The sequence below is a fragment of the Mirounga angustirostris genome, unplaced genomic scaffold, assembly GCF_029215605.1.
Source record: "Mirounga angustirostris isolate CCGP_5_RB_7025 unplaced genomic scaffold, mMirAng1.0.hap1 SCAF_16, whole genome shotgun sequence".
Taxonomy (NCBI): Eukaryota; Metazoa; Chordata; class Mammalia; order Carnivora; family Phocidae; genus Mirounga; species Mirounga angustirostris.
The window spans coordinates 1-139,514 of NW_026991724.1; the positions used below are offsets into that span (position 1 = coordinate 1).

The window sequence follows — 139,514 nt, forward strand, 5'->3', positions numbered from 1 at the left end:
CAACAGAATTTGGAACCCAGGTAACCAGGCACCCACATTCCAGAGACAGCCCCTGCCCAGCTCATTTCGTTGGAGATCATCCAACCATGAACATGTGGGCTTGTTGCCTCCCTAAGTCTGGATGCTGCAGGCTGAAGAAAGCCCGCCCTGCAAACGCTGGCCCCCGCTGGGGATGTCCGATCAGGGCCCCCCACCGCCTCTGGCCGTTTGGCCGGAAGGCCCGAAAGGTGACACCAGGAGGCCCAGAGCCGGCCACCCAGCCCCACAGGGTCTAATCCACCTGTGCAGCCCCAGGTCCCCTCCCCTCCTTGTGTGTGTGTGTGTGTGTGTGTGTGTGTGTGTGTGTGTGTGTGAAGAGGGGTCATGTGGGGTGGGCCAACGCCATTCAAGAGCAGGCTGAGGAGGGGTCAGATAACCCGTGGGCAGGTCATGTTCAAGGTCAAGGCTGGCTGGGTGGGACGGGGTGTGGGGGCTGTGAGCTTCTGCCCAGGGTTTCTCTCGATCGCCCTGCAGGGGTGGGTCATTGTCCCGCGTGCAGGGCTGTGCACCCACAGGTGTGTGTCTGATTTGGGAGCAGCAGGGCGACTGGGCAGGGGACAGGGAGGTTGGCCGGGCAGGACTGGGATGCCTCCGGGCCGGCTACCCATCCCTGTCTTTGCAGACCTCCGATGAGATCGGCACGAGGCTGGCGGACACCCACTCCATGTCCGGGATCCGGAGCGTGACCCCACAGGACTCCCCTGGAGCAGGTGCTGGGGATTGCGGGGAGAGGCCTCCGACACCACCCAGACCACTGTCCCTGCTGGTCATTGACTGCATTGCGCTCCAGGAGCCGGAGCCCACGGAGGCCGAGCCTGAGGCTGAGAAGCCCGGGGCTGGGTGCCCGTGGGTGTGTGCGGAAGGGTGGGGGCTGGCCCCACAGGGAGGAGCCCCCAGAGCCTGGTGTGGGGCCTGGAGCAACGACTGGGCTCAGAGCGCCCAGCGGGTGGACTGCGGTCGGGGAGACGCCCCGGGGAGGGCTCCTTCCTGGCTGCGGCTTCTCTGGGAGGCCCTGGGCTGGGTTCTGTCTCCGCAAAGGCCCACGGAGAGCAGGCTCGGGGTGAGCTTTTCTCCTCTCACAGCTGCTCCACCACCTGAGGAGCTAGAGCCGGTTCCAACTCCATCGGCAGCTCTGGACGGAGGGGTGGTGGCTGCGACTTCAGCAGGAGACCAGGAGCCGGCAGGTGACCCAGCACCCGCCCATGGAGAGCCTGACGGGGGCCAGGAAGGGCCTGCTGGAGAACCTGCCTCCGGAGAGCCTGCCCCTGTGCCTGCCAGAGCCGCCGCCCCTGCGCCTGCCCCGAACTGTGGCCCTGCTCCTGCCCCCGACCCAGCTCCTGCCCTGGATCCTGACCCATCCCTACCCCTGCCAGTGCCCCGGTTCTTGCCCCTGACCCAGATACTGCCCCGGTTCCTGTACGTGCCAGTGCGGCAGACCCTGTCCCTCCCCTTGCACCTGCACCCTCCCCTTCCCCGGCTTGTGCTCCTGTTCCGGCCCCTGCCCCAACTCCTGCCCCTGCCCCTGCCCCTGCCCCTGCCCCTGCTAGAGCCAATGTCCCTTCTCCTGACCCACCTCCTGCCCCTGCACCTGCCCCTTCCCCAGCACCTGCCTGTGTGCCTGTTCTTGCCCCTGACCCAGCTCCTGACCCTGCACCAGCCCCTTCCCTTACCTGTGCACCTGTTCTTGCCCCTGATCCGGATCCTGACCCTGACCCAGCTCCTGCCCTGGATCCTGCCCCTTCCCTTGCCCCTGCCTGTGCTCCTATTCTTGCCCCTGACCGGGGTTCTGCCCCTGCCCCTGCCTGTGGTCCTGTTCCTGTCCCTGACCCACCTCCTGCCCCTGCACCTGCCCCTTCCCCTACCTGTGTTCCTGTTCTTGCCCCAGACCCAGCTCCTGCCCTGGATCCTGCCCCTTCTCCTGCCCCTGCCTGTATTCCTGTTCTTGCCCTTGACTCGGCTTCTGCCCCTGCAACTGTCCCTTCCCCAGCCCCTCCCTGTGCTCCTATCCTTGCCTCTGACCCAGCTCCTTCCCCTTTCCCTACCCGTTTCCCTGCCCCTGCGTGTGCGCCCATTCCTGCCCCTGACCCACCCCCTGCCCCTGCACCTGTCCCTTCCTCTGCCTGTGTCCCTGTTCCGGCCCCTGCCACAGCTGATGCCCGTTCCCCTGCCTGCGTCCCTGTTCCTGCCCCTGCCCCTCCCCCTGCCAGAGCCGATGCCCCTTCCCCTGCGTGCGTCCCTGTTCCTGCCGATGCCCCTTCCCCTGCCTGCGTCCCTGTTCCTGCCCCTGCCCCTGCCAGAGCTGATGCCCGTTCCCCTGCCTGCATCCCTGTTCCTGCCCCTGCCCCTGCCAGAGCCGATGCCCCTTCCCCTGCCAGTGTCCCTGTTCCTGCCCCTGCCAGATCCGAAGCCCCTTCCCCTGCCTGCGTCCCAGTTCCTGCCCCTGCCCCTGCCAGAGCCGATGCCCTTTCCCCTGCCAGTGTCCCTGTTCCTGCCCCTGCCCCTGCCAGAGCTGATGCCCCTTCCCCTGCCTCTGTCCCTGTTCCTGCCCCTGCCCCTGCCAGAGCTGATGCCCCTTCCCCTGCCTGTGTCCCTGTTCCTGCCCCTGCCAGAGCCAATGCCCCTTCCCCTGCCGATGTCCCTGTTCCTGCCCCTGCCCCTGCCAGAGCCGATGCCCCTTCCCCTGCTTTCCAGGGCCGCTGCCCCTTCCCCTGGCCCTGCCTGTGCTCCTGTCCTTGCCCCTGACCCAGCTCTTACCGTGGATCCTGCCCCTGGCCCTGCCCTTGCATCTGGCCCTGCTCTTGCATCTGGCCCTGCCCCTCCTCCTGCTCCTGCAGGGCTCCCAGAACCACATCCAGAGCCCACATCCTCACGGGGAGAGCTCCTTGTACCATTACCCTTAGCTCCATCACCCGACCCCGATGCCCCGCCAGATTGTTTCATCCCCTTCCCCTATGTTCTTTCTCTCTGGTTCGTATTAACTGTTCTATTCTCTTTCCGTGTCCTATATGCTGTTTATTATTCATTTTAAATAAAATGAATTGTTTTCAGTTGAACAAGTCCTGAGCATCAAGTACATTCCCAACGCTGGGCCACCACACCACAGAACGTGGCTGTGGAATATCTGCTTCCCCAAAGGAGTCCCCGAACCAGAAGGCCTCCCTGGAAACCCCTAAGCTGCTTCCTCTCTCTGTTCCTTTACCTGTTCTGGATGTTTCCTGTATGTGGAATCACACAGTATGGGCCTTTGTGTCTGCCCCCCTATTTTCAAAGGGGACTCATTCTTTTCTGTGTTGACTTGACATAGAATTTCCCTTATTGGATGTTGAAATCCCCAATGGATTACAGATGAGATGTAACCATAGAGCCCCCTTGGGTAAATATGGACACAATCTCGGGGCGGAGACCCCTGTTCCTGCTGGGACACCTCAGCCTGACCCCAGACAGGAAAGGGTTGGTTCCTCCTGTGACCCACAGAGAAACCAGGGAAATGCAGAAAGCTGGAAGACACACCCCAAAGGGCCAAAGCATTGCTCACAACCCAAGGCCACAGAAAGGTTTCCCATGCCTCTGGTCCAAACCATGCTCCAACTCACTGGGTTCCACAGGGACAGAGACGAAATGCATGCAAGTCCAAGGGGAGGGGGACAGGCATGGGGGGAGTCAGAGATGCAGGAGCTCCCGGGAAAGGACTCTGGCAAAGGAAACCCTATGGAGGCAGCACTGGTCACCCTCAGACTGGCAGGTGTCTGGTCTGGGGACCAGCAGCCCTGGCGAGAACGTGAGGAAACGGAGGTCCCTGGGAGAGAAGGGTGACGGGCACCCCTGTCTGGGAGAACAGTGAGCAGCACCCATCCCAGGCCACAGGTGCACCCATCACCTAGCGTGGGCAGCTCACTCCCACCGTGTCGAAGGGAACACCGTGTCCATCAACCTCTATTTGCAACAGAATCCATAAAGTGGAGTTTCTGGGTCAACACGTATACCGTGTTGAAGGTACAAGCCTCAACTTCCAACATCCCAGGTCTGCTTGTCCACCTTGAGCCTTGTTTGGGAAGCAGGGGTGGGGATCCCTGGGGCTGTGACCTGTGGGAGAGGTGGGGAGGGGGAGCTCTGAGTGGAGTGACCAAGGTACCCGGGGTGACCTGCCCAGCAGGGACCCTCCCGCCCCCAGCCCCTCTCCTGACCTCGTGCACGATGGCGAGGGTGTGACGGTGAAGGTGCTGGCCCTTGGCTGGCGAGTTCCCTAGCTGGTGCTGGAGCTGCTCAAGCTCCAAACCGGGCTCTGATCCCAGAGCTGGCGCGAGAGCCGAAGCTGCAGCTGCCCCAGTCTCGGGAGCTGCGGCACGCATCGGTGGAGGACCTGGCTCGAGCTCTGGGGCAGGTGCTGGAGCTGAATCCCCCTCCAGAGATGATCCAGACCCGGTTCCGCACTTGGATAGGGCTCTTGAACCCACGAACGGCTTTCCTCCCCTGCCCACTTCATGGATGACAAAACTTGGGACAGTGACGGGACCGGCTACATGGGGGTAATGGCTACGGGGGGATTCAGACCAAGGATCCTGCATCCCCTTCACCACGCGCCCCACGCGGGTCGGTCCTGAGCTGCCAGACGGGGACAAGGGCCTGACCCGCTGCTCCCGGCAGCTGCCCCCAGCTGAGCAGAGACACTTGCCGGGGACCTGAAGTCCTCGTTTGACCTCTGCTCCGGCCAGCCCCACGTGAGCAGGGACCGTGCTTCCTCACCGCTGGGTCCTCAACCCCCAGAACAGTGCCTGGGAGGTGGTAGCACTTCAAAGTTTAGTGAATCGGTGGGATTCCCCCAGCAGCACCGTGATGCGGCGGATGTTGTTACAGATGAGAGGTCTGGGCCACAGACTCTTGTGTTCACGCTTTCTTCCACGCGTGCATCACCCACACCTGTGTCTGTTCGCTGGAACACAGAGGGGACCCCCAGACACCCTCCCTGCCCTCGGAGCTCCCAGCCTAACCGGTGGGTCAGCATCTCACCCACGGTCAGCAAGTGGGCGATACAGAGCTAGAGCACCTCGAGCACGAGACCTTGCACGAGGCAGACGCTTAATGACTGAGCCACCCAGGCGCCCTGAGACTGACATTTTTACACAGGCACTAAGACTACTTCCCTGTGCCTACCCCATACCTCGCAGGTTAGTAAATCGCTCACACAGGGAAGGTGGATACTACATTTAAATATGGGATGAGCACATACACCCAGCAGACATGAGTCAGGTCACCAGGGGGCAAGTAGAGGCCCAGCCAATGGGGGAACAAGCCAGACATGATGCAAGGGGAGAGAAGAGTGCTCCTGGCAGAGGGCACAGAGAATGTAAAGGATTGGAGTCAGGCCCAAGGCACATGTGGGACAACCACACAGCTTGGTGGCCCACAGAGGGGGGCTGCAGTGGGAGAGGTGAGGCTGGAGAGTACAGACAGGTGGGGAGCGGATCGCAGAGAGGCTCAAAGGTTATGTTCTGAAATGATCAATCTGGTTACCGGAGGAGAATGGTCTCTATACAGCAGAGGACAGGGAGACCCTAACCCTAACCCTAACCCGTACCCTAACCCTAACCCCTAACCCTAAACCTAACCCGTACCCTAACCCGTACCCTAACCCGTACCCTAACCCTAACCCGTACCCTAACCCTAACCCGTACCCTAACCCGTACCCTCACCCGTAACCTCACCCATACCCTAACCCGTACCCTAAGAAAAGAGATGACACTCCCGCTGACCCACGCCTTCAACCCTCACCCCCGGGAACCTCGACGCAGCACTGGCAGATCAGGCCTCCCGTGCCCCTATGTCCTAACCCTCACCCTACGTTGGCTTCTGAGGAGTCAGTCCCCAGAACCTCGCTCCAAAGCCCCAAAGATTCGGGACGCCCGAGCAATATCAAGGGACTCAGGCTGCCACCCAGAAGGAAAACGCACCATTTGGAACTCGGGAAAGCATTCAGACCAGGAGAACTCTGAATGCCCATCCGAGGAACGCACAAATTTGGCGCCCTCTGGCGGCAAAACCTGAGCCTGACACTCAACCTGACCCAAGCCCTCAAGACAATCCCCCGTAAGCAGGCCACAGTGCTGGCACGTCGGGCCTGCCATGCCCCTAGGCCCTAACCCTATCCCTCATTGGCATCTGAGGGCTCTGGTCCCAGAGGCCTGGCTCGAAAGCCACAGGGATTGGGGGCACCTGAGCAATACCAGACGATTCAGTCTCCCAGAAGGAAACCGCACCATTTGGAACTCAGCCCAAACGTTTCAGAGTAGAACTCTGCGTGCCCATCCCAACGAAATGCCACTTTCAACGGTCCCCTGCCCACAAACCCTGAGCCTGACACTCACCCTGACCCACACCCCCAACTCAGACCCCCGAGCCCCCCGAAGCTTGCCCCAGCGTGGGCACATCAGGGCTGAAATGACCCTAGGCCGTAAGTGTATCCCTAGGTTGGCTACTGAGTTTCTGTCCCCAGAAGCCTGACTCCAAAGCCCCAGGGATGGCAATAACCGAGCGACACCAGAGGACTCAGCTTGCCAAAAAGAATTCAAACACACTACTTGGAACTCTGGAAAGCATTCAGAACAGAAGTCTGAATGCCCATCCCAAGGAACGCACAAATTTGGCGCCCTCTGGCGGCCAACCCTGAGCCTGACACTCAACCCACGCCCACAAAACAAACCCCCAACAGCATGCTACAGTGCTTGCAGGGCAGGCCTGCCGTGCCCCTAGGCCCTAACCGTAACCCTACGGAGGCTTCTGGAGGGTATGTCCCCAGGGGCCTGGATCCAAAGCCCCAGGGATCTGGAACACCTGACCAGTACCAGAGGACTCAGCCTGCCACTAAACAGGAAAACGTGCCATTCGGAACTCTGGTAAGCATTCAGAGCAGGAAAACTGTGCCGGTCCATCCCAACGAGCCCCAAGTTCAACGTACCCAGGCTGCAATCCCTGATCCTGACACTGCCCCCGACCCACGGCCTCAACTCAGACCCCGGGGAGCTCATCACAGCGCCGGCACATCAGGCCTGTCATGCCCCTAAGCCCTAATCCTAACCCTAGGTTGGTTTCTGAGCGGTCTGTCCCCAGAGCCTGGCGACAAATCCCCAAGGATTCGGGACACCCGAGCAAGATCAAGGGACTCAGGCTGCCACCCAGAAGGAAACCGCACCACTGGGAACTCTGGAAAGCTTTCAGAGCAGGAGAATTCTGAATGCCCATCCCAAGGAACGCACAAATTTGGCGCCCTCTGGCGGCCAACCCTGAGCCTGACACTCAACCTGTCCCCCGCCCTCAAAACAAACCCCCGGTAAGCAGGCCACAGTGCTCGCACGTTGGGCCTGCCATGCCCCTAGGCCCTAAACCAATCGCTCGCTTGGCTTCTGAGTTTCTGTCCCCAGAGGCCTGGCTCCAAAGCCCCGGGGATGGCAATAACCGAGCGACACCAGAGGACTCAGCTTGCCAAAAAGAATTCAAACACACTACTTGGAACTCCAGAAACTGTTCAGAAGAGAACTCTGAATGCCCATCCCAGCACACGCACGAATTTGGCGCCCTCTGGCGGCCAACCCTGAGCCTGACACTCAACCTGACCCGCCCTCAAGATGGACCCCCGGTAAGCAGGCCACAGTGCTGGCAGGTTGGCCCTGTCGTGCCCCCAGGACCTAACCGTCACCCTATGAGGGCTTCTGAGGTGTCTGTCCCCAGAGCCTGGCTCCAAAGCCCCAGGGATTTCGGACACCTGACCAGCACCAGAGGACTCAGCCTGCCACTGAAAAGGAAAACGTGCCATTTGGAACTCCAGAACGCATTCAGAGCAGCAAACTGGGCCGGTCCATCCCAACAAACCCCAAGTTCAACGTGCGCAGGCTGCAGTCCCTGAGCCTGACACTCCCCCGTGACCCACGGCCTCAACTCAGACCCCGGGAAGCTCATCACAGGGCTGGCACATCAGGCCTGTCATGCCCCCAAGCCCTAAGCCTAACCCTAGGTTGGCTTCTGAGCGGTCTGTCCCCAGAGCCTGGCGACAAATCCCCAAGGATTCAGGACACCCGAGCAGTATCGAGTGACTCAGGCCGCCACCCAGAAGGACACCCCGCCATTTGGAACCCCGGAAAGCATTCATAGCAGGAGAAATCTGCATACCCATCCAAGCGAAACTGCACTTTTAGGGGCCCCCTGGAGGCCAACCCTGAGCCTAACACTCCTCCTGACCCACACCCTCAACTCAGAGCCCCGGGAAGCTCGCACAGCATGGGCAGATCTGGGCCAAAATGACCGGAGGCCCTAACCCTGACCCTAATTTGAGTTCTCAGGGGTCTGTGCGCAGAAGTCTGGCTCCAAAGCCACTGAGATGGGGACCCCTGAGCAAGACCAGAAGACTCAGCCTGTCACCCAGAAGGAAAACACACCTTTGGGAACTCCGGAACGCATTCAGAGCACAAGGATACTGCATGCCCAGCCCAGCGAACCCCCAGTATCATCGGCCCCTTGCCCGAAATCCATGAGCTTGACGCTCATCCTGATGAACGCCCTTAAGTCAAACCACCCGTATCTCACCACAGCGCCGGCACTTGGGGCCTGCCATGCCCCCAGGCCCTAACCGTCATCCTGTGGAGGCTGCTGAGGGGTCTGTCCCCAGAGGCCTGCCTCCAATCCCCAGTATTGAGGATACCTGACCAGTACCAGAGGACTCAGACTGCCACTGAAATGGAAAACGCGCCATGTGGAACTCTGGAAAGGCTTCATAGCAGGAGTACACTGCATGCACATTAAAGCATACATGCACTTTCATTGGCCCCCTGGCCGCAAACCATGAGCTTCACACTCACCCTGACCCATGCCCTCAACTCAGACCCCCAGGAAGCTAGCCATAGCGCCCGTAGATTCAACCTGCCAAGGCCCTAGGCCCTAACTGCAACCTAGCTTTGAGTCTCAGGAGTCGATCCTCAGAGGCCTGTTTCCAAAGCCCCAGGAATTGAGACCACCTGAGAAGTACCAGAAGACTCAGCCTGACACCCAGAAGGAAACCTTGCCATTTGGACTCCAGAAAGCATTCAGGGCAAGAGAAACCTGCATGCCCACCCCATCAATCTCCCACATTCAGCGGTCGGGCCTAAAATCCTCAGCCTGGCACTCACCCTGACCCACGCCCACAACACAGCCCCCCGGGAAGCTCGCCACAGTCCTGGTAGATCGGGCCTACCATGCACTTAAGCCCTAACCTTAACCCTATTTTGGCTTCTGAAGGGTCTGTCCCCAGAGGCCTTCCTCTAAACTCCAGGGATTGGGGACAACTGAGCAATACCGGAGGACTCAGACTGCCACACAGAAGGAAACCTCGCCATTGGGAACTCCGTATGCCCATCCTAGCGAACCCCCGCTTTCAGCGGCACCCTGGCCAAAATCCCTGGCATGACATTCATCCTGATCGACGCCCTCAACTCAGTCCCCTGGAAAGCCTGCCACAGTGCTTGCAGATCGGACCTGTTATGCCCCTAGTCCCGAACCCTAACCCTGGCTTGGGTTCTGATGGCTTTGTCCCCAGAGTCCTGGATACAAAGCCCCAGGCACTGGGGACACCTGAGGAATAGGAGAGGACTCAGGCCTCCACCCAGAAGGATCCCTCGCCATTTGGAACTACGGAAAGGTCTATGACCTGGAGACATCTGCATGCCTATCCCAGCGAGCCCCCACATTCAGCTGTACCTCAACAAAAATACTTGACAAGTTCAATATGCATTTGTGATAAAAACTCTAAACCATCTGGGTAGAGAGGGAACACCTCAAGACAACAAAGTCCATATATGAAAAGCTCACAGCTGACATCATATTCAAGGCTGAAAAGCTGAAAACATTTCCACTAAGATCTAAAACAAGGCAAAGATGCCCACTCTCATCACTTTCATTCAACACAGTATTGAAAGCCCTAGCCAAAGCAATTAGACAAAAAGAAAGAAAGAAAGAAAAAGAAAAGATGAAATCCAAATAGGAAAACTGTCAGTATTTGCAAATGACATACTATATATAGAAGTCCCTAAAGATTCCACCAAAAAACTGTTAGAATAAACAAATTCAGTAAAGCTGCAGAATACAAAGTCAATATACAGAGACCTGTTGCATTTCTTTTTTTTCAAGATTTTATTTATTTATTTGACACAGAGAGAGAGACAGCACAAGCAGGGTACGTGGGAGAGGGAGAGGGAGAAGCACACTCCCCACTGAGCAGGGAGCCCAGTGTGGGTCTCGATCCCAGGACCCCGGGATCATGACCTGAGCCAAAGGCAGACGCTTAACTGACTGAGCCACCCAGGCGCCCCAACTTGTTGCATTTCTGTGTACCGATGACAAACCTTCACAAACAGAAAATAAGAAGGCGATGCCATTTACAATTGCATCAAGAAAAAAAAATCTAAAATTAAAAGTAACCAAGAATGAGAAAGAGCTGGTACACTGAACACATGTTGGAAAAGGAAGGAAAAACACGGGTGTGTTGACGGGGGATGGATGAGTCAAAGAAACGGAGGACGACACAAATAAATGGAAGCATACGCCATGCTCGTTAACCGAAGAGTAATCATGTTAGCATGTCCATCGCAACCAAAGCGATCTACAGATGTGATGAAATCCCTATCTGAATTCCAGTGGCATTATTCAAAGAAATAGAACACAGTCCTAAAATTCTTATGGAATCACAAAAGACACCAAATACCCAGAGCAATCGGGAGAAAGAAGAAGAGAGCAGGAGTCACCACACTCCCGCATTTCAAGCAAGATGACAAAGCTGTAGTCATCGAAACTGTATGGTACTGGCCTAGAAACACAGCTCAGTGGAACAGAAGAGAAAGCTCTTTTGTGCATTTGTGCATTATCAGAAAATGATAATCATAGCACTTCTGGCAAAGTTTATTCATAGAGTCGGTACATTAAAGGTATATTTAAACTTAGTTCTGATACAATTATTATTAACTCTGAATGGGAATTAATATTTATGTCCTCTTTCAACAGCTGATGCCAATAAATGCATTTCTTTAAACTTGTTTTATATAAATATATATTATTAAATAAGGATGATTTAGAATCCATGTTTTTAAGAAATATTAAAATCGCTTTAATAAACCTATCATGGAAAAGGAAACAGAGATATCAATCAACACAACTGATTGCATCACAAAAGATGACCAGACACAATCCCTTATCTGATGGAAGAATATAACATTTATTGAGTAGTTCTGCCCAAATGTTAAACCTGTTGAAAGCTATAGATCCAGCAACTCATTGACAAAAACACACATGTCAGAGAAATGTCCTAACAAATAGTATGAACATGTAATCAATAAAGTCCACACTGCATATATTCCAACAAGAAAAATACTTTCCCAAAAAATAAACTGTAAAACAAAAAAATAAAGGAGGACAAGAAGGAGGAAAAGGGGAAGAGGAAGGGGAAGGAGGAAGGGGAAGAGAAGAGGAGGAGGAGAAGAAGAACAAAAAGAAACCTGAGAAACTAACCCACACATATATGGTCTTAACTTACGACACAAGAGCGGAAAATATACAATGGAGAAAGGACTCTCTCTTCAGTGAACGGTACTGGAAAACTGGACACTAAATGCAGAAGAATGGAACTAGATCACTTTCTTACAGCACACATAAAAATTTTAAATGGATGAATGACTTGAATATAAAACCTGAACCCATAAACCTCCGAGAAGAAAACACAGGTAGTAAGTGTCTCCACATTGGTTTTGGCAAAGAGTCTTTTAGATCGGACACCAAAAGCAAAGGCAACAAATGCAAAAATAAACAAGTGGAACGACATCAAACAAAAATTTCTATGTGGCAAAAGAAACCATCAAAACTTAAAAGGCGACCTACCCAATGAGAAAAAACAATCTGCACATCATATGTGGGAGAAGAAACTAATATCCAAAATACACAAAACACTCCTACAAATCAAAAGACACAAACAAAAAAGACCTGTACAAAGAATGGGGAGAATATGTGAATACATACTTTCCAAAGATGGCACCCACATGGCCAACAGACACAGAAAAAGTTGTTCAACATCACTAATCATCGTCAGGAAAACCTATGTCAAAACCACAATCAGCTATCATCTCACAACTGTAGGGACGGCAATCATCCCAGAGACAGACACCAGGTGTGGTCAAGGGTGTATAGACAAGGGGACCCTGTGCACTGTTGGTGGGAATGTAAACTGGTGCAGCCACTGTGACAAACAGTATGGAGTTTCCTGAAAAAATGAATACAACTATCACATGACCCAGGAATGGCTCTACTGAGTGGATTTCTTTGGAGAACACAAAAACACTACCTCGAAAAGACAGATGCATGTTCACTGCAGCATTATTCACAGTAACCAGACATCGAAACAGAGACCTTGGGAGCATTATGCTAAGTAACTCAGACACAGAAAGACAAATATCAGGTGCTGTCATGGACATTCCACACGGAAACAAAAATGATGAACGCATAGATACTGAGAACAGATGGGTGGTTGCCAGGTTCGGGGATGGGGGGGCACGTGGGAAGGTGGTCAAAGGCACATGTTTGAGTGATAAAATGCGTAAGTCACAGAACGTTTTCTGCAGCATGGAGACTAAAGCTAACCCTGCAGGATGGGGTACAGGTCCCCCCGCTATTTGAAAGTACAGTGTTCCTAGGAAACCTTTCACAGCAGAAATGGTGTAAACCAAAGGAGGAATTACCATTCATTTATACAGAAAAAATAGTGAGCATGCTCACACTCCAAAAATGACTTCTCTTTGGCTTTTCCTAGGCCTCAGGGCACAACTTCCTAAGGGATGCCCAAAATAAATGGAGATGAAACAGCAGATGCTCACAGACACGATTCAAAGTGCTGAGGGCTGGACGCAGAGAGCGGTTCCCAGGAAGGAGCTGGTTGGGGTGCAGGCTGCCTCTGCAGTGGTTCCCCGCAAAAGAGATGTTGAACGCGAGGCTCACTTTTCGACTTCTTTCATAAGAGGGAAATCCTCTTCAGGTTTCTTCCTGTTACTGAAGCCGAGTAATGACGTAGATCTTTCAAAAAACCCAAATGTCTTACCATGAACTTTTAAAAAGTGGGGGATACTTGTACTTGAAAGTTGCTGAGGGAGGAGATGTTAGATGTTCTCCCGGACACACGCATCAGCAGATCCACCGTGAGAGGCACCTTCCTCAGCATGGGGAACACGGACTACCTCCTACCCCCAGAAACCTCCTCCTTCCCCTTCCTCAGGACAACAAACCACAGCTGGGAGTTACCCCAATTCCTCCTTTCTGCCACTCCCAATATCTAATCCATTGGCAAATCCTGTGAGCTCCATCTTCAAAATGTACTCAGAATAGGACTAACCACTTCTTCCGAGACCACCTGTCTGGCCCACACTGGAGCCCATCTCTTGCCTGAGTTCCTGGAAAAGCTTCATCATGGACCTCCCTTGCCCATCCTCAACCCTCTGTCACCTGTTCTCAGCACTGTAGCCAGGAAGGCCCAGTGAAACAGGGTCCCATGGGGTCACAGCCCTGCAGTGACTTTCTGTCTCCCTCTGTCCCCTCCCTGAGGCCATGTCCTAAGCTGTCTCCTGTGGCCACAGGGTCTTCTTGCTGCTCCTGGACATACCTGGTATGCTCCTGCCCCGGGGCCTTTGCACACGCTTTCCCTTCCGTTTAGAATGCGCTTGATGTGATATCACTCACCTTCTTTAGATCTTGACTCAAGGATCACCTTCCTAGTGAAGTCCCACCTGGCCCCTACGTGAATGGCAAGCACCACCCCCACCTCCCCTTCAGCATGCCAGCCCTGTCTCCTGCTCTATATTTCCACATATAGAACTTATCACAGTCACCAGTCCATCTCGGCAGGGCAGAAACGGAGGCCTACACGGATGGTTTCACCACGGACTACCTCCGATTTCCTGGTCCAAAGCCCCGGGGAAAAGGTGCCCCAGAGCTCTTGCACAGCCAGGATGCCCGGGACAAGGGGGTCCACCTACTGCACCCTGAACACCATCAGGAAAATGAGCCATACGAGGACTCCACCTGCCCATGAGACCTGAAACCAGACACTTTCCTCGATTACAGGTGAGCACACACACTTCCTCTCCTTGCCTGAGGTGCTCATCTGAGAAAGCTGAGCAGAGACCCATCCCATGACCCAAATCTCCCTTTGGCCAAGGTCCTGGGAAACAAACATCTCTCCTCCCTGCACCAACCACCTGTGATTGAGGTCCGGAATCCTCCTGTGGTCATGCAGAGTGGTGCACCTGTCCCTCTTTCCTGTGACGTCATCGCAAACCAGGCTTTGCTGCACATTTTTCAGGAAAGAGCCTGCAGCAGCGTCAGCAGGCCGCCCAGGCTCAGCCTCAGTCTCGCACATCAGGCCCCACCCAGAACTAGACCTTCATGGAGACTGGTGTCTCGTGTGGCCTCAGATCTGAACAGAGGAGCTAAGATTTCATTTCCAAATGAAAAGTGACCTCTTGCACACAGCACAGGAACGTGGAGAGAGGATTTCTCAGGGGTGTGGCTCTGGAAGAAGTGCTTCTGCCGGCTGAATTCACAGACACCAGGCACAGGACATCTGCTGTGCCTCCTCTGAGGAAGCAGGGGGCACACTGCGCAAGAATCGATAATGCCGCGTGTGGGCCGCTTCCCACCAACCACCCTGCTGAGCCGAGGGCTCGAGAACCAAACAGGAAGCAACTCTCTGATCACATCTGCAGCTGGAGGGCTGGCCAGGGAGGAGAGCCCAGTCCCTGTCCCTGGAGCAAGCTGCCATCATGAGCGACGGTCCACCAACACGGCGTCACAACCTCCCAGCTATCTGATCCGACTCCCCCTCCATACTGTTCTCCAGAGTGGCTGCACCAGCTTACATTCCCACCAATAGTGCAAGAGGGTTCCCCTTTCTCCACATCCTCGTCAATGCTAGGTGGTAACTCATTGTGGTTTTGATTTGTATTTCCCTGATGCCGAGTGATGTGGAGCATTTTTTCATGTGTCTGTTGGCCATCTGTATGTCTTCTTTAGAGAAATGTCTCTTCTGCCCATTTCTTGACTGGATTATTGTTCTTTGGGTGTTGAGTTTGAGTTCTTTACAGATCTTGGATACTAGCCCTTTGTCTGTAGTGTCATTTGCCATTATCTTCTCCCATTCCATGGGTTGTCTTTTAGTTTTATCAGCTGTTTCCTTTGCTGTGCAGAAGTTTTTCATTTTGATGAAGTACCAATAGTTCATTTTTGCTTTTGTTTCCCTTGCCTTTAGAGACGTGTCTTGCAAGAAGTTGCTGTGTCCAAGGTCGAAGAGGTTGCTGCCTGTGTTCTCCTCTAGGATTTTGATGGATTCCTGTCTCACATTGAGGTCTTTCATCTATTTTGAGTTTGTCTTTGTGTATGGTGTAAGAGAATGGTCCAGTTTCATTCTTCTGCATGTGGCTGTCCAATTTTCCCAGCATCATTTATTGAAAAGATTGTCTTTCTTCCATTGGATATTTTTTCCTGATTTGTCGAAGATTAGTTGACTGTAGAGTTGAGGATCCATTTCGGAGGTTTCTATTCTGTTCCATTGATCTATGTGTCTGTTTTTGTGCCAATACCATGCTGCCTTGATGATCACAGCTTTGAAATAGAGCTTGAAGTCAGGCATTGTGATGCCCCCAGCTTTGGTTTTCTTTTTCAACAGTCCCCTGGTGATTCAGGGTCTAATCCAGTTCCATACAAATTTTAGGGTCTGTGAAAAATGTTGGTGGTATTTTAGTAGGGATTGCTTTGATTGTGTAGATGGCTTTGGGCAGCATAGACATTTTAACAATGTTTATTCTTCTAATCCATGAGCATGCAATGTTTTTCCATCTTTTTGTGTCTTCCTCAATTTCTTTCATAAGTGTTCTGTAGTTTCTAGAGTATAGATACTTTACCTCTTTGGTTAGGTATATTCCTAGGTATGTTATGATTTTTTGGTGCAATTGTAAATAGGACTGATTCCTCAATTTCTCTTTCTTCAGTCTCATTGTTAATGTATAGAAATGCAACTGATTTCTGTGCATTGATTTTATATCCTGCCACTTTGTTGAATTCCTGTATGAGTTCTAGCAATTTTGGGTAGAGTCTTTTGGGTTTTCCACAAAAAGTATCATGTTATGTGCAAAGAGAGAGAGTTTGACTTGTTCTTTGCCAATTCAGATGCCTTTTATTTATTTTTGTTGTCTGATTGCTGTTGCTAGGACTTCTAGTACTATGTTGAACAATAGTGGTGACAGTGTGCATCCCTGTCGTGTTCCTTACTTTAAGGGAAAGGCTCTCAGTTTTTCCCCATTGAGAATGATATTCGCTGTGGGCTTTTCATAGATGACTTTCATGATGTTGAGGTATGTTCCCTCTATCCCTGTACTTTGAAGAGTTTTAATCAAGAAAGAATGTTGTATTTTGTCAAATGCTTTTTCTGCATCCATTGAAAGGATCATATGGTTCTTGTCTTTTCATTTATTAATGTGCTCTATGATGTTGATTGATTTCCAAATGTTGAACTACCCTTGCATCCTAGGAATAAATCCCACCCTGCTGTGGCGAATAATCCTTTTCATGTACCATTGGATCCTATTGGCTAGGATCTTGGTGAGTATTTTGGCATCCATGTTCATCAGGGATATTGGTATGTAATTCTCCTTTTTGGTGGGGTCCTTGTCTGGTTTGGGGATCAAGGTAATGCTGGCCTCATGGAATGAGTTTGGAAGTTTTCCTTCCATTCGTATTTTTTGAAACAGCCTCAGTAGAATAGGTATTATTTCTTCTTTAAATGTTTGGTAGAACTCCCCTGGGAAGCTATCTGTCCCTGGATTCCTGTTTTTTTGGGAGGTTTTTGATCACTGCTTCAAATTTCCTTGCTGGTTATTGGTCTGTTCAGATTTTCTACCTCTTCCTGTTTCAATCTTGGTGGTTTATAAGTTTCCAGGAGTGCATCCATTTCTTCCAGATGGCCTAATTTGTTGGCATATAGTTGCTAATAATATGTTCTAACAATTGTCTGTATTTCCTTGGTATTGGTTGTGATCTCTCCCCTTTCATTCATTTGGGTCCTTTCTCTTTTCTTTTGGATAAGTCTGGCCAGAGGTTTATTGATCTTATTAATTCTTTCAAAGAACCAGCTTCTAGTTTCATTGATCTGCTCTACTGTTTTTCTGGTTTCTATTTCATTCATCTATGCTCTAATTTTTATGATTTCTCTTCTCCTGCTTGGTTTAGGTTTTATTTGCTGTTCTTTCTCCAGTTCCTTTAGGTGTAAGGTTAACTTGTGCATTCGGGATTTTTCTACTTTTTTGAGTGAGGCTTGGATGGCTATGTATTTCCCCCTTAGGACTGCCTTTGCAGTATCCCACAGGTTTTGGACCAATGTGTTTATGTTCTCATTGCTTTCCATGAATTGTTTAAGTTCTTCTTTGATTTCCTGGTTGACCGAGATGTTCTTTAGCAGGATGTTCTTTAGCTTCCAAGTGTTTGAATTCCTTCCAAATTTTTTCTTGTGATTGAGTTCCAGTTTCAAAGCACTGTGGTCTGAAAATAACGCAGGGAATAATCTCAGTCTTTTGGTATTGGTTGAAACCTGATTTGTGACCCAGTATGTGGTCTTTTCTGGAGAAAGTTCAGTGTGCATTCGAGAAGAATGAGTATTCTGTTGTTTTAGGGTGGAATGGTCTGTATATATCTATGAAGTCCATCTGGTCCAATGTGTCATTCAAAGCTTTTGTTTCTTTGTTGATCTTCTGTTTAGATGATCTGTCTATTGCTGAGAGTGGGGTGTTGAGGTCTCCTACTATTAAAATATTATTATCAATATGATTCTTTATTTTGGTTTACAGTTGGTTTATGTAGATGGCTGCTCCCATGTTGGGGACACAGATATTTACAATTGTTAGATCTTCTTGTTGGATAGACCCTTTAAGTATGATATAGTGTCCCTCTGTGTCTCTTACTACAGTCTTTAGCTTAAAATCTAATTTGTCTGATAGAAGAATTGCTACACCAGGGGCGCCTGGGTGGCTCAGTCGTTAAGCGTCTGCCTTCGGCTCAGGTCATGATCCCAGGGTCCTGGGATCGAGCCCTGCATCGGGCTCCTTGCTCTGCGGGAAGCCTGCTTCTCCCTCTCCCTCTGCTGTTCCCCCCTGCTTGTGTTCCCTCTCTCTCTCTGTCAAATAAATAACTAAAATCTTTAAAAAAAAAAAAAAGTATGGACTTTAGTAAATAATAATGTATCAATATTTGTTCATTAATTGTGACAATTCTGAAGAAAAATAGAAAGAGAGTAGAATTTAAAGGCCAAATAAGAGAAACCTATTGCATCAGACAGGAAGCCTAGAGGAAATGGGTGATTTCCTAATAAGAATGCACAATAACAAAATGGACCCTAAAATAAGGAAAAAACAGGCAGACCAATTAGCCATCCAGGGCCTCTTCCTCCTGCTGGTTCTCCTCTCACTGTTCTGGGGTTTTCCTCTCCCAGGACAGAGAAGGAACAGGGACAGAACTGTTCTGGAGCTGCCCTGAGACCTGACCCCACTCACTGTCTTCCTCTCCCCCAGCCATGCCCTGCCCGGTGAGGACACCATGCACGGGGAGTCTCAGGGATTGTTGATCCTGATGTGTCACCTAGCTGTTTTTGGATGGCAAGGGACTGGAAACACTTACTGAAGTAAAAGAAGTTATTATTTTTTAATGGTAGAAATACATTAGGAGACAAGAGTGCGTTTGGACCTGGCAGGCCCAGGGGCTCACACTCTCACAATGTGACCTGGACCCTCTCCAACGCTCCATCCTGCTAAGTGCTCTGGGGTGGCCCCATTCCCAGGCACAGTCTCTCTCACTGCATCTGGGGCCTCCCACAACTCCAGGCTGACTCCCACTCACCATCCATTCTACTGGGAAGGGTTTCTCTTTCCCTTGGGTTCCATGAAAAGTCATGGCTTTAAGGGTCTTTGGCCTGGCTTCAGTCACATTCTCATCCCTGAAGCCATCAGAGCACCCAGAAGATAGAGCAAGGGGTTGGGTAGACTTGCATCATACGCCCATCTCTGAGGTGGGTGGAAAGTAGGGTCTGCCCTCTGGAACTGTTTGGATGGGAGGCAGGTGAGATGTGGTTCCCAAAGGCAAGCTGAGCTGCTGGACTTGGACGTGAGAAGAGGTGCCAGGCTGGGAAAGCAGCAGATTCCGCATCACTGGTGACTGACTGCAGGGCTGTGGAATCTGAAGCCCAAGGAAGGAAGGGGTCACTTAGAATCAGGGGCTGCAGCCACCCATCCAGTGCTCTTGCTGTTCTCCCATGATGGCAAGATGCTCTTCCACTTGCTGAAAAAGCAATTTTGCTGTTGGTGGGAAACTCAAGGCTCCTGCCTAGGACATTGGGTCCTTGCATCTCAGAGACTGGAAGGCACACAGACCTCACTCGTGTCCCTGGGAGGAGGGAGCCCCAGAGTCACACCTGCCCCCCCCACATTAATCACCCATCCCCAAAGAACAAACTGGCTCATTTTCCAGTCTCTTCTCTCTCCTTTACAAAGAGCAGAGACCAAATGTGAGGCTGGTAAGGAAATTATGGCTCATTGAATCAGTGTGAGGCTCAAGATTATTCCACGGCACGGAATCCACACTTGGCAGGGTGTTCAAAGGCCAAAGACCCTGGGTGATGCACGTGGCTCTCTGAGACCATGCAGCCTCAGTGAGAAACTGCCTGCTGGGAGACACAGCCACTCCCATATCCTTGATTCTTCATGAGTATGCATATCTATATCACAACCCGGAGGCCAAAGGACTACAAGACCAGTCTGCTTGTATAACCTCTGCCCCCCGGGCATCCCCCCTTGGCCCAAGCCTCGTTGGTCTGTGGAGGTCCTGGGGAGCGGTGACTCAAGCAGCCCCTCATCCCACCCCGCTGTCCACATCCCCAGACCCTTCCCCTAGCCCCTCCCACACCGGCACACCCGCGTACTCAGGTACAGATTCCAAAAACCAAGAGCAGCTACTGTGGGTCAGGCACAGTTGGGCACAGTGGAGACCCGGTAGCTAATGAAAATATACATATATTACTATATGCCACTGTTTTAACTCATTTGAACCTCATGTTGACCCAGAAGTGGGAATTATTCCCATTTTACAGGTGAGGAAAATGAGGCACAAGGATTAAGTGGCTTGCCCAAAAATCTTCCAGAGTGTGTGAGACCTAGGATTTAAGCTCAGGTTCTTAACCACCACTCTGGGCTTTCACTCTGAAACACACCTCGTTTTCCCCTTAGCAGAACCTTCTCTCCACCTTTGTTTCCCCCCAGGCATAGCACCTGTGTTTTGTTTTCTTTTGTTTTAAAGATTTTATTTATTTAAGAGAGAGAGCATGCTTGGCAGAGGGAGAGGGAGAGGGAGAAGCAAGCTCCCTGCTCAGTAGGGAGCCCAGGCAGGGCTCCATCCCAGAACCCTGGCATCATGACCTGAGCCGAAGGCAGCCACTTAACTGGCTAAGCCACCCAGGTGCCCCTGTTTTCTTTTGTTTTAAATGCCCTTTTCTCTTTTATTTCCAGCTGCCTCCCAGCCCCACCCACAGACTGACCTTCCAGGCCAGGCAGAAGGCAACGGTGAACCACAGGCCAGAAACAGCACTGCATAAAGAAGACAGCCAAGCCGAGATGGTCAGGTGGTCATGGGGGTAGTGATGTAGGAAACAAAAGCAAAAGAAATGTAGCTTAAATTAAATCTCCTTACAGCTTGCAGCCCACAGATGGATACTTGAAACATGCGGAGCGTGACCTTCCTCAAGGAACTCACGGCCACTTTAGTGCCTTAATGTTTATGTTTTACTGAAGACTAGAAGTAACCTTGTCTTGCCAGCAGCTGGCCCCTCAAGGTCCTAAGAGCCTCGCTTCCAGATTCCTTGGAGACTTGTGCTATCCCTCACCCCTACTAATTAAAAAGTATGATCAGTCACTCCTCACAATCCCAGTACAGCTCTTTCTGCCCACAGGTCCTGTTCTGGGAGCAGGGAAGAGGTGACGGTGTACGCAGGGAGAGACAGGAGGCCCCTGACTCCCCTCACTAGGCTCTGAAACTATTCCTGGCAGGTGGAGATGCTGAGACAGAGCAGAACAAGGGATAGGGGGACAAACCAAGATGGCACAAGAGTCTCAAGGCCACAAGCTTCCTGGTTGGTTCTCAATAAAAGACTGCCACTAGAAGCCCTCATTAGCAACCCACTCAGGAACCCTCTCACTCTAGAGAGATTTTTCTTTCCTTTCTGTTCTCACCTTCACTTAATAAGCTTTCACTTTGCTTCACCCTTTTGTGTTGGGAAGATTCATTCTTGGACTCCGTGAGACAAGACCCCTGAAACCCTGTAACTGTAGGAGGAAGGAGAAAAGGCTGCCCCATCCCAGTCTGAGTTGCTGTCACTGGATGGTGCATCCTCAAGGTCAGGGGGCCCTGGCTCTCCCAGGCCAGTGCTCACAGAGGGAAGAGATAGTGATAGGGACTGCCAAACCCTCAGACACTGTGAAAAGACTGTCGCTCAAAAGAGAGGCCCCAACTCGGGCCCACCAGGCTTCTGGACATGGGGCCCACAGGCCACACCCACCAGCAGAGGCTGTTGGAGCTCTGGAAGACTGGGGCTGTCCGTGGCTGAGGAGAGGATCCTGGAACGGTTTCTGCCCATGGCCATAGGTCAGGACCTCCTGGGCCCCTGCACTGACAACAACCCTCACCCCCCCCCCGGCCCCCGACAGACCCTGGAGCCCCGGAAGCCTGCAGGTGATGGAACTCCGTGAGCTTCGTGCTCCCCCAGACACGGGCCTAGGGACTGGGGGTCGGAGCCCTCCACTGGGCTCCCCCTAGAAGACACATAAAATTAACCATCCCAGGGCCTACTTCTAGATTTTATATTAAATTATATTGATAAGACTATATACTTATTTGCCAAACCGAACAGTTTTAACATTAACTTTATAAGAAATGTTAATATCTGACAGGCTAGCCCACCCACAATTATTTTCAAGGTTCCTTGCTATTCAAGTTATTTTTACACATAATCTTTCTCTTTTTTTTTTTTTAAGATTTTATTTATTTGACAGACAGAGACACAGCGAGAGAGGGAAAACAAGCAGGAGGAGGGGGAGATGGAGAAGCGGGCTTCCCGCTGAGCAGGGAGCCCGATGCGGGGCTCGATCCCAGGACCCTGGGATCATGACCTGAGCCGAGGGCAGACGCTTAACGACTGAGCAACCCAGGCGCCCCTACACATAATCTTTTTAACCAGCTTGAAAAATTCCACAAGTTAAATTGTTATTTTTATTGGAATACATTAACATCTGGAGACCCGATGCATTTATAACACTGAGTATTTCTGTTGGAGAGCACATTATGCCTTTCCATGTGCTTCTTTTCTTTCTGTCACTATCCTTTTGAATTTTTCTTATTTGTTGCCAAGTCTTAGTTTGGGAAGTTTTTTTTTTTTTTTTTTTTTTTTGAAGGTGTCGTAGTTTCGTTTTAGTTTTGCTATTTAATGGGTCCTTTTACTCCACTGTATCTTATCCAACAGGAAGAGACCACCTTGCAAGTGCATCCTACTTTACCAACTTCCTTACTATCCCAGCAGGAGGAAGGATGGTTTCCTAGCAACAGCCTGGCCAATGAGAGACGGTCATAGCTCAGCCAATGAGAAGTCAGGACACTTCAACTCCCTTTACTCCCGTGAACATTTTGTTTTTAATGGCCTTCCCAAATCTCCCTTCTCCTCTCTAAAAGAGTAGCCCTCTCCTTTGTTCCGAGGACTAGCCTGTGTTTTTGCCATGGTTTGCTAGTCCTGGATTGCAATTCTCTGCTATTCCAGGATAAAGCCATTTCTGCTGGTAAGATAACTAGCAGCTTTCCTTTTGAGGTTAACGGTGAGCACTTGAAGAGCGAGATGTTGTCTTTTTAAAATCTCAAGTTCTTTGAGCAGTGAAGCCAACAACAAGGACCACATAGATGCTCCTGCACAAGATCGACCAGCAACTCTGCGCCGACCCAAACATCTGCCACTACACAAATGGTCTCACAGTTTCTAGAAGCTCCCCCACTCTCTTACTGTTCCCTCTACTCCCAAACTCCCACCCAGCACTATTCTCGTGGGAACTGGAGAGGTGTGTGGGCCCTTAAAGGTCTGATCGGCCACTCCCTTCATGACGCCAGGGGGAGCAGTCCACTTAACTGGGCAACTTTGCCTGGAATCTGGTGGTCCTTCCATGGTAAGAATTCTGGAGTTAGGAGGCCTACTTTAAGTACAAGGAAATCATGTTACGTTTTTGTGATCAAAACTTAGCAAGGGCCAGAAACACTATTCCCATTTTATCTGCTGAAAGCCAGTAGGTCTTAAACTGGCCCACTTCTGTGGACCCACTGTCCTTACATTTGATGCATTTTTATGCAGAGTACTTGTATTTTTTTTTCAGGTTTTTTTTTCTTCGATTTTATTTATGTCTTCTTACTTCTGATGACTTTTTTTTTTTAATATGGAACATTTCACAAATTTGCATGTCATCCTTGAGCAGGAGCCATGGTAATCTCTGTATCATTCCACTTAAGTATATGTGCTGCCGAAGCCAGGGCTACTTCCGATGACTTTTAGACCTACATTATTTAAACATGCTTTTTACTCACAAATGCCACTTCTACTTTTAGTATAGGAATTCTCTGAGTGGGAGCACCTGAGTGCTCAATTAGTTAAGCATCTGTCTTTCCATTTCAGCTCAGGTCATGATCTGAGGGTCGTGAGATTGAGCCCTGCGTGGAGCCCCACCTTGAGCCCTGATCCAGGCTCCTCACAGGGCATAGAGCCTGCTTAAGATTCTCTCTCTCTCTCCCTCACCACCGCCCCCCCACCCCACTTGTGCTCTCTCGCTCTCTCTCGCTCTCTCTCTCTAAAAAAAAAGAAAAAGAATTCTCCGAGTGGTTTTCTAATATACTTATTATTCCATTTGTTGGGTTTAAACCTTTGAGCCGTATAGACTTTATTTGGTGCCTATACATTGTCTCATCACAAATTACTGAATTACATAGTTGTCCCCTGAATGTAATGCGATATTCATTGTGTACTAAATGCTCATATATAGCTATTGCTAAAGGTGGATTTTACAAGGAAGGGCACAGGCGGCCTAGGAGACCCTTCCAGAGCCTGAAAGTCTGTCAGGACACAGGACGGCCAGGTCCATCCTAAAGACCAGATCTGCCGTCAGCTCAAAGCGCTATGCTCAGCCTGGGATGCAGGATACTCTGCTCGGTCTCCTGCCGTGCCCAGCCTTCACCAACGTGTGGGTACAGAAAAGAATCAATGAACACTGCCATACTACGCCTGCGTGCTGGGGCTTCTTGACAGACACGCACTGGACTCGGAGCAGCCAATCCCCGCGGGGTGGGGCGGGACCGCCCACGGGGGTGGAGTTCTGCCAATGACTGACACACACAGCTGGCCCTACGCTCCGCCCCATTAGACCCTTTCTGACCGCCAATTGGAGGGAACAGTTTCATTGCAGCGCTGATTGGTGGCTTCTGCCTGACAGGGCAGTACAAGCCGGTGTCTCGCCTTCGGAGGCGTCTCACTTCGCACCGGGCGGGAAGCGCGCGGGGCCTCCGCGAGGGCGCCAGACCAGGGTGGGCAGTGAGGGAGGCCGGGGAGACTGACGGGAACACGGAGGCCTTTGCCGTGCCCTGTGAGAACCTTCTAAACCCTGACTCTGAAACCTTCAAATCCCACCCGGGAGACCCTAGATCCCCTCACCCTGGCTGGCTCCAAATCCCCTCAGCCTCAAGGGACGCCAAGTCTCGCCTCCTTAAGGGAACCCGATTCCGCTGCCTTGGTGGCACCTCACGTCTCGGCGTGAGACCCCAAAGCACCTCAGCTGCAGAAACCTCAAATCCCTTCACCCAGAGAAACACTAAATCCCTTGATACTTAGACCCCAAAATATCCTGAGTAACACAAATTGCCCTCAGCCTGAGGCACCCCAAAACCCTCAGCCTGAGACACCCAACATGTAGCACCCGCAGAGAACAAATTTCCCCAGCCTCAGAGACCCTAAATACCCTCAGCCTGTGAACTCTCAAATCCCTTCAGCTTCACAGACCCCAGGTAACCTCCAAGTCAGAAAACCTAAAGCCCATTAATGAGAGACTCCAAATCTTAGAATGAGAGACCTCAAATTCCCTCAGTCTCGAAGGTCCCAAATCCTCTCAACCTAAGCATTCTAAATCTCTCCAGCCTGAAAGACCCCAAATCTTGTCCTGAGAGACTGCCAATACCATCGGCCTGAGGAACCCCAAATGTCCTCTGCCTGATGCCCCAAATACCCTTGACATGAGAGACCCCAACCCCCTCACCCTGAGTGAGACCAGATCCCCTCACCCTGGGATCTCTCTGTCCCTTAGAGATCGAGCCTGTTTATACCAGATTTTTCCAGAATCCCCAGGGGGACACCCCAAGAAACCCTTCTTTGAGAAATACTCACTTCCTGTCCCTGGAACAGAGCTGTGACAGTCTGTCCCCAGTCCAGGCATTCAGGGACCCCCAGGTCTCCTTGGTGCTCTTCTGGCCTTGCACCTCAGGACTGCCATCAAACACCCACAGCCACATCCTTCAAGGAGCCTTTGCGACCTTTTCCTCAGATGGGCCAAACTGCAGCGGAATAAAAGAAACAAAATCTAGCTGTTAGGATGGCCTGTCACTGCCAGTAGGGATTCTTCCATCCCACCAATACCCCCAGACCTTCCCTGCATCTTCTAATCCTCTCTGGGGTCCCCACATCTTCTCGCTCTGGACACCCCGCCCAAATGGAGAAGACAGGCGTGGCTCTGGGCAGTGGTCTGGGCTGTCACCCTCTCTCAGCACCGTCTTCTTCCACAGGCCTTGGGGCAGAGAGACTCATGGGGCCATTGCCAGCCTCAGAGTCAGAGCAAGGCCTGCCGGGAGGTCCCAGCACCATGAGCCTCAACAGGTCCCCAGAGGAGACCCCTGAGAGAGACTCAGGGAGAGCAGGATGGAAGCCCACGGTGAGAGGTGTGGGAGAAGCTGGGCTCCAAGCATGTCTGCGGGAAGGATGAGGAGGGGGCCTGGTGACAAGGCGCTGGTCCCTGGAGGACCACGGACCCCTGGCCTACATTCGCTGCCTATGGGCACAGGACAGGATGGGGCTTGGGGGGAGGGGCACAGGACAGCACCATCAGCAATGGCTCTCTGTCAGGAGAGAGCTAGTGAAACGCTCAGTGTGTGTTCAGTCAATCAGGACACCATCAGGAAGGAGAGACGCTCTTGACCCTTGCTTCACAGAGAGCACTCTGAGCAATGGGGGAATGCTCTACATTTAAGGTGGAGGAGAAGGCCCAGCTCGAAATCCCAACTTGTATTAGTAAGTCACTGATGGACTCTCTTACTTTCTCTAGGCCAGAGATGCTTTCAAAGACATTTCCATATACTTCTCCAAGGAAGAATGGACAGAGATGGGAGACTGGGAGAAAATCCGATATAGGAATGTGAAAAGGAACTATGAAACGCTGATTGCGATAGGTAACCAGAAGGGCCGGGTGCTGACAAGACTGGAAAACATGAAACGGGCCTTCAGTCCCTGTATTAGTTTGCCTCTTGGGCACCTCTGTCTGCTCGCAGTTCCCTTCTGTGTGAAGACAAATCTGGAGCAAAACTGTGTTCTTTACTATCAGTGTAGTGCTCGGACTGGCAATGCAGAGCTCACCTCTCGCCTTGCTTTAGACTCTACCAGCTCATCCAGTTGAGTCACACTGACTGGGTGGTGTGTCCACTGCCACTGTGCTTTGTTCCTCCTTCTAGCTCTTCCCTTTTAGGACAAGAATTTTGCTTCTTTCCAGGTCTCAGAGCCCCTCGACCAGCTTTCATGTGTCACCGCAGGCAGGCCATCAAACCCCCAGTAGATGACACTGAGGATTCTGATGAAGAATGGACACCAAGGCAGCAAGGTGAGGGGCCAGGAAGATTTTGAGGTTTCCTCCTGAAACCCAAGGTTTAGGTCTCAGCTGCATCTCAGGAGTTAACAAAGGAAACTATTTCCTCAACAACATAAATGCAAGATGCAAAACAGCATATCATAGAGTAAGAGGCTATTCATATAAAGATTTTAAATGTGGACAATAATTATATTACTTATAAATGCATTAATAGTGTATAATAGGTGGTAAATGTATAAAAACAAAAGAAATGCCAAATTCAGAATAGTTATAAGAGAAAAAGGAAGGGGTGGCAGGTGGCTTTGCTGTGTCTTGGCTAGTTTTCTCTAAGATTTCATGTATTTGAGAGAGAGAGCATGAGAGAGAGCCCGGGTTGGGGGGAGGGGCAGAGGGAGAGGGAGAAGCAGACTCCTCACTGAGCAGGGGACCCGAAACAGGCCAATCCCAGGACCCCAGGATCATGACCTGAGCTGAAAGCAGACGCTTAACCGATTGAGCCACCCAGGCACCCTACTCTTCTGTTTGTTTGTATTTTTGTTTCTGAATTTTAAAATAGAAATTAAAAGATGTAAAGATAAAAATAAAAAGATATAAAGATATATAGTTGTGGCAGAATGTTGAGATAAGGCTGAATGGTGGTGGATATATAGGTCTTCCAGTATGATTCTCCACACCTTTCTATATATTTAAAATTTATCATTTTTTTTAAAAAGACTCTTTTCCCTAAACATTATTAGCTAATGAAAGGACGGTTAAAGAAACCTTAATTAGACTGTAAGTCCACCAAAGTGCTAATCTCAGTTATTCTTATTATTCAGTTATTGGATTAAATGTCTTAGAAGAGAATATGATGAACATATGTAAAGATACATAATTGTTTATCTTTAACCACACACATCTTTTTACCCCAAAATGAACCAGATTCTTTGTCTTAATTCTGGAAGAGCATTTGAGATAACTATTTTGTCTCCCTGATCTTTCCCACATATAACTTACCAGAGCAGCATCAGGCAAATGACATCAGATGCAATCATTACAAAAGAGAACTGAGAAACATTTCCTCTTCTGCTATTCAGACAAGAGAGTTTAGAGGAAGAGTCGATCTCCCTAAACTGGAGAAAGCAACCTGGATTAGGTCTATGATTCCATCTATGGATTTCTGATTCCTTAGGCTCTTTTTTTAAATATTTTTTAAATATTTATTTATTTATTTGAGAGAGAGCGACCATGAGTGGGGGAATGGGCAGAGGGAGAGAAGCAGACTCCCCGCTGATCACGGAGCCCAACACAGGGCTCCACACGAGGCTCGAAATCATGATCTGAGCTGAAACCAAGAGTTGGCTGCTTAACTGACTGAGCCACCCAGGTACCCCAGATTCCTTAGGCTCTTAAAACTAGTGTAAGGGATCTGAAAACACAATGCCTGGTTGTTCACAAAGGTTTTGACACGAAAAGAAAGTCTTCATAGGGAACATATATCCCATGGTTTACCATATATCTACACAGCTTTATCTGGACTCAGCTAAAACCCCTACCCCACTCAATGTTTTCATTTTGGTTATAAAACATAATAACAACATAAATTTACTCTCTTAACGATATTTAAGTATATAACACAGTATTGTTAACTATATGCACATTCTTGAACAACAGATTTTTAGATCTTTTTCATCTTGCATCACTGAAACTCTATACCCATTGAGCAACAATTCCCCATTTCCTCCCCTCCCCACCACAGGCCCTGGAAACAACCTGTCTATTCTCCATATCCATGAAGTAGATACCTCATATAAGTGGAATCATGCACTCATGTGATGTTTATCTCAATTAGCGTAATATCCTCAAAGTCCATCCATGTTGTAAAATATCACAAGATATCCTTCATTGTTAAGGCTAAATAATATTCCATTGTGTCCATATATGATATTTTCTTTATCCATTTATTTGTCAATAGACATTTAGGTTGCTTCTGTCTCTTAGCTATTATGAATAATGCTGCAATGACTATGAGTGTTACCTTCTTGCGTAATTAATCCCATCATGAGGACCACATTCTCATGACCTCGTCTAATTCTGATTACCGTCCAAAGGCCCCATCTCCAAATACCATCACATTGGAGGTTAGGGTTTCACATAGGGATATTTTGGAGAGACATGATTCATTCCATAGCACCCAATTGTTAATAGGGTTACTTGATTTTTTACTATTGAGTTATAGCAGTTCTTTATATATTCTGGATATTAACCTCTTATCACAGATGTATGTTTTACAAGTATTTTTTTCCCTTGCCTAGGTTTGCCTTTTTACTCTGTTGATTGTGTCCTTTGCTGCACAGAAGTTTTTAATTTAGTATGGTTCCATTTGTCTATTTTCTGCTTTTGTTGCCTGTGCTTTTGGTCATAAACAAGAAATTGTCACCCATTCAAATGTCATGAGGCTTTTCCCCTTGTTTTCTTCTAAGTTTTATAGTTTCAGCTCATACATTTAGGTCTATGGTCCATTCTGAATTGATTTTTGTATAAGATGTAATATAAAGGTCCATCTTCATTCTTTTTAAGTTTTCATTTTAATTACGGTTAGTTAACATACAGTGTTATTATATTAGTTCCAGGTGTACAATAGAGTAATTTAACACTTCCATTCAACAACGTGCACTCATCACAACAAGTGCACTCCTTAATCACCATCACCTATTTAGCTCATCCCCCCACCCACCTCCCCTCTGGTAACCATCAGTGTGTTCTCCTCTATAGTTAAGAATTTGTTTCTTGGTTTGCTTCTCTCTTTTTTTCCCCTTTGCTCATTTGTTTTGTTTCTTTCTTTCTTTTTTTTTTTTTTGACAGATTTTATTTATTTGACAGAGACACAGCAAGATGTCCATACCCTCATTGAGGACATACCAATAAAGTCCATACTTTATTCAAGTTCCTTCTGTTCTACCTTTCCTGGCTCCAGGATCCCATGCAGGGCACTACATGACATGTGGTTATCACGTCAAAACGGACAGTGATGGTTATCATGTCTCTTTAGGATCTCCTTGGCTGTGTCTCAGACTTGTCTCGTTTCAATGACCTTGACCACGTTGAGGAGGACTGTTCAGGCATATTGTACAAAGACCTGCATTGAGATTTACTTATTTTTCTCATGGTTAGACTTGGGTTGTTGGTTTCAAGGAAGCGGATCAAAGAGGTAAAGTGCTCTGTCGTCACTGTACAACAAGGGAACACTTGTCACCGTCCGTGTTGACGTTGGTCACCTGGCTGAGGCAGTGTTGGTCAGGCTTCCCCACCATGAAGTTTCTCTTTCCCATGCGCGGACAGTGTGTTTTCGTGAGCAGGAAGACACTGTGTGGAGCCCACACACTTTAGGATAGGGGAGTTAGTTCCACCTCCCTGATGGGTGGCTGAGTGTCTACATCTATTATTTGGACTTTGGTAGGAGAGGTCTATTCAACCCATTTGTAAAAACTTATGTAATCTGTTAATAAAAATGCAAGCAAGTAATTTAAAAGATCGCATTGACTTCACTGAACAGTTCATGAAATGAGCATCATCCCATCTAGCAAATAGAAAGGACCTCATTTGAGCTGCAGGGAAGGAAAGATTTTCAAAAGCAGAGAGGGAATTGAAAAAGGGAAATTATTAGCAAAGGATGCGTTGTTTTAGGCAAGGTCACCATCCTAAGGGGAACAAAGGGGACATCCAGTACATTTTCCAGGTTGACTGGTTAAAGGTTACATGGGGTATCTGTGTGAAACTGCATTTAGTTTAGGTATTAAGTCTTGGTTCACTGTCCTGGGTCTCTTAACCTAAGTGACATTACCAGGCCAAGCACCGTAAAGGAGGGTGTGGTTGTTATGCAGATTTAAGTCTGTGCCTTCTTCCTTGGTAAGAATGGGTTGAGATTTAGTCATTCTTCTGTTCCTGGTAGAGATAGGATGACTCCCTTACAAACAGATTTCCTTTATCTGTGTACATTTCACTCACCAAATGGCAACCTCTGCTCAGTTTTCAGAGATTCTCCTGTGTCTTCTGGTTCTAAAATTAATCAGCCCCAAATAATCCTTGTGCCAAAGAGGCATATTTGGGGTGGCATATTCTGCCTTCTTCACATGGATGCACTTCTGTTTGCTTATGGATTTCTGTAAGAGTTTCACCACGAGACATAGAGCTGCTGTGCATAACTACATGCGAGTTTTTGTTCGGAAATAGCTTTTCAAAGCAGTTGTCTAAATACCAGAAGCACGATTGGTGGATCCTAAAGGTGAGACTTATTTAGCTTTGGAAAAAAAACTGCCAAATTGTCTTCCAAAGTGGCCATACATGTATTCCCCCAGTCTGAAGGACAGTTGCTGTCATTTCTCACCTTCCAGCAATAGGTATTCTTGTTTTTTGTAGTTTTGCATTTTTTTATTATGTTCAGTTAGCCAGCATGTAGAACATCATTAGTTTTTGATGAAGTGATCAACGATTCATTAGTTTTGTATAACACGCAGTGCTCATCACAACACGTGTTCTCCTTAATACCCATCACCCGGTTACCTCATTCCCCCACCCCCCTCCCTCTGTAACCCTCAATTTGTTTCCCGGAGTCCAGAGTCTCTCATGGTTTGTCTCCCTCTCTGATTTCTTCCCATCCAGTTTTCCCTCCCTTCCCTCTGATCCTCTTCGTTATGCCTTATGTTCCGCATATGATTGAAACCATATGGTAATTGTCTTTCTCTGATTGACTTATTTCACATAGCATAATCCCCTCCAGTTCCATCCATGTTGATGCAAATGGTAGATAGTCATCTTTTCTGATGGCTGAGTAATATTCCATTGTACATATGAACCACATCTTCTTTATCCATCCATTCATCTATTGAAGGACATCTCGGCTCCTTCCACAGTTTGGCTATTGTGGACATTACTGCTATGAACATTGGGGTGCATGTGCCCCTTCTTTTCACTACATCTGTATCTTTGAGGTAAATACCCAGTAGTATTTAGTATTGCTGGGTCATAGGGTAGCTTTATTTTTAACTTTTTGAGGAACCTCCATACTGTTTTCTTTTTTTTTTTTTTAAGATTTTATTTATTTATTTGACAGAGAGAGGCACAGCGAGAGAGGGAATACAAGCAGGGGGAGTGGGAGAGGGAGAAGCAGGCTTCCCGCGGAGCAGGGAGCCCGATGTGGGGCTCGATCCCAGGACCCTGGGACCGTGACCTGAGCCGAAGGCAGACGCTTAACGACTGAGCCACCCAGGTGCCCCATTTGTTTTGTTTCTTAAATTCCACGCATCAGTGAAATCATGTGGTATCTATCCTTCTCTGACTGACTTATGTCACGTAGCATAATACTCTCTAGCTCCATCCATGTTGTGACAAATGGTATGATTTCATTCTTTTTTTATGGCTAATAGTCATGTATATATTATATAGAGATATAGGTATAGATATATTTATATATATATATAACATCTTCTTTATCCATTCATCAGTTGATGGACACTTGGACTCTTTCCATAGTTTGGCTATTATAGATATTGCCTGTATAAACATTGCGGTGCATGTATCCCTTTGAATTAGTATTTTTGTATTCTTTGGGTAATATCTAGTAGTGCAATTGCTGGATCATAGGGTAGTTCTATTTTTAACTTTTCAAGGAAACTCCATACTGTTTTCTGGAATGGCTGCACCAGTTTGCATTTCCACCAACGGTGCAAGAGGGTTCCCCTTTCTCCACTTCCTCATCTTGCGTTGTTGATTTTAGTCACTGTGACAGGTGTGAGGTGATATCTCATTGTAGTTTTTATTTGTATTTCCCTGATGATCAGTGATGTTGAGCATCTTTACATGTGTCTGTTGGCCATCTGTATGTCTTCTTTGGAAAAATGTCTATTCATGTCTTCTGCCCATTTTTTAATTGGATTATTCATTTTGGAGGTGTTGAATTTTATGAATTCTTTATATATTTTGGATACTGGCCCTTTATCAGATATGTCATTTGCAAATATCTTTTCTGTAGGCTGCCTTTTAATTTTGTTGATTGCTTCCTTCACTGTGCAGAAGGTTTTCATTTCAATGAAGTGCCAACAGTTTATTTTTGCTTTTGTTTCCCTTGCCTCAGGAGACATATCTAGGAAGAAGTTGCTGTGGCCAATGTCAAAGAGGTTACTGCCTGTGCTCTCCTCCAGGATTTTTATGGTGTTAGGTCTCACATTTAGGTCTTTAATCCACTTTGAATTTATTTTTGTGTTTGGTGTAAGGAAGTGGTCCAGTTTCATTCTTTTGCGTGTTGCTGTCCAGTTTTCCCAACACCATTTGAAGAGATTATCATTTTCCCATTGGATATTCTTTCTGGCTTTGTTGAAGATTAATTGATCATATAGTTGTGGATTCATTTCTGGGTTTTCTGTCTGTTCCATTGATCTATGTGTCTGTGTTTATGCCAGTACCATACTGTTTTAATCACTAGAGCTTTGTAATAGAACTTGAAGTCCAGAATTGTGATGCCTCCAGCTTTGCTTTTCTTTTTTAAGGCATCTTCATTCTTTTGCATGTGGCTATTCTAGTTTCCCAGCACCATTTGTTGAAAGGATTGGCCTTTCCCCATTCTGTAGTCTTGGCATCCTTTATGAAGATTATTAAACCATATGGGCTTTCTAGTCTGTTCCACATATTATATGTCTGTCTTTATGCCAATAATATGTTGTTTTGATTACTGTAGCCTTGTAATATGTTTTGAAATCAGAAAGTGTGAGGCCTCCAGCTTTGTTCTTCTTTCTCAAGATTGTTTTGGTTCTTTGGGGTCCTCTGAAATTTCTTATTAACTTTAGGATGACTTTTTCTATTTCTGCAAAAAAAAAAAAATACCACTTGGGTTTTGATAGGAATTGCATTGAATCTGTATATTGCTTTGTAGTGTAGACATTTTAACCATATTAAGACTCCTAATCCATGAACATGCGGTATGTTTCCATTTACTTGTGTCTTTTTTTTTTTTTAAGATTTTATTTATTTATTTGACAGAGAGAGAGAACACAAGTAGGCAGAGTGGCAGGCAGAGAGAGAGGGAGATGCAGTCTCCCCGCCGAGCAGGGAGCCTGATGAGGGGCTCGAACCCAGGACCCTGGGACCATGACCTGGGCCGAAGGCAGATGCTTAACTGACTGAGCCACCCAGGCGCCCCTACTTCTGTCTTCTTTAAATTCTTTCAGCAATGTTTTGTAGTTTTCAGTCTATGAATGTTACACCTCCTTGGTAAAGTTTGCTCCTAATTATTTCGTTCCTTTTGGTGCTATTATAAATAGGACTGTTTCCTTAATTTCCTTTTTGGATATTCCAAAATAATTTCTTAATTGCCAATTTGGATTATTGTTAGTACAATACAAATGCAGCTAACTTTTTTATTAAGTTCAATTAGCCAATATCATGAGTTTTTGATGTAGTGTTCAATGATTCATTAGTTGTGTATAACACCCAGTGCTCCACGCAATACATGCCCTCCTTAATACCCATCACCTGGTCACCACATCCCCCCACCCCTTACTGATTTTTTTAAAGATTTTATTTATTTATTTATTTGAGAGAGAGAGCACACATGCACAAGTTGGTGGGGAGTGGCAGATGGAGATAGAAAGGCAAAGAATCTTAAGCAGACTCCATGCTGAGCACAGAGCCCAACGCAGGGCTTGATCTCATGACTCCAAGATCACAACAGGAGCCGAAACCAAGAGTCAGACACTCAACTGACTGAGCCACCCAGGCACCCTAAATGCAACTGATTTTTTAGTGTTAATTTTGTACCCTTCAACTTTGCTGAATTCATTTGTTAGTTCTCACAGGCTTTTTTGTGGAATCTTTAGGATTTTCCACATATGAGATCATGTCATCTGTGAACAAACATAATTTTACTTCTTTCTTTCCAAATTAGATACCCATTATTTTTTTTTCTAATGCCCTAGCTGGGACTTCCAGTACTATGTTGAATAGAAGTAGTGAGAGTGGGCATCCTTGCCTTGTTCTTGATCTTAGAGGAAAAGCTTTCAGGTTTTTTTTTTTTCTTTTTTTTTTTAAGATTTTTTTATTTATTTGACAGAGACAGAGACAGCGAGAGCAGGAACACAAGCAGGGGGAGTGGGAGAGGGAGAAGCAGGCCTCCGCCGAGCAGGGAGCCCGATGTGGGGCTCGATCCCAGGACCCTGGGATCATGACCCGAGCCGAAGGCAGTCGCTTAACCAACTGAGCCACCCAGGCGCCCCAAGCTTTCAGTTTTTAACTGCAGAGTGTGATGTGGGAAATAGACTTCTTTATTATGGTGAGGTAATTTCTTTCTATTCTCAGTTTGTTGAGTATTTTTGCCATAGAAGTTCATGGCATATGTTTTAATATGTGTAATGATAACTTATGAGCATAGGATGAAGCATAAATGAGGTTTTGTCTTTTTTTTTTTTTTAAACATTTAGGTCGATTAGTTCATGCCACCAGTAGCAGCATAGGCTTTGATGATAACTTCAGAAACCATTTTCCAATCACCCTTTGATTATCCATGTACTTGTCACTCCCTGGTTAAGAACTCTGTGTCTCTAGTGAGAGCCTCTGGAGTTTGGAAATATTTACCAACCAAAACACTGATTTCTTATCACTTTATAGTCAGACCTTCTTGGGTGGCATTCAGAATGGAGCAGAATAAACACCAGAAGGTGAGTATTTCCCAAAACCTGTTGACAAGAAAATCTTTCTCATGGATTTAAACACAGGTAAGAGTAGGAGCTGATGCCTTCCTTTTCTGATCTCTTTAGCACAACATCCAATATCATCATCACTTTAATAGCTATTAAGAACAGCAACAATATTAGCTACCACTTGTTTTATTTTCACTGTACTTCAGACTTTATTTTAAGCATTTACATGAATAAACTTACTTAAACCTTACAACAACCCTATGAGGTGGGTACTATAAATATCACTATTTGTAGCTGAGGAAATTGAGACAAAGTCATGTTTGATTATATACCTGAGATCACAGTACCATTGGTAGTGCAATCTAATCCCAAGCTCCTTCTCCAAACCACTTACAAGCTCATTAAAACTTTCAGAGTTTTTTAAAATTTACATCATTCATTTGATGATTCCAACCTCGGTTCTTTTCTATTATGCTCAAGTGAGAGATGAGCTAAGACCCTCTAAATAAGAGAAGCTTACAAATATACTAGCAATTTATACACTGGATGATCCCAGATGAAGGAGATAGGCTCCCCACCCTGAGAGTCTCCCATTCTAATAAGAGGAAGCATGTCCCAGCCCTGAGTAGTTTCAGGTTTGATGATTGACAAACAACTAATAAAATGACTTTAAGATTTCATATAGGTTACATAATATTCATTAGAAACTCCAGATAGGTATCTGGAACTGATTTAAAATGTTCATACTTGTAGGAGGAAGCAACAACTCCTTCCTCTGAGCTCTCATTAGGCAACTCTCATTTTGTTCAGAATCATTTGTGTAGACTGTCTCTGCACTGCAGGCTCTTTCTTCTCAGAAGTCCCAGGCCCAGCTTAAGGCACCAGAGGGCCCCTCAATGTTTTCTGCATGAATAATTCCACATTTACAATTAAATTAGAAGTAAGAAGGTCAAGGAATGCTAAAAATAATATCTGTGATTTAGATTTTGAACATGGGGACAATTGAGAGGGTAAATTGATAATGGGACTGTAATCTCATATTCATACTATATCAAATAGCTCACCAAACAACTTGATGATCATTATGATATTTTCTGTTCTCTATAACATTAAGAATTAGTACATAGACCAATTTATGGATCAGGAGACTGAAGAGGGCTAGTTGGGGTACAACCTAATTCAAACAAATTGACAGGAACCAGCCAATCTAATTCCAAATATTCTTTCTTGGATATGGCAATGGCAAATTTAGCATCCTTTTTTTTTTTTTTTTCAGTGTTTAGATATATTTCTGCCAACCCTTTCTTTGCTTTCTTCCCCCTCTCTCCACTCTGTCACCTCATTTTCCAGATGTGTGCTGTCCCCTCCATTTGCCTGCATTTCCTCCTCCATCAAATGTCCACTAGTTTATAGAAGATCCCCTCTTTTCCTCTATGAGCCCTCATCACCTTCTTTCACAGACCTTACTGATTCCCAAGTAATCTCCCTCCCTCTCTCTCGCTTTTATGGAGAAATTTGAGAAATTTAAAGCCATGGGTTCTAGTCTTGAATTCAATACCCACATATGCCCTTTCTTTTCCCTCTAGTATTCAGACTCCCCAGGTATTCCCAAGGGTTGTTGAAGTATTAACTAAAGTTATGCATGTGAAAACACATCATAAGCCTTAAAGGACTGAAGAAATGCATGTTGTCTTTTAATATATGACTCTCACATTGAAGGGAATACCCAGGGCGCCATTAAGTAATGAATCTAGTTTGAAGGAATTATCAGAAACAGCAAAGTTGCTGAACACAAGTGGCTCAGAGCAGGGCCAGAAACCAGTGTCCCCTCCTGGAGAAGAAAGTACCTCTGGACATCACTCCCTACAAAAATTGGGTAAGAAAAAATAATATGGGGACTTTTAGTCCCTCTAATTCCTCCAGAAAGGTTGATGAATACAATGTAGGTATGTGGGACGGACTTTGGCTAGGCCTGGGTTTAAGCTAGACTAACCTGAGACCTGTAGTTAGCATTGAGGCCTTGGACAAATCTTAGAAATTCTCTGAGCTCCTGAATGCTAATCTGAAAAATGAAGATAAGGATGCATGGGTCATATATTGTTTGAAAGCATTAAATTAAACATAAAATAACTGACCCATGCAAGTTGTCCTATAAATCCCTCGGTGATAATAAAGACCATACTTTCTTGGTGTTGAATGCCCAGGCCCTTGATTGTTCAATGCCTGACATATCATGTGCCTTCAACAAATATTTTCTGAATGAAGAAATACATGAATGAATCATTTTCTAAGAGGAAAGATTGCAAAGATTAACCTGATAATGGGAAGAAACTAAAATTGAATTAGCCATCTATAGTCAGTATGGAGTCTTACTCTCTGAATAGTTTGGGGACAGCAGAGAACAGAGTATATAGAAGGACAGGTAATAATTTATCGGAGGAGATTTCACATTTTCTGACAAAACAGGGACTAACACTCCAGACCCCACCAACCTCACTCACGTACTCTTTTCCAACTCAGAACTCAGGAGAAAGGACGTTGAAGTAAAGATGTATAGTCTACGAGAAAGAAAGAGCCTTGCATACCAAGAGGTCAACGAGCCCCAGGATGATGACTACCTCTGTAAGTGACCATCTTGGCCCACTCTCAAAGGAAGTTGTTCTCTCCTGGTACAGTAACTTTGTCTTGTCTTTGGGTCCCCAAATCATCCCCTTCCTCTAGTGACTGGGAGTACAGGGTAGAGGCTAAATGATGTGAGTGTTGGGCTCTTTCTAAAACTACTTAAGTCCAGGAACATGCACTAACCCTTTCCTAATCCCTGTTGCTCTCACCTCCAGATTGTGAGAAGTGTCAGAACTTCTTCATTGACAGCTGTGCTGTTCATGGGCCCCCTACATTTGTAAAGGACAGTGCAGTGGACAAGGGGCAACCCAACCGCTCAGCCCTCACTCTGCCCCCTGGTCTGAGAATCAGACCATCAAGCATCCCTCAGGCTGGGCTTGGAGTATGGAACGAAGCATCTGATCTGCCATTGGGTCTACACTTTGGCCCGTATGAGGGCCAAATCACAGAAGATGAAGAGGCAGCCAACAGCGGATACTCCTGGTTGGTGAGAATCATCTACTTCTTCCCCCATCTTCTGGCTTCCCACATCCCTCCTGTGGATTGGTAGGACATCACCTTCTACGTGGATGGGGATAACATGGTTAGCTGTGTGTACTGAGTGGACTTTGCATGAACCTGTGGCTCCTACTTAAAGATCAGAGGGTAAGAGGGAGCACAGTGATACAGAAACAAACAGGAGGCTCCCCCCTTGCGGGACCCCTGCTCTGCATTGATGAAGTGACCCAGATGTATAGATGATGACTAAGGAGCACATCATGTGGTCATATTGGGGATTGATTCCATGCATGCTGAAAGAGCATTGACTGCAAGAGAGTAAAATAATCCCTCTATTACCTCCCCACCAAAACAAAACAAAACAAAATGTCTTTAATTTCTCTTTCTCAAACTCAGATCACCAAAGGGAGAAATTGCTATGAGTATGTGGATGGAAAGGATAACTCTTGGGCCAACTGGATGAGGTAAGGCCAACAGGGTTCTGGGTTCCAAAGAGGACATTCATCTCTCACAAACCCATGTTCCTTTCCCTCTTGTCATGCCTCCCTCAATGGTCTCCCTCAATCCTCTGTTCCTCTTTTTTCTCCTTACAATGCTCTTTCATTTCAAGAGATGGTTTTGGAAAAAAGGAGCTGAGAACATAGTATATGTCCTCAAAATATGCTAGATAAAATTTGGACACTGAAAAAAACCCTGAGGAGCCTAGACTCATGAGGAACACTGGATTCACACTTTAATTTATCTAATCAATATTCATAAGCACTTACTATGTTCCATAGTGGAGTTCATTACTTAAACATATTATACAACCCATGTCCTATCGAAGACATATTGCAGGTAGACAGTAGACAATTGATTATAGGAATATTTAACTATAATTTCCCTATTTTTCAAGAGGTATACAGTGTAGGGGTAACCTAAAACAAGGGACCTTTAATCCATGAGGGCAGCAGCTCTTCCTAGCCTCAGTTCTAGTAGAACTGGTTCGGAAGCCTGTGTAGAAATGGGCTGCAGTATGGCCACAGGCCTCTGTGCTTCATGATCCAGCCCCTTTCCTTGAGGGGCTCACATGTTCCCAGGGGATGAATTATGTGAGTAAAATATTGTTTTTCTGTGTTATTGTGCAAAGACAGAGCTCCAAGGTTCTGTGGGAACTTGGGGGAGGCATGCTTCAGATACAGTGTGGGGAGATTGGAGAAAGGCCTCTCAAAGGAAGATAGATTTGGGCTGAGTATGGAATGATGTGTAGTGATCTAGAAGCAGAGCCCATGATCAAACACCAAGTTCTATGGTATCAAGCACCAAGTTCTATGGTATAAACTTAATTTGAAGTTTAGAGAAACTAGATGTCACTGGGTTTTGTGAACAATCAAGGTGGCGGTGAGTCTGGAATTAGGATTTGGGAAATGGTTAAGCAGACAAGGGGGAAAGCCTTCTAGGCAGGCTTAGGGCAGTAAGCAGAACTTGGAGATGGGAATTCATATGATATCGTGATGGAGGCTTGAGTATGAACTGAGTGTTCCTGAGGAGGAGTGGGTGAGTGGGCAGCATCACAGCATGGAGGCCTTCAGCATCAGGGGTGGATCTGACAGGTAGTGGGAATTTATCTCCTGTGGTTCTCTTTCCCAGGTACGTGAACTGTGCCAGGGATGACGAGGAGCAGAACCTGGTGGCCTTTCAATATCATAGGCAGATCTTCTACCGAACCTGCCGGGTCATCAGGCCAGGCTGCGAATTGCTGGTCTGGTATGGGGACGAGTACGGCCAGGAGCTGGGCATCAAGTGGGGAAGCAAGTGGAAGAGCGAGCTCACGGCAGGGAAAGGTGGGCACCACTGCTCTTCAAAACAGAAAGGAAAGGAAGAATTCTCCTTGGCAGTTTCCAGAGTCCAGCTCTTTTTTGTTGTTGTTGTTAAGATTTTTTATTTGACACAGAGAGACACAGCGAGAGAGGGAACACAAGCAGGGGGAGTGGGAGAGGGAGAAGCAGGCTTCCTGCTGAGCAGGGAGCCGGATGCAGGGCTCCATCCCAGGACCCTGGGATCATGACTTGAGCCAAAGGCAGACGCTTAACGACTGAGCCACCCAGGCGCCCCTCACACAGTCCAGCTCTTAAGTAGAGTAAAATCCTGTCTAAAGTCAGTACAATTGCAATTCAGAAGTTTCAGAAATAAGGATTCATTTCAAATGCATTGGACTCTTGGGAACAATTTTTAAATTTCTAATTTTTGTTCCGATTTCTTAAATACTTCATGCACAAAATATATCACAGAATATACTGATAAAAAAATTAGAGGCAAAAAACAAGTTTTCAATCACCTACCAGCCCTCTCACCAAGGCAGTTTCTTCTGCCCTTTTAGCTCTTTCTTCTTAATTTGCTCAATATTTCTAAGTGATATGTGTATGTTGGTGTGTATTCACTCATAATTCAGTTAGCTGTCATGTGAGTTCCTACTCTGTGCCAGACAGGCGTCCAGGAACTAGAGGTACAGACTGAACAAGATTTTCAGAATCACTGCTCTTCAGCAGCTGATGACTGAATGAATGAGGGAAACACACACATACGTATGAATGCGTGTGCATAACATCACACAGCAATTAGTGCTTTGAAAGTAAAACTAGTCCTCAGAAAGTGTCTGGGGAACAATGTGAGGGAAAGGTGGGGTGTAACAGAGCTTGGACAAGGAAGGGCTCTCTCAGGAGATAACATTTGAGATGAGCAAACACCTGTGAGCAAAGGATTCCAGGCAGAGGGGACCCGCGAGGACAGTTGCCCCGAGGCACAAGAGAGGTGTGAGTGGTGTGTGGCTGAGAACCCACTCGGATGCAGGAAGCAGAGTGTAAGAATGGAAGTCAGACAGATACGTAGATGCCCTAGAGCCTGTGGTCCACGCTGACACCCTGGGGGTTTTCCTGACTGAGATGGAACAACTGGGCAGTTTTCAACTGGAGAGTGACATGTTTTCTGTTTTAAGATGATGCTTTGGTTAATTTTGGAGAAAGACTACAGTGGGGAATCCCCTCCAAGATTACATCATCTCTAAGTGAAAGAAGACAGCATATTGGCAGAAGATGGATGGCAACTGGGGGTGTGATATGTATCCCCATAATTGGTTGGGAAAATATTTTGCAACAGGACTTCCTATTGTATTGGAAATGGCCTAAGACTGAATGATATAAATACAGTATGAAGGGCATATGTTTATGTTACGATTTGTGGAAAACTAAAAGAGAAGCAATTTATAACCTAGTTAGGGCAGCAGGAACCAGAGCTCTTTAGTCCAGGAGACGTGCGCCCCTGTGTCGTCCAATCTAGGTCCCACTTTCTAATAGAGATCCAGACACATATTGGTCCTCAGTTAAATATGTCTTTTTAAACGGGGAGACTCAAGTTCATGTTTACTCACACATTCTATCCAAGTCATCAAGAGAGTTGTAGCCTCTCAAAGGAAGCAGATCACTAAAGACACTGTCACAGAGTCATACGACTTAGAAGGCACTTGTATGTGGGGAAAGGTCACTGTCCTTCCATCTGTAAAAGGAGGGGAGCTGCCTCAGATGCCACTTGAAGTTACCTAGTCTGGGCGATACATAGAAAAGGCCCTTGATACGGGCTTTCTGGATTTATGAGGGAGATGTAGTGAGTAAAAATGGAATGGAAAAGTGAAGGAACACTCGGCGGGAGACAGAGTTTGCACTGTCAAAACAATAAAAATGAGTACTGGGGCGGCCTCACCAGGAGACAATGCATACAACACAGGCAGTGGTGTGAACATCTTCCTGACCAAAAATTTCCTCTTTCAGCAGAATCAAAGCCAGAGATACATCCATGTCCTTCCTGCTCTCTGGCCTTCTCCAGTCAGAAATTCCTCAGCCAACATTTGGAACGCAATCATCCTTCTCAGATCTTCCCACAAATATCTGCAAGAGAATATTTCCAACCAGAGGATCCCTGCCCAGGCGATCAGAATCAGCAGCGGCAGCAATATTCTGATCCGCAGAGCTGGAGTGACAAAGCTAAAGGCCAAGAGGTCAAAGAAAGTTTCAAACCTTTGCTTAAAAGTGTAAGGCAGAGAAGAATTTCAAGGGCCTTTTCCACCCCATCCAAAGGACAAACGGGGAGTTCTGCAGTGTGTGAGGGAATGGTGGAGGAAGAGCCCAGCACAGGCCAGAAATTGAATCCAGAGGAGACAGGAAAATTATTCATGGGGGTAGGAATGTCAAGAATTATAAGAGTCAAATATAGAGGCTGTGGGCAAGGCTTCAATGATAGGTCACATCTCAGCAGACACCAGAGAACACACAAAGAGGAGAAGCCCTCTGTTTGCAAGGACTTGAGGAGAGAGTTCGGTCATAAGTCAGTCCTTATTACACACCAGAGGGCACACACGGGGGAGAAGCCCTACGTTTGCAGGGAGTGTGGGCGGGGCTTTACATGGAGATCATGTCTCATCAGACACCAGAGGATGCACACAGGGGAGAAGCCCTACGTTTGCAGGGAGTGTGGGCGAGGCTTTACATGGAGATCATGTCTCATCAGACACCAGAGGATGCACACAGGGGAGAAGCCCTACGTTTGCAGGGAGTGTGGGCGAGGCTTTACATGGAGATCATGTCTCATCACACACCAGAGGACACACACAGAGGCTTTACCAATAAATTGCATCTCCACTACCAGAGAACAAATGTAGCCACCACACACTCCAGACCCCAGCTCTGAGGGAGGTTCAGAGGTAGCCTACTGAGCCCTTACACTCCCCAAGAATATAATGAGAGCACATATAACTGGTTAAAGAAATTCTCTACTTTCAGGACAAGAGATGAAGTATCCAAACAGGGGAAGGTTCCTTAAGTGCTCTGGGGATGTCAACAGCAATCTCCTCCATGGTTTTTTGGCCTCCTGTTCTAATAAATTTTGTGTTCATGCGAATCTGAAGTCCATATCATGCACCTCATTCCCCCCCTTATCACTGAAAGCAGAAGGGTCCAGGAGGGCCAGAGAACTCCTACGCTTGGTCCAGGTCTCCACAGGAAAACTGAACCCCTGGAAAGGTGTAAGTCAGGAGCGAATCTAGTTAGAGCACTGAAGAATCAATTTCTGGGCCAGGGAGAGAAATCTAGGATTTGACACAGACTCATCCGGGAAGGGAATTCTTTGGTCTCTTGGGAAGTGTGGTGTTTTCCCCTAATAGACCCCTGCCCTCTCCTGCCACCCTCCTCCTCTAGCTTCTGCTGGCTCCTCTCCAGTTTCCCTCCCACATCTGCAGCCTCAGAGGTGAACACCAGGGGCGGACATGTGCGTGTGCCCATCGGTGTGCCTGGCTCCGTCTGGGGCAGATTCCCTCTCTCTCTCTCTCTCTCTCCTTGCTTTCCCATCAGGGTTGGCATCTCATGGTGCACAGCATATGGAATCCATATCAGACTGCAGTGGGTTCGATTCTCAGCTCTGCTCTCACCAGTTGGTGACACAGGGCAAGATCCTCAACCTCTGTGTGCCTGTTTTATCATCCAGAGAATGGGAATGATAACTCCAGCCTTTGGTTGGATGTTCGAAGTTGAATAAGCACAGGCATAACCTGGCACAAAGATGCTGAGAACACAAGCCCCTCCCTCTTTGTTGTTCTCGCACAACTTTCAATGGCCATGTCTTCAAGGGCCTTAGTGCTGCACAAGGGAGGACAGACAGAGGGAAGGGGCCAGGGAGCCAGATTCAGAGACTGGTCAGGCACCACAGCTTTCTCTGCACAGACTCAGCTACCCTGGGAAGGAGGTGTGAGGTCTGGGGTGAAAAGTGGGGGGTCCATCTCCCTTCCCACTGAGCCTGGGCAGCTCAGAACCTCTCAACACAGGCAGGCAATACTGACAATAACCTGTGAAACAAGACCCTCATCCGTCCCTTGCTGAGAACAGACTCTGGGCTCGGCATCTGTAGGAAATGGATGCACCATAAGGGAGTCTCTGAGCCTCCTCACTGCCCCATCCACACACAGTGTTCACAAAGCCCAAGCTCAGCAGTTTCTGCAGCACACTTTGCTCATGCCTGGGCCCCTGGCGGTTTAATGCATTAGTGCATAAATGCAAACCCTATGTATGGTTTAATGCACAGCTGCGGCAATCTTGAAATTCATAATTATTTTATCTTCAAACTTACGGATGGTAAGTGAAGTCTGAAGGGACAATGGAGCAGGGTGGATATGCACAGCATCAGCCATTGCTGGCTATACCCACTCACATATAAGGTCTACAGTGCCCCAGGGGCACAGAATTCCCATGGACACAGCAGGTAGGAGGTAGCAAGACTGGAAGTGAACACAAAGTAAGTATGTTGCATCCACTACTGGGCAAGTGAGGGTGCTGACAGCTTTTCTTACAACCAGAACTCACTTCCAATGCAGAGAGGAGGCAATGGTGGTCCTAGGAAGCACAACAAACGAGAGCCACTATCACTTCGCTCCTGCAGGAGTTACCTCCCTGCTTCTGAGGGAAGCATATCTCATTCCAGTTCTTGCTAGAATGGCTTCGTGGAGGCTAAATTCCAAACCCCAACCCCTCCAGGAGATACCAAAAGGAGTGTGGGCCATGTGGGGGGGCACCAAACCCCATGACCTGGAACAGTGACCCTTCTGTCCCTCCCCCCATGCCAGGCTTGTAAAGAGTCTCTACATAAACTATGTGGATTTCAGTTAATTAATATTCATTACTATTGTCTCTAGTCCTGTATGCTTTTGTAAAGGAAGGGGCATATTGGGGTCTTTCTTTCCTTGTGGGAAGAGGAGAGGGGATGATTCTCTTCCCTATACAGCGTAATGCTGAAAAATGTCCCGAACCCTCAATGTTCTGGGACTTCAGCATGAGCCGTTGCAGAAGGGGCAGAGTGGGGGTAATGCTGCCAAGGAGCTCACACTGAAATACAGTGGGAGGAGAACCCACACACTGCCAGGTGATTCCCTCCTCCATGTCCCCCCAGAACTGACCCGGAACTCCCCCTGGGAGGCTGACCAATTCAAGATGAGGAGAGGTCTGTCCGTTCCTTCTTCCTCCCCTTCGGCAACAAGCCCCACTCCCAGGGTGGCCACCAGCCTCCAAGAGTACCCCGCCCCCAAATCCACCTCCTATTATCCAGCCCCTGCTGCAGTCCCACCTTCACAGAACAGGGCTGACCTGTGCTGTGAAAATGGCAGTGTAGGGTGCCCACCGTGACTTCAGCCTTGCCCTCACTCTCTCGCATGGTCTCAGGTCACTGCGTGCAAGGGAGCTAGGTGCCGATACCCCTCTCAAGCTGCAGAAATCAAACCCTGAGTCCCCGTGGTTCCACCCGGCTGCACGGGAAGCCCAGCTGAGGCACTTCCCTTGGAAAAGGGAGAGGATGGGTCGGATGACGGCTAGCACTCTGCCCTGAGCATCACATGAGGAAAACCTGAGCAGACACAGATGCAACCCTTAGTGACATCCCCAAGGTTGGAGTGAGTGCTGCTTTCTCCGACTCCCAGGCATTGAAATGCTAAGATGAAGGTGCGGGAGGGCTCTCACTGCAACCGGCCTTTTGTTGGACAGGTGCCCACAGGCTCGGTGGCCCCACATGCCTCTGCTGCACCTGCATTGCTTTTCAGCTTCTCCTTCATGCTGTGTCTTCAAATGGGAACTCTGTGGAGGACCCGATGGAGACAGTGATCACAGTGACAGACAAGAATGACAACAGGCCCGAATTCACCCAGGCGGTCTTTGAGGGGTCTGTGATGGAAAGAGCCCAGCCAGGTTAATTAGAACAATGGAGGGTTTTAGTGACACATGACAGTAACATCAGGGAAAATATAAAGACTCTGGGAAACTGAAGTATAAACAGCAGAGATCTTATTATGAATCCACACCCTGGGTTCCAGTGCACAGAAGCCTTCCACTTTGAGATTAGAAGGGACAGATCAAGGACTGCAAAGATTTTGGGGGGGGGTGGGTTCAAGCAACAGAGACTCTCTCAGGCTTGCTCAAGAGAGTTGGGACTGGGGAGGGCTACACATGGAGAGGATCCTACAAAGAGGGGCCAAGAAGGGCCATAAAGCAAGGAGGTCCTTTGGGCCCAAGTGCAGGGGTCACCGGGTCTCCACTGTCCAGGTGACGCCCGCTGGCTGCCTCACTTCTGTCTCTAGGTCCTGTCTGCATTTGCTGGTGTCTGCTTCCCTCTAACTGATGCCTGGACAGATCCTTCTCCACCATGTGGCCATTCTCATTTCATAGCTTCCTCTACACCCCTTTTCTGTGTCAGCTTGCGTTTCTCCCCGATGAATGCCCTACATATTTCCCAATTCGTGGTCCGGCAAACGAGAACCAGACTGATTATTCTTGATCCAAGGGACACTCTGGTTTCAACTGGCTCTTACTTACTGATTGAGGAGTTATCAGACCTCCGGACATGACTGTACAATGATCGTAGGCAGCACCAACAGGCCCAGGTGCCCACGGCTTCCAACCCGACATTTTGGGAATGGATGTTGAGGTCCTCATTCTCTGGGACTGAAGATAAATGAAACCAAAAGTCACAGAGTATTTCATGTGAAAGGACCTTGTGATGGATGCTTTCTTCTCCCTCCTGGCCCACCACTAGCAGCCACTAATGCTTTCTTCCTCTTTTTCTCTTTCTTTTCTATCTTCGTGCTGCCTTTGGCCCTACGACAACCCACGCTCACCAACCAGCACCAGCCGTCCCCTGATCACCCACGTGAGCTACACATGTGTTTCAGGTTATCTCAGTGGACCAAATTCCAGAAGCTTGGTTCAAGCAACCAGGGAGCACGGCCCCCACCCACCTCTGCCCACCACCTCACACGTCTCTCCATCTGGCTTGTGGGCTTGGCTCCAGCTCCGATGTGAGGCCAGTGTCCAGACAGGAAGTACTCCCCTGACAAAGGCAGGGGAGGAAGAAGGACAAAGAGGCCTGAGAACAGGAGAACACCTGGAAAGATGAGATATGAAACAGGCACCTCACCCTCCCCTTGAGCACCTGATAGAATCTCAGCACCCTGAAGCCCCATGTTAATGAGGGACAAGGATCCCACAGTGACAGTCATGTCAGAAGATGCCCGAAAGAGAAAGAAAGGGAGAGAGAGAGGCAAACCAAGAAACAGATTCTTCACTCTAGAGAACACCCTGATGGTCACCAGAGGGGAGGGGGGGAAACAGGTGAGCGGGATGAAGCAGAGCACCTGTCCTGATGAGCACCAGCTGAGGTATGGAAGTGACGAATCACTATACTGTACACCTGAAATTAGTACTACACTGTATGTTTACCAACTGAAATTTAAATAAAGACTTAAAAAATGAAATAAAAAATGTTCAAAAGATGCCCTGGGGTACCTGGCTGGCTCAGTTGGTGGAGAAAAGCGACTCTCAACCTCGGGGTCGTGAGGCTGAGCCCCACATTGGGTGTAGAGATTACTTAAATAAATAAATCATTAAAAACAAAAATAAATGCAAAAAATTTTGATGATTAAAGAGTTAAAGAAAAAGTAAACAAATCACCTGGAATTTATTATAATAATTTGGTGAATTATTTGAACTAGAACTTATATCCCTTGATAAGAAGTTTTATTACCTGTATAGTGAAGAAACTCAAAAAGGACCACATTTAGTTTTGGATTTCTATCTTAATTTGTATTGCCCTGCCGGTTGTTGGCTGCTGAGATTATCAACTCTTCTCCCCTGTATCCTTGCAGGAACATCCGTGATGCAAATCACAGCAACGGACACGGATGACCATGAGAACACCTACAATGCAGACATTGCTTACACCATCCTCAGCCAGGACCCCTCAGTACCTCACTCCAACATGTTCACCATCAACTGGAACACGGGAGTCATCTCTGTGCTCGCTTCTGGGCTGGACCCACAGGTCAGGGAGCAGCAGGGGCCTCCCGGTGGTGCAGTTAAATGGACATTCGTCCCAGCTGGTAGGGCATGGGCAGCAGGTAGTCGGAACAAACACCAGCCCATCAATCAGAACAGGTTCCCAACCAGTCAGAACCGAGTCCTGACCAATTAGAACATGAACCAAGCAATCAGAAGAGGCATTTATCAGGGACACCTGGGTGGCTGAGTCAGTTGAGCGTCTGCCTTCAGCTCAGATCGTGATCTCAGGGTCCTGGGATGGAGTCCCACATCGGACTCCTTGCTCAGCGGGGAGCCTGCTTCTCCCTCTCCCCCTGCTCATGCTCTCCCTCTCTCTGTATCTCTCTGTCTTAAATGAATAAATAAAATCTTTGGGGGGAAAAAGGAAAAGAAAAGGCATTTACCCGCTGGTGCAGGCTGGCTGACTTTGAGCCCTGGGCATAGTAAGCCCTAAGGTATCACTGGGGTAAATTACAAATGTGGCCCGCAAGACTCCTCCCATAACTAGCAAAATGAAATGACTCTGTTTCCCACAAATTAGACCACATTCTCTGGTGAAAATAGAAAATACTAGCTTCACACCCCCCATAAGCATTGTACCCATAAATGAAGGGGTCCCCCCAGTCCAGGAAACTTTCCCCCTCAGTCAGCTTTGGGAGGGGATGGTCTAATTTATGCATAGTTTGCCTCTTTGAGTGGTGAGCCAAGGTGAAAGCGGAGGTATCAGTCTCTCCTTGAGTGCTCCTGGAAGCTGGTCCTTTCCTGGAGGGGAGGGCCCTCCGGGTCTGCTGCCCCTGGCATCCCATATTTACTCTCTGGGTGCCATTGGGTGGACCCAACCCTGCGTCTCACATCCCCAGGGCTGACTGCCACATGCCTGTCTGCAGAGCGCTCCTGCCTACACCCTGACAGTCCAGGCCGCCGACCTCCAAGGTGAAGGCTTACGGTCCACAGCAACAGCCGTGATCACAGTCGCCCAGAGCAACCCCAACCCTCCCGTCTTCAGCCCCGCTGGGGTGAGTCCTGGCAAAGCCAGCGGATGTCTCGTGACCCGTGTGAGCAGCAGTGTCATGATTCAGACCGCAGCCTGGTGGCGATTTAGAACCCTCTGGACATCTTTGGGTCACACCGTCCCCAGGGCAGGGGCAGCCCTCTCGGCCGGCGGTGACTTGGATGGGCAGATGAGCGTGGAAAGCAGAGCCCATGATACGGGCAAGATGTGGTTGTCCTGAGGCCAGGAAAAGGGCTCCCTCTCTGGCCGGGAGCCCTCTGGATCCCACTGGGTGGGAATGAAGAGCCCCTGGGCCCAGATGGCAGAAACCAACTCAAGGATTCTTCAGGAACATGGGGTACAGCACACTTGGATGAGTAAAGGATAGAGGGAATTTATCGTAAAGAAACAGAGTAGGGGTTTGGGGTGCAGCTGAGCCTTACGAGGGCTAGGAAGCAGGATCTGGAAACCCCTAGGAACCGAGGCCACCTTGTCTGTCTGTCCCTCTCCCTCACTCTCTCTGCCCCACCTTTCTGCCTCTGCTCAGTTCTCCCTCTGCAGCCGGACTCCGTCTCCCCCTGCATATTTGCATACTCCGTACATCCCTTCCTCCACGGGACATTTACTTAGCACCACCTTGTGGCCAAGCCCTGTTCCAGGCAGGGAACTGCAGAGGGTCACAAGGCCGTATCCCCTACGACTGAAACGGAGAGGCGGTTATGGACATTCCCCCACCATCCAAACAGTTCTGAGCAGTAAAGCCAGCATCGTTCCTGTGGCCACAGGGGCTGGAGTCAGGGTGTCCCCTGAGCCCAGCAGGTGCTTCAGCAGGAGCTCCCCTAACAGTCACACAGGCCAGGCTTTCGACAGAGACACTTGCTCCCTGTGGAGACTGAGTGGGAAGGGACCTGACAGGGAGGGGCAGGGGACAGGCTGGAGAAGCCACTCCAGGCCCGACTTCTTGCTCGGCTCCTGGGCCTGCAGGGCTGACGGCCACAGACCCTGGCTGCAACCCAGGAACAGAGCCCTGGGGCGGCTACACTGGGCCCCAGGGACACACCCTCCCCAGCTGGTACCCACCTGGGACCCGAGCTGCTGGAGCCTGGGCGACGTGGTGTCAACTTTCCAGCCCCTTTGCTACAGGGTGAAAACAGACACCGAGCTGTTGGAGTCTACATCGCCTACACGCACGTCCAGAGCACTGAGCAGGGCCTTTGCAGGTGCCCGGCTCGGCCAACAGACGCTGCCTTAAGAGGAGACCCTCCACTGTGGCCCCTCTTGCTTAAGAACAGTGGGTTTTGAGGCTGGCCCAGACTGTGTGTTTCCTGAGTCCCCACAGAGGATACCAGGAACGAGGGCCTCTGTCTTTCTCTTGCAGTATGTGGGCCAGGCGTTTGAGAACAAGGTGAATGCCGGGATAGTGAGGCTGAAGGTGCAGGATGCAGAACCCGCCCCCCCGGCTCCCCCGCACGGAAGGCAGTGTTCTCCATCCTAAATGACAGAGCAGGCCTCTTTACTGTCACCACAGACCCTGAGACCAATGACGGCCTTTTGAAAACAGCCAAGGTGGGTGTGAGCTCTGAGGAGACGGCAGCCGTGACCCGCTGGTTCTGGGGCCGGGCGGGAGCAGACACCACACTCTTCACCAGGAGCACAGCTGCCCAGTGATGGCTGCCGGCTGGATGGTGGTCCTCTCTGGTCCTCGTGTCACAATGGCCACATCATCACCCTGGATCTCAGAAGTGCTGCCTCATTAGCTGTTTTCTCCCAGAAAAAGACTAACCTGGGAGGTTTCCATAGAGCTAAACTGGGACCTGTGTCTTCATTTGGGTTCCCCCCAAAGTGGGAGGGACGCTGGGGGTGCTGAGGAGGGATGGGTGGGACAGGAAGCGGGGAGAGAAAAGGGGTCCCAAGAAGAGAGGGGCTCGGGCCCCCGGGTCCATCAGAGCAATGCCTTGGCATCGTCTTGTCTGAGCCACGCGTCTGCCTTCACTTGTGCCTGAAGCTGCCGCTTTACAACCCTGGAGGCAGGAAGCCCGGTCCCCAGAGCCACAGCGGTCTCAGGGTGGGCCGAGGGGCCTGGAGACATCTGCTCCCCCTTTCCCCGGACAAACCGAAGATGAACTATCAGAGAGAGAGGAACGAGAACACAGGGAGGAAAGGAGCCGTGGGGGAAGAGGAACCCTAGGGACCTTAGGGACCTCTGCTGGGCTGAGGATTTTTTCTCAGGAGGCTGGGGAGGGCGTAGGCACTTCCTGCTGTTTGTTCCGAAAGTGGTCTTTTGGCCCCAGAATACTGGGACACTTAGAATAAACATGGAGAAGGCCAAAGGCAGCATCTAGACAAGCCTGGGGGACAGAAGGGCTAAAATTCAAGAATTCCGCCAAGGGCATGTCCCAGGACGTTTACCTGCCAACCTGCATCTAACCTGGAAGGTGCCAGGGAGCGAGTTGACCCCTGCGAGTAACCACACGCCTTGCTGGGGCCGAGGCCTACATCAGAGGGGTCCAGTTCCAGCTGACCCCTGGCCCAGCCATCTGGGGACACTTTCAGATAATTCTGCTCAGGGCCCACCACTGCCTCACAAGTCTGAGGATAAAAAAACAGCGAACACACCATCTCAGTAAATGCCACAGGCGGTTTATGTCCCAACACTCAGTTTTCACACCAACTCCAGCAGGGAAGTGCTGCAATTATGGACATTCGATGGTGGGTAAACTGAGGCACAGAGAGGCGAGGTCACCTGCTTGGGCTGCACAGCAAATGGCAGAGCCAGGATCTTAACCAGAGTCCACCTCCTCACTGCTAGGCTCAGTGTGAGGTATCTGAGAGCTAGCGCAGCGTGGAGCACTCTCAATCACAGCCACTCCTGCCCTGCCGTTCAAGCCGTGACCTTCCCTTGGGACAGGCAGACGGCCACAGGCGAGGGCCTGCACCCTCTTGCAGGCCAGCCAAAGCGGGGCCTACTGCGCCAAGTCTCCTGACCACCTTCTCCTGTGTTCCTCAGGGTTTGGATTTTGAGACCACGCAGCGATACACCCTCTACATGACAGTGGTGAACGCGGTGCCCTTGGCGTCTCTCCCCACATCCACGGCCACCATCACCGTGGATGTGCTGGACGTGAATGAGGCCCCTGTCTTTGTACCCCCGATGAAGATGGTGGAAGTGTCCAAGGATGTTGGTGTGGGCCAGGAAATTACATCATACAGGGCCCAGGACCCAGACAGCCTCCAGTGTCAGAAGATCAGGTGGGACTGGAGGCGTGCCTTGGTCTCAAGGCACCCAGGGCTGAAATTCAGCCACATATCTGGAGAACAAGCCGGAGGAGAGACTTAAATTTGTCAGCACCTGGTTGCTCACTACGCCCTAGGAGGGCGGTTGGGGGACACATAGTCCCAGCTGTCTAAGAATGAGGGTTTATCCCTTTCAGGTACCAGATATGGCATGATCCAAGCCATCAGCTGGACATCAACTCAGAAACAGGAGTCATTTCCACTCGAGCCAGTCTGCACGGGGACGACATGAAGGACCACACATTTTCAGCTGTTGTCATAGCTACGGACGATGGTAAGGGTTTGAAAGTTTCATCACTGGGCCACGTCCCTCCACTGATGCAAAGCTCTGAAACATGTTATGCTCCATGTTGTGGCTAAGCTGCGTGTACGTGATCTCAATGTATCTTCACCAGAAACTGATGAGGAGGAACTGTATTATCTTACCCATTTTATCCATGAAAACGCAGGCTTGCAGAGACGAGACGATCTAAGCTGCATCCTGGGGGCGAGTAAAGGCTTGAGTGAGGCTGTCCAGGCTTCCAAGCAGAACCTCTCAGGGAGTCCAGCAAGGCGACCGGGGCCACACACCATCAGCACTGGGAGGAGAGTAGCGGGACTGCCCCCAGACACCCTAAGGGACAAAGTACACACATACAGTGCCATGCCACATGCCCACACCTTGTACAAATACCCACGTGCATGCCCTGCAGGTGATGCTCACATTCACACAGAGCACACAAGCTGACATATGCACACACACTCGGTCATACACATTCACGTGCACTGTCACACTCACACATATACTCTCAGAACACCCTGCTCAGGTGACTTTACCCGGGACCACCAGCACCTGGCAGACCGTACCCATAAATCATGATGCTGGACCCAGGCCTGAGGACCCAGTGAGTACTCAGGGCTCTGTGGAGAAGATGTGTTTGGAGTTAGATTGGAGATAAACGGTAAGATGAAGCAGACTCTTTTCAGGCTGGCTCAGTGAGCCAGTGAGAGATAGGACCGTGGGGAGGGGTGCCGGAGGGACAGCCGACCACAGGAGACGGCATTCAAGTTGGAGGAAATGTGGCAGCTCACCAGCTTGTAGGGTCTTAGCTCTTCCGTCTCATTCTGTCCTTAGGGCAACCTCCTGCCACGGGCAACGGGACCCTTCTCCTCACTTTCTCTGAACCAGACTGCCCAGCAGTAGGCTCACAGTGCCTTTCCACCTGCCAGAGGGGACCAGAGCCCCCAGCTGTAAGTATGGGTCACCGGGATCTTTCACCAAAAGATTGTGCACGGACTGGATATGTTACAGCTCACACTGTTAATGTTTTTATCATTTTTAAGTGTTTTCGTATTTTATTATAACTTTGACTCCAAAGATGGGCCATTTAAATATTTATTGTGATAGCATTCTGGTAGATATAAGGGTCTTGAAGAAGAAGCACCTTATTCTAATTTGCCTATAGGTGCCAAAAGAAACCTTCGCATTAGAGAAGTTTCCAGAGTATGCAATGTCCCAGTGATAATCCTGGCTTCCAGAGTGGGCTGAGTGCCCGGAGACCAGGCATGGGCTGAGGGTCTCAAGCCTCCTGGGAAAGGGGCAGGGACCCTAAGCACAGCAGTTCTGTCTGGGTGGATGCAGGATGGGGAAGTAGGCCCCAGAGAGGCCCTGGAAGGAACTGTGACAACTCCCTGTTCTCCCACCCTCTCTCCCGGCCACTAAGTTCTGTCCTGGGCTGAAGAGTGTCCGGTCTCTAGAAAAGGACTTACAGGGCAAGAGCTAACCCCATCCACAAGTGCTCATCCCAGAGATGGTCACTGGTGTAAGTTTTCTGTGTCTCATACTAGAAAATATCCTAATACAGAGCCTCTCTGTGCCTCCTCTGTAAAATGGGGCTAATACCACTGACATCATGAAGCTGTCATGAGGATTAAATGAACGAATCTTTTTAATGTAGTGGAAGCGATATACACACTCGAGCTAACTACAGACACCTCCACCTTGCCACACCCATTTATGCCTTGCCACCAGTCACCACCCCGGAGACTGTTCATTTTGCACACAAATGGGCCTCATTCTTTTCAATGGACTGCAGAACATGCGGGTCCGGAACAGGGCTTGTTTATTTAATTGTCCCCAGTGGAGACAGTCTGGTTGTTTCTTGTCTATTGTATCCATGGGTGTTTGCAAAAACAGGTGTGAGCATCTGTTTGGGGTTATCTCCTATAAACATAATCTTGCCCAAACGTCACATGTGTTTAAATCTCAAATAAGTGTAACCAGCACACTCCCACCCTTTGCTAGGAGGGTCTCCTTCCCTGCCTCGAAGGGGTCTGATGCCTAACCTACACATAGTGGGCGCTCACTCTCCAGTAATTAGAAAATGCACTTTGACAGGAAGGAAACAGCTCCCATATCCAGAGCAACACAGCAGTCGACCAACTAACTGGTCGTGTAGACCTTTCCAGATTTTAAATATAATAGGGTGCCCTTATCTTTACTTACCTTGCATAAAATGTTATATATATAATTTTAATACTCAGCTGTCCCTTTTCTCCCTACCGCGCAGCCCAGGCCCGAACCCGTCAGTGTGCAGAGCCTGCTTAGGGGTGGGGGCCGGGAAGGGGAGGGGGGCAGCGCCACCAGAGCGACAGCTCAGAGAGCTTCTCAACCTCGGGAGTCCTTACTGCCCTGATTTTACAGAAGAGGAAACTGAGGCACCACCACGTGGTCTCTCGGGGCAGTCAGTACCGCAAAACTCTTCTGCCCCCTCTGAGGGGCTGCCATCAAAATCCTTACTGCCCCGTCGAAGGGGAAAAACAAACAAAAAACAAAACGTAGTTCTGGGACTCCTGGAGCGGTGTCCGGCTCACGCGCGTCCCCGACCTCCCGGCCCTGCGCCCGCGGCCCCGACCCGCCTGGACCCCAACCCGTCCAGCCCTGCCCGGAGCCCCACCGGCCCCCGGAACGGACCCAGCCCCGCCCCGGACCCGCCCCCGCCCCCGCCCCCGCCCCACACCCCACCTCCCGCAGGTGCCCTCAACTCCACTTCCGGTCCTGGGCGGAGCCTCCGCGGCCCCCGCAGGTCAGTGCGCCCCTGTCGCCCCCCACCCCACCCCTGCAGCGAAGCCCCTGGGACACCCCAGGTGGACCCCGAGTGGAGCCGCCCTCCCCGCCAGAGGGACGCGGCCCCCAGCCTGGGTCTGGTCGGACACGTGGCTCTTGGGCCCTGGGAGGGGCCAGGGTCCGGGCAAGGGCGGGCTCGGGGAGGCGCCTGCACCCCGGGACCAGCTCCCGTTCTGGGGGAGACTGATGCGGGCCGCTCCGAGACTGCGGGCGCTCCAGCGACACCTGGGCTCCTCGGAGGTAGGGGGTAGGCCCCGAGCTGGTTCCGGCTCGTCAGCAGGGCCAGGGCTAAGGTCCCAGGTGACCCCTGAGCCAGGGGACAGAGGGCTGGACTCCGGGAGAACGAGCACCCCGGGTCCGGCCACCCGCAGCCGGCACGGAGTGGCTGGAGTGGGGGGCCTCTGCGCGGAGATGCCCTTCAGTGTCCGGACGGAGGGGAGGGGGCCCGGTAGGAGTTGGTGTGGCGGAGTGGGGGGCTGGCCGGCATTGTTTATCAACCGTCTTTCAGTGTGTTAACCCCACAGCCTCCGCGGCTGACTCAGCAGCTCCTAGCCACCCCGCCCCCAGGGTCCAGCTCTAGGGCCAGTGTGGACACGAGGCTGGGCCCCACGTGCTCATTCTGTCCCTCTCTTGGGGCGCAGGGCAGAGGCATGGAGCCGACCAGCAGCCCGCTGACCACACACGTGCTGGACACTGCCTCGGGGCTTCCGGCCCAGGGCCTCTGCCTCTGTCTGTCTAGGTTTGAGGACCATGGCCGGCAGTGGACAGAGCTGAGGAAAAGGTAGGCTTGAGGTCTGAGTGGGAGGTGAGTCCAGACCACCTCTCCAAAGCCCGGGGCAAGGAGAAGAACGCAGCCAGCCAGTGAGTGCTGACGGCTGTGGTGTGGTCCCCTCAGCCTCACAGCCCCAGTGCCTCTCCCTGAGGGCAGGGCTGGCTAAGGCTAAGGTGTAACCCAAGGGCCTCATGGTCACTGTGATTAACAGGTAACTTTGTGCCAGGCAGCTGAGCACATTACTTCTCTTCTTATTCTCACTACAGCCTGTGGGCAGGCCCCATAATTACCCCTTTTATAGATGGGGAGACTGAGACAGCAAGAGGTAAGTAAAAGCTGGGATCCCATGCCTCGCCTGGCGGCTGGGCCCCTCAGCAGGACGGGGGGCCCTGGCCCCAGGTTCAGGCACCGCCTGGTAGCTGCCCTGTGAGCCTCTCCAAGGAGGCAGGCTCCCTCTGGTGGTGGGAGTGGGCGGCTGGGCCCCAAAGGTTCAGGGCCCGAGGGCATGGAGCTCATCCCCCGCCCTTCACCGAGGCTGGGGGTCCAGGTCCCATCTGAGTGGCCTGCTCTGGTCCTAAAAGAATCCATGGAGTCCCCTGGAGGGTCACATAGACCCATTCCCAACCCCCCATAAACTGTGGGTACAGGACAGAAACTTGAATCACAGCTGGTGGGAACGATGCCAGGGCTCTCCAGGGGTGACCGGGGAGGGGGCATAAATCGGTGAGCAAAGTGACAGGCCCTCCATTCGGACACTCCGTGCAGGGCACACTGGCCACCATGCAGATGGGGGTGTGGGTACAGTTACTGGCTAGAAAGCCACACGCAGTGTAGTAAATGAAAAGTACAAGTTATCAAACAGTATGTACAGTATAATCCATTTTAGGGTATTTTCCTAAGTTTACAAATAAGCAGTTATGTGTAGAGAAAATCTGGAAAAATATATGCCAATATAAAGGGATTGTTGCTCATAAAATAGGTTTGGTTTTTTTGTGTTTTTTTTACTTTTCTGCTTCTCTGTATTGGGAGTTCTGTCTACAAAGACAGTGCAGTGGTGTCCCTGAGCTCCTCCGGGACCCCAGGCCCTAGACCTGCTGTGGGGGAGTCTGAGGCCCCTGGCCATGCAGACCCTGGAGGACCAAGCAGGGGCGAGTCCTCACCAACCCCTCCCTCCACTCTCCCCAGCTACACCGACTCGGACGGCCGCTGCCCAGGGCTCCTGCCACCAGGCGCGATGAAGGCAGGCACCTACAAGCTGTCCTTTGACACCGAGGGCTACTGGAAGAAGAGGGGGCAGGAGAGCTTCTACCCATACGTGGAGGTGAGGGCCCACGGTGGAGGCCCGTGACTCACCCAGGTCCCTGCAGTGGGCAGGCTGGTCCTACCCCTCCCACCTCTCCCAGGGCAGTAGCAGTGAGTCCACAGCTTTGAGCTCCCAGAAAAAAGGTGTCCAGGGACTTTACCACAACACACCCGTCCCTGCCCTGTCCCTGGGTGAGGCTGTGGGGGGCAGGGCCCAAAGTGACTCAGCCCCTGTGGACAAAGGCACTCACCTGACCCTGTTCAAGGTGGATCTTTTGGGTTCCTCAAGTCGATGACTCTCTCCAGAGAGGATTCAGCCGCATTGCAGCCCTGGCCAGGTTTCCAGCTTTCCACAAGCCCCAGCTGGCCCCGCTTAACTCTGCCCCTGGCCCACAGTCTGGGCTGCTTGCGTGCTGCATACGAGCCCCTCACTCTCTTCCGGTGCCTTCTCTGCTTCTCAGGTTGTTTTCACCATCACTGACGAGACCCACCGGTTCCACGTGCCCCTGCTGCTGAGCCCATGGTCCTACACCACGTATCGAGGGAGCTAGTGGCCGGGCCATCACCTCTGGCCAGCTGCGGGCCTGTGAGCACTGATCCCATCCCCACGGCTCCCTGAGACACCCCAAGAGAGGGCAGCAGGGCATCTCCCTGTGGGAGATTCTGGCCCTCCACCTCCAGTAGCCGTTGAGTCTCAGGCCTCAGTAAAGTCGGTGTCGGTATCTGGAAGGCTGCTGCAGTCCCTGGGCTCAGCTGGTGCTGCCCTGGCCCCGAGGTGGGAGGGAGGGCAGGGGTATGCACAGACCGGACGGGCAGCAGGGAAGGAAGTGGTCAGGGTACCGTGGGCCCGGGAGGTGCCTCTCTTCCACACAGCAAGGCAACAGGACACATAGCAAATGTAGAAAACCTTTATTTGTAGATGATACAAATCTAAAAAAAAAAACAGTTCCTGTCCTTGGTGAAAGGGAAGGTCATCCAGGGAGCAGTCCTGGGCAAGCACTAGGTCGGGGTGCCCACGAGCCCTGCAGGGCCCTGGCCCAGCGTCTGCCCGATCACAGCCGTCTCCAGAGGCTTGAAGCCCACGTTGTCCAGAGGGATCCCAAAGGCCAGGAGCTTCGCCTCATAGGTGCGCAGCAGGTCATTGTGGGCCTGCAGGGTCAGAGCGGCATCAGGGGAGGGGGCGAGGCCGCACCGAGGCTGACTCTAGCCCAGGCCCCCTCAGCTCTGGAGGACGCGGGAGGATGACAGTGGAAAACTGTAAAGCTGACCTTAACCAGTGGCTCACAGTACACCACACCTGCGTCATAAACACTTCTATGTACATGAACTCAAGTAATTCACAATGGGAGATGCTGCCGTTGTTCCTATTTCAAAGATGGGGAGACTGAGGCAGAAGATACAGACTCAGCAGAACTGTGGTCTGAACACGCTCCTGGTTCCTCTTCAGGCATTCGTCAATCAAACTGGTCATTTTGACTTCCCGGACATGACCTTGCACGTGTACGTGCTCGGCCTCACTGAGCCTCCCTGCTTTGTCTGATGGTATCTCCTGCCCCCCACCCCAGGAAGGCTAAGGTCTGGGCAACAGTGCTGCTGGGGCCAACGGGAGGCATGGTTCCTATTCCCCACTCTGGGAAACGGCTATTTTTTTTTTTTTTTTTTTTTTTTTTAGATTTTTTTTTTAAATTTATTTGACAGAGAGAGACACAGCGAGAGAGGGAACACAAGCAGGGGGGGTGGGGGAGGGAGAAGCAGGCGTCCCGCGGAGCAGAGAGCCCGACGTGGGGCTCGATCCCAGGATGCTGGGATCATGACCTGAGCCGAAGGCAGACGCTTAACGACTGAGCCACCCAGGTGCCCCGGAAACGGCTATTTTTTAAAGAGTGAATTGCATCAGATGGTTGTAAGGGTTTGAAGAGCTGATGCATGTGAGAAGCTTGGAGCCTGGCCTGACTCAGATCCAAAGCCCAAAAGGGCTCATTATCCTCACCATCATCAAGAAAAGGGTTGCTGGAGCTTGGAACTGAGATTTCAAGGGTGAACTATGGCCAAGCTCCAGAGAAAACTTGGGGCCTGGGGCCTGGCTCTCACCCTTCTCTGGGGGACGGACCTCCTGACAATCAGGTACAAGTAATGGACATTCCCCCAGAAGTGCACACAGTAAATGGCCCTAATGTTGTGCGTGTAAATATCAGGGGATGCGCAGCATCTAAGGGAAGGGCCCGGGGGGGCAGGGCCAAGGAGAGGCCCAGCGAGATCTGGTCACCATGGAACCCAGCGCCAATGACAGGCACTCCCTCCCTCCTGGGGTTCCACACCCAGGGCGCACAGAACCACAAAGCAACCTCCACCCTGCATATTTACAGGCTTATCTGAGTCATACTCGTGGGGTGGCTGCTCGAGGTAAATGTATCTGGAGGCAGCACTATGTCTGTTTTCCCCACAGGCAAAGCCCAGATAGCTGTGGGCTCATGGAAGCGGGACCACTGGGGAGAGGGCCCAGGCCTCTTGGGTACACGGGGCAGACAACAGCAGGCTCAAGGCACCCACTGCCCCTCCCCAGCTGCAGGAGGCTTCCATGCTGATGCGTGGTTTTGGTGTGGATAGGGTGTGCAGCTTTCATCAGACTTACAAAGGAGGGAGAGAAAGTTAGACTTGTAACTGTCCCCTGCGTGGAGGAAGCAAAGGAAGCCCATCCAATCACCCCAGAGGCCACGTCACCGACAGCAAGGGTCAGATGGGAGACAGGAACAGAGTGTGCTGGACAAACAAATTGCCCTCATTTACCAGATATCCCCTGGGCAGTCCCTGTAAGGGACACCAGGACAGTGGCCAGAGTTGTGGGGAAGTGGCCCAGGCCACACACAGTGACCTGAGACAGCACAGACAGCCTCAGGCTGTGTCTACCTCCAAAGTGTAGATAAGGTGGGGCCCTGAGAGAGGGGCAGGGGGGCTCCTGGTACCTTGCAGACCCGGGCCAGCTCATACTGCAAGTCCTTGATAGTGTTGTTCTTTGATTCTAGAACATCCTAAGGAGAGAAAGGTGGATGTGAGTTTGAGCCTGTCTTTGGGCTGAAGGAGACAGGGGTTGGTGGGGGTCTGGAAGCTCCAGCAGGAGACCTCAGACATCCAGGGAATAGCAGCCGGGCTCCATCAGTGTAGACGTCCACACAGGGAGCAGCCAGCTAGCACAGAAAGGTCTTCAAAGGAGAAAGGGAAAAATAGGATAAGCCTCTCTCTCTGTAAGGAAACCGTCTAGATGGTGGGAAGTGAGGACAAGAGTTTAGAGAAGCCAGGCCACCAACGGTCCAGGGAAGGGCCCTTGAGCCCCCACCTGCCTCCTAGGAGGGTTCCTCCAGGCAAGCCAGGGAATTGACCAGGAAAGGCCCTGGCCCATGGACACAGCTGCAGTGACCACTATGGATGGGACTGATTTTATCCCCTCATCATGATTGCTGGCAACAGCCTCACCCAGCTCCGAGACCAGGCGCCCTTCCCAACAGCAGAGGCGGGAAAGCTCTCCCGTTTCCAAGAGCGCCCTCACTCCCTGCCTGGCAGAGTTCACAAGTAGGTACAAAGATACAAGGATAGAGACGGGCCCCCAGACCCCGGTCCACAGTGCTGCCAGCCCACACGAGGCCCCGAGAGCCTGTCCCAGGTGACTCTGGCCCCACAGGCCCTGCCGCCCGCCGAGCCGGGACTCGCGACTGCCCAGGAGCAACATCTGGTCTCAGCCGGAAATGGGCACCATGTCTCCTTGGACTCCTCAGCCCTCTTCCATCAGCAACAAGTCCTTCATCCCGCATCGGGGCCAGCTCACCTCCTGCCTTCCCAGGGGAGGCTCTGTCTGATCCAGTCCACCCCACCCAGAACCTTCCATGGTTCCTCACCAGCCTCAAACTCAGGCACACCCAACACGCTTCGGAACCACTCCCATCCAGCCGGCTCTGCCCTCCTCCCCTCAGCCTTGCATTCCCCCCAACACCCAAGCAGCAAGGCGCTCACACGTGTCCAACAGCACTGTTGGGAGCTGCAAGCCTCAGGTCAAGGCCAGGCGGGAAGCAAGCCAGCCTACGGTGTTTTGGGTTTTTTTTTTAAGATTTATGTATTTGAAAGAGAGAGAGAGAACGTGTGCCTAAGAGCGGGGGAGGGGAAGAGGGCAAGGGAGAGACAGAATCTCAAGCAGACTCCACACTGAGCGCAGAGCCCGATACAGGGCTCAATCTCACGGGTCATGAGATCGGGACTTGGGCGGAAACCAAGAGTCAAACAGGCATGTAATCAACTGAGCCACTCAGGCACCCCGAAAGGGCTTTAAGAAAAGATTAGGTGACCCGACACAGTTACTCCTCTGAGCCTGGGTGCCATGTGAGCAGACGGGGTTACTGCATGTTGACAAATCACCTGAAAAATGCTGTCTGTGTATTTGCACGGGGCGCCTGGGTGGCTCAGTCGTTACATGTCCGCCTTCAGCTCAGGTCATGATCCCAGGGTCCTGGGGTCGAGCCCCGCATCGGGCTCCCTGCTCGGTGGGAAGCCTGCTTCTCCCTCTCCCTCTGCCTGCAGCTCCCCCTGCTTGTGCTCTCTTTCTCACTATCTCTATCTCTGTCAAATAAATAAATAAAATCTTAAACACACACACACACACATACACACACACACCTACCTGTACAGTGAAGCCTCCTTAAGCCCCTGACTCAGTTTCTCTGTGAAGGAAGAGCAGAGGAGGCACCCTCCAGCCTGGAAGGATCTGTCTCTGGGACAAGCTGGCCGCCCCTCCCTGGGCCTCCCTATGGAGATGTGCAGACCCCCAAGGGCCCTGCACCTGGGGCCGCCTCAGGCCTGGAGGCTGCAGGTCACCCAGGTGGCCAGGATCCCAGCACAACCACTTCCCAGCAGCAACAAAGACCCCTTGTCCGTTCTTTCTGTGACACGTCCTAGCGAGGCCCAGGGAACAGACACAAGGCCCAGCTCCGGGCAGGAGATGACCTGCCAGGTGCTGGCAGGCTTCTGCCTGGTGATCGCTGTTCTGATTCCTGTCCGTGGGCGCCCAGGCCTCATCTGTCTTGTTTAATGCTCTCCCCTGTGCCCAAGACAGCCCCCCCAGAGAGGACCACCACACAGAACCGTGAACTCACGACTGGACAAATGCTCTAGCCTCTGCTCAGACCTTAACTCCCTCTGGGAAGCCTGCCCCAGCGCCTGCCACACAGCCCTGTATGTCCCCATCCTGACTGCCCACAGCCTACATCAAGAAGGACATCCTCGCATCCCCGGCGGACTGTGGCCGTGGCCTTGGCTACGAGCTCATGGGCCCGGCTGTCCCCCAGGCCTATCTCTAGGTTTGTCACCAGACGTCTGAGGAGTGCAGGCCCTGAGTTTTGAGAGCAGCTTGAGAGACCCGGGGCCTGACAGGCTAAGCTAAACCCAGCCTGAGCACTGGATGGGCAGTGGGCTCAGGGCCAGAAGGTGTCAAGAGGTTAAGGAGGGGACTGGGGAAACACCGAGCAACAGAGAGCCTGGGGAGGCTGTGAGCAGACGTCTGCAAGCCCCATCTGTGCTCCGGCCACAGGAAACCCATGACGGCCCCTCCCCAGTGTTACCAGAAGGTCTCCACTGGAGTGACGGAGGCTGGACACACACGCATCAAACACGCGGCCCCAACCCAAGCCCCGGACACCCGCTAGGGGACAAGAACGGGAGGCTGCAGCCTGGGACCCACCTCCAGTTTGCGGGACACAAGGGTCAGCGCCGCGAGGTCCAGGTTGGAGGCCGCCAGCACCTCACTGAACTGCACCTCCTTCTTCTCCACAGAAGCACTCAGTGCCTGCAGCTTCCGCTCCAGAACCAGGTTCTTGAAACCCACCTTCTGCTGCACCTCCAGGATGGCCGCAGTAAACTTCCTGTACAGCTCGTCCCGCTCCTGCTGCACCTGCAAGGGACAGGCTGTGGGGGACAAAGAGGCCACCTGCCCTGGGGGCATCTCGCTGGGGAGAAGCCGCCTCCCACCTCTGCCCCTGGACCAGAACATACCTCTTCTGCAGAGTGAACCCCTTGCACCTGGGTCCCCCCACGGGTGGGTGGGTCTGTATGCTGTCTACACCGCCTGCACGCCCACTCTCTGTGACGGAATTAAAGGCATGCAGCCGTCTACACTGTGGAAGGCAGGAGGAAACACTAGCTGGACCCACCTCTACTAAGCTGTTTCAGGAAGCAACAGGGTACCCCGCTTAGAGCTGGAGAAGCACCACAGAGGGGCTGGGGCCCGGGGTTTGGGCAGGACGATCAGGAAAGACACATCCCTGATCACCCCTACGTGGGATCAAAGGCATCAAACTCCAGCGAGCAGTGTTTGGGGAAGGGAGGCTCCTAGGGACCCAGGCCCTCGGCCAGCCCCAGATCCCAGAACCCCACAGGTCAGCGTGCCCCACAAATAGCAGATCTAGAGAACAACTCTGCAGCCAACTGCCTATTATAAATAAAGGTGTTCTTTTTCAGCTTCCAATTCCTTTACTTTTCACTGTGCATCGTAAAAAAGCAAGACCTTGCAGAAGTATAAAAAGTAAACACTCGGGGCGCCTGTGTGGGCGCCTGGTGGCTCAGTCAGTTAAGTGTCTGCCTTCGGCTCAGGTCATGATCCCAGGGTCCTGGGATCGAGCCCCGCATCGGGCTCCCAGCTCGGCGGGAAGCCTGCTTCTCCCCCTCCCGCTCCCCCTGCTTGCGTTCCCTCTCTTGCTGTGTCTCTCTGTCACATAAATAAATAAAGAGATAAATAAAATCTTTTAAAGAAAAGATAAACTTGAAAGGATGACCGTGGCTGCATGTTTGCAACAGCAGTGGACTACAGCAGCGCCCTCCGTCCAGGGGAGCTGGCTGCATGAACAGCCTTCAGGCCACACGGTCACGAGGACACACAGGAAGCAGTCTGCAAGGACTCAGGGAGCTGCCACCAGCTACCAATGGTGCGGACCCCGCTGAGCGGCAGGAGGGCCCTCGCACGTTCACTACAGACAGCACCCCATGACTTCCTTCCAAGGCGCGCCTAACCCCCCAGGACTGAGAGACGTGTATACAGAAGAAAAGGAGCCCAGACACAAGGGGCCAGGTGCCCTGCATGTATCTCACAGGTGAGCCTGTGGGAAAGAGGACTGGGAGCGACTGTCTCCACCAGGGCACCTGCTCTCGGTGAGACCCTGGGCCTTCCACAGAATGTGCTGCAGCTTTCTCCCCATTGCCTCATCAAGCCTTGTAGGATGAGGAGCAGGCAGCAGGACTCCAGCCACAGCTTCGACAACTCCCGGAACTGGTCGCAGAGCCAGGGCAACAAGAAGAGGCCCTCCCTGCTCTCGGCAGGACCAGCCTGGCATCTGCTCACCTTGAGGAACCGCTGCTCGAGCACCTCGTGTTCCCACTGCAGGCCCTTCAGCTCCTTCTCGGTGACCTTCAAACGTGCTTTTGTGCACTGTAGAGAAAACAAGGGTAGGACACAAAAAGTATTCGGGATCAGGCATCCACAGAACACAGGCAAGCCCAAAAGTAATCATCACAAGGAGCTGGCTCAAGGGCGCCTGGTGACTCTTAATGTCAGGGTCATGAGTTCGAGCCCCACATTGGGTGTAGATTGCTAAAGAAGGAAAGAAAGGATGGGCGCCTGGGTGGCTCAGTTGGTTAAGCGACTGCCTTCGGCTCAGGTCATGATCCTGGAGTCCCGGGATCGAGTCCCGCATCGGGCTCCCTGCTCGGCAGGGAGTCTGCTTCTCCCTTTGACCCTCCCCCCTCTCATGTACTCGCTCTCTCTCATTCTCTCTCTCTCAAATAAATAAATAAAATCTTTAAAAAAAAAAAAAAAAGGAAAGAAAGGAGGGAAAAATGGGAGGGAAAGAAATAGGGAGGGAGGGAGGAAGGAAGGGAGGGAAAGAAGGAAGGAAGGAAGGAAAGAAGGAGGGAGGGAGGAGGGAGGGAGGGAGGGAAAGAAAGAAGGAAGGAAGGAGGGAGGGAGGGAAGAGGAGGGAGGAGGAGGGAGGAGGAGGGAGGAGGGAGGAAGAACTGGCTCAAAGACACAGGCAGCTGTGCCCCGACAACAGCAGGCTGGGGGTGGGGAATGTCTCCCAGAACAGGCACCAACTTCACATCCCATCCATGGAGGACACCAGTCAAAGAAAGGAGAGACCCCGTTCCTGCCCAGAAGGCCAAACCCTGCTCTGGGTCTCAGGAGACATCCTGCTGATGTTCTCCTGTCCGGAGCCCAGGAGAAAGTGCGAGGGAGGGGAACTGAGGAGGAAACTCACAAGCAGGATCTGCTTGTCCCTCTCGTAGTTGCTGAGCTTCTTCTGCATCTCGTTCATGTCGTCGCGAGCCTTCTGGAGGGGGTCTGCCAAGCGCTTGTTCTGCACGGACACCTCCATCATCTCCTTCTCCAGGTGGTCCTCCTTCTTGCGCATGTCCTCCATCTGCTCCTGTCAGCACCAGGACAGGTGTGCACGGGGTTCAGCGGGCAGAGCTGAGGGGGCTGTGGTCTTCAGGGGTGAGGGCCGCAGGCCCTCCCGCCCACAAAGGACAGTCCTGAAGTCCCAGACCCGTTTTATGTATCCACACAGGGGAATTCTGCACTATCTGAACTTATTCTGAATTTTCTAGGAATGCCGCCTCCACACCAACAGAGGTCACACTGTGCTCAGGACCGGAGGGCGCTCCCCGCGGCGGGGACAGTCACTCCCAGCCCCTGCCTGATGACACCGCCACCCGTGGGGCCACCCTGCGGCTCCCACTGCAGCTCTGTGCAAGCTTCTGCCCAGCAGGTGCCCCTGTTCCATTAGCCCCCTGCACTGTGTACTATGTGCTGTTTCCAGCTGTAAGGGTGCAGAGGTCATGTGACCGATGAAGTCCCATCAAGGACAACAGGTATTTGTCTAAGTAGGGGTGTGGGGCCCGACGGGCTGGGGGCTAGCGTCTGGATGCCTGGTCTGGCCAGCCCTTGAGCGGCACCTTGAGGGAGTTGATGAGGGCCAGGTTGTTGAGGGTGATGTCATTGTAGTAGTTCTTGATGTCCGTAAAGGCTTCCTCGTGCCGCTGCATCAGCATGTTGATCTGGCTGTTCTTCCTCTCCTCCACCTCATGGATCTCGGTCTTTCTCCGCAGGTCAAGCTCCTCCCTAAGCATCTTCATCTTTTTATCATACTTGGCCTCAATTTCTGAAAGGCAGAAGCACACGGAGGAACAGGGGGCCCAATGGCTACAGGAAGAGACAGAACTGACAGACATGGCCCAAGAACAGCCACCAGCACGAGGGCTGTGCACCCAAGCTCACAGCTGACGCATTCAGCACACACACACCACGGTCAGCCTTCCTTTGCCTGGAGCAGGCATGGCTCCCGGCATTAGGGTTCCCACCAACTGAGCGTCAGCTGATCCTGTGGTCAGCCTGCCGGACGACAAGCTGCATCAGTAAACCAGACAGACTCCTCAAACGGGAGGCCTCTCAGGCCAGCAGCCGTGGAAAAGACTATTCTAGGAATACTGCCCACGAGACTCAAAACTGCCACTGCTTCTATCTGCCGATTTGTACCAGAAGTGGGGAAGGAGGTGGCAATCACAGCCTCCCAGCCTGTGTGGAAATAAGATGTTCTGGGATTCTGAGCCGTCCGTCAGCCTTGGAAACTATCACATCTTCTCCTGGCGTGTCTGGGCCGCTTCAACCTGGTTTCTGTGCCCTGGGGTAACAAGCCCTGAAGGTAAATGACCTTCCGACGGGAGGGGCCCTGTCACCATCTCACACAGCGTGCACATTAGAAACTGACCTCGCACCTGCTTCTCAAAGTCGTTCCGCATCTTGGTGATCTCCTCCGTGTGCTTCTGCAAAGGCAGAGAAGCCGGCCGTTACCAGGTGACAGACACACACAGAAGCCTCTCCCTGGGGCTGGCCTGGCTCCTCAGTCGTATGGAAAATCCAGCTCAGTAAACCCTGCGCTGTTTCTGATGGGTGCTGGGTTCCCCTCATGGCCAAGCTCATGCACCATGCTCAGAGTAACGTGGTTTTGGTAACTTCCATGTTTCATGAATCAATTCCCTCAGCCAAAGTCACCTCGGAGCTCGAGAGAAAGTGAACACATGTTCCAAACACTAACCGTGCTTGGCCCTTGGCTCAATCTGCCCACAGGCTGAAGACCGCTGGCCGTGTCTACACAGAGCTGCGGGTTCTCTCCAGATGCCTGCTAACCTGCTCCAGTGGTGGCTTAGAGCAGTATTAAAAATTATTCTGACAGTTATAGATGAACATTTTGAATAAAAAATTGAGATTATTTTTTAGAGGAATATTTTTGCACAAAGGGGAACTGACCAGGTAACTATTCCAAATCCAGGCCTCAGGTAAGCAGAAAGCCTCACGTCACTAAATTCACTGGAAACCAGCCCAGGCTGTACTTGGGTCAGCAAAGACCAGACAATTCTTGTGGACCAAGGCTGCAAAGCCTGCACCGTTACTGAATTTTTTCCAGATTCAGTGGAGGCTGGCTTGCCTCCAGGCATGAGGCAAATGTGCTGACAAAGTCTTCTCAACCCGCAGCCAGGAAAGGGCCTTAGAAAACCAAAGTTGGACACATCTTCCCTCTGCCCAAATCCTCCAAAGGTCCCCCAGCTCAGCCCGGGTCAAAGGCTAAGCCTCACTGTGGCTTTTGATGCCGACGAGCCCTGACCCATCTCCCCGGCCTCCTTGCCCCCTTTTCCTCTGGGCCTTCACACTGGCCCATCCCCTCTCCCTTCTTGAGACCTGGTCTCCCCAAGCCTGGCTCAGCAACCCATCCTTCTAACCTTTGCCCAAATGTCACCTTCTCAGTGAGGCATTCCCAGAACTCCTTGTGGAAAAATGCAAGCCCCGCCTCGATCCCCAGCACCGTCTTCCCTGCTTTGCCCTTCCCGCAGCATTCCCGCCTGTGGGTATGCTAGATGTATTCAACACTGTATTCTGTCTTCTGTCTCCTTCCTGGACCATCAAACACACGTGGGCAGTCATTCCGTCAGTTCTGTTCCCCGTATGTCCCCAGAGATCAGAACAGGGCCTGGCACCTTATGGGCACTCAGCACATGAATTTCAACCTCCACCTGGAACCTCCCCCAGCCTCCCCCAGAAAGGACCAAAAAGTCAGCCAGGTGCTCATGAGCCCAGCTTGCATGAGAACTGCCACGGCCACACAGGGGCTAGCATGCTGGACACTTTAATGGTTGTGTGTTTTTCTAAACGCCCGACAGACTCCTTGGGAGAACAGCCAGGTGTCAGCAGCACGTGGAGACGGACCCTGAGCTGGCTTTCCTCTTGGGAAGTCAATTTGTTGTTCAAGTCTAAGACACGATTCTATACTTGGCTCCCAAATGGGATTTATCTGGCTGCCTGCTTTTTTTTTTTAATATTTTAATTAATTGCCAAAATGCAGGAAACTTCTAACAAAATATGAATCCCCAGTTGTGTTGAATAATCAGGAGTTCACAGTTCCCAGCGGCCAGTCAGGCACCGGGGACCCTCACACCTACCAGCCGCAGGTTCTTCACCACCACCTCGTTGGTCAGCTCCTGCTCCTTGAGCTCCACCTTCAGCGCCCGCATGTCCTTGCGCAGTGCGCCCTCCTGTGTGCGGTGTTCCTTCTGCGCCAGCTTCATGACCACGGTGCCCTCGGCCTTCACCTCCGTCAAGTTGTTCTGATGCTCATACAGCAGGTGTTTCACCTTCTGCTTGTAGACCTGTGCGCAGTGGGAGCACCGCCTGCTCACCTGCACACTCTCTCACACGCACCCGCACACACACACACACGTGCACATGCGGGCTCCCCTGCACACTCACACACACCTGCACACTCACACCCCTGCACGTGCGGGCTCCCCTGCACACTCTCACACACACCCCTGCACGTGCAGGCTCCCCTGCACTCACACACACACACATGCATGTGCAGGCTCCCCTGCACACTCACACACACCTGCACACTCACACACACACGCCTGCACATACGGGCTCCCCTGCACACTCACCTGCACACACACACCTGCACACTCACACACACACCTGCACGTGCTAGCTCCCCTGCACACTCACACACACACCTGCACACTCACACCCCTGCACGTGCGGGCTCCCCTGCACACTCTCACACACACCCCTGCACGTGCAGGCTCCCCTGTACTCACACACACACACCTGCACACTCACACACACACGCCTGCACACTCACACACACACGCCTGCACACTCACACACACACGCCTGCACATACGGGCTCCCCTGCACACACACACCTGCACACTCACACACACACACCTGCACATGCTAGCTCCCCTGCACACTCACACACACACCTGCACACTCACACACACACCTGCACACTCACACACACCTACACATGCTAGCTCCCCTGCACACTCACACACACACCTGCACTCACACACACACCTGCACACTCTCACACACACCCCTGCACGTGCAGGCTCCCCTGCACACTCACACACACACGCCTGCACATACGGGCTCCCCTGCACACTCACCTGCACATGCGGGCTCCCCTGCACACACACACCTGCACACTCACACACACACCTGCACACTCACACACCCCTGCACATGCGGGCTCCCCTGCACACACATACCCTTCTACAAAAAATACCTGTTTCCCACTGTAAAGGATACAAAGCCCTGCAACCCCCAGAGGAAGGAGAGAAAATGCCCCCCACCCCTTGTGCAGCTCCTCTGTGCCATGTGGTAAGTCCAGCAGGGATGGGCAGGTCAGCCCCACTTACCTTAATCTCAACCTGGTGTCTCTCCTCAGCCTCCTCCATCTCCCGGTCTTTGTTCCGCAGCTCGGCCTTCTTCTCCTCCAGCTGCCTCCGCGTGATCTCCCAGAAGGTGTGGATCTTGTCCCGCTCCAGCTGGAAGTAGTTGCGCTCCTCACGTTCACGGTCCAGCTCCTCGCGGATGCGGCTGACATGTTCCTCCACCTGCCGAGCAGGGCAGAGCCGTGAGGACCCAGCAGGGGCCCACCCAATGCAAAGAAGAAAGGAGGGCCACTCTCCCCTAAAAACAAGTAAAAGCCAAAAGTGAGAAATTAAAATATGATGCTAGGAAGTTTCTAAGGACAGGACACACTCAGAAAACAGCAGAAATACCTTGAATGTGGCTACTAATCATAAAATGATTATATCCTTTATTCCATTCCTGGGAATTTAGACTAAAGAAATTTCTCAAAAGAACACAAGAGCTTTCTGCTCAAAGATATTAGCCACACCATTATTACGACATCAAAAAATTTTAAAAGGAAGGGGCACGTGGGTGGCCTGAGAGTCCAACTCTTGAATTGGGCTCAGGTCATGATCTTATGGGGTGGTGGGATCGAGCCGCTGCCAGTCTCCACACTCAGCAGGGAGTCTGCTTGAAGGCTCTCTCCCTCTGTCCCTCCCCCAGCTCACGCACATGCTCTCTCTCAAATAAATAAATAAATCTTAAAAAAAAAAACTTGGGGCACCTGGGTGGCTCAGTCGTTAAGCGTCTGCCTTCGGCTCAGGTCATGATCCCAGGGTCCTGGGATCGAGCCCCGCATCGGGCTCCCTGCTCCACGGGAGGCCTGCTTCTCCCTCTCCCACTCCCCCTGCTTGTGTTCCCTCTCTCACTGTCTCTCTCTCTCTGTCAAATAAATAAAATCTTTAAAAAAAAAAAACTTAAGGGGCACCTGGGTGGCTCAGTCAGTTAAACGTCTGCCTTCAGCTCAGGTCATGATCCCAGAGTCCTGGGATCAAGTCCTGTGTTGGGCTCCCTACTCAGTAGGTAGCCTGTTTCTCCCTCCCCACTCCTTTTCTCTGTCGCTATCTCTGTCTCTGTCTCTCAAATGAATAAATAAAATATTTTTAAAAAATTTTCTTTTAAGGTAGTAATCTAAGATAATTTTAAAGAGGGAAATGACTGAGAAATTAGAGTAAATCTCCTGGAAGATTATATGGCCCAAAGACACACAGATATGAAAATGGTGTAGCACCATATATACATATTCACAGAATATTACTAAATTTAAAAACACTCACATTTTAAGATATATGTTAAGCAAAAAAATATACAAAACCAAAAGACCAGCTAACAGTCAAAAAGGTTTGGTCCAAAGCCAACTGCAAATCTGCAAATAGGTTAAATTTAAAAGAAAAGTGGGGCAGGCTCTTGGCTTCCTTGTGAATTTCATTTCCATCCAGAATTAGTCATCTACGTCGCCAGAGGCAAGGGAAACAAAAGCAAAAATCAACTCCTGGGACTTCATCAAGATAAAAAGCTTCTGCACAGCAAAGGAAATAATCAACAAAACTAAAACGCAGCCTACAAAATGGGAGAAAATATTTGCAAACAATGTATCGGATAAAGGGTTAGTATCCAAAATCTATAAGAGCTTATCAAACTCAATACCCAAAAAACAAATAATCCAGTTAAGAAATGGGCAGAAGACATGAATAGACACTTTTCCAAAGACGACATACAGGTGGCTGACAGACACTTGCAAAAATGCTCAACATTACTTGGCATCAGGGAAATACAAATCAAAACCACAATGAGATACCACCTCACATGGGTCAGATTGGCAAAAATGAACAAGTCAGGAAACAACAGATGTTGGCGAGGATGTGGAGAAAGGGGAACCCTCCTACACTGTTGAGGGGAATGCAAGCTGGTACAGCCACTCTGGAAAACAGTTTGGAGGCTCCTCAAGATGTTAAAAATACAGCTACCCTATGACCCAGCAATTGCACTACTAGGTATTTACCTGAAGGATACAAAAATACAGATTCAAAGGGGTACATGCACCCCAACATTTATAGCAGCAATGTTCACAATAGCCAAACTATGGAAAGAGCCCAGATGTCAATCAATTGATGGTATTAAAAGAAGATGGTACTAAAAGATAAAGAAGATGTGGTTCATATATATAATGGAATACTACTCAACCATCAAAAAGAATGAAATCTTGCCATTTGCAACATGGATGCAGCTAGAGGGTTATTACGCTAAGTGAAATAAGTCAGAGAAAGACAAATACCATATGATTTCACTCATGTGGAATTTAAGAAAGAAAACAGATGAACATATGGGAAGCGGGGTGGGGGAAAGGGAGAGAGGGAAATAAACCATAAGAGACTCTTTTTTTTAAAAAAAGATTTTATTTATTTATTTGAGAGAAGAAGACAGCATGAGAGAGAGAGAGAAAGCATGAGTGAGAGAGAGAGCATGAGCAGGGGGGAAGGGCAGAGGGAAAGGGAGAATCAGGCTCCCCACTGAGCCGGGAGCCCGATGTGCGGCTTGATCCCAGGACCCCGTGATCATGACCTTCGCCAATGGCAGAAGCTTAACCAACTGAGCCACCGGGTGCCCCAACCATAAGAGACTCTTAACAGTGGAGAACAGGGGCACCCGGATGGCTCAGTTGTTAAGCGTCTGCCTTCAGCTCAGGTCATGACCCCAGGGTGCTGGGATCGAGCCCCGCATCAGGCTCCCTGCTCAGCGGGAAGCCTGCTTCTCCCTCTCCCTCTGCCCCTGCTTGTGTTCCCTCTCTCGCTATGTCTCTCTCTCTCTCTGTCAAATAAATAAATAAAATCTTAAAAAAAAAAAATAGAGGAAGGGGGTCTCCTCTTCTTAAAAAAAAACAACAACAACAATGGAGAACAAACTGAGGGTTGATGGAGGGAAGGTTGAGGGGGATGGGATAGATGGGTGATGGGCATTAAGGAGGGAACCTGTTAAGATGAACACTTGGTGTTGTATGGAAGTGATGAATCACTGAATTCTACTCCTGAAAACAATACTGCACTGTATGTTAATAAGTAAAAGTTAAATTAAAAAAAAAAAAAAGAATTGGGGCATCCAGGCTCCTACCTACTTTGAGCGGCTCATGGTGTCAGATTTCACTCAATAGTTAGGTTTCTTATAAATATACAGATTTTTAGCTTCTCTTTAAAAATCAGAAAACAGGGCTCCTGGGTGACTCAGTCGTTAAGCATCTGCCTTCGGCTCAGGTCATGATCCCAGGGTCCTGGGATCGAGTCCCACATCGGGTTCCCTGCTTGGCAGGAAGCCTGCTTCTCCCTCTCCCACTCCCACTCCCCCTGCTTGTGTTCCTGCTCTCGCTATCTCTCTCTCTGTCAAATAAATAAATAAAATCTTAAAAATAAAAATAAAAATAAAAATCAGAAAACATACCACCCTGGGGCACAATGTCCATAGGGTAACCAACCAAAGAATGGACTGCAGTCCCCAGTCCCTCACCCCTGCCTGGACCCCGGATGGTTCTGAGGTGTCAGTCTCCCTGTGCTGACCGATCACTGCTGTGTCACAGTTCTGTACCCCCAGGGACAAGGAACAGCTCAAGTGTTGGGGCAATGTGACGTGCAATCCAATCTCCATGCAGAAGCTCCAGTGATCTCTCCAACACAAACCTGAACCCATCACCATCTTCTTAAAGTGCCCATGGTTTCTCTGCATGTAAAATAAAGCAACTCGGGGCACCTAGGTGGCTCAGTCAGTGAAACATCTGCCTTCAGCTCAGGTCATGATCTAGGGGTCCTGGGATTAAGCCTCATGTCAGACTCTCTGCTCAGCGGGGAGCCTGCTTCTCCCTCTTACTCTCCCTCTGTGCTCTTTCTCTCAAATAAATAAATAAAATCTTAAAAAAAAAAAAAAAAAAAAAGAAACACTTTCACCTTTAAAAAAATTAAATCAAATCAAATAAAGCAACTCTTCACCACTGTGCAAGGGCCTCTGCCCAGCTCTCCAACTTCAGGTCACATGACTCTCCTTTGTACTTATGTCTTATTCTAAAACTATCAAAAGAGGGGAGACTCGGTGGCTCAGTCAGTTAAGCCTCCGACTCCTGGTTTTGGCTCAGGTCATGATCTCAGGATCCTGGGATCAAGCCCTGCGTCGGGCCCTGAGCTCAGCGGGGAATCTTTTTCTCTCTCTCTCTCAAATAAATAAATAGATCTTTTTTAAAAAGCTATCAAAAGAAAGTTAGGCTTATTAATACGAACACGCGAGCTGACATGGAACCCTCAACAGGTCCCTAGCAGATACTCACGGGTCAGTCATCAACATGGAGCCTAGAGGAGGCACAATATCTGCTCTCATGGTTCACCATGTGTTGCAATTTTTAGGAGCCTTTTAATTGAAATTATAATTATATAATTATGTTTTCTAGCCCTTAACTTCATCAAAATGGACAAGTGGCTTAAAATAAATCTTACTGGGACTTCTAGGTGGCTCAGTTGGTTAAGTATTTACTTTCGGCTCAGGTCATGATCTTGGGGTCCTGAGTCTTTTTTTTTTTAATGATTTTATTTATTTGAGAGAGAGAGACACAGCGAGAGACACAAGCAGGGGGAGCGGGAGAGGGAGAAGCAGGCTTCCCACCAAGCAGGGAGCCCGACACAGGACTCGATCCCAGGACCCCAGGACCATGACCTGAGAACCAAAGGCAGATGCTTAATCAACTGAGCTACCCAGGTGCCCCTACTTTTAAATTTTCATCCTCTGAGTTAGAAACAGTTTATTTTTTTTTTTTTATTTTTTAAAGATTTTATTTATTTGACAGAGAGAGACACAGCGAGAGAGGGAACACAAGCAGGGGGAGTGGGAGAGGGAGAAGCAGGCTTTCCGCTGAGCAGGGAGCCCGATGCGGGGCTCGATCCCAGGACCCCGGGACCATAACCTGAGTTGAAGGCAGACGCCTAACGACTGAGCCACCCAGGCACCCCGGGGTCCTGGGGTTGAGCCCCATGTAATGCTCCTTGCTCAGCGGGAAGTCTGTTTCTCCCTCTGCCCCTCCCCTCGTTTATGCTCTCCCTCTCTCTTTCTTCCTCTCAAATAAATAAATAAAACCTTTTTAAAAAAGAAAAAAAAATTAAAGCTTATTAAAAAAACAAAAATAAGTAATTCTGTTTAATGTTTAATGGCAAATAAAATAAATAAGAATACTATATATGCATATATTGTGGTAACAGCTCAGTGAACATCAGGTACATAAAAGGGTAAAATTGAAAGGATACACAGATGGGCGCCTGGGTGGCTCAGTTGGTTGAGCGACTGCCTTCGGCTCAGGTCATGATCCTGGAGTCCCGGGATCGAGTTCCGCATCGGGCTCCCTGCTTAGCAGGAGTCTGCTTCTCCCTCTCCCGCTCCCCCCTCGTGCTCTGTCTCTCTCACTCTCTCTCTCAAATAAATAAATAAAATCTTTAAAAAAAAAAGAAAAGAAAAAGAAATGATACACAGAAAATTAAAAATACGGATGCCTGGGTGACTCAGTCGTTAAGCATCTGCCTTCAGCTCAGGTCATGATCCCAGGGTCCTGGGATTGAGGCCCGCGTCGTTGGGCTCCTTGCTCAGCGGGGAGCCTGCTTCTCCCTCTCCCTCCGCTGCTCCCCCTGCTTGTGCTCTCTCTCTTGCTCTCTCTCTCTGTCAAATAAATAAAATCTTTTTAAAAAAGAAAATTAAAAATAGTTTTTATATCAGAAAATCATTTCCTTCCAAATTCCTATCACCCTATTAAAAAATTTTCAATGTAGCTATATTGCTTTTTTTCTTAATACGTACTGCATTTGTTTTTTTTTTTTTATGTTATCATATTAATCACCATACATTACATCATTAGTTTTTGAATATGTACTGCATTTGATAGCTTTGGAGCTGATGAGAATTATGGAAATGGAAGAAGGCATATCCTGGTTTGGACAGAAGTGCAGGAGCAGACTGAGGGGAGATGGATAAGGAGACAGTGGGCGGCGAAAGAGGTTCATAAAGGCAAACACCCAGAGACAACTTGGAACAACACCCACCAGTCCCATCCCGACCCAGGACTAGGCCAAGGCCTTGCTCACCTGCTCCTTGCTCATGTCCTCCGGAGCAAGCCCATCAACAATCGGGGTACCTTTGGTTTTTCCTTTCTTCCCTTTCTTCTTGGGCGCCTTTGATTAAAGAAGAGATGATTGGGTAAGGAAGGAAGGCTCTGTCTAAAGACATCACCATCTGGCTGGCTCTGATTAACCCCCGGGGCACACTGGGACAGGAGGACCTATTCTGGTTCCTGTCTCCTATTGCTCACTGTGTCATGCCCCACCTGGAGCACATCACCGTGCCCTAAGGCTTCCCACCCATAACCACGCACAAAGAAAAGCAAGCACAAATCTTCCTCTTCAGAAGAGAACATTTTCTCCCTCAGAAAGGAAGGGGGGGAACTCGTTCCAAATCCACTCCTTGGTATGTGGCAGAGACCTCCTGGATATGAATGCAAAATTTACTTGGCCAGGAAGAACCCCAACAGCACACTGTCAAATGTTACCGTGTTCACAATAATGCTTGTAACCACCATAGCGAAACCTGCAAGAAACTATTGGGTATGTGTAAGGAGAAATGGACCTACAGCAATGATCAGGCAGGTAACATGAGGCTTCTTTTCTTCCAAATATAAAACTCCTTCCAAGAACCCTGGTCAAGAGCTGAAGCAGACAGCACTCACCATGGGTGCTCTGTAAATGGTTCACCACACAGGAATGGCTCCTAGTGTCACACCTGCTTCTAACAACTTTGACAAGATGAAAGAACCTCCCACCCCCACTCACTTCCCAAGGGCCACTCAAGCAGGTACTGAATTTCCAAATCCCCACCTTCTGCCTTCACTTCTCCCAACTCTGTGACCCATGCTTCTGTGTGTGCATGCATCCCCATGTTTCTGTAACATTTCTGTGTATGCATCTAAATGTCTCTATTAATGTTTCTATATGTGTATGTCTACGTGTCTGTTAACATTTTTATGATTACAAAAAAATTTTTACATGGATATCTTAGAAAACGTAGAAAAGCAAAAAGAAAATAGGAAAATCACCCATATTCGGACAAGCTAGTGATAAACTTAAGTATTTTGGTGGCCTTTTCCAGTTGATTCTAAAAGACCCACGCACTGAAATCTTCACTCCTAACGTACTGCCGTCTTTCTAATCCCTCTACTCCAAGAAGTCCACCCCATGAGAAGGTCCCACCGGTTCATAACTACTTGGCAACTCACAGCCAAATGCAGGGGCTTGGCATAGCTCCTGGAGAGGGGTCCTCCCCACTAGCTCATACCCCTCCTGCTGCATCTGCCTGGAAAACGAGCTACTGAAAACTCCTCTATCAGAATGGTGGGGCAGCTGAGGGCCCTGTAGTGAGACGGGGAGGAAGAACTGGCGAGGCAGAGAGCTCCCACCCTGCTCATCTCCATACAGGCCTGACTCCTCCAAGGCTCTCCAAGGAAAGAGCAGCTCCCGTACCCTGAGGCTCTGTCCAGGACGCCTCGGGGTAGACGGACCTCTAGCCACTCTGGTACGCCCCAGGCTCTTCATCCCAGAGACTGGAGGTCCTAGGGTATCGCCTGCCCCCGACTGTACTCCAGGCCCCTAACCCTAGGTCCCAAGGATCTGGAGGACTGAGACTTCCTTCCAGATAGGAAATCCTTCCGACCCAGGTTGTCTTCTGGAAAGCGTGCACACCAGACCCTGGGGGGGGGGGGGGGGGGGCGCGTTTATGCGCACCCCTGTGAGCGCCGGATCCTGGACAGCCCAGATCTCTCAGCTCCAAGAGGGTGCGGGATCCGCACACCCAGTGCTCTCCCCACGAAGACGCCACGAGAGCACCAAGGCCTCGATGCCAGGAACCCAGAACTCCAGGCCTCCCCACTCTGGGGTCTCAGCGGGCACAGGTCCCGGGGACCCAGGCCTCCCCGTCCAGTCGTCTCTCTGCGCGCAGGGCCGGCTAACCAAGGCCCCAGGTCCCCGCGCCTCCTCACCATGGCTCTGGGGGTCGAGACCGGCCGCGGCCTGCAGACACACGGCTCCCGCCCCGCCGAGGCTGCGCCGTCTCCCGGCAACCGATGGGCGGTCCCGCGCGAAGTCTCGGAGATCCTCGCGAGACTCCGCCGGCCGCGACAGCCCCTCGCAACAGCCCAGGCGAGTTCCTAGCAACGCACACTGGGCGGAACCCGGGGTTGCAGAGTCGGGTAGATTTTTCCCGCAGCCCCGTATCAACCACGCGCTTCATCTCCCCGAAATTCCTAAACGCATTTCGCTGCGGGACTTTGCGTGTGTCCGAGACTAGAACTTAAGCTCCATGAAGGGGGGAGGAACTGTTTTCTCTTACGTCCCGCGCCTACAACAGTACGTAGCAGGTGCTCGGTAAAGATGCTTTCGCCGAAGGCCGGAGACAGGGAGCAAAGAAGGATCGGCCACCCCAGGCTCCCAGAAGGTATCCAAACGAGATTCAAGTCTGGGCTGAGATTATGCCCACGGGCCACACCCCACCCCGCCCGCCTTTGAAGATTGCTCCCGCCTGCTGTCGGAGTGGGGTTGGAAGATGGCTGGGTTTCTGAAAACCGTCAGAACAAAACGAAAATAGGAGAGAAAAATATTTTCCAGCTAGCTCTGAAGTGTCTCCTTCTCAAACATAGACTGCTCTTCCTGAGGAGGCCTCCTCTGTGGCCCCTGTCCTTACGGACGAGGACATTGAGGACAAACGAGAAGCGTCTGCCAGAAGTTTCCAGACAGGCACTGCAGGAAAAAAGAGAGTTTTGAGGTTCCCTTCCTAACCTTTTGCTCTGAAAACCGCTAGTCATTATATGATTTCGAAAGTGAATTTCACCCTATTACCTATGTGCATCACTCTGTCACCCAGAAAGCTGAGAGTGCCCGTCTTTACACAGTATTTGTCCTCTTTTTTTCTACACCCTCTACATTGGCATCTTCCTAACTAGTGGTTTTGCAGCAGGTCATGTTTTCCCATCTGCTTGGGGATGGAGAAGATTCCAGAATCTTCTCCCCCTGGAGAGTTGCACTGAGGACAGAGTGTGAGTACAGAAGAAGGGCTTAGGTGAGCTTGGATCGGCCAGTCCCACCCAAGGAGGAAAATGCCTCGCTTGTTGGGCTTGCTTAGGCCCCAGCTCACACACAGAGGTAGGGATCTGAGAGCCACAGTGATGACCCTAAGGGGCTTCTGGTTGCCCACCCAAGCCCTGGCTGCTTTGGAGTGGGGCTCGCACAGAGCCATGATTTACTTATAGCTGGCCCAGAGGCCTTTGTGAAGTCTGGTCATGTCACTGTGCCTGGACAGCCAAGAGCCTGCGCCTCTGAGCCAGACACCACTGGCCTGATAGGGGCCTCCTCCCGCAATGCCAGGGCCTCCCAGAGGAGGGTTGGCAGGCAAGACAGTGCAGCTGGGTAACACAGAGGGGTAATTATTGTTATTTAACACTGCCCAATATGCTAGGTGCCTCATGCTGATTGGCTTTTTTGCTTTAGAAGTCTGGGATCTCTGAATTAAATAAATGCATTAACATTAATTCCTTTCAGCAAAAAGGGCAAAAGAATAAGAGGGTTAGCTAAGGATAACCAGACAGGGAATTCATTTGTCAAAACCAACAGAGTCGCCTAGTTTATCGGTATGGATTGCAGAGATGAACAGTTCACGGGAGCCCTGGCCAGCAACTCCCTGGACTCCTGACAGGGCCCACAGTGACCTGTGCTTTTCATATTGTATTTGAGTTCAGATTCTTAGAAAAGAGCCTTTTCTTCACATATGTGGCTCAAGATACTTTTATTCAGCATCATGCTGTGCAGCTCTGAAGCCCAGATAAATGGCATCTGAGTTTCCAGCAAAATCACAGAGGAAATGTTGATACATACAGACCCACTGATGTTGTCTCATGTCTGGCTCTTCCTAATGCCTGCTTCCTCGGTGGTCAGGTAAACCACCCCGGGCCACAAAATCAACTCTATAGATGCCTGGATGTTAGGATAATAGAGTCCTTAAGAAGAGTGAACTCTCTTTATTTATTTATTTTTGGGCTCTCTTTTAGAGATCGATAGTGAAGTATTTACAAATGAAATTATATAGTGCATAGGATTTGTTTCAAAACAATCTAGCAGGGGTGCCTGGGTGGCTCAGTTGGTTAGGTGTCCGACTCGACCTCAGCTCAGGTCTTGATCTCAGGGTCATGAGTTCAAGCCCCCTGTTAGACTCCACACTGGGCATGGAGCCTACTCAAAACAAAACAAAAACAAGCCAGCAGTGGAGGGAGGTGATCGATAGTAGGGAGGAAACAAGATCAGCCATGAGTTGGTAACTGTTGAATGTTGGTGATGGGATAATGGGTACATGCAGGTTAATCATGCTATTCTCTCTCCTTTTATTTGAAAATGTTCTTTTTAAAAAAAAAAAAGATTTTATTTATTTGAGAGAGAGAGAGAACGAGAGAGCATGAGAGGGAGGAGGGTCAGAGGGAGAAGCAGACTCCCTGCCAAGCAGGGAGCCCGATGCCAGGGACTCGATCCCAGGACTCCAGGATCATGACCTGAGCTGAAGGCAGTCGCCTAACCAACTGAGCCACCCAGGCGCCCTTGAAAATGTTCTTAAGGAAAAGTTAAAAATAAATAAACACTGGCCTCTGTCATCAGATCACTTGCTGCTTACCAGCTGGGATGCCTTTGACAAGACCCCCTCTGTATCCACCTATTCATCTCTCAGATGGGGATAATTATTAAACAATTGCTCTTACAGTTACTATGACTACATAACAGGTCACCCCCAAAAAGTAGTGGTTTAATACAGTGGCAATATCTCTCTTGCTCATGAATTTACAACTCAGCCAGGACTCGGTGGGACAGGACACCTCAGCTCCACAGACCACCCCCAGAGGGGTGGCTCAAAGGTGGAGTCTCATGTCTGCCCATTGGCTGAGAGACTTGAGTCTGGCCTAATGGCTATTGCCGGCCAGAACACACACAGGTGGTCTCTCAAGGGGCTTGGGCTTCCTCACACAAGGTGGCCAGATTCCAGGGGGGCCTCCTGAGCTGAATCCCCTTATGACCCAACTTCAGAAGTCACATGGCATCATTTCTGCCACACTCTATTGGCCAAAGCCATCACAAGCCTCGCCCAGGTTCAACAGAAGGAGTATCGATGGAGGAGTGTCTTGATGGGAGTGGAAGGTTCTGGAAGTGGAATCAGAAATACTGATCTGACCATTTTGAGAACTACAATCTGCCACCCCAGCTGACTCTGAACAGCCAGTGCCCATCCACTGCCCCAGCTTCCTAGGGCACTGACTGGCTCGCTTATGTCCCCACCACCCACCCTATAATTCAGTTTCTTCCCTGAGAGAACATTCTCTCCCCATTTGGGGATCGCAAGGAGGCCCATGGCTCACAACAATGGCCAGTTCTAGTGGGTCATGAAATCATTTTAGAAGGTTGCAGACTGCAGTTTTTGTTTTCATTTGTTTTGTAAACTAAAGAAAAATGGGAACTATTAGCCAGCCTCGCTGACTGACAATCTTGAAGGCTGTGGGTTCTGTATGACTGGAGTTGGACGGGGCAATGAGTGCCTTGGTTGGCTGAAGCTATGTGGACCACCTGCCTTTGAGATGGTGCCTTTCCTGCAAACACCAAGTTCATACCCACCTCCCTCTTCTGTGGGCCTTTTCCACTCCCAGCCGGGAACAAACTCTTTCTCCCTGATGCTTTTCTTTGGTTTGGTTTGTTTTTATAAAAGTGCAGCCTTTGGGCTTGGATTCAGACCCTTTGGCTTCCAGTGCCTGGCTGTGTAACCTTGGTCAGCTTACCTACGCTCTCTGTACTCAGTTTCTTCACCTGGAAAACCAGGACACCGTCTTCTTAGGATCTCTGGGGGAATGACTGAGATACTGTGCACAAAGAGCTTGGCACGGGGTCGCGTTCCAGGGACTTGCGTGTCGTTCTCAGCGCGCCCAGACCCTGCCTTCCCTCCCGGGGCCCTCTCTCTGCCCGCTCCCATCTCCCTACCTCCTATCTCCCACCCACGCCCCCATCCGGCCTCGCCATTAAACTCTCGCCCAGCCCCACCCGCAGTGTTCTTCACAGTATTCATCACAATCTGCAATTCTTTGCTTTGGGGCCAAGGGTTTGGGCGCCGCCTTTGCTTCTCCTCTGTGCCTCCTCTCCATTGGCCCGCGAGGCGCCGGCACGTAGCCGGCACCCCATAAATATCTGGGGGTGAACAAATGGACGAAAGTTGGCACGGCTGCAAGAGAAGTGAGCGCGCTGGGGGCGCAGAGGGCGCAAGGGCCGGGCCGAGGATGGGAGGCCGCCGCCGGTTGCGGGTGGGTCCGCAGCCCCGGAGGTCGGTGGGAGAGGTGGTCCGCAGAGCCTGGGCCGGCAGGGGGCGCGCGCGGGGCGGGGCGGGGCCGCACCTGTGCTGCGGGGCTCCGGGGGGAGGATGCTAGGGGGAACCCGGGCCCCGGAGCAGCTGCGCGCCCCGCCCCGCGGGCTCCTCCCTGCCGCCGCGGCCCCCCGGCTGCTGCCCCGATGCGCTGCGCCGCGAGCTGGGGCCGAGTCGCCGCCGCAGCTGCAGGGGCGCCCGGGCTGGGTGACGCCGCCGCCGCCCGCGCCCCTCGCAGACCCCGCCGGCCGCATGGAGACCCCGGAGGGCGCCGGCCCGGGAGGTGAGTGCGGCCCCAAGTCCCCAGGAGTCCCCGAGCTGCGCCTTCCCCCGCAGCCAGCCGCAGCCCCTTCCCCCCTGGCCCACTCATCGGCCGCTCCCGGGGGCCGCACAAGACCCACCGGTAGCTCCGAGTTGAGCCTGGCCGGAGCCGGAGAAAGCCTGGCCTGCCGCCGGGGGAGCTAGGCCGGGGGCACCTCCCGGGAACGGCCCCCGCTTTAGGCGGGGGGCGCACACATCGCGTCCCCGCCCCCTTGTCCTCTGCGCTTTCAGTCGCCTGGCGCGCTCCTGGGTGGTTGGCCCAGAGTTTCGTGCTGAACCCCAAACCAGCAGAGCAGGGGTCCGGGGGGGTCTGGGCATGGGGCGTGTCTGGGGTACAGCTCCGCGAGGCGTGGGGGTCGGCGCTGCCCTTCTGGGCCGCGTATCTGCTTTGTTCGCCGGGGGCTAGGGCAGGGAGGCCACCGCTGGGATCCTGCAGGGCACCGCGCTGGGATAGGGCCGGGGGCGGGGGGGGGGGGGGGGGGAGGAGGGCGTTGCACCCGGCATGGCCTGCCGGGGTGGGGGTGGGGGTGGGGGGCCTGCCCCACGCTTGCAGGGCTTGTCGGCCAGGGCGAGGCCCAGGGGCGCTCACATCTGGGAGGGCAGGTATGCACGGAAGGAGGCCTCCTCGAAGCCCATGTCCGCTCTCGGCGACTCTGACGTCTGAGATTCTACCTAGGTCTCCCCTCTTTGGAGTCCCGCTCGGTCAGGGCGGCAGCTGGTGACGGGAGGAAAACTCTAGGAACCCCCACCTCAAGAGTCCTTTTCAGGAAAAGTGTTCGGCGCCATGAGCGCCTCCACCGGCCTGGCTAGGCCCCAGACGCATCATGGGTTTCCTGGAGGTCCCATCCCAGGGAGCCACTCTTGACCACACAGGGACCTGAGGAAGGACCCCAGCCACGTCAGCAATCTCATCTGGAGCCCAAAGGGATGGCCCCCAGGGGGGTGTCCTGAAGCCACGGGCCCACCCACTGCTGTGTCTGCAGTCTGAGTTGGGCAGGTGCAGCCCAGACAGCTGTCTGAGGGCCCTTGTCACCCACCCGGCAAACACCACCCGACACACCCAGAGCTGGTGGGTGTGGGTTTTCTTTGTTTTGTCCCTTGTTTAAGGGATCCAGCTTTTTCTTGCCACTGACAGTCCCAGGACCCCAGGATTTCCCAGAGGCGGCTATGTGGGGACGTGATGGGAAAGGTTTGGAGGGCAAGGGCTGGAGAGCACAGAGCTGTGAGAGATGTGGGCAAAGCAGCTTGGCCCTCAGTTTCCATGTCCACTTCTGTCAGTGGGGACAGACTCACTTCCCTCGCAGGACTGTGGGAGCCCTGAGTGAGACAGGGAAGGAAGGCGCTGGGGAGAGGGACTTCATGATCCTCCAGTTTAGGAATCTCACGTACTCATTCCATGCACAGAGATGTATTTATCAGGTGCCTACTCTGCAGGAGTCGGGGTGGGAGCAGAGGGGGCCCCAGAGGGCTCACATTCTGTGGAGCCATTTCCTGCCTACACAGTGGCCTGGTGATCCCCTTGCCGTGGGATCTCTCAAGATCATGGGTGGAGGGCTGTGACCATCATTCTCTCAGTTCACGGACTTCTGAAAACTTGATTCTGGAGCATGTGGAACACACAGAAAAGTAGAACAATGTGGTAAAGCTCCCCGTGTGTCACCTCCCAGCCTGCTCAACCAGACCACCACCAGCCACCCTTCAGTAGTAATTTGTAGCCAATCTCGACATGTTATTTCATCTGTAAGTATTCCTCAGAGTGTCTCTAAAAGATAAGGTTTTCATAGAGCATAATGAAAATCCCATTTTTGCACCTAAACGAATTAGCAGTAATTTCTTAATATCAAAGTGTCCAGACATGGAGATGAGAAGGAAGTGCGCTTCTTGGAAGGGCCCCAAGTGGGGCCTTTGGTAAACCCAGGTTCTGGACCCACCCAACTCCAAGTCTGTCCGAACGGCCACAGGGAGAGAGAGGCCACGGCCCTGCACTCAGGAGGCTGCGCCTTGGCACGGCCCACCCGGCATCCTCGACGTCCAAGGACAAGGGGCTAGGGAAATAGCGTACAGGGGCCCATCTCTGTGACCATCTCTGCCTCCCCACTGCCATTTTGTTGTATATGATATTCATTTATTCACTTCATTAATTTGTTCATCCGTTCATGCAGAGCACCTGCTCGATGCTTAGGGCAAGGCCCAGGGCACACAGCAGGGAACTTAAGATTTGGGCCAAGTTCTCACACAAATGGGCTGGAAAATAGGTCAGCAGCCTAGTGCAAGGTAACCCTATCATATCCACTCACATCAGCCGTTGGTGCTGGGGGCGGAACTGTGGTAACCGTGGTAACTGCAGGCCCCATGGGGCACTGCTTTGCTGCCTGCACAGGTCAGGGCACCAGTGGCCCCTGCAGGGGCTTGATGGGGGCTATGCTGAGAATCACGGTGTTGCCACCCCACAGCCTGGCCCCGGGTGCCCCTGCTCAGCCTGGCACCAAGCAGCCCCACCCCTTGCCTGCTTCTGCAATCACTCCTGTTTCCTACCCCAGGAAGAGCTGTGGGCCTCAGCCATGGACAGGTGATTCCTAGCACAGCTGCTTAGAAACTCTGGGGTGGGGTCTTGGGTTTGTTCATTCATTGGACAAACATTTATGTTTGGCACCTACTGTGTGCTAGGACTAAGCCTAGGTCCTAGAGGTCACACTTCTCTTACCTACTCCCAGCCTCTGAGCCTGGTGCCTGGCACACAGTAGGTGCACAGCAAATGTTAGTTGATGTCTTAGGTCCTCCTGGATTTGCCCTTCAATTCCATCCAAAATCAACCTTTGTTTCCACTGAGGATTTCTTTTATCATAAAATTCACTCTTTTAAAGCATAAGGTTCAGTGCCTTTAGTATATTTACAAAATTGTGCAACCACCACCACCATCTAATTTTAGGATATTTTCATCAACCTGAAAAGCAACCCCATACCCACTAGTAGTCACCCCCCATTCCACACACACCCCAGCTCCTGGAAACCACCAACGATCTACTGTCTATGTCTTTTCTAATCTACTTTTCTACTCTCTGTGGTTTCGCCTGTTCTGGACATTTCATATAAATGTTATAATGCATGGCCTTTTGTGACCGGCTGCCTGCACTTAACCATAATGTTTTCAAGACTCAATCTATGTTGTAGCCTGTGTCGGTGCTTTCTTTTTTATGGCTGAGTAACATCCCCTTGTGTGGATGGACCACATTTTGTTTATTCATCATCCATGATGCCATTGACCGTAGATGCTTGGCTCTTTCAGGGATGTTGACATTTGTCAAAATGGGCTTAACAGTGCAACAGTCTAGGCCGTCTGAGACCCCTGAACCCCAGCATCTATAGTGGTGCTTGCCCCTCACCCTGTACTGTCTCAACACCTGTGGACTTTATCCTTCCCACCTAGCCTGCATCTCCTAAAAATGGAGGTAGATTTTGTCCTACTCAGCTCAAAACCCTTTGGCGGCTTCTCCGAGAGTAGCAAAGTCCTGATGACATCTGTGTGATGTGTATCCCCTACCGTGTCCCCCTGCCTCACCTATCACCATGAGCCATGTGCATGGAAGCATCTCACAATTATGACAGCACAGGCCAGCGTGATGTGAGCCCGTCCTACACCCTCAGAGAGAGGGACCAGGTGCTGTACTTCCCCACTCAAGGAAACAAAGCAGGTTCCCGAGCCCCACAGAGTAAAGGCTCCTCAAGGACTCTCGACAGGGATGGATGGAGAGGTTCAAGGCAGGGGCCCCTGCTCACCCCAGCTCAGAGCAGGGTCTGAATTACATCTCTCGTGCCCTCTGGGTGGGAAGGTGTACTTGCTGGGCTGGGCGGGCCAGGACAGTGGTGGGTGTAACTCTACCCTTCGAGGATACTCAGAAGTCACGTTCCAAATGCAGCAGAGAAGTGGAAACCAGATACCCTGAGCACCGTCCAGCCTGGCCAGCCCCAAACCCCATGTGATGACATGAATAGCATGGGCAGGTCCCCAGGCCCATCTTCCCTCAGCCACACTTCCCAGGGAGGGTGGTGCCCTCCCAGAGGAGGCCAGGTGTTGCCCAGCCAGCTCTACAGCTGTGAATGGATGGCCTATCTTCCCACTTTGCTGGAGACCCTTTAGACATGGGACCTGCTGGGCAGCATCCTGGCTGCTGACTGCACTGCTGAGGAAAGGCCCACCCGTGGCAGGCAGCTCCTGGTGCTGGGGGCCCAATTGGGCTCTCCTAGAGAAGATCCTGGTGCATCACAGAGCACTGCTGAGGGGAGGCAGAGGGCATCTGTTCACTCTATGGGGCCACAATGGGGCCATGGGGGAGCCAAGGGATCCAGCTGCCTCAGGGGACATGCCTATCAGGTTCTTTGGCTGAGTTCGGGGAGTGACAAGGTGAGGCAGCAGGAGGGGGAGATGTGGATGGGCTCTGGAACATTCTGGAGGAACTGGTAGGAAATTTGGATGGAGGGATGTGAGCTAAGAGGTCAAGGTGTTGGCCCAAACAACAGAAGGGTGGGGTTGGTGCTTCTATGGGGCAGGGGTCCATCTCTGAGCGGCAGTCTCTACCAAGCAGATTGCCCCCAGGGCCTACTGCTCTCAACTGAAAAAAAAAAAAAATTGTCATATGTAAAAAATGAGCAATTAAATCTTCCAAAAAATTACATAGAAGAAACCTAGAGAAATATCCCCCAGTCTCTTTTACTATGAAAATAAATCATTATGCATTCAAACAGAACGTGCATTTTTGTAAGTGCATCAGAGGACAGACAGGCAAGCAGGGGCCATTCTGGATCAAAGAGCCCCAAAAGGCAAGGAAATGCAAAAGTGACATGGGCCGGTTGGTTGGACCTGAAAGTAGAGACAGGTAACAGTGTTGCACACTCCCCTCCTCCTGCACCCAGTGGCCCTTGTCTGGGACCCCAGCCCAAGACTACCCCAGGCTACCCTGGTCGCCGCCCGGAGCCTCAGAGGAGGGCTCAGTGAGCCACGGACTCCCGTCTTCCCCACCGGCATCTCTCCTCCCAGGTAACACCTTCCGTCTTTGTTGCAGAAACCGTTCAGGAGGTGGAGGGACCACAGGCAGCCCTGGGCACCCTGGCCCACGGGGCAGGGGAGAGCTACCGCTCACCCACGGCCGAGGAGGAGGTGGGCATCCCAATACCAGCCCCGGGGCTCCTGCAGGTCACAGAGAGGAGGCGTAAGTACAGCTGACCTGCCCAGCATGTACTCTGGAGGGACGGTGAGCCCCTGGGGGATGGAGGGTCAGGTCCACATCCTGTCCAAACACTCCCCCAGGTGTGTGTGGGGGAGGGGTGCTGCGGCTGGGCTCTTACAGCTCGGGCTGTGGCCTTGGCTATACCATCTGCAAAATGGGGGACCCAGAAGGCATTCAGTCTTGAGTGTGGAGAGCCGATGGGGGGATGGGGGTTCTGCCCCATCTTACCCTGACCCCACAGGGCTCTGCCCAGAGCTCTGGTTCTTCCCGGGGGCTTCGGCGGCGGCAGGGGGAGGGAAGGTGTCCCTGGGAGGCCAGACTGTGCCCATTATGAGCAGCCCCCTCCGCCCGCCCTGCAGAGCCCCTGAGCAGCGTCTCCTCCCTGGAGGTGCACTTTGACCTCCTGGACCTCACCGAGCTGACCGACATGTCCGACCAGGAGCTGGCCGAGGTCTTTGCTGACTCAGACGACGAGAGCCTGGCCGGTGAATCGCCAGCAGGTGGGCTGGTGTTGGGGCGCGGCGAGTGGTGGGCGGTTCTGGGGCCCCAGCCCATGGAACACGGCTCTCCACAACCCCTATTTTTGAAAATATTTTTCTCACACGTGTGTCAAAATTGGTGCTTGTCACTGCACCATCTCATTCAGTATTTTTGCATTTTACATGTCTACTTGCCCAACATCAAGGAATTTTTCTGTTTTCCTCAATTTTCCTTTCCAAATGCCAACAAAAGGCCAAAGTCATAGTCCCCATCAAAAGTAAAATTTACTACATGTGAATTTAATCACAAGTTAGGCCAAGCAAAGTGGGGTGGCCTTCATCAGCCCTGGCTCCACAGCTCAGGCCTTAGTTTCCCCTTTGGTTCCTGAGGAAGTGTTGCCCTTGGCCCAAGACGTCAAGGGCCCCAGAAATGGCAAGGCCGCCAGTGGGGGTACAGGGACCCAGGGACCAATTCTTCTCTCCCTTCTTACACCTTGTGCAGGTCGGGGTGGGAAGGGAGTGCTCAGATCCCAGCCCTGTAGAGCCTGCACCCTGAGAGGGTAAGGGACCAGCTGGCTGCTGGGGCCAGGCTCACACCTAGGGTGTGGGTCTCGGCCACACAGGGACCCTCCTTGGGCATCAAAAAAGCCTTTGCCCGGGCTGCACCCGGACCCACAAGTCCACATTACTGGTGGCCTGGCATCTGTGTTTTCTAAGCATCCAGGGGACCCCAGTGTGTGGCCAGACACACACAGGCCCAGCCCAGTAGCTGCAGGAGTGACCTGACCCCCGTGTTCCCGTCAGGCCTGCACCCACTGCCCCGGGCTGGCTGTCTGCGCTCCCCCTCCTGGACACGAACCAGGGCCGAGCAGAACCGAGAGAAGCAACCGCTTGGTGACCCGGAGCGCCAGCCAGCAATTGTGGACACATTTCTCACCGTGGAGAGGCCCAAGGAGGACTAGGCCAGCTGGCCTTGGGGCCAAGGCAGTGCAAATCTGGACAATTCTGACCCCACGGACACTCCACCCACCCCATGTGGCTCTGGGCCAGGTTCTCGGGGCGCCCCAGCACAAGCACAGCCCAGTGGCTTTACGTCCCCACTCCTTTCCAGTCCCTGATCAGGGACCACAGCATCTGAGGATGAGGTGGGAGTGGCCTAGGCCTCTTGGAAACTTCTGTCTGCAGGACTGGTGCTCTCATCTGCCACAAGATTCCCAAGTGGGTGCGGGGTAAGGGTGAGGAAAGCCGGAGAGAGCTTCTCTGCAAAACCCCCGAGGATCTCAGGGTTCCGGTCTGGGAATGGCTACACCACGCTGCGGCCTATGGGATGCTCTACTATCCAGCCAAGAATGTGGGTAGGGGAGTCCGTCCTGAACAATGCCACCTTCCTTTCAATCCCATCCTCTTCTTGGCACCAGGACCTCCTCCCCAGGCCCTGAGACCCAGCTTGTCTTAGTTCCTGTGTGACAGCCGGGCCCACCGTCCTCGGCTCAGAACACCAAATATGGCACGACTGCCTCAGACCGTGGGTGGGGGGGAGTGGGCAGGGGGACACACCCCTACAGCCTGTCACGCAAATGCACACAGAGGCATGCACAGTCCTAGGTCTGTGCCCCTGGATGGCATCCTGGCCTGGGGTAGTGCAGCCCGAGGGGGACTGGGAACATGAGTGGACCCCGGCACGGCCCCCCAGCCCCCGACTTAAGGGCACCAGGCTCAGCTGCTCCCATTGCTGCTTTCTATGACCTAAGGGACTGAAGAGGCTCTGCTCTGACACAGCAAGTCCAAGAACAGTTTCAAAATAAATGCGGAAGTTTGCTTCTGGTCCCCAGGCCAACCTGCCCTGACCCATTCCCCTCAAACATTTCTAGGGAAGGAACACCTGCTCTCCTGTAGCCCTGGGCGTGCCGTAGGCCCACCATGCGCAGCTAGAGGCAAGCTCCCCGCCGAGAAGACCGGCCTCAGAAATGCTGAGGGACGGTGCCTGCTCCCTCTATACGATGAGCCCCAACTCAAGGGATGTTTACCAGGCATCATCCCCAAGTTCACTTAAAATCAAATCCCCTAAGGGCAGCTGCATGCCCCACCCACCCCACCCACCAGGATCATGCTCCCCATCTCCAGCCTTCCTGCTATGGCTTCCTTCCGCAGAGCTTAATATTTACATAAGATCGGATTAAAATCTCATCTCTTCCTAAGGCCCAAGCACGGTCTCTTCGGTTCCAGGTGACACCAACGCTCAGGAGTGCGTATTGGGGGGTGGGGGTGGGGTTGGCTGCTCTAGTCTTCCTCCAGCTGAAGCCACCGGGGGCTCCTCTGGGCTGCTCACGTGGGCCATGTCTCAGGGACAAGTGCCCTGGATTTCTAGGCCTTAGGAAGTGAATATCCTGTCCCCCACCCCCCACCCTGAGCCCAGGCCCGGAAAAGCACAAGGTGCACTCTGGCAAGTCTTCCCAGCCCAGGCAGGTTCCCAGGAAGCTCCAGGCCCAGAGCAGCAGCTTGTCACAAGAAGGGAGCCAGTAGGTAAGGCCTGTGAGGAGAAGGCCAAGGGTGAGGCCAAAACCCCAATCCTCTGGATTACCCATGAAACAAGGGGCCCAGAAGACAGGCCCTGGGCCCCATGCCAGGCAGTTGTTCCCACTGGGCTCTCTGGAGGGAAGCCTGAGCCTCCCTCATGGAAGATTCCGGGCCAGGTCTCCTCTGTCCCTGGGCCTGTGTAGTGTGTGCCCGGATGGCCCAAACAGGTGAAGGGAAGAGCTGAGCAGACTCAGGGGAGGTGAGCACGAGGGCATCCAAGGCCAGAAACAGCAGGGGTTGGGGTTGCGGAGCACCCAGGTGTGCTGAGAGCATGCCTCGGACTCCGGAGAGGGGCTGTGCCAGGCCTCAAAATGAACAGGTCCCAGGCTCTGGACACCACAGAGCACCCTCCCCTCCGTCAGAGGGAGCCCCGAGACAGGACCCTGGCAGGTCCCCATGCAGCTCAGATAATGAAGGCTAGGTTTAGTGGGGACTTCATTACAGGATGGGCTCTGGAGATGTAAAAAATTCAATAATGGCACGTTTTACAAACAACAAAAGTCGAAAGTGCTTGTCCCAAGTTGGAAATGCTATTTTTGAATCCAACGGAATTTTTAAACAAGTCCCAGTGTCTGGGAGAGAGCAGAGCAGAGAGCCAAGCAGAGAGCAGAGGTCCTATGAGGCAGCAAGCAGAACCACCCCCTCCCCAGGATGCACCGAGCACCAGGGGTCCCGGACACTCACCGACCCACCCAAGGGCTGACAGCCCTCTGCTGCTGTGATTCTGATACCTCTGGGAGGCAGGCTGCGTGGAGAACAAGCAGGACACTGCCCCTGAGCCCCAGGCCAGTTCTGACCCCAGCTCGCCGGGCCAGGCCAAGCCCTGGCCATGCTCCAGGACCAACCAGACAACCTACGGCATCAGAGGCCTAGAGCTCATAACCCAGAACTGGCCTTCTTCCGTTTGGCAGCTCCCCAACACGAGGAAGAGCGTTACCAGGGGCAGCGACAACAGGGCTCTCCACATACAACCCAGGGGATCCCAAATCAGTCCAGAGCCCCCTCTGTGATTCTAACAAAAGGGGATGGCAGAGAACATGGCTTGCTGGAGAAGGGAATTGAATCCAGACACACCCTCGTCGGCAAAGCTGCCTACCCAGGAACTAGTGCTGCTTTGGCTGAGAAACTGCTTCCCTCGTGCTCACAGCAGTGCCCGGGTGCTGGGGGGGCAGTGGGAGTGGTTCGGGGCCCCCATGGCTCCATTACCCTCCCCCAACCACACACCTGTGGGAAGTGTTGTTTCCTCCAGAATCACTGACAGGCCTTCCACCAACCCAAACAGCTGTTGTAAAAACCTAATACTTTCCCTTGATAACTAGCTTAGATTTCCCTTTTCTTAATTCTGCCACTTAACTAAACCTTCAGAATTTCTGAACTGAGCCAAAGCCTCCTCTCCTTGGGGAAACTGAAAAGACCAGCACTCACACTTGCCCGTGAGACGGCTGTACCCACCAAATCCACCCACCACCCACCTCCCTTTGTGGGAGGCCCCTGGAGGTCCAAACTCAAAACCCCACCAGGAAGACACTCGCCCACTGCTCTCCCCGGGGGGCTACTGCCCGCCCCTCTGACTGGGGACCCCGTCCTCTAGGGCTGGGGTCTGACTGCCCAGATCTAAAACACCCGTTTGCTGTTATCATGTTTTAATTTGTTTTCCAGTGATTTTGGAAGCAGCTTTCCTAGCTGGGCTCTCCTGCAGGTGGCGCTTTGCAGTCCCCTCCTCCCGCCCCTCAGGAAGGGACACGTTCTCCTGCAGGCTGCCGGTGCCTTCCACAAACTCCTCATGGGTGGACTTCTCCGCAAAGGGCCGGGGCCCAGCAGCCCCACCATGTCGGCCTCCTCCAGCACCTCCGTCTCCAGCAGCGGCCTGCCCACCTAGAAATCACAGCTGCCTGTCACTCAGCTGCAACAGCAGGCCCTGCCAAGGCAAACCCCAAACCCAACATCCCGTGAGGATGGGAGTGCCCCAAGCCGGGACCCGCCCCACTCACCTTGTCCACCTGCTCTCGGCACCAGGTCAGCACCTCCTCATCTATGGGCTGGGCAGTGGCCTCACTGTGCAGCTTCTCCACCAGCATCTCGCCTTGTCGCGGGGGAAGTCAAAGGACACCTGTCCCAGCTTTTCATTCAGCCCAAACTACACAATCTGAAAGTAAGGAGCTGGGGGTAAGCCTGGAGGGACTCAGCCATGCAGAGCCCCCCACTAGGGTGGCTGCCCTTTACCTGGGCAGAGGTGCTCTGGGTGACCTTCCTCAAGGTCAAAGGCACTGACCAGCCCCGGTGGTGATCTGCCCAATAAACAGCTGCTCAGCCACCCTGCCCCCCACCATCGTGCACATGCAGTCAGAGAGCTGCTCCCGTGTGGACAGACACTGCTCCCTGGGCAAACACGGGGCATAGCCAAGCCCTCTGCCCCAGGGGATGATGGACACCTAGAAGACACAGGCAGGCAGTACTCTGCTCACGCCCCACGCAGAGCTCTTGGCCCCTTCCAGGTCCCACCTATGGAGTATCCCAGACCAGTATGCCCTACTATGACCACTGGTCACAAGGGTGTGGGAGGAGACCCCTGGGCCCCGCCCCACCCAGGAGTAGGTGGGTCCGGGTGGGGTCACCCCAAAGATTAACATGGAAACCACCTCCATCCTATCAGTCTCAAGGAAGTTCTCGAGGAGCCGTCCCATTGGGTCCAAAGCTTAGGAGTGAGGCAGGTTTGACGTCAAACCTCTGGGGTGTCAGGTGGCCGGCATCCAGATCCCACCTGGAACCAACAGCCCTCCTCCGCTACACACCCCTGAACAATCTTTGGAACCCGACTCCTAACCATTACCTTCCCTGGGAAGAAGGGCTGACACTGTGAATGTACTGTGCCCACACGACCAGAGACCAGTCACCCGGGGAAGGTGAACACTCAGACCGACCTTCAACACAGGGTCAGCAAGCTCCAGGACCCAGCGCACCGCGTGTCCAGCCTCACGGCAGGCCACGGTCGCCTTCTCACTGGGCTGCAGGACCTGCGTCTTTTCCTCAAGGCTTACACATCAAATTCCCAGGCCAGTGAGAGGCAGAGGAGAAACGGACAGCTGGGAAGTGGGTGCCAAATCGCCCCCCTCCACCTGGGGAATGCTGAGGGCTGGTCAGAGCCTCTGCTCAGGAAGTACGGACTCACAGCCCGTCTGCTGCACACACATGGCTCAGGCCGTTTGGTGCCTGTCCCTCCACACCAGGCACTATGCTGCCTTCCGCTCTGCAGACACCTCACCTCCCCAACGGAAAGAACGTGTCCCACCTCATACACTTGGCACGCAGCAGACGGCTTTAGGATGCCTGTTTCCAGCCAATGTGATCAGCTATCTTCTCTAGCCTGCTCAGTGACCCCAGAAGCATGGAGACCAATGCCTCCTACACCCTAGCTGACAGGTAGTCATCAGCGCACAGAAAAGGCACCAACTCCCACTGGGCCCAGCTTTACAGCTGGTCAGCTCAGCAGAACGGCCAGGACAACCCTCCAGAAGCTGGAGAGACGTCTTGGGCTGCCCGACACTCCACACTTGTCTATGCACGTTGTGCTTCACTAACAAATCAAGACAAAGCAGCACTGTGAACCTGCCACTGGTTCACAGCCGTGAGGATGACCACGAAGGGCAGCCACTGGCCACCGGGACACCGCCCTGATGTCCATCCCCGGGAAGGCACTCACTCTGGAGAGACCCTAAGCCACTGACCGCAGTTCCCTGAGCTGCTGAACTGGAGCCAGGAGGCCAAGCAGGCATCACTGTGCTAAACCATGCACACCAGCACCCACCCACCTTCAGAGGGCTGTCTTGGCAGCTTCCACAAGGAAGAGCCCACGGAAGCCCCTCCTCCCGTCTGCAATCAGCATCCAAACCAGGGCCTGATCCACTGCCCTGGAGGCCCCATCTCTCTGAGACTCTAAATGTAGCTCCAGACAGAGCATGAAAGCTATTGGCACATTCCCAAGTCCCAAATTCTGGTTTGGAAAACTGACTATAGTTCCTGTGCGCTGAAGTAAAGCTGGGCCCAAGAGCAGCGCTAGCAGGCCCCCCAGCTCAGCTCCAGTGACCGTCACAGCGGCCAGCTCAAGGTGCTTCTCCACAACACAAGGACTCAGGTGGCGGCGGCAATCAGCGCCACTTCCCTGCAGACACTAGAAATGTCAGCACCTGACCCGGGGAAGGAAAACCTGTGGACATCAGTGCCTGGGACTGCGCACTACAGGAAGAGCTCGCGGCTACAGAGACCAGAGCCAAACTAGGGAACGGCTTTGTCAGTCACTACTATTTTGGGCCAGTTTTTTGATTAAGCAACTTACTGAGATAGCGTAATTTAACATAAAACCCATCATAAGTGTATACTTCAGAAACTTCCAGTAAATTTATCAAGTCATGTGCCTAGTACCGTAGTTTCAGACACTTCCATCCTCTATATAAGATAACCTGTGCCTGGGACGCCCGGGTGGCTCAGTCGTTAAGCGTCTGCCTTCAGCTCAGGTCATGACCCCGGGGTCCCTGGATCGAGCCCCACGTCGGGCTCCCTGCTCAGCGGGGAACCTGCTTCTCCCGCTCCTCCCTGCTTGCATGCGCACACGCTCCTTCTCTCAAATAAATAAATAAATCCCTTAAAAAAAAAAAAAAAAGATACGCTGTGCCTTCCACTGCCCACCCCAACCAACCACTCTTCTATTTTGTCTCCTTGCAGCTGCCTGTTAGGGACATTTCGTATACATGGAATCATACATGGAATCACATGGCCTTTTGTGTCTGGCTTCTTTCACTTGGCATATTTGGAGGTTCATCCATATTGTATCATGTATCAGTATTTCATTTCTTTTCGTGGCTGAATAATATTCCATTACGTACACACCTTTTGTTTATCCATTCCTGCACTGATGGACATTTGGCCGTGAACATCCACATACAAGTCTTTGTGTAGCCACATTTTCAATTCTCTTGGGTAGACACCAATGAGTGGAACTGCTGAATCATATGGTAACTCTGTATTTTACTTTCTGAAGGACAGCCAAACTGATGTCCACAGCCTGTTTCATACGCCCACCAGCAACGTATTAGGGGTCCTGTGTCTCTGTGTCCCTGCCAACTCTTAACTTTTATAGCCATCCTGGTAGGTGTGAAGTGCTATCTCATTGTGGTTCTGATTTGCATTTTCCTAATGAGTAACATGCAGCATTTTTTCACATGCCTTTTGGCCATCTGCATATCTTCTCTGGAAAAATGAATATTCTAACCCTTTGCCCATTTTTAAATTGGGTTCTATGTTCTGGATTCTAGACCCTGATTTATCAGACGCAGGATTTCCAAATACTTTCTTTCATTGTGTACAGGGTCTTTTTATTCGCTCAACAGTGTCCTTTGATACACGAAAGATTTTAATTTGGTAAGTCCAATTAATTTTTTCACCTGTTGCTTGTGCTTCTGGTGTCATATTTAAGGAACTACTGCCAAGACCAAAATCATGAAGATCTGGTCTCCCATGGTTCTTGTAAGCGCTTTACAGTTCTAGCTCTTACATTCAGGTCTTTTATCCATTTTGAGTTAACTCAAAAAGTGCAAGGGTCCAATTTCATTCTTTTGTATGTGGATATCTCACTGTCCCAATACTTTCTGTTGAAGGAACTGTCCCCTTCCCCCGTTGAATGGTCTTTACACCCTTGACAAAAATCAACTCAGCAAAGATGTACGGGCTTGCATCTGCAATCTGCGTTCTTGAATTTTGTTCTACTGGTCTATGTTTATCCTTGTGTCAGTGGCCATGTTCTGTTTATTGGCCTGTGTGGCAAGTTCTGAAATAGGAACACGTGAGCCCTCCAACTCGTTCTCCATTTATGAGACTCTTGGCTATTCGGGCCCCTTGCAGTTCCATGTGAATTTTAAGATCAGCTTTTCCATTTCTGGCTTTAGTAACTATACAAATGCTCTGCTCCTGTGTATCTCCTTCCCTCCACACCTTTATGTCGTTACTATCAAAGACTACAGCTTTCTACATTACATACCCATTAACAGAAACTGTAACTATTGTTTTATACACTTGCCTTTAAAAATCGCATAGGGAGGGGCGCCTAGGTGGCTCAGTCGTTAAGCGTCTGCCTTCGGCCCAGGTCATAATCCCGGGGGTCCTGGGATCGAGCCCCGCGTCAGGCTCCCTGCTCCGCGGGAAGCCTGCTTCCCCCCTCTCCCACTTCCCCTGCTTGTGTTTCCCTGAATAGTTACTTGTACCAATGTTCACTTCTTCCTATGGCTTCAAGTTCTGGGCTGGCATCCTTCCATTTCAGTCTGGAAGACTCTCTTTAGCATTCCTTGTAGGGCAGGTCTAAACATACCGAACTACCTTACCTTTGCAGTATCTGGGGGTGTCCCCATTTCCCCTTCATTCTTGAAGGGCAGTTTTGCCAGATGCAGAATTCTTTGTTAACAGATTTTTCTTTCGGGACCTCAAACTCGTCACCCCATTGCTTTCTGGCCTCTGGGGTTTCTAATGAGCAATCGGTTGTTAGTCTCACTGAAGATCCTTTGTACACTGTGTCCTTTCTCTCTTGCTGGTTTCAAGAGTCCCTCTTTCTCTGGCTTTAGCAGTTAGATTATAATGAGGGTCTGGGTGGATCTTAGAGTTTATCCCTACCTGAAATTCACTGAACTTCTTGGAAATGTAGATCCATGTCTTTTATCCAATTTGGGAAGTTCTGAACCATTACCTCTTCGTATCTTCTCTCTGCCCCTTGCCCTGGCTTTTCTCCCTCTGGGCCTGTCATACTATGTATGTTGACGGTGCCCCAAGTGGCCCTACATTCTGCTCATTTTCCACTCTTTCTTCTTTCTGCTCCGCAGACTGGGTAATGTCATTAGGCCTATCTCCAAGTTTGCTGATTTTTCCTCTTCTGCTCACATCTGCTACTGGGCCACTCCAGTGAACTTTTCATTTCAGTTACAGTACTTTTCTGCTCTAGAACTTCTGTTGGGTTACTTTTGATAATTTATATTTCCTGACTAACATTCTCTTTGTTGAGACAAACAGTTACTCTGGTCCCCTTTGGCTCTTTAGGGATGCACACTTAGGACAGCTGACATTAAGTCTTTGTTCTAGTAAGCCTGATGTCTGTGCTACCTTGGGGATGGTTTCTGTCCATTTTCTCCTGTAAATAAACCATACTTACCGTTTCTTTGTATACTCTGTAATTTTTTGTTGACTCATTAGCCAAGTTTTAAAATGACCTTTTCTCTTTCACTTTTATTACTACATTCTAGTGCAAAGAATGGGCAAAAATGCTAAAAGGGAACTTTACACGTCAGGTTCCCAAGGAACACCAGGTTTAAAATGTCTGGATCGCCCGCACACACGGAGGGGAGGGCTGGAGAGTAAAAGTGCCACAGTCAGCGCTTGGCTCTGTGGCTCCTGAGAAGGTGTCAAAAGTTCTTTTACTCCAAGAATCCCACACGCCCCCTTCTGTGTGTGAGGACAGACAGACCATTCTCCATCCCTGCAACGCTGACCTTCACAAAGCCTGTGTCTGCCTCTCTGGGACAGCGGGATCCAGGTGATCAGCCTGAGACAGGAGGGCAGCCCAATGAGGCGGCCTCCTAGGGACCCTGGGGGGCTGAGGCTGGGGAGTTCCGGGTGATCCCACCGAGTCATCCTGGCGGCTGATGGGCAGCCTCTAATGCTAATCTGGGAAGAACAGAGCCTGGGAGGCCTACTCTAGTTTCTTATCTTTGGTGTGTAAGTGGACATGGGAGACACAGAGGGAGAGAGCAGAAAGCACGTTCTTCACAGGAAACAGACCAGGCCCTTCATGTGCCAAGCGGATGGGGTGAGAATGCCTCACTCATCACCCTGTCGCCGACAAATGTACATTCCCACGTGTGACCTGACCTCGGCCCTGGCCCGGCAGTGGGCAGGACACTGGGGAGACAAGGCTCCACAGCACAATGTCCCAGGGACGGCAGGAGCTCCTCACAGTCATCATGACACTTCCAAAGGGCTGCGAGTAGGGGATAACCTGGGAGGGAAGCCCCCTGGAAAAGCCCTAAACTCCCAGTGTCTAAACCACCCTGGTAGGGCAATGAGTTTCCTAGTACAGGACCTTGGGTTTTAATTACAAAGAAAAGAGAAAAGCAAAGGAAGCTCCCGTGTTGGGAGCTCAAGCCCAAGACTATAAAATGCAGCACAGCTCAGTTCAGTGGGCCTGTCCTCAGACATCAGTTAGGTCTCTGCAGCGAAAACTTACCAAGTCTAAACAGAATCAAACTAAAAATTCAAATGGGTACAAATCAGCTTTGGGGCTCATCACCTCTGAGGCCTTTAATTTGTCTCAACAGATTCAAAGTTCTAAAGAAAAAGGTGGACACTTGCCAGGACTGAAGAGCACAACAGAAACCACCCGCCAATCACACGTGCCCCCCACCCCCACCCCCGCCCCACAGGCAAGAGGCCCGGCCTGGCCAACACTCACCCGTGAAGCCCAAAGTGAGCATCATGAGCTTTCTTGCCAGGGCATCCTTATATAGGCTCCTGTCCAGCTTCAGTGGGCGCAGGTGGACCCTGAAGACGGAGGACCTGCCTGTGACGTCAGGGGCGCCTAACAGAGAGAGAGACACGAAGACATGGCAGGGTCACCTGCAACCACTTTGCAAGGACAGCCTGGGGCTCCGGGCAGCATCCCTACTGTGTCCATGCTTCACACTGTTATTCGACCAGGCGGCAATGACACAAATATCCCAAAGCTCACGTACACTCAGCTCTTGAATGCAGTAAAACACCTTCCTGACTGTGCTGCCTTTGACCAACATCAAACCCGTTCCCAGCGCTGGGACCCGACGGTGAGCAAGACAAGGACCGCCCTGGGCAGCAGGGGAAGTCCACACAGGATGGACACTTTCTCACAAATGGAAAGGGCCAACTGCGTCAGTGCCCCAGCCACCTGCCGAGGTCTCCATCCAGCCGGCCCTGCTGGACTCCCAGGGCCCAGGGAGCTGGACTGGTCCAGGGCGGGCCGGGCTGTGGAGAACAGGGATGCCCAACGGAGGAAATGCTGGTGCTTCCCCCGCTTTCCCCCTGAATGTTTTCTCCCATCAGTCCTCTGAGACATCAGAACAGATTCATAATCTAATGAGAATGACTGCTGGACGCTAAGTATGATGGAAGATTCTGGAAATGCTTTGGTCTGTGCAGAAAGAAAATAACACAGCAGGTCTAACTGTTCATCCCCCCAAGATCTGCTTACAAGGCAGCCCTCAGCTGACTCTGGGACCTGAGGTTGGGGAGGGGCTCCCCCTATGCCTAAACTGTTTGTGCGAACAGTGGTTTATGCTGAGCACCTGCCTTCCTCCTGGGAGGCTGGGATGTTGGTACATACCGGGCACAGATGCCACGTGACCAACCCCTACTGAAAATCCTGGTCAGCCACAATGCCATGTGTCGTCACAGCTCCAGGCCAGGGAAATCAGCACCTCCTGCCCCTCCTCAGGGAGGCTGCAGCCGCCTTCCCTGGGCTGTGCCCTTCCCTGCGCAGATCTTGTCCTGTGTCTGTCATCAGCACAGTCATAGGTACGACCACACATGAGGTCCTGGGAGTCCTCCTAGTAAATCACCAAACCCAGGGTACTCCTGGCAATCCCAAAATGAAGGTCAAAACTTGCCACAGGCCCAATGAAAGCTTCTCCAAATCTGAAGAGTGGCGTCAACACCCAGACGCTTCCAGTGACGCCTCAGCAGGCCTGACAAGCTACCAGACACCCTCGTTGGAATCACTTGGGAGGAAAGATATTTCTGTCCACGAGGCGGGCCTGTGCACCTGTGAGATTCTGGGTCAGCGAAGGCGGCAGGAGAGAGGCTCAGAGGAAGCAGCAGAGGCTCCATCCACACCATCCTTGGGCCCCAAAGCCTATGTGAGGAGGGGCAGGGGAGTCCCCATCTAGCCCGTTCACCTCCCCAGGGGGCCTTCACCCCGCATCCCTGCTAACCCCTCCTGCTGGTGGGGCACCGGCGGGTGCACTGGCCCCTCATCCTATCGGCGACTCCTGGGGGCCGATGTTGATCTAACATAGCTTTCTCCATTAAGTCTGCTGGAAAGCAGCCTTCCTAAAAACCTAATCATCAGGGATTCTCGCCGAGGAGTTTCCAGAAACAAAAGCTGAAGGAGGGTCATGTGGTGTCTGGTGGTGCTGACTGGACAGGCCTGCTCTCAGCAGCTGTCACTGGTGAGCATCCGCTCACCACCCATCTCCACAAGCATCTGGTTCAGTGTGTTCTCCTGCTCGCTCTGGCCTCCAAAGTGCCCTGGGCCTCGCTTCCTGCCAACTGCATCAATCTCATCAATAAATAAGACACAAGGAGAGTTTTTTCGAGCCACTGCAAACATGTCATGAACCTGAAATAGGAATCCACATAGAGAGTTGGTTTTGCTACTGGTATGAAAACAAAAATGAGTGTTTGTTAACCCAAGTCTCTCCTCTGGAACCCTACCCTTATCTGGTATCCGTGGCAAGCTCTGTGCTTACTGCCAGGGGTCCACACAAAACCTGGGGCTGTCCGACTCAAGGACAAGCATCCACCTACCCTTGCTGGCCCAACGCTGACAAACATTTCCAGAAACTCTGACCCATTCACAGTGATGAAGGCACACTGGCCTCCCCTGCAGTCACTTTGGCAAGAAGCGTTTTGCCAGTACCAGGAGGAGCAGTGAGCATGGCTCCCTGAAACAGAAAGGTGATGCCTGGTTCTTCAAGGGGACAGATGGAACCCAAAGAGAGTCCCATTTTCTATTTAAAAAGGTGACTTCTAGGCATCACTACCAAGATGATGCACCACTCATAGTCTGAGATTTTCCTTTTAATATTTTCTGCTTAGAAAATTAATGCATGCTCACCATAAAAAGTTCAAACACTACAGATACATGAAAGCTCATCCAGCTAAGCAGGTTATTTCTTCACAAAAGCTCCCAGGGGCAGGGCTTGCTGGATCAAAGGGTCTGAATGTTTATTTTAAGTTGCTGTCAAACTGCTCTACAAAAGAGTGACACCGTTTCCCACTCCCACCAGGAAGAACAAGAGCCCAACCCCTCAGATCTGAGGCCACAGCGAGTCTCTCCAGCTTCACAGCTAGCTGGTCTCAACAACAGAAACGCTGACTCATGCACTTCAGCCACTGCCCGGCCCATCTGTGGACCTCTCTGTGACCTGCCTTTTCCTATGCCGACTTAAGGTGCCGTTGTTTTTTTTTTAAGACTTTATTTATTTGACAGAGGGACACACAGCGAGAGAGGGAACACAAGCAGGGGGAGTGAGAGAGGGAGAAGCACGCTTCCCACTGGGCAGGGAGCCCGATTCGGGGCTCGATCCCAGGACCCTGGGATCATGACCTGAGCCGAAGGCAGACGCCTAACGACTGAGCCACCCAGGCGCCCCTGACTTAAGATTTAAAATCACCAACTCACACTCTGGTAACACACCTCGGTGTTCATTTTAGGGATTACCATTATGCCTGAAAACTGAAAAGAGATTTAAAGCAGGGAGCTTCTATTGCTCCATCTCTAGTCAAGGGCGCAGGTTAGTATCTGATTACCTCAAAGGGGACCATAAGGATTTTTTTAAGTCTTTAAAGAACAAAAACAAAATACTCACAAAAAGGTAGGGGAGAGGGAGTCACGGAACTCAAACCCACAACAAGGTGTTGGACCCCATGTCCCCATGAACGTGGATTAGGGATTCACAGTCCACTGTGATCCATCTCCACCCGTCGTGGAACCACACGCACAGCCGATTCTTCTAGAAGAGGAAGCACATGTGCTCATATCTACTGTGGGTCGTTTTAGGAAGTCACTGAACTTCACACCCAGGAGGAGCTGAAAAGCCATGTGGGCCCTGACATCCTCAGCACCACACAGAATGACAGACACCCCCCCACCCGCCCAGCCCCCGCCCAGCTGGGGGGTCGCATCCTGGTGACCTGCCCGCCCCGCCCACTTTCCTCCGAACACACACGCAGCTGGACCTCCTGCAAGGGAAAGCCAGGTGAACAGCAGCAGGGCTGGGGCGGGGCTGTACCTCTGCTGCACACACGCTTGCTAACACTCGCCAGACTACAGACCAGAAACGGCACCACCCAACCTCCAGTCCCCAGGCTCACAGTGGTCCACAGCTGTTCCTGGTGTTCAGAACAAACTGTCCAGGGGCGACCACCCTGTGGGGAGGAGCTGAAGAAAGCAAGAGCTCCTGCAAGGGTCACAGTCTACACTAGGAGCTCTTCGCCTGGTCCACAGTCCAGGGACGACCAACGGATTTGTGAGTCGATTTCCAGTAAGGTGCAAATCCTTCTGGGAAAAGGACTCCCAGTTTGTCAGGCCTCCAAAGGGTCCATGGCACAAAAAGGCACCAGGAGGCAGACCCAGCCGCCAGAATCACCCAGCTCTGCTTCCGCTATACCACACCCTGACCCCCACCCACACCACACTGCCGTCCACAGCATGGTCAAGGGCTTACCACGGGGCAGTTGTATCTGACCCCAAACCTTTTTACGCAAGTTGTATTTGCTGTTTTAATTATGTAATTTAACATTATGTAAACTAATAAAACAAGAATTGAAAAAAAAAGGTTGCTTCTTCAAAAACTAAGGTGAAGGCTTTGGATAATAAAGCAATAAAGGCAAATTGCTAAAAAAAAAAAACCAAAACTGTCAAACTGAGTGAGAAAACTCTAAGAGTAAGAAAAACTCATAAAAATATAGAAGGTTCTACATTCAGTTTGCTTTGCTTCTAAGTTCTCACTTCATTTAGAGGAACAAAACTGTACACAACATGTTTATGCAGGACATTTAACAAACAGAAGATCCCCATCACTGGAACCAACTGGAAGGAAGGACCAGCCTCGAAATGGAAGACCACTCAAGGGCATAAGCTTGTGCTTTCAGTGAACACGAACATACCTCTCAACATGGGTCCGTACTGTTCCCAGGACTCTACAGTCTCACGGTTCAAAAAAGTAAACTCACTGTGGTTTCAACCAGGTAAGAGGATCGTCACCATTCTGCCCTGGCAAATGCTGCTTCCCGTGATTACACACAATCTCTACAGAAAGCTAAGTGGTCCCGTGTCTGTCCACACTGGACCACGGTGAGGTCTGACTCTGACCGGAAGCTCAGGGCACTATCACATTCTCTGGAATCAACACCTTTGGAATTTTGGCTCCTAAGCCCTGACACTGCTTGGGAGTCTTCAGGAAATTCACAAACTCCATAATCTCCAACTTGGCCTCTTCACACCCAGCTACATCCAAAAATCACACGTCCACACCATTCTTCAAGATCCTGGCAGTTGTCTCCCCAGCACTGAAGAGGTCCCCTCGGCGCCCGACACGCACAGCCCCCATCAGGCCCTCCTCCCAGCACAGAGGAGGATGCACACTAAGAGAAGGGCAGGCACCAGGCTTCACAAGAAAGAGCTACAAGATCTAAGAAAACCATTTGTCAGTTCCCTTGGGAGAAAGGCTGTGAAGAGCAGACTGCTTTGAACTCCGGTTTTGCTATACAAGGGAGCAGTTTCCTTTAAAAAGGGGCAAAACTGGGCGCCTGGGCGCCTCAGTCGTTAAGCAGCTGCCTTCGGCTCAGGTCATGATCCCAGAGTCCTGGGATCGAGTCCCACATCGGGCTCCCTGCTCAATGGGAAGCCTGCTTCTCCCTCTCCCACTCCCCCTGCTTGTGTTCCTGCTTTCGCTGTCTCTGTCTCTGTGAAATAAATAAAATCTTTAAAAATAAATAAATAAATAAATAAATAAATAAATAAATAAAATAAAATAAAAATAAAAAGGGGCAAAACCTAGGGATGCCTGGGTGGCTCAGTCAGTGAAGCGTCTGCCTTCATCTCAGGTCACGATCCCAGAGTCCTGGGATAGAGCCCCACGTTGGGCTTCCTGCTCAGCAGGGAATCTGTTTCTCCCTCGCCCCACCTCCCCCGCTCATGCTCTTTCTCCCTCCCTTCCTCTCTTGATCTCTCTCTCAAATAAATAAGATCTTTTTAAAAAAAAATCCAAAGGCATGCAAACAACAGTCTTACACTAACTACAGTGCAGTCTTAGATCCAGAGCTGATTCAGGAAGCTTCTGTCCACCCAGCTGCAGGCACCACAAGAAAACAGTACCAGGGAGAATGAAAATGTAGTCCCAAAGGCCCACAAGCTATACCCAGCCATCTGCAATTGGACATGCCCCTCTGGGAAGCTCTTCAAAAACACAGTTCAGGGGTGTCTCCGTTTCATTTTGCTATTCACTTGCTCTCAAAAGCATCTCAAACCACAACAACGCAGCTCCTTCTGGAAAGTAAATAAAGGCTCAGGGTTGTGTGATGAGGACGTGTTCCCAACTGTGGAATCTCATGACTGCCCCACAAAGCTCAACAGTCCCATAAGACAGCCTGATACTCGTTAAAGAAAGTCCTCAAAGAAACTGAACACCCCAGCTTCTCTTCAGCAACACAGTCACCAGACGGCAAGACCCCAACAACTCTCACATTAATGAGACAAGAGCTGGGGGCAACCTCACAGCCCCCATCACGCTCTAATCTCTTGTCTGGATCACTGCCCAGGGGACCTGTCTTACTTTCTCCAACACAGTACACTATCACCTGGGTGCACAGTTCAACATGGAGAAGCCAGAGATGTAGGGTATAAAACAGGCAGGGAGGGTCAGAATAAATGCTCAACCTTGCTTAGTGCAGGATGGTGAGTTCCTTCTTTATATTTTCATTTATTTCCCAAGTATTTCTTGCCATAGGCATGAAATACACTATAATTAGGAAAAACAGCAAAGCTATTTTAAATCAAAGACTGCTGCTTAAGTTTCAGGATATTGTAGTTTTTTATTCCCAAATAAGCCCTTAACAAAAGGCTATCTGTTCCAGATCATGGGCTTCAAAATGCCTCAAGGGCTCATGGATGCCTGCACTGAAGTTTACTTATTTCTGGGACATGCTAAAATGTCATCAGGTGATCTCACAACAACTCAGGAGGGGCCGGGAGACAGTGCAGCACTCCCATGCTGGACTTCTCCAGCCCACATGCAAGTTCGTCTAAGTGCACAGGATCAGGTGCTTGGTGTGAGCCGGTAAGAGGCTGCCACCACTGTGTACCAGAGGGACTGAGCACAGGGCTGCGCGAGGTGAGCCGGGGAGGGAACACTCCACCCTTCAGTACTCCAGGCTGTCCTTAGAACAAGCATTTCACTGTCAGCCATGCCAGACCTCGAGGGAACTCTGGAATCTGTCCAGAATGCAGACACAGGAAGACCCGTCTCACCCCTCCTCTCCTGCAGGAGGCAGGCCCTTGGGAGACAGGGGTGACGGCTGCCATTCCCCTCCCCTGTAGGGAGCAAGGGCCTGAGGACAGACATGTGGGCAGATAACAAAGGCCTCAGCCATAGAGCCTGGTGGGAGACCACGGTTTCCTACAAACATCATCACACAGAAGAAGTCCAGATCGTAACAGTGTGCTGTTTAGGGTCACGGGCAAAGGGGGAGCAAGTCCTCCGCTCCTCTCTAAGTTTACACTCAAGCCTGAGGAGCACTTCACCCAAGCTCGGCACTCCGGAGGACAAGCACAGAGCCTGGAGTTGACAGTCGGGCCCACCCTGCTCAGGGTCAGCCGGCAGGGCAGAACTCCCCTTGAAAGCTAAGGAACAATGAAGTCAGGCCACGATGTGAAAGGGACATCCTTCCAGGAAGAAAGTGGGCATGAGAGTGTTCAGTGAGGTAGTTCCTGGAGAAAGTCAAAGTGTGTCTTGTCCGAACCCCAAGGCCGGGACTGCTCAGGGTCAGGGCCTGCAGAGCACATGCATGAGCACCCGGGTAAACAGATTACAAATTCCCCTCACCAGACCGCTCGCCAGGGAACACTGCACGAAGTGCTTCCAGGTGATTTCCTTCCCAGAATCCAGACGTAGAAAAATCCCATGGAAACACCTGCCCCCAAAACAGCCAGACTGCAACAATCCTTGTCAGCCCAAGGGAACTCCCGCTGTGGGAGAAGAGAACACATTTTACAGTTAAATGAGGGTGGTTCCTTCATCAAACAGTGACTTCCTCCTTCAGACATCATGAAGGACATCATCCAAACACCCCCTCCTCACACTCACCATGCCCCCTCTGTGCGCAGTAAAGCCAGAGCCGGTCCCCGGGAGGAAAGACATCTGTGTGGAATGCGTGAACACCACGAAAGCAGCAGTTCACCAGACCACCCAGGAGAAGCAGAACACCCAGAAAGAGTGAGCATTTCTGCGGTTATCTCTTCTCTGGGGCTTTTATCTATTTGTTTGTTTTATGTTCAGTTAGCCAGCCTATAGTACGTCATTAGTTTTTGATGTAGTGTTCAACAATTCATTATCTGCATATAACACGCAGTGCTCATCACCACACGTACCCTCCTTAATGCCCATCACCCGGCTACCCAGTCCCCCCACCCCCCTCCCCTCTGTAACTCTCCCTTTGTTTCTCCGAGTCCAGTCTCTCCTGGTTTGTGCCCCTCTCTGATTGTTCCCATTCAGGTTTCCCTCCCTTCCCCTGTGGTCCTCCGCACTATTCCTTATGTTCCACATATGAGTGAAACCGTATGGTAATATCTGGGTCTTTTAAAATTCAGATGGAGGGGCACCTGGGGTCTCAATCAGTTAAGCGTCTGCCTTCGGCTCAGATCATAATCCCGGGATCCTGGGATCAGGCCCCGCATCGGGCTCCCTGCTCAGCGGGGAGCCTCCTTCTCCCTCTCCCCTGCCTGCCGCTCTGCCTACTTGTGCTCTCTGTCAAATAAATTAATTAATTTAATTTAATTAAATCTTAAAAAAAAAAAAAAAAAAAGAATCTCTGTGTCAGCTTGCTCCAGAACAAGCGGGAGGACACAAAGCCTGAGCATGACAGTGCTTCCTTGGAGAAGGGACAGGCTGTCTGGGTGTAGTCCTCAGATGCCCACAAACCTTCTGCATCCGTCTCCACCAGGCAAAGTCACTCTGCTTTCCTCCTCTCTTGCCTCTATCTGCTCCAGGCCCAGCATCCTTCGGCTCACTGGTTCCTAAGAGAAAACAAAGTCTGACCTCAGAAAACAGTAATTACAACCTCCCAGAGAAAGAGGATTCAGAGAAGAGAAAAATGCCTCCCAACATACACTTTTTCTAATACTGGTGCCTTCTGGAGGGAAACAGGGAGCAGGAAAGGAAGAGGCTGGGCAGAGCTGAAACATAACAGCAGCCCGTCCTGAAAGGTAGGAGAAAAGCCTGCTGTGCCCGTCTCAGGTCAGGGTGCAGGTTAGAGTGGTAGAAGCTGCCAGACCAGACCAACCCCAGACATTCCTTAAAACAATTTCTTAAAATCACCAGCGATTGGTACATACATGCCAGGCAGGACCCAGGGGGCATTACTTCTACAAAACTGGCCCTTTGTACACTCATGCTTCTGATGCCCCCAAATGTTCTGCCCTGCATAACTCACCTTCCTAGGGAAAACAACAGATACCACTGAGAAGTAGCTTCAGATACATGTAAAATTCTTCAAATTTCACCTTGCTGGCTCCAAACCTGAGCCCACTAGCAAATCTTTCTTTCCTCTCAGATAATAATCACCTTTCCATGCCAGTAAATGGGGCAAAGGAAGGAAGAAAGCAATGAGACAGGCTGACATAGGTGGACCACCTACAGAGGTCCGCTTCTCAAAAAAACCAGAATGCATGTCACCTGCTCTTGGACACAATTCCCCCCATTCTCCTCAGAACGCTGTGACCCAGAGTCTGGATGACTGAATCCAGCCCTGTAAGCCTCCTCCTGCAACACACACAGTTCAGATGACACACATCCAGCACTGTAAGCACTCTTGAAGGCCCCCACCTCACCCTTCTGTTGGGTGCAAAGTATGTTTTGGGGGAGATGGGTCTGATTCAGGACATGCCCACCTAGGGTTGAATGCCCCCATTTTCTCCAAGTACAATCTAAGGATCAGGAGGCTTGAACAGTCCTAGAAAGCTGCACACATCCAAAGAAAAACTCTCCCCTCCCCATGTAACTGTATCAGTACATTTCCGGTTAAAATTTCCAAGAGGTGCTTTTACACACACGGTTTGACCTATGTGAAATTCAATTTATAAGAAGTATACATTTGGCCCTCCTGGTCCAGAGCTCCAACAACACTTGGAATTTCCTAGGTGGTAAAGGGATCTTTCGTTACTCATCAAGCCTCTTTCAACCACACTTGACTCTGTGTTAATGACGTGACTTTTGGAAAACCCCTAAGAATGGAAGCTGGGGGCGCCTGGGTGGCTCAGTTGGTTAAGCGACTGCCTTCGGCTCAGGTCATGATCCTGGAGTCCCTGGATCGAGTCCCACATCGGGATCCCTGCTCAGCGAGGAGCCTGCTTCTCCCTCTGACCCTCCCCCCTCTCATGTGCTCTCTCTCTCAAATAAATAAATAAAATCTTTAAAAAAAAAAAAAAAGAATGGAAGCTGGTTGCCAAGAGAACCAACCACGGGATTAGAGGGTTAGAATTTTCATCCCCACCCCTAACCTCCAGGGAGGGGAGGGGGCTGGAGCCGAAATTAACCACCAATGGTCAATGATTTAATAAATCATGCCTGCGCAATGAAGCCTCCATATAAACCCAAAAGATCAGGGACGCCTGGGTGGCTCAGTTGGTTAAGCGACTGCCTTCGGCTCAGGTCATGATCCTGGAGTCCCGGGATCGAGTCCCACATCGGGCTCCCTGCTCGGCGGGGAGTCTGCTTCTCCCTCTGACCCTATCCCCTCTCATGCTCTCTCTATCTCATTGTCTCTCTCAAATAAATAAATAAAATCTTAAAAAAACACAAAAAACAAAAAACCCAAAAGATCAGACTTTGGAGAGCTTCTAGGCTGGTGGACAAGAACGCACCCATGTTCTATGCCAAACTTCAAGGGGACAGACAGTCCTATACTGGGGACCCTTCCAGACCTCACCCTTCACATTTCTTCATCCAGCTGTTCATTCATATCCTTTAACATCCTTTATAATAAACTGGTAATCTAGTAAGTACACTGGTTTCCTGAGTTCCGCAAGCCGCTCTAGCAAATTAATGGAACCCAAGGAGAGGGGGTCGTGGGAAGCTCTGATTCACAGCCAGTCAGTCAGAAACACAGGTGACAACCTGGACGTGGAACCAGCATCTGATGGGAGGTGGGGGGGGGGGGCAGTCTTTCAGGACGGAACCCTTAACCTGGGGAATCTGATGCTAATTCCAGGTATAGAGTGTCAGAACTGGGTTAAACCGGAGGACACCCAGCTGGTGTCCCAGAATTGCATGGTGGGGAAACCCCCCCAACCCACAACACATATACAAGTTTGTGACCAGACTCAATGCAGAGGCACACAAAATTCATTTTTCCATTAGAACCTGGGAAAGTAACCCAAACTTAGGGAAAAAATAGTTCCCCTGGGGCGCCCAGGTGACTCAGTCGTTAAGCGTCTGCCTTCAGCTCAGGTCATGGTCCCCGGGTCCTGGGATTGAGCCCCGCATCGGGCTCCCTGCTCAGCAGGAAGCCTGCTTCTCCCTCTCCCACTCCCCCTGCTTGTGTTCTCTCTCTCGCTGTATCTCTGTCAAATAAATAAATAAAATCTTTTAAAAAAATAAAAAAATAAAGTATGAGTTAGAAATAATATTTTAAAAAAAAAAATCGTTCCCCTAAGGAAAAGGTGGTCTCACAGAGCTTCTGAGGCCGACCCATCCATGGTCATGTTTCTCCACAGACAGTAAGCAAGAGCAAATGTAAAGGCCTGAGGAAGAAGCCCAACAAGCCCCAGGACAAACAGGCCACAGTCGTGCCCCGTCCCGTTCACACTATTCCAGCAACCCAAACCAAAGCCATGGAAGCCCAAAGGCCTAGGTGACCCAGGAATGGACAAACATATTACAGGATAGAGTAAAAATCTGTATATTGTAGCAAAGCATGTAAACACACCTCCTTGGGCCTCTTCCTATTCCGCAAGCAGGAGACATTTCACAGAAGAAACACACCTGATAAATACTCACTTCACCAATCCACATCACCAAACTCTGAGGCCTGGGATCTGAATGAAGAAGGGGGTGAGTCAGGAGAGATGGCCACGACACGCAAGGGAAAGAGGATGCCAACACAACACACGCACGGGCCCGCCTGCTTGTCACCTCCCAAGGAGATTAACCCCTAAGGTAGTGAATGCCTTACAAATATAAAACTCTGAAAGTCTGATTTGTCAAACTGACCCTTGTACCTCTTCTTAGAGTTACTGGTTTTTCTAAGTCTCCGTTTCTTCTACTCTTAAAGAACTTCTCAAACCCTTAAGGACAAAATGATGAGGTTCTTGAACTTTAAAAGCACACATCACACTCAGATAAGCAACCATACCGTCAGACCAAGAAAGAGAATAAGAGAACTCAGTTTTCTCTCCTGACTTCTTACTTGGTGCAATCAACATGCACCTACAAGCTTCACACACAGGGTCTCCAAGGGGACACAGAGCACTGAGCACAGTCCTACCCTCGGCTAGGAGAGCAGACGTGCTCCAAGCTAACTGCAGTCTGTACATCATCTCTGTTCTGCTTTCCAAACATGAGGCTCAGCTTGGGTGCACTCAGACGTGTAGAAACAAAGGTTTGTTCTCACGTATCCCAAAAGATTCACCTAGGAACTTCCTTCTGAAAGAGTTTCTCTTCCACTGTCCCATCAAAACCATAAAGACTGGAGAAGGTGCTAGAGTGACCCAGAAATGGCTCAATACAGAAGCTAGACAAGGGAGAGGCATAGGGTATCCTGAGTCAACACACACCCTGTCCCCTGGTTCCCCCGCTACGGGGGAAACACTGAGGAAGTCTCACTCAGTTCCTGTGAACATTATGCTAATGATCATAAAGAAAAATAGGTACCTTCGGGTGGTTTTGAACACAGCCACTGAGAAAATGATTAAGTCTGGCCCATAGAGCCAGTGGCTGAACGTAGATCCCCTGGAGGCACTGAAAGGGGAGAGAGGATTAGCTTCTTCTGCAATTTGAGGGGATATTTTCTCATAGATGAATTACAGGTGGGAAGGGACAGGATGTGGGCTGAAGTATAAGGTTGCTGCCTTTACTTACCCGCTTAAATGTCCCATTAAAATACGATTCAAACAGGATAAATGGGAACTAAATTCACCGCAGAAACGCATAAAGAATTTGTACAGCTATTGCTGTCAACGCCCCCCTCAATTCTACAACCATTTCTTGCCTGAGGCAATTTTGGTCCCCAAAACCATTATAGTCTCAAAACATGATTCTAAGATTAAGTCATGCAGATTTAAAAACCAAAGGATACTATAACTTATCTTTGATCAGCCAAAGGTTAATGTTTTGTCAGGCTAAGGAAGACAAGCACTTTTCCAGATCCTGTATTTTCTTCAATCCTCGAAGAGGAAAATGCCTATTTTTACCATAAACTAACAATATTTAACATCAGTTAAGGGCAGAACAACTTAAGTTTTTCACTATTAGAGGTCAAAAGCCCTTAGGACAAAAACAAGCACAAGAAAGGGGCACCTGGGTGGCTCAGTTGGTTAAGTGTCTGACTCTTGATTTCGGCTCAGGTCATGATCCCAGGGTCACGCGACTGAGCCCCACATCCGCACTCAGCATGGAGTCTGCTTGGGATTCTCTCTCCCTCTGCCCCTCCTCCCACTCACTCTCTAAATAAATAAACAAATAAATAAAATCTGGAGAAAAAAAAACCCACAAAAAAACAAAAACCCGGGAGAAATCCAAACAGGGAAGATTAGAAAGGAGATGCAGCGAATAAGGGTGATGAGGCCACTGCAACTTCTGCACCATGAACAAAACTGCCTGCAGCAGCAAGTCACTGCGCACAACAGGACCAGAGCCTGATGCAGAAGGAATCATGAAACCATGAAGGCATGTTACTCTAACGGGAAATCTAGACAAAGAAGAACAGAGGTGGTGACCGGCTGGGTGGGTGCTCCTCTGCCACCTCCTCCAGTCCTCGCCATCTGTCCTACGAAGGCAGGTGCTACTAGGCCCACTGCAGAAGTGGAAAGTTTAGAGAGGTGAGTGCCTGAAGCAAGACAAGCCGGAGCTGGAGGTGTATGAGGAGAAACCAAACCCCCCAGGGTTTCTACAGCCCTGGAGGTGCTAAGTACTGCCGTTCAGGCCTTCAAAACTTGATAAAATACCAACTCCTTTATTTCAATTCATGACTTAATGCTTTTCTGATTTGGGTTAGGGGACCACATTAGGTCAGATGCAGCTCTCGGGGACACAGTCTACCATCTGTTCTTGCTGTTCTGTTCAGATGACCTTTTTAAATTGGTCTTTGCATGGGGCGCCTGGGTGGCTTGGTCGTTAAGCATCTGCCTTCAGCTCGGGTCATGGTCCCAGGGCCCTGGGATCGAGCCCCACATCGGGCTCTCTGCTCAGCGGGAAGTCTGCTTCTCCCTCTCCCACTCCCCCTGCTTGTGTTCTCTCTCTCGCTGTGTCTCTCTCTGTCAAATAAATAAATAAATCTTTAAAAATAAATAAATAAATCGGTCACTGTCCTTCTCTTCCAGTTAAATCATCAGTCAGGTTACCCTGGTGTCTCAGACTGTCCTCTTCCACTGTCCTTCTCTTCCAGTTAGATCATCAGTCAGGTTACCCTGGTGTCTCAGACTCACACAAATGCAAACCCAGCAGGCATTGGCTATTCAATCTGCTAGCAAGCTTCTGCTCCATGGCTCACTTGCCCCACCACTCACCTATCCCACCTAAAATAACATGGCATTTACCCCTCTCCATTCCCTTCTCTTTGTTTTCTACTTCCCTGTTCTGCTTCCTTTTCCTTCATACCTCATTTAACCACCTAACATGCCATGACTTGCTTGTTGTCTGGTTCTCCTCTTGCATGGCAGGGACAGTGCAGCAAGATCACCGAATTAGAAAATAACTGCATGGAAAGCTCCGGAACATAAGCTTCCCTTGAGGGTACATCTTTTAACTGTAAAGCAGATTGTGACTACTTCTCCAGTTCTTGCATGCCCTCCCTCTTCAGTCTGCAAATAAAGCAGAGCAGCCCATGAGGCATCCTATTCACCATGATATCTCCAGCTTGTTGATCCTCAAAAAAGAATGACCCAGTCTGGGGAAAGAAACTCAAAGATCATCCAAGTTCCTTCATAACTAAAACCACCGAGGTCCACGGAAGTTCAGTGGCTCGTGACACACTTGCGCTGTACATCAGTTACTGACTTCCACTGTGTGTTAATAACCAGAACAGCCCTCTGCAATGCTGAGATGCCACAGGCAAAAGGCTCTGTTTTCGCTGGTATTTCTAGAAACAAACTGACTCGCAACATCTCCAAAATGAATAGGGATGAAAGAGAAAAGCTCATTACTAAGGACAGAAGATGAATCCATGAAATCCTTCTTCCTCTTTCACTACTGTCTGAAAACCACGAAACTTTTCTTGGATCAAAATTCAGAAACTCCACATTTGTGCATTAGAAAAAAATTAAGTCAATGGGCTCACTGCCTCCTGCGATGTATCAATCAATTCAGAAGCAGAACAGGGGCACCTGTGGCTCAGTGGCAGAGCAATCAACTCTCGGTTTCGGCTCAGGTCATAATCTCATGGATCCTGAGATGGGAGCCCTGCCTCAACCTCCTCACTCAGCGGGGCATCTCCTTGAAGAGTCTCTCCCTCTACCTCTCCCCCTGTTCTTGCTCTCTCTAAAATAAATAATTCTTTTTTTTTTTTTAAGATTTTATCTACTTATTTGAGATAGAGAGAGAGAACAGGGACAGGGGAGCAGAGGGAGAACGAGAAGCAGACTCCCCGCGGAGCAGGGAGCCGGATGGGGGGCTCGATCCCAGAACGCTGGGGTTATGACCTGAGCTGAAGGCAGACGGTTAACCAACTGAGCCACCCAGGCGCCCCTAAAATAAATAAATCTTAAAAAAAAAAAAAAAGAAATAGAACAACGTTAAAATACGGAATTCTATTTCATACTATCTAGCCCCAGGGAAGGCATACAGCACGTAAGTATTTAGAAGTGAAGGCACTGGAGCAGGACGGACGTTAACTGCAAGGTGAGGGAAGCCCCTGGCCAGTTCTGGTCTTACATCAGCTCTTCTATAAAACAGAGCTTTCCGGGGCGCCTGGGTGGCTCAGTTGGTTGGGCCACTGCCTTCGGCTCGGGTCGTGATCCTGGAGTCCCGGGATCGAGTCCCGCATCGGGCTCCCTGCTCGGCAGGGAGTCTGCTTCTCCCTCTGACCCGCTTCCCTCTCGTGCTCTCTCTCATTCTCTCTGTCTCAAATAAATAATTAAAATCTTTAAAAAAAAAAAGTCTTTGGGGGCACCTGGGTGGCTCAGTCATTAAGCGTCTGCCTTCGGCTCGGGTCGTGATCCTGGAGTCCCGGGATCGAGTCCCGCGTCGGGCTCCCTGCTCGGCGGGGAGCCTGCTTCGCCCTCTGACCTTCCCCCCTCTCATGCTCTCTCTCATTCTCTCTCTAAAATAAATAAATAAAATCTTTAAAAAAACAAAACAAACAAACAAAAAAAAAACCAGCGCCTCCCTGCAGGACCGGCTTCAGACTTACAAGGCGGCCGCCGGGCGGGCAACGCGGCGGTCGCCACCGCCAAGCCCCGTTCCTCCGTTCCCCCCGCCCCTAGCCCGTGACATCCGGCGCAGCCGGAGGGCGTCACCGCGGCGTCGAGCGCAGCCCCCGCCCCCGCCCCGGAACGCCGGCGGGCAGAACCTCCCCGCTCACCTGCCGGGCTGTTCCGGCGGGGGCTCTTACGCCTGTCCTGGCCGTCCTGCCGCCTCTTGGGCCACCGCCGCATCTCCACAGCATGGCGAGCGGCCCGGCCGCCGGCAGCCGCGACCCGCCGCTGAGACAGTCCCGGTCCGCGACCTCGCGCCGCTCGAGCGCGCGCAGGCGCAGGAGAGCGCCACACCCCCGAGCCGGTCCCCGCGCGCTCGGAGACCTCGCGCGTGCGCACTGGGGACACGGAGCCGGCTCGGGGCCCGTCCGTGGGTGTCGACCCTATCACCTGACTTTTTAAGGATCGGAACGTGCGCCCTGTCTTCTCTCACCCAGGCGGTGGAGCACAGAAACCCCAGCGACCGGCTCGGGGCCCAGATGCTCTGTCGACTGATTTTAAGTCGGGCACCCCCGAGGACACATACTTCCCGGGTCCTCCGTAGGAAGCGGCTCGCGGGAGCGCACGCCAGCCCCCCCCGCCCCCCTCCGCGGCCGCCGCCGCCGGCGCCCCTCGGGAGCGGCCTTCCCGGCTGGACGGCTGCTTCCGTGTCCGTCGCGAACGAAGGCACTGACTCGGGGTGTACCGGGCAGCATTATTCCCTTTCACGGCCTTGTTTTCTGGGTCACAGAAACCCGCGCCGGCTGTAATGTTCCTGCAGAGGTGCTGTCCGGGCGTCGGACGCTCTGACACCGGGGGCCCACGCTGCCTGCCTTCCAGTCGAGCAGGAACGAGCCGGTTTCTGCGACAGCGGGGCCGGCCGGCCTTTGCTGACCTTTTCAGGCCTCCGGCCTGCACCTCCTGGCAGCCACATTTTCTCTCCCGTGTTTTGCGAGGGAGCACAGAGTAGCCGTGGGCCATCTCGCACGTGAGACTGCTGTGGTTTTACTACATTTTGGAGGCAAAGATGCCTGGGAAGAGGTCCCTGAATGCAGCAGTCTTCCCAAGTGCCAAAAGGGAACGGAAAGCAATTACCCTCGACATAAAATTGGAAGTGTTAAGACGATTTGAAGTGGGTGAAAAGCTCAGCCAGATCGCAAAAGCCTTAGGCCTCGCTGTTTCTACAGTGGCTACAATCCGAGATAATAAAGAAAAAATCAAAGCAAATTCACAAATAGCTACTCCCTTGAGAGCCTCCCGCTTGACTCGCCATCGCAGTGCAGTCATGGAGACCATGGAGCGCCTGCTGCATGTGTGGCTTGAAGACCAGAGCCAGCGAAACGTGCCCCTGAGTGTCACCATTATTCAGGAGAAGGCTAAGAGTTTGTTTGATGACCTACAGCGTGAAAGAGGCGGAAGCTCTCAAACAGAAAAGTTTAGTGCAAGTAAAGGGTGGTTTGTGAGATTCAAGGAGCGCCATCGTTTGCCCCACTTCAAGATGAACAGCACAGCTTCTGGAAACAAGGATGTATATCCAGAAGTGCTGAGAAGCATCATTGAGGAAGGTGAGTACGCCCCTCAGCAAGTTTTTAATGTAGATGAGACAGGGCTTTACTGGAAGAGAATGCCTGGGGGAATGTTTATTTCTGTGGAAGAGCAAGCTGAGCCAGGCTTTAAATCTTCCAAAGATCGCCTGATGCTGCTTCTTGGTGGTAATGCAGCTGGGGACTTTAAGTTGAAGCCCTTATTGGTGTACCACTTGGAAAATCCCAAGGCTCTGCAAGGGTACTCCAAGCCCAATTTGCCTGTGATTTGGCGCTCAAACAAAAAGGCATGGGCAACCAGGAGCATCTTTCAGGAGTGGTTCACATACTTCTTTTGCCCTGCTGTTGAAAAATACTGTGCCCAAAATCATCTCACCAACAAAGCGTTGCTCATCCTAGACGGTGCACCATGCCACCCAGTAAATCTGAGTGATCTGTCTGATAATGTCAGAGTAGAATATCTTCATGACGGTACAGCTGACTCAGTCCAGCCCATGGGTCAAGGCATAACCTCTACCTTCAAAGCTCATTATGTGAGAAGAACTTTTGAGCACATCCTAGAAGCAACAGATGGAGAGGATACAGCCATGATCAGGGAGTTTTGGAGAAACTACAGCATCATGGATGCTGTAGACAACATTGCAGTAGCTTGGGAGGAGCTCAGACCAGAAACAATGAACAGTGTGTGGAAGAAGATTTGGCCAGAGTGTGTTCAGTTCCAGACTGTTTCCCAAACAGATAACATTGCACAGCTTCAACAAAATATTGTGACCCTTGCCAAGAATGTGGCTTTTGAAGAGGTTGTAGAAGCTGATGTGGACCAGTTGCTGAGGTCCCACGAGGAAGATCTCTCAAATGAGGAGCTGATGCAGCTGGAACAGGAGCCTGCAGGAGAGCAGGAGAGTGAAGATGTTCCACCTGCCCTGCGCCAATTAACCACAGGAGAGCTGTCAGCAGCCTTCTCACATTTTGAGGCAGGCTTGCAAGTCCTTACCAGTAACAGCCCTGATGACGAGTGGAAACTGCAAGTTTCAAAAGCAATCAATGATGCAATAAACTGCTACAGGGAACTGTACAAGGAGAAAAAGCGACGCTCAGAGCAACTCTCTTAGATCAATTTTCAGTGGGTGTAACCAAACGTTCATCAAAGTACAGCCAGATGCAACAAGATGACCTCAAGGGATGAGGCCCAGCCAAGCCTCTCTACTTCCAAGATGCTTTACATCTCGGGAAACTCTGCTTCTGGTATTTTCATTTTGACACTTGAGAGTATCAAATTTTGTCATTAAAATTTCATTTAAATATGTGCTTTAGAATAACTGCATGCAAGAATACCCAGGAAAATATTTCTTTAAAAAGAGAAAACTGCAAAGAGGAGACTATAAAGCTTCTGTGATTAAATCAGTGCAGTAGTTAGACCTGTGGAATAAGATAGAAAGCCCAGAGTTTTGTCTTGTTTTTTTTTTAATGGTGCAAGACAACTGGTTAATCATTTGGAAAAAGATAAAATTAGATCCATGCCTCACAGCATACATAAGAATGAACAAACAGGGCGCCTGGGTGGCTCAGTTGGTTAAGCAACTGCCTTCGGCTCGGGTCATGATCCTGGAGTCCCGGGATCGAGTCCCGCATAGGGCTCCCTGCTCAGCGGGGAGCCTGCTTCTCCCTCTGACCCTCCTCCCTCTCATGTACTCTCTCTCATTCTCGCTCTCTCAAATAAATAAATAAATCTTTAAAAAAAAAAAGAATGAACAAACAGATCAGGGATCCAAAAAGTAAAAAATGAAACCATACGAATACTACAGAAACACGTAGATGAATGCCTCTTTGACCTGGTGGCTGGGAAATTTTCTGACTTAAAATCCGATGAGGGGCGCCTGGGTGGCTCAGTCGTTAAGCGTCTGCCTTCGGCTCAGGTCGTGATCCCAGGGTCCTGGATCAAGCCCCGCATCGGGCTCCCTGCTCCGCGGGAGGCCTGCTTCTCCCTCTCCCACTCCCCCTGCTTGTGTTCCCTCTCTCACTGTCTCTCTCTCTGTCAAATAAATAAATAAAATCTTTAAAAAAAAAATCCGGATGAAATAAGAAAAGTTAATCAATTTGACTATATAAAAATGTAACAGGGGCACCTGGGTGGCTCAGTCGTTAAGTGTCTGCCTTCGGCTCAGGTCATGATCCCAGGGTCCTGGATCGAGCCCCGCATCGGGCTCCCTGCTCCACAGGAAGCCTGCTTCTCCCTCTCCCACTCCCTCTGCTTGTGTTCCCTTTCTCTCTGTGTCTCTCTCTGTCAAATAAATAAAATCTTAAAAAAAAAAAAAGTAACAAAAGAACTTTTCCAATGGGGGAACATCACTACAAACAAGGGCAAAAGCAGTTGACAAACTGAAAGAAAACACTTGCAACATAATATCCCTGATATGTGAAGAACTCTTAGGATTAAGAAGAAAAAAATACCAAAAATCCAACAGGAAAGTGGACAAAGGATATAATTCACAAATAAATAAATTAGATCTTGAAGCATAGGAAAAGAAGTTCAGCCTCATTCATAATTAGAGAAATGCAAATTAAAGCTACACAGAAAACACATCTCACTAGATAGGCAAATAATCAGAAAGTATGACTACATATTCTGTTGGTGAGGCTCTGGGGTAATAGGCACCTCATGCATTGCTGATGGTACAAAGCAAATTGGTACAACCCTTATGGAGGGACACTAGATATTCACAAAAAACAGATTTCTTTTGATTTAACAATCCCACTATTAGGATTGTACCCTGAAGATATACCTCCAACAAAAGAAAATGCATGTGCATAGATTATTTGTTGCATCCTTGTTTGTAACTGCAAAAGTGAGGAGACAGCCTGAATATTCATCTATAGAAGAGTGTTCAAATATGAAATGGCTATTATACGCAATGGACTATAATCTAGATGTAAGTGATGAAACACTAATGAAAGAGGAAGAACAGATGGGGAGTGGTTTCCAGGGTATACTCTTAATTGAAAAAAGCAACATGCAAGAGACTAGTATGCTGCCGTTTTTGTGGAAGAAAGAAGGGGGAAGGAAATAAAATATATATGTATCTTACTCATTTTTGCAAAAAGAAACACAGGAAAGAGAAACCAGACTAAAGGGATTGGTTACCTGGTAGGGGGAAGGAGTGGAAAGGAGCAAAGGAATGAGAGGGGAGGGGGATATCTGACAGGCCTTTTATAAAGCTTTCTTTTAAGGGGCACCTGGGTGGGTCAGTCAGTTAAGCGTCTGCCTTCAGCTTGGGTCATGGTCCCGGGATCAGGCACCACATCGGGCTTCCTGCTCAGCAGGGAGTCTGCGTCTCCCTCTGCCTGCCGCGCCCTGTTCGTGCCCTCTCTCTCTCAAATAAAACCTTAGGCAAAAAATAACAATTAGCTTGTGTTTTTTAAAGGTATCCATGTCATGCACCCTTCCAAAATAAAGACGGCTAAATATACGTAGCAGCTGAATGGCAAAATCTGAATAAATTTTGTTGTAGATTCTATGATACCATGTTGGTGTTAATTTCTGGGGATAATTGAACTGTGGCCATGTGATATCCTTGTTTGGGAGGAACAGACACAGGTATTTAGAGGCAAAGGGGCATCACCTCTGCAACTTACTGCCAAATGGCTCAGAAAAAGAAATGTGCATATGGGAAGAAAGAATATAGCAAATGGGGCAAATGTTAATATTTAGGGAGTCCAGGAGGTGAGTATATGGGAATGTTTTTGCAGTGTTTCTGTAAACCTAAATTTGTCAAAATATAAATGGTAAAAATACTATTGCATCACCTGAAAGAGAGGGAAAACATACTTCATCTTTCATCGACTATCCGAAGGGTAGCTTTACAGTTATTTGTAGCTGGAGGTGTGTGCTCACACATGTGGGCATCAGGCCCACAGACAGCCCTTCCACACCGTCCCTCCAGCTCTCCGGTTTCTTTAGGCATAGAGTTGCAGTCTATCAGCCTATCTGAATTGCAACTGGGTGTGGATGATGTATAAAGACACCTTCTAAAGCAGAAGATTGCATATGTCCTCTGGGTCATGGCCCCTTTGAGATCCTGGTCACAACTGCAGGTCATATCTCTGAAAAGAATGTACATATACAGAGGCTTGGATGTAATTTGGGAGGGGGGCAGTTATGGTTCTCCCAAAGCCCACGGGAATGGTCTGGAGTTGCAGTGAGGGCCCTTTTTGGGTCTAGCTTGTGAAAGAGGCTGCCAGGAGCCGGACATGTGACTTGCACGACCAGCCAGTTTCTCGATGACTGCGTTGGGTGAATGAGATAATCCTTCCACAATGAGGACTCTAGAAGACACAGTTTCTATTTACTGAGCATTCTCTGCATGCCAGGCTCAGTGCTCAATGCTTCCTAGAATGTAAACACCCCACAAGATATGTGTTTTCATCATTCACAGAAACTGAGCTGAGGGGAATCCACACACTTAGCCCTCTGTCTGACACCCATCAAGAACTCCTCCCCAGAACAGATCACACTGGACCCCACTAGATGGGGAAGACTGTGGGCTTTCCCTAAGCCTGCACTTGGTCTGCATGTCAAAAAACCCTGCCTTGTCCCCAATTCACCACACGCACCAGAGTCTAGAGAACACAGATTTAATGAGACAGCAGCTGCAGCATTATTACAGCTAGATATCCCTACTGCTCTTCTGTGAAGGGCTGGCCATGCAAACTGGTTCTTCGGTGGGTTCTTGTACCATACTGTGGACTCCCAAGACCCACACATGATTTTGTTTAAAGACTCTGCCATTCAGAAAGGGTAGGTGGAGATACTGGGGAGGAGGAAATGGAGGCAGTTAAAAAGAAAAGGGAGCCAACTCTTCGCCCAGCAGATGCCAGCATATTAACGCTTCCTATGGACACAGTGATTATAACTGGAATAATGTGATGTTCATTACACAGTATATTCAGGAATGGCCAATATCCTTAGGACAGAAATGTAATGCAGTGGTGAGAAATGTGCAGATTTGGGGGTGTAGGAAAAGGGCGTTTGGCCCTTAAGTCCTTCTCCAGCCCTAGAGAGGAAGGGGAAGCAGGACGGGGACCTGCCGTTGACCCAACCTCACCAGTGTTTGCTTCGCACTGTTTCCCCGAGGCAGATCAGAACACACCGTAAGAGGACTGCCTAAAGCCACCATGTGAGGCTTTTCTGATGGTGCAGAGAAGCGAGGAGGAGGGGATACCGTCTTTATCCACCCCTCTTATCGGCCAGCAAGCTAGGCTGACCTTTCCGCTGCAGGTTGCAGCGGACGGATATCCAAGTGGCTCTGTTCTGCCACCACCACCCACGCGTGTCAACTGTGCACATCAGCAGCCAAGCACAATCCGGGCAAGAGGGCACAAAAGACTGGAGAGCCACATCCAGAAACGTCCTGCTCCCACAGGCCACCCCCTCTATAGCAGGGTCTCTAAAGCACGAAGCATCCCTGCAAACACCAAGGCCGACGCTCCCCCGGTGAAGTGCTGTGGGTTGTTATGCTCTGTCCAGGGGTTCCATTTGTCAGCTGGTATACAGGACCTTCCACATCCCATGCCCCAGTCTTCCTGCACACGCTCTGGGATTCCTGCCCAAAGCTCCCTTGAGCAAATATTCCCAGTGCCTGACCTCAGGCCCCCAGACAAAAGGCCACAGGCTGGTGGTGGTCTGTGAGCTGTCCGGAGCCCTCCACTGGCACATGGAGCTCCTCAGGCAAACAGGCCGATGGCAGCCAACCCTGCTGCCTAACCTAGAACCTCCCCAGGGTCACAGTCCCTGCTGCAAACTGGGAAGCAGGACAGCCTCTTCCAACTGCACCCCCAACCACCCAGCCTAGAGCACCACCGTAAGCTGGGAGAGCAAAGGCCAGAGCAGGGGCTGGTACACCGGGAAGAGCTTCACAGCCCCCTTCCCTCCATGTTGTACAGAAGTGGGAACCCCCAGGACTGGACCTCTTGGAGGAGAACCCAGAGAGAACTGTGAGAGGCAGGAGCAGGGCCCTCAGGAGACAGTCGTGAACAACTACAAGTCCCCACACAAGGGGCCAAGGGGATGGGGTCCTCCAGGTAGATCCAAACCATCCATTGCAGAGAAAACTCAGGCCCAGCCTGGGTGTCTGCAGCCAGCATTCCCAAGGCTCGTCGGCCACTCCCCCAAAGCCCTCTGGGGGTTCTCAGGGTGGCCAAAGCCCAACGGCCTTGGCCCCAAGTGCCTCCCCAAGGCTCCTTGCCACAGGGGGTGGGGAGAAGCCTTTCCCCACTTCCCTGCTTATGGAGCCCTGCAGCCTCCACAGCAACACACCCAGGAAAGAGCCAGGCGAGACTGCCCCAAGTCCCAGCAAGTGCCTGGGAGAGGGACGACGGTCCTCGTGGTGCTGCTTACACCCCTCTGGCCCAGCACAGGTGAGAGGTCCAGGGACTGCACCCTAGGGGTCTCCAGAACACAAGAAACACCTTGACTTTGGCAATGACCAGCAGTTTGGATGCCAGAGAGGCCTGGGAGGGATTCCTGTTGCTCTAGGCATCCACGTCTGGACCAGGCTCCTGGAAGAGTGACTGCTTCCGCAAGGTGAGCCGAGCACATTTGGGACACGTGGTGGAGTTGTCATAGTAGCAGTCCCTGGGGACAGGGAGGGTGGGGTCAGCCCCAGCAAGGGTCTGGGCTCTCTGCATGTGAAATTCTACCGCTGAGCCTTCCCAGACTTCCTAAGTCAGGCCCTTCTACCCCCTCTACGGATGGGGAAACAGACGCAGTTTCTCCCAGAGGGCAGAAACCAGGTCTGCACCAGGTGCACCCAGGCCTGGGGTCCAGTGCTCAGTGCAGGCCCCTCCTACAGGGTCCACACCTGCTAGCTGGTTACCATCGACTTCTGCTTGGAGCTCTCAGTGTCTCGGCTTCCATACCTGTTCTTACCAACACTGCACAGAGCCTCCACTGAGGCACTGGGGGTGCACAGGGTCCTGGGGACTGCTGGTCCACAGAATCCACGGCTGGAGCATCGCTTCCGCTACAGTCCTTTCTGTGACAGCCGTCCCAGGCTACAGCGTCAGTGCTTGCTAGGACGGACAGCAAGTGCCCAACAAAAATCCACGTGGGCAGAAATGGGAGGTGCCCATCTGAATCCAGTGTGAGGCATCATGCAGGGCCCAGCAGGTGCACATCTACAATTAGTAACTGTACTATTTTTCCAAACATCCACTAGGTCTTTCTGTCATAAATGCTTACACTGGGGCACCTGGGTGGCTCAGCTGGTTAAGCGACTGCCTTCGGCTCAGGTCACGATCCTGGAGTCCCGGGATCAAGTCCCGCATCGGGCTCCCTGCTCAGTGGGGAGTCTGCTTCTCCCTCTGACCCTCCTCCCTCTCATGCTCTCTGTCTCTCATTCTCTCTCTCTCAAATAAATAAATAAAATCTTTAAAAAAATAAATAAATGCTTACACTGTTTGAACCTAAGTACTTAATAAAAAATGTTAGGTATTTCTTTTGGCCTAGGGATATTTGAAAAAAATCACTGAGACACTGTGGGTGCCAGGAGCTAGAAAGGTGAGGGACCTCTGGCCTCCACTACACCTCAGGTCTGGTGGGGAAGGGGCGCCAGTCAGACACCATGTGCAGCCTGGGGTCTGGGCCGCACCCCTCCCCAGCCCCACAGGGGCTTGTCCCCAGTGGAACCTCGACTTTAGTCACACAGATCAGGGTCTCACCCCGTATCTAGGATCAAGGCAAAGGGCTTTGAAAATCAGGCAGCAAAGACAGACGACCAAAAGCCTGTCTCCCCCTCCCTCCCTCCCTCCCTGCGCGCCTGGCTGAGGGTGGGTCCGGCCACACTGACCTGTGGAAGACAGCACAGCAGTCGGTGCACACGGACGTGTGGCTGTCGAAGGGGAAGAGTACGTCACCCTCTCTGCAGAGCTCACACACGAAGCCCTTGGCCTGACACCGCTGGGGGCGACAGGGCGGAGGGCGGGTCAGTGCCTGCTCCAAGGGGCACCTGAGCCAAGGACACACTGGGCCAAGCGGCCTGCCCGCCCGCCCTGCCCTGGGGACTGGGAGCAGAGAGAGAGACGCCCCCTGGTCTGCGGCAGGGAGCCCACCTCACAGTCCAGCTTGATGTGCTTGGCGAAGAGCGTGTGAGTCTCCGTGAGTGAGCAGCCAAGGCGGCCTGTGTGCGCGTCCAGCAGGTCCTGCACGGAGTACATCTCATCGTTCTCCACAAAATGCTGCCGGTCCTGGAGCTGTGGGTCCCAGCAACAGTGACCCCAAACACCGGGTGAGGGCCCCTTCTGCTGCCCACCCACTGACACTCCCATCCTCCAGGCCCTTGGGGGCTCACAGAAGCAAGAGAAGGTGTCGGTCTCTGGGCCGAGCACCGCACTCCCCCAGCCGCACTGGCCACCTTCTTGCTCCAGGCACCCTCCCCCCACCCTCTGTCCAGCATGCCATACCTCCTCCCGGGCCTCACCCTGTTAACAACCTCCTTTCCCTGCTTTATCTTGTCCACAGACCTCACCTCCCCCTGACTGTTTGTTTTTCTCCCCACCTGAAGTGAGGACATGGATTCCTGCCGGTTTTGTTCCCTGCTCCCTACGCTCTAGAGCAGTGAATACCCATGAATGTTTGTGGAACAAACAGGTGAGCCGTGAAGTATGTTTGTGGTCACCCCTGCCTGCGCAGAACTGTGCCTGGTCCACTACATGGAGACCCAGGTGAGGCTGCAGGGCGACAGCCGCTTCCCTTGGTGATGGAACCAGAGAACACTTTTGTGGATGGAATGCCTGTGTGCTCACTGAAGACCTAGTGCTCCTTGGAACACAGCAGGGGAGACCCTCTGCTAAAGTGCAGCACACGCAAGCTATGACGTCATCGGAAAAAGACTTGGGCACAGCGTGTCCTCGCTGCCCTGGCTCTCCGCTTCCCCTTTGCCCAACCCCCGGATTCCCAGGGGTCTGACCTGCAGGAGGAGACGAGCTTCCATGGCCTCCTTGCAAGTAATGAAGTACGGCTTCATGAGCAGGATGTCCTGGCGCAGCTTCTGTGGACAACAGGGGCAGGTCGGTATTCTCAGCCAGGGCAGGGCTGCGCCGTGGCACATCTGGGGGCCGAGGGGGCCGGCACTCCAGGTCAGGAGGGGACAGACGGTGCTTTCACGTCCCCCAGGATGGTCCCAGATCTGAGAGCTCCAGACAAGCTCAAGTTCGAACCCCAGCTTCCCGGCCAATGCCCCCAGAGGAGCACTCATCCTCAAACACGTTGTACAAAAAAGAGAAAGAATAATGTTGTATGTTGATTATCTTGAAATAATCTTTTGGATATACTGGGTCATATAAAATATACTATTAAAATGAACTTTACCTGCTTTTTACTCTTTTAATGTGGCTACTAGAAAATTTCAAATTGCCTCTGGGCCTAGTTATCATATTGTGACCAGACACTGCTCTAGGGTCTTTAACCCTAAGGACAGCTGAGGGGCCCCCTGAACCTTAGCAGGTGGCAGCTCTCCTCTGCTCCCAGGGCACACAGGGAGAGCAAGGTCCACCCTCACCCCTGCCCCCTCCAGCCTTACCCGGATCTCCACCAGCCCCTCCACATAGTTGAACAGCAGAGGGTTGATCTCCCGCAGCCTGAGAACCGGCCGAGACACCATCAGCGCCAGGTAACGCATGCTGCAGCGGGACACCTGGGGGGCATGGTGGAGGGGCACCTCCGGCATTACACACGCCACCCCCAGAACCATGCTCCCCCCAACCTAAGCCAGGGCCGAGCACCGGCTCTCCCTCCTTGGGGCTCCATCTCCTCCCCTCCCAGCCCCTTCCCTGCCCCCCAGCCCCTATACCAGCCCTTGGGCCCTGCTCCCCTGCCCTTGCCTTGCGTGGCTCGAAGTCCCAGTTGTGCACGACTCGCGCGGGGATGACGGCCAGGTCATTCCAGTGGCAATGGCTGCAGTAATACTGGCCCGTGTAGTCACACTGCCGGGCCTCGCTGGGCACGCCCCCTGCAGGCGGGACGGGTCATTACAAGTCGGGGCTGCCTCCAGGGTCCCTGACAGCTTAGGAACCACAGAAAGCACGGAAAGCATATGGGGGAAAGAGGCAGCTGACCTGGGAGGTGCCACCCTGCAGACGGGACACAACCTCTTCTCAGCCACAGGACCTGAGGCAGATCAGGGCACCCTGCTACCCTCAGTTTCGTCATCAGTAAAATGACACCACGGGACTGCTGAGAGGACCCCATGAATTAACATTAGTAAATCTATGACACGAGGCACATGAATGGTATTGTGCGATTTTTCCCATGTGGGTGGGCTTTCTGTGTCAATGGGGCCACACGGGAGGCTGAGTGCAGGCCAGCCCTGTGGGAACCCCTAGGTGACCTGGGCTGGAACCTCAGTGTGCTCGAATGGCAAGTGAAAGGGTACAGGTCACAGCCCCTTGTCACGTCCCAAGGAAGGAGAGCAGGACACCACCCACAGGAGCCCAGCTGTCCCTAGCTGTCTGATGTATCCAATTTCCTTACACCTGCCCAAAGCAGCCTCCCTCACCCTGCGCCCCGATCCTTCCTGGGGCACTCACGCAGAGAGATGGGCGCCCGGCACTCGGCGCAACGGTAATCTTGGCTGTCCAGCCCTGTCTCAGGGCAGATGTTCAGCTCATATTCGGCTTGGTGGCTGACTTTGGAGCGCACACAGGGCTTGGAGATGAGGTTCAAGCACTTGCTGTGACATCGGTAATAGCAGCCTGGGGTGAGGAGACCAACATTGTGCCTTTCAGAAGTGGGGGGCATGCTGCAGCCCAGACTGGCCTTCAGCTCTACCCCAATTCCCACATCAATCTGAGAGCTTCTCAAGGCCCCAGTGTAGGTCCCAGAACTTCAAAGACCTTGTCAGTCCCCATCCCAAGCGCTGCCCTGGGGGTGCATGCAGACCTCCCTCCTCAACTCCAAAACCTGCCATTCCCACCTGGATGCCTCAAGGGCATCAAACTCACTCTGTCTAAATGAAATTCTCGCTCTTCCTTAACAAACCCACCTCCCACGCATAGTTTTCCCGCCTCAGATTTCAGTAACTCCATCTTCCCACCAGCTGAGGCTAAAATTTGTAACGTCATCTCAACCCCTCTTTTATGCCTGTTTCCAGCCCTTCGGCTAGTGCCGCACCTGGACACTTCTCACCCAAAAGACTCCATCCATCCTGATCAGAGGGCCATCATCCTCCCCCTCCCCCTCTGCACTCCTTCCTTCAGTCCATGCTCAGCTCAGCAGCCAAAGTGGTCCTTTTAAAACCTAGGCATGTCCAGCACCGACCCATGGCCCCCAGTGCACTTAAAGGAAAGCACATGGCCACCTCTGAGCCCACTCGACCAACCTCCTCTCGGGTACAATGCCCCAGCCAGACTTCTCTCTGCTCCACACTGAAGACACTGGACACACACTAACCACAGGGCCTTTGCACAGAACTCCCTCACAGGAACATTCTTACCCACATATACTCCTGGCTTACTCCCTGACTTCCAAGTTTTGCTTGAATGTCACATGATGCCTTTTCATTCCACCCTAAAGTCACACCCATAACACTCCCTGACCCATGCTGTTCCCTTTCCTTATTTTTTTTGTCAGTGCACTCTATTGTCTAACACACCATATGCTCATTCGGAACAGAACCATCCACAGGAATTCTCTGCAAAAATGGAAATGTCCCGGGCGCCTGGGTGGCTCAGTTGGTTAAGCAACTGCCTTCGGCTCAGGTCATGATCCTGGAGTCCCGGGATCGAGTCCCGCATCGGGCTCCCTGCTCAGCGAGGAGCCTGCTTCTCCCTCTGACCCTCCCCCCTCTCGTGTACTCTCTCTCATTCTCGCTGTCTCAAATAAATAAATAAAATCTTAAAAAAAAAAAAAAAAAGGAAATGTCCCATATGGTGCCCACCAGCCTCATATGGCTATTGGGATAGCACAGCTAAGGAATGAAGTAGTTATTTATTTTAACAACTTAAATTTGAATAGCCACCTCTGGCATACTAGAAAGCCTAATGTGGATGTGAGCCTGGTAAAGGCAGGAGTTTGGGTCTTTTGTCCCTTGTTTCATCCCAGGTAGGCCACAAGGCTCAGTAAATACTGAGTACTGCGCAGAAGGCACCCAAACACAACCCAGAGCTGCCAGGTCTCTGCCCTGCCCGGGGACCAGGACTGCCCCCCGAAAAAGCAGGTCTGGGTGTTGGCCTACCTGTGCACGTATACCAGGTCTGAATGAGCCCCCAGATAATGGTGTTACACTTGTCACAAGTTTGCTTGACACTCTTGCTCTTCTCCTTGTAGAAACGGTGCTCCAGGAGGACTCGGATGTTGGGCTCATCCTCACTGGGGTCCTGAAGAGAGGCCCGGGAGGCGTCACATGTGAGCCTGCTGCAACTGCTTTCCCTTCCCATGAACCCCTTTGCTTACTTCTTCCAGTACCATTCACAGCAGATATTGTGAGTTTCCCTCAATGTCACACCCCCTTTCCCTTTAGAAATAGAACTCCCGGGCATCTGGGTGGCTCAGTTGGTTAAGCGACTGCCTTCGGCTCAGGTCATGATCCTGGAGTCCCGGGATCAAGTCCCGCGTCGGGCTCCCTGCTCGGCGGGGAGTCTGCTTCTCCCTCTGACCCTCCCCCTTCTCATGCTCTCTCTCCCTTAAATAAATAAAATCATGGGGCACCTGGGTGGCTCAGTTGGTTAAGCGACTGCCTTTGGCTCAGGTCATGATCCTGGAGTCCCTGGATCGAGTCCCGCATGGGGCTCCCTGCTCGGCGAGGAACCTGCTTCTCCCTCTAACCCTCCCCCCTCTCATGTGCTTGCTCTCTCTCATTCTCTCTCTCTCAAATAAATTAAAAAAAAAAAATCTTTAAAAAAAAAGAAATAGAACTCCCCAGTAATCAGTCAGGCCTGGACCACCCAGACAATAGTGACAAGGGTGACTTTCCCTGCACCCAAGTGCTGTTCTGGGACGATGTTAGGGTCAAGGGTGTGTGAGCAGGAGTCATAAGGCTTTCTCTCCCCTCCCACCATTTTTTCCTGCTGAGTACAGACCCAGAGGGGACATGTGGCCATATTGGATTCTCCACACGGACTGGCAAAGCAACAAAAACAGAGGGCCTGGGACCTCCAACACCATTAGCTGCCATATGGGCCTAGATCACCTACAGGATCTCCACATGAGTGAAATTTCACATGTCATTCCTTTAAGCCACTGTATTTTGGGGTGTCTTTGTTACCACAGCCTTACTTACACCCTAATGAATACTCTGCTTTCTAAATTCCCAGGGACGCATGAGCCGTGCAGGGACACGGTGGCAGCAAGTTAAAGGGCACACACAGTCAATGTGCACCTGCAGGTTTTGGCCTCCAGGATCCATTACCCTTACTGCTGTCCCCTTCGTGAAACACTCAGGAGGCCACCATCGCCCCCCACCCACTCTAGGTCATAAGGTTCAAGGGGGGACTGACCTCACTTACTTGAGCCAGTGGGTGGGCATGTGCCCAAGACTGGCCAATCCAGATTAGGCTAATAGAGAAATAGTCTGCACATGGGGTGAAGGCCCACCTCTGTCCCCACCTTTCTGGGTGGCTTTCTATCTCAGTCCCTCAGCTCCCCAGCCTCTAGAACTTCATTCTCACATTGCTCCGGTAGCCTCCATGGTGGGGTACGTCAGCACCCACCTTCAGTTCCTGGAGCTTCAGCCGGAGGTGGATGAGCCTCACAACGGCGTCCTTCTGCTTCTCCGACTGCTCGGGAAGCTCCAGAATCACCTGCTTGCACTCCTCGATAGCCTGCCGCAGCTGCTGAATGTCAGAAGCCAGGAACAGACCCTGCCCAGGTTGGGGGGAGCGGTGCGGCAGGTGACAGCATCAGATGCCTGCCCTGCACGCTCTCCACGTGGAGGTCAAGCCCAGAGCAGACCTCCCTGCTCCTCGCTTGCCTCAGTGAAGAAACTGAAGCCCAGAGGGAGGGGCCGAGGATTTGCTCAAGGCCCAGGAAAGTTACCAGCACAGGTAGGAACCACCCCATGCCACCTGCCTGCCAGCTGGACCTGTCCACTCACAGGCCTCTGAAAACCTAATTCAGGATGTTTTTCAAAACACAACTTCCTTCTTGTAGAAACCTAATCACTTTTCTGGCTATGCTATTTTGCTTACTTCTACAGAGCTTCCTCTTGGATGAAAGCTGGGGAAATGACAATTTGCCTGTCATGAAGGAGAGGAAGTGGCCTCCAGCTTAATCACCAAGCCCAGAGATTCCCCGGACACCCACCCACCCCTAGCACCAGCACCGCACAAGGACTCAGAGCCAGGGCCCAACAAAGGCCCTGGGCCTGGGACCCTGCTGTCAATAGGGAAGGAAGCCAGGCTCAAGTCTGAGCAGGGGAGCTGAGGCTGATCTCGCCCCAGGCAAAGGGTAGAACTGCCCTCAGGAGCCACCCTCCACCTCCAGGAGACCAGGCAAAGAGGAGGTGACAATCCTACTCTGGAAGCTCAGTGTGTGGCCCCTAGGAGGGGCTCAAACATTTCTTTAATGAAGATACAAAATACAAATACAAAATGACAAGTAAATGAGAACTGGGGGCTTCTGGGTGAATCTTTTTTGATTTCAGTTACATTAGAATATTTCTATGTTTCTCTCAAATAAAAGTTGAAGATACTTTGCATAAAACTGAAAGATGTTCAAACTTTTTAAAATAGATTATTAGAGCCCTTTAGTTAAAAAAAGAAAAAGCTTCCATAGAACAAAAAAGTTGAACTGAGGAGAGTGGCCCTGTGGTCCTTCCCTCATCCTGCTGCACAGCCACAGGATCCCCCAGGACCCAGATGGAGCCAACCCTCATGTCTGCCTCCCAGGAACCAGGAACATGAGGAGACGGATGGCCCCACACAAGAAGAGCAACTTCAGGTCCCAAACCCCAGTTCTGCTGATCTTCCCTGGCTCCCAAACAGGTTTTGGAGATGAGAGTCAGCTGTCATGTGGGTCTCAGATTCAAGGCCCAGGAGCCCCAGCCAAGGTGGGCTGGCCCTGCTGCCTGAGGACGGGGTGACAAGGAAATGGCTGGTTCCTCCTCCTCGGGGGCTCACCCATCCCCCTCCCCACTCCAGGCCCAAACCTTACCACAGGGCGGGAAAAGTGGTCCTCAGATAAGCCGAGATCCATCACTCGCTCAGTGCAGCAGAACTCTTGCTCTCCAGGGGGCAGCTCAGGCAGGGCCTCTGCAGTGGGTACAGGTGTGAAGGGCAGCAGAGAGAGAAAGAAAAATCAACCTGCCGGGCGCCTGGGTGGTTCAGGTGGTTGAGCATCTGCCTTTAGCTAAGGTCATGATCCCGGGGTCCTGGGATCGAGCCCCGCATCGGGCTCCCTGCTTGGCGAGGAGCCTGCTTCTCCCTCTCCCTCTCCTGTTCCCCCTACTTGTGCTCTCTCGCTCTCTCTGTCAAGTAAAGAAATAAAATATTTAAAAAAAAAAAGAAAGAAAAATCAACCTGCCTTTCCCCCAGAAGTAGGTTGGGGACGGGAGAAGCCCACAGGAGGTGCTGAGGGGAGCCAGGCCCCACCCTGGTATCTGCCCTGTTTGCACGTGCAAAGGAACCCATATCCTAAATAAATAAGAGAGAGCCATCCAAAAAGATGAGGTGGGGGGAAAAAAATCTAAAAATAAAATTAAAAAAAAGAAAAGAAAGAAACCAAGATGAGGTGGATACCCATGGTGCTAAGAGAGGTCCACAAAACAGTATTAGAGAAACATCCTAATTTCTCTCTCTCTCTTTTTTAATATTTTATTTATTTGAGACAGACAGAGCACGAGCAGGGGAAGGGGCAGAGGGAGTGGAAGAGGCATAAGCAGACTCCCCACATGGGGCTCGATCCTAGGACTCTGGGATCACGACCTGAGCCCAAGTCAGACACCCAATGGACTGAGCCACCCAACGCCCCAGAAACATCCCAATTTCTAAGGCATACCTTACATATGCGTATATGGATTCAAGGCTGCTGGACGGTTGCACAACAGAATTTCCGGACCCCTGTGTGGACTCTAGGAGGTTTCTGCGTGCGCACACACACCCTGAATACCCTTATTGACTGCATCTGCAGCTCTTAGAGCCCCACTCTCCTGACCCCCAGAAGAGCTGGGCCTCTGTCCAGGCCATTCCATCCTCTCCCTGACCAGATCTCAGCTCTGAGTTCCCTCCCCAAGTATTCCCTGAGTATCTGCCCAGCGACGCAGCAGTGACAAGACAGTCACAAATCCCTGCCCTTGGGAGTGTGTGTCCTAGTGGGGCCACAGAACAGGCAGAACGTGGTTTGTGCTGAGGAGAAAGGGGAAGTGGCCAGCAAGGGACCCAGCTACATGGGAAAGCCAGCATGCTCCATGGGCGGAACTAGGAAGAGAGGATGGAGGTCCCAAGTGAGGGGTCGGATTGCCCATTCAGGCCTCCCCCAAGCACCTACCTTCAGAAGCGACTTCTGGGACTTCCTCCCTGGCCCTCTGCTCATGCTGCCTTGGCCCAGGCTCCTTGTTGAAGGGGTTGAGGTGGGCCTGCCGGAACCGGGCCAGCTTCTCATCATATTCCATAGCATCCCACCTGCAGGGCAGGGTAGGTCAGAGAAGAGCATCCAGCTCCTCGACTCACTGCATTCCCATCCCCTTCCTGAGTTCCTGGGGTTCCAGAGGGGATGTCTGGCCTCCTTCAGTCTGCCAGGAGGGTCCAGGTGGAACATCCCCACACCATGGCCGCCCATCCTCTGTCCCTCCTCAAACCAGCTCAGCCCCCTCACCTAGGTCCCCACTGGTAGCATCCCCTCAGTAACAGCAACCCACCCAGGGCACGCAGATGGAACAGAGGTAGGAGACGGACGCGACCTACCCAAGAGTACCCAGCCAGGCGGGAACCTAGGCCCCCTACCTCCCAGTACAGGGTCCTCATTCAGCCCCAGTCCAGCTGTGCCCTCACTGCTCCGAAGGAAAGGGTTGACGGCTCCCATGAGCCAACACCTCCCAGGACTCAGTTTTCTACTTCTGGCCCCGAGCAGGGGTACTCCTTTTCTGTCAGAGCACCCCAAAGCCATAGCCCCTGAGCAGAACCATCAGTGGTGACTGTCAGAGGTCACAGTGCTGGACACTCTGGAGCCAATGCCAGGGTCCAGGCCTGCTCTGCCACCTGCAGCGTGGCCTTGGGCAGGGCCCATCTTCCTGGTGCCCCAAGGAGCTCTCCATCTCTGCCGGCTCGTTAGTCATCATGGAGGCCAGCATGGCACCTCGCTGGTCTGGATTCCCACTCATGCTCTATGTGGCCTGAGTCAGTGGCCCCACACCTCGGGATCCCAGGAACTAGGAAATGCCTAGTTCACCACCTGGCACTGCTCTCCCCTCCCAAGAGCTCAGCGAGCGGCAGAACACACAGGGCTGATGGCTCCTGAGAGGGAGATAGGGGCTTCGATTGGGGGCAGTGGTTTGCATCCCAGGTCATCCCACTTCCTTAGCCTCTCTGCTTCCAGGGTGACACGAGTTCATAGGAAATCAGATTTTTTTTAAAACACTTTGCAGCACTTTAAGTGCCAGGTATTAGTTATGCTTTCTCTGTACCTGTTTAGTCTAAAATAATTTGTGATTATCAAACATAAGCCTATGACTCCTATCTGCACCCCCTCCAAAAGAAAGAGAACTGATCCCAGACAGGACAGCCATGACAAGGGTCACCCCCAGCCCTGCCCAGTGCTGGCTGCCCTGCATCTGGGTCAGAAACGCCCACACTAACTGTGGGACCTGTCCTACCTGTTTGGCCTCTGTGGTGGGGATGTGGGTTAGAGGAGTTCCAGTCTGGCAGAACCCAGCACCTGGGTCAACACAGGAGAGGACACAGATGCCATGGGCTATGGGCCTAAGCCTCCTCTCTCTCATTACCTGACAGCTTTGGGCAGCTCACTCAGGGTGGTTGGGCCCTGATGACCAGTGCCTCTCCAAATGATGGGTGTCGCAGTGTCCCGGGAAGCACCCAGAGTGCAGGGCAGACCCAGCTGTGCCAGGACTCACTCACCCCATCTTCCCTAGTGGTGACAAAGATTCTTTGCCTGACTAGCCTGTAGTCAGGCTCCCGAACCTTCTCCTAGGCCATCTGGGCTCCTCCTGTAAAATCCAGTTCTAGCAAGAACCTTGCTACATCAGTTTAGCAAGAGTCCCCCACCCTGATACCCGGTCACCCTCAAATCTGCTATCACCCCCAGGTGACATGTGATCACCCCAGCCTGCCCTCAGCAGAGATCTTGTCAGATCAGTTTAGCCAGACTCCCCACTCAGCCCTGATGTCTCCCCTCAGCAAGTGTCCACCCACTGATTTTACCCTGCTCCTTGGCTGTAAACTCTCACTTGCCTGTGCTATATTCTGAGTTGAACTCAGTTCCATACCGAGGTCTCTTTTCCCCTACTGCAAGAGTCTTCAATAAAGTCTGCACTTACTATTTTAACAACAGTCCAGGTCTGTTTTTTCTTCTTTGACTGGGCGAGGGGAGCTGGAGTTTTGGCTTGTCGCAATTTCCCAACCTCCCTATAGTTAGATGTGGTCATGCAACTATGTTATGACCAATGGATTTTAAACAGAAAGATCTCTTGGGAATTTTTCTTAAAAGGAGGCACTGCCCTTCTTCAGCCCTTCCTACCTCTTGCCGCCTGGGACGCAGATGTAATGCGTGGGGCTGGAGTAGTCACCTTGGGTTTGACCCACAAGTCCTGAGCTCCTTCACCCCAGGCTTCATTCAAGTGAGACAGAAATAAACTTCTGTTTAAACCACTGTTACTGGGAGAAGGATTTCTATCTCCTACATCCGAAACAGATCCTGACTGATCACCCCAAGAGCCTTGTGGTGATAAAATGAATTGGTGCTATTCAAATCCCAGACCTGTCAGCTCCTAGCTGACATGTATGGTCTTGGGCAAATGCCTAGACCTTTCTTTGCTTTTGATTTCTCATGTTTCAAATGGGGGAAATAATAGTACCCACTGTGTAGGGTTATGATGAAGATTAAATTAGTTAATGCAAAGTTCCGAGTATCCTGGCCAGCACACAGTATGCACCTGATAAATACCAGCTACAGCTTACTATTATCATTGTTACGAATGTGATCAGATAGCCCTGGGGAGCCTGGGTGGCTCAGTCGGTTAAGGATCTGCCTTCGGCTCAGGTCATGATCCCAGAGCAGGGAGTCCGCTTCTCCCTCTCCCTCCGCCTGCCACTCCCCCTGCTTGTGCTCTCACTCTGTCAGATAAATAAATAAAATCTTAAAAAAAAAAAAAAATCAGAGAGCCCTGATTTAAATTCTGGGTCTCCCAGTGATGAGCTATGTGATCCTATTTTCTTGCCCACAAATAAGGAAGAATACCTACCTCCTGGGGTGGGTAGAAGGACTAAGTATATACTTATATATGTCAGGAGAGCCCATAGCCCAGAGCTGTTGTTAAGCAAGCCGTATCTGTCATCACATGATGACCAGCCCAACTCTAAGGAAACCTCCCCGCATTTTAAACTATGGCCAGGGGTGCTTAAAGGCAGGGACACCTCTGCTCCTCCCAACAGCTCTCCTCTGGGCTGGAAGCTCCCCTGGAAAAAGCATCTTTCAATTGCCTCCTTATGGGCAGTGCCAGCTCCAGGCCTGGCATAGAGGCCATGGATGAATGAATAAATGGTCATCTGACCTCTCTCAGCCTCAGTCTCTCTCCTGCCAAGTTGGAGAATCATACTTCCCTCTGGGCTTCTAAGGGCAGACAAGTGAGGTCCCAACATTTAAGCCCAGGGGCTGCAGTGCAGGGCAGCTAACTTGGCCCCGCCCCCCACTGCCCCACCAGGTTCACCCCTCAGAGAGCCTCGCACTCAGATTCAGGCTGGGTGTCCCGGAGAACAGGCAGGAAGGTGAAGACTCAGAGGAATGAAGGAAACCCACGGTCCCACCTCTGCCCTCCTCTAGAGACTTCCCTTCTCTGGCAGGGGAAGAGAGGGGAGGATGAGACAACTTAGCAATTCAAGGGAACTTCAGAATAAAGCCAGGGGCTCATGAGGCACTAAAAGGTCCTGGGCTGAAGCTCGGGTGCACTCCTGATGGGTCACAGCCACCAAAAAGGTTCTATTCTCACCCAGCCACAACTGGAGGTCCCTAGAATTCTCCCTGGAGGGGACAGGGGAGAAGGTACATCCTATTTTCTCCTACCTGGAAGGAGGCCTGGCAGGACCCTGCGGGGAGCAGGGGCAGAGTTACTGCCCCTTTGAGGGTTATTTGCCACTGACTGAAGCCTGGCACAGTGGCCACAGCCGGCCTCAGGAGTGAGCCACCCCTAAGAGATACCTCCAGCAGCTTCCCTCACAACAACAACAAGCATACCCTCTGGGGACCCTCACCAACCCGCTCTGCGTAGGTGCGGGCCTCTTCCACCACGCCCATCCATGCCCTAGGGGAGGAAACTGAGGCCCCGCATTCCCGGGGGGGGGGGTGGCCCAGCCCTGGGGGCTGCCGCGGGCCTCACGGACTCTTCAGACAGCGCGTGTGGACGGCCGGAAGCGGTGACAGTGTCACCCGGGGAGCGGGGAGGGAGGAGCTCCCCTCTGGGCTGATAAACCTGCCCGAGCGGGGTGGGAGGCAGCGCAGGTCCCCTGTGCCCCCAGCGCCCCAGGGAGGACGGGCAGGTCGGAACCCTGGGCGGGTTCCTCAGCCCCCGCGCCCTCGGGAGAGGGGGCTCCCCGCGCCCCGGGACGCGGCGGCCCAGACGGCCCCCGAGGGTCGAGCGCCCCGGTTCTCTGCACCGCCAGCACCCCCGCCCCTCACCTGGCCCGCCCAGACTCCCCCCTCCGCCGCTCACCTGACCGCCGCCGCCCTCGCTACATTGTAACCCGCCCCGCTGCCCTCGCTACATTGTATCGAGCCCCGCCGCCCGCTGCTGCCACCTGCGGCCCGGAGGCTCATGGCAAGCCGGGGCCCCAGCGTCTGCGCGCCCCGGCCCTCGCGCCCGGGCGGCCTCCGCGTCCCCCTCCGGGAAATGGGTGAGGCTTCATCCCAGCTGTTCAAGACGGCCTGACGGACTACTGCATTTTCTATATTTTCTGTAAGCATAGAAGCCATGGTTTAAATAAAAACCACAGCACTTAAGAGGAAAAATGGCTGGGACGCCTGGGCGGCTCAGTCGGTTGAGTGTCTGCCTTCAGCTTCAGTCGTGATCCTGGGATCCTGGGATCGAGCCCCGCGTCAGCTCCCCGCTTAGTGGGGAGCCTGCTTCTCCCTCT

The 139,514-nt window shown here is 51.4% G+C and overlaps 7 protein-coding genes and 1 non-coding gene across 40 annotated transcripts; 5 read left to right on the plus strand and 3 right to left on the minus strand.

Annotated features, from left to right (window-relative positions):
- Positions 1 to 23,591: 23,591 nt before the first annotated feature.
- LOC123856299 (U6 spliceosomal RNA) lies at positions 23,592 to 23,694 on the minus strand. The gene has a single exon (XR_006793701.1). It is a non-coding gene; the product is annotated as a U6 spliceosomal RNA (small nuclear RNA).
- Positions 23,695 to 25,990: 2,296 nt separating this feature from the next.
- On the plus strand, positions 25,991 to 43,021 carry PRDM7 (PR/SET domain 7). The gene is made up of 10 exons (XM_045892086.3): positions 25,991 to 26,136; positions 26,527 to 26,643; positions 26,961 to 27,068; positions 35,694 to 35,743; positions 37,445 to 37,601; positions 38,246 to 38,347; positions 38,563 to 38,834; positions 39,242 to 39,309; positions 40,475 to 40,668; positions 42,584 to 43,021. The coding sequence occupies exons 1-10, from the start codon at positions 26,004 to 26,006 to the stop codon at positions 42,910 to 42,912; spliced, it is 1,530 nt and encodes a 509-aa protein (XP_045748042.1). The 5' UTR covers positions 25,991 to 26,003; the 3' UTR covers positions 42,913 to 43,021.
- A 3,329-nt stretch (positions 43,022 to 46,350) lies between these two features.
- On the plus strand, positions 46,351 to 54,510 carry LOC123855969 (cadherin-1-like). Its single transcript, XM_045892087.2, is given in 10 exon segments — positions 46,351 to 46,356; positions 46,455 to 46,599; positions 48,552 to 48,727; positions 49,611 to 49,739; positions 51,093 to 51,161; positions 51,164 to 51,280; positions 52,722 to 52,963; positions 53,146 to 53,282; positions 54,123 to 54,187; positions 54,454 to 54,510. Coding segments are annotated over 10 exon segments (1,143 nt in total).
- Positions 54,511 to 55,965: 1,455 nt separating this feature from the next.
- Positions 55,966 to 64,140, plus strand: LOC123855139 (5-hydroxyisourate hydrolase-like). Of its 3 annotated transcripts, XM_064580955.1 has the most exons (5): positions 56,182 to 56,354; positions 56,756 to 56,895; positions 58,072 to 58,207; positions 58,650 to 58,774; positions 64,003 to 64,140. In XM_064580955.1, exons 1-4 carry the CDS (start codon positions 56,301 to 56,303, stop codon positions 58,737 to 58,739), a joined length of 420 nt encoding a protein of 139 aa, XP_064437025.1. In that variant the 5' UTR covers positions 56,182 to 56,300; the 3' UTR covers positions 58,740 to 58,774; positions 64,003 to 64,140. The 3 variants fall into 3 exon arrangements, with proteins under 3 accessions (XP_064437026.1, XP_045746467.2, XP_064437025.1); XM_064580956.1 differs by lacking the exons at positions 56,182 to 56,354; positions 64,003 to 64,140 and adding an exon at positions 55,966 to 56,073 and having other exon boundaries at positions 58,650 to 58,959; XM_045890511.2 differs by lacking the exon at positions 64,003 to 64,140 and having other exon boundaries at positions 56,075 to 56,354; positions 58,650 to 58,959.
- GAS8 (growth arrest specific 8) lies at positions 59,083 to 117,032 on the minus strand. Of its 23 annotated transcripts, none has more exons than XM_064580941.1 (16): positions 116,811 to 116,950; positions 112,058 to 112,110; positions 108,998 to 109,092; positions 107,903 to 108,045; positions 100,498 to 100,623; positions 94,004 to 94,158; positions 77,068 to 77,154; positions 70,969 to 71,166; positions 69,712 to 69,918; positions 67,986 to 68,040; positions 67,174 to 67,379; positions 66,477 to 66,644; positions 65,564 to 65,650; positions 63,911 to 64,120; positions 61,152 to 61,217; positions 59,083 to 59,337 (listed from the first exon to the last, which is right to left on the minus strand). In XM_064580941.1, exons 6-16 carry the CDS (start codon positions 94,088 to 94,090, stop codon positions 59,188 to 59,190), a joined length of 1,521 nt encoding a protein of 506 aa, XP_064437011.1. In that variant the 5' UTR covers positions 94,091 to 94,158; positions 100,498 to 100,623; positions 107,903 to 108,045; positions 108,998 to 109,092; positions 112,058 to 112,110; positions 116,811 to 116,950; the 3' UTR covers positions 59,083 to 59,187. The 23 variants fall into 23 exon arrangements, with proteins under 23 accessions (XP_064437011.1, XP_064437010.1, XP_054367171.1 ...); XM_064580940.1 differs by having other exon boundaries at positions 112,002 to 112,110; XM_054511196.2 differs by lacking the exon at positions 112,058 to 112,110 and adding an exon at positions 116,400 to 116,549 and having other exon boundaries at positions 116,811 to 116,938.
- DBNDD1 (dysbindin domain containing 1) lies at positions 83,468 to 90,951 on the plus strand. Its single transcript, XM_045890500.2, has 4 exons — positions 83,468 to 83,693; positions 88,792 to 88,938; positions 89,316 to 89,456; positions 90,240 to 90,951. The coding sequence occupies exons 1-4, from the start codon at positions 83,468 to 83,470 to the stop codon at positions 90,395 to 90,397; spliced, it is 672 nt and encodes a 223-aa protein (XP_045746456.2). The 3' UTR covers positions 90,398 to 90,951.
- A 13-nt stretch (positions 117,033 to 117,045) lies between the features above and the next one.
- On the plus strand, positions 117,046 to 119,974 carry LOC123855137 (tigger transposable element-derived protein 1-like). Its single transcript, XM_045890501.3, has one exon. The coding sequence runs from the start codon at positions 117,710 to 117,712 to the stop codon at positions 119,336 to 119,338; it is 1,629 nt and encodes a 542-aa protein (XP_045746457.1). The 5' UTR covers positions 117,046 to 117,709; the 3' UTR covers positions 119,339 to 119,974.
- A 2,868-nt stretch (positions 119,975 to 122,842) lies between these two features.
- DEF8 (differentially expressed in FDCP 8 homolog) lies at positions 122,843 to 139,223 on the minus strand. Of its 9 annotated transcripts, none has more exons than XM_064580932.1 (12): positions 139,094 to 139,223; positions 134,701 to 134,834; positions 133,369 to 133,466; positions 131,928 to 132,047; positions 130,454 to 130,595; positions 128,808 to 128,972; positions 128,103 to 128,230; positions 127,802 to 127,915; positions 127,190 to 127,270; positions 126,333 to 126,473; positions 126,071 to 126,180; positions 122,843 to 124,857 (listed from the first exon to the last, which is right to left on the minus strand). In XM_064580932.1, the coding sequence occupies exons 1-12, from the start codon at positions 139,195 to 139,197 to the stop codon at positions 124,755 to 124,757; spliced, it is 1,440 nt and encodes a 479-aa protein (XP_064437002.1). In that variant the 5' UTR covers positions 139,198 to 139,223; the 3' UTR covers positions 122,843 to 124,754. The 9 variants fall into 9 exon arrangements, with proteins under 9 accessions (XP_064437002.1, XP_064437004.1, XP_064437001.1 ...); XM_064580934.1 differs by having other exon boundaries at positions 126,333 to 126,422; positions 127,190 to 127,267; positions 131,928 to 132,077; XM_064580931.1 differs by having other exon boundaries at positions 127,190 to 127,267; positions 131,928 to 132,077.
- Between the last annotated feature and the right edge of the window lie 291 nt (positions 139,224 to 139,514).

Coding starts and splice junctions, on each gene's coding strand:
- PRDM7 (XM_045892086.3), top strand. CDS start 26,004: ATGGGGCCATTGCCAGCCTCAGAGTCAGAGCAAGGCCTGCCGGGAGGT. Junction 38,348..38,562: donor CCAGGATGATGACTACCTCT/GTAAGTGACCAT, acceptor TCTCACCTCCAG/ATTGTGAGAAGTGTCAGAAC. Junction 40,669..42,583: donor CGAGCTCACGGCAGGGAAAG/GTGGGCACCACT, acceptor CGGCCTCACCAG/GAGACAATGCATACAACACA.
- LOC123855139 (XM_045890511.2), top strand. CDS start 56,301: ATGCGGGCCGCTCCGAGACTGCGGGCGCTCCAGCGACACCTGGGCTCC. Junction 56,355..56,755: donor GACACCTGGGCTCCTCGGAG/GTAGGGGGTAGG, acceptor CTTGGGGCGCAG/GGCAGAGGCATGGAGCCGAC. Junction 56,896..58,071: donor TGGACAGAGCTGAGGAAAAG/GTAGGCTTGAGG, acceptor CACTCTCCCCAG/CTACACCGACTCGGACGGCC.
- DBNDD1 (XM_045890500.2), top strand. CDS start 83,468: ATGCTAGGGGGAACCCGGGCCCCGGAGCAGCTGCGCGCCCCGCCCCGC. Junction 83,694..88,791: donor GGAGGGCGCCGGCCCGGGAG/GTGAGTGCGGCC, acceptor TCTTTGTTGCAG/AAACCGTTCAGGAGGTGGAG. Junction 88,939..89,315: donor GCAGGTCACAGAGAGGAGGC/GTAAGTACAGCT, acceptor CCCGCCCTGCAG/AGCCCCTGAGCAGCGTCTCC.
- GAS8 (XM_054511195.2), bottom strand. CDS start 116,883: ATGCGGCGGTGGCCCAAGAGGCGGCAGGACGGCCAGGACAGGCGTAAG. Junction 67,380..67,985: donor CTTTGAGAAGCAGGTGCGAG/GTCAGTTTCTAA, acceptor TCTGCCTTTCAG/AAATTGAGGCCAAGTATGAT. Junction 59,338..61,151: donor AGCTGGCCCGGGTCTGCAAG/GTACCAGGAGCC, acceptor CTGACCCTGCAG/GCCCACAATGACCTGCTGCG.
- LOC123855137 (XM_045890501.3), top strand. CDS start 117,710: ATGCCTGGGAAGAGGTCCCTGAATGCAGCAGTCTTCCCAAGTGCCAAA.
- DEF8 (XM_045890513.2), bottom strand. CDS start 139,197: ATGAGCCTCCGGGCCGCAGGTGGCAGCAGCGGGCGGCGGGGCTCGATA. Junction 128,973..130,453: donor GACCTGGTATACGTGCACAG/GTAGGCCAACAC, acceptor TCCTCACCCCAG/GCTGCTATTACCGATGTCAC. Junction 126,181..126,332: donor ACATCAAGCTGGACTGTGAG/GTGGGCTCCCTG, acceptor TGTCGCCCCCAG/CGGTGTCAGGCCAAGGGCTT.